Genomic DNA, 144,179 nt, shown 5'->3' with positions numbered 1-144,179 from the left:
ATTTTAAAAAGAGCGTATATAAAGTCGAAAGCGAAGTATTAAATAAGATTAATATCGCGGCCGAGCTAAGAAGCGCGGTATTTAAAGTGCTTTTTAATTTAGCGCACGGTTAAAATGTTTTTTACTTCGTACTTAAGTTCGCCGGTAATATTAATTAAATTAAGTTTAAAAATGATTTGCTCGAAAATAAAATTATTAAAAACTTTTTTTAATCGTTCGAAATAAAAAATTAAGTGAACTTTTATTAACTCGAAAAGCTTTAGTTTAAAGCTGTTAAAGACGTTATCGGTAACTTCGAACGGTCCGTTCGTAAGGTTATCGAGCTTTTTTAACGATCGAGAAGTAAAGAACGAGCGTATATTTAATCAAACTTTATTATTAACGTCGAAGTTAATCGAGCGCTTTAATTTATTAGCTTGTTTTGCTATGCGGTTTTAAGCGCGTTAAAAGTGTTTTTTAACGAAGTTTTAAGCTTCGAAATAGCGATTAGCGTAAGCGCGAGCTTCGTTTTAATTAAGCTTGCGAAAAAAGGTTTAATCGTTAAGTCGTTTTAAGTTTTAATTCTAAGTAATTCGTAAAGCGTAGCCGTAGATTACTTTAAAAAAAAAGAAGCCGCCGAAAGAGTCGTAAAAAAGCGTTAATTAAGCGAAGTCTATAATAAAAAAGAACTCGCTTTAATCGTTTTAATAATAGCTTACGAAAAGACGAAAGCGCTTTTATAAGTATTAGTTATAAATCTCGGTCTGACCGTTAATCTTAAAGTGTGCGGCGGTGCTAAGAGTCAATTTAATGCCGAGAATTTTATTAAATTCTTTTTAAAATTCGGACTAGTATTAAAGTCTTTTGTCAAAAGTCAATGTTAAAAGAGCTTTAAAATACTTATAAATATAATAAATATAAAGCTTAACGAAGCTTTTAGCGTCGATAGATTTATAATAAAAGATCGAGATTGCTTGCTTAAAAAAGCGGTCGATTATTATAAAGACGTTATTATAGCCGTATTTGTTTTTATTAAAGCTATAAAAATCTATAATAACGTGCTTTTAAAAGCGTAAAAAAATCGGAAAAGGTTAAAGCAAATTAAGTTTCTTATCGCGAAGTATTAAAGCTCGTTTGCAAGCGTAGCAATTGCAATAGTATTAATTAACGAATTTAGCTATATCGTACTAATAATACTATGCTGCAAAAAGCTTATAAGTTTTACGAAAGCTAAAGTATATCGTAAATACTTAATCGTAGACTTTTCGAACGAATAATAAGCGCAAGTTTTAAACGTCGAAAACTAATAAGCGGCCGTTATAAAGCAGCAAGTCGCTTTTTATAATAAGTTTAGCTTATAAACCGTAATTCACGAGTAAAGATTTAGCTTTAAAAGCTTAAATTCGAAATGCTATAAAACTAAAAGCGATCCGATTAACTTTTAAGATTTAATCGATAACTCGGAATATCGATAAGAGCTCCGCGATTTTTTCGATAATAACGGCAGTTTTCGAAAGCGTAAGCTAGCGTAGCTTTTCGATTAAGAATCGTAGATCAACGTTATCTGCGCGAAGTAGCGTTTGCAAGCGCTAAGTGCGCTTAAAGCTATTTTAAAATAAGAGTTCTTCGATGCGACGTATTAATGCGTTAGCTAAAAAGTTGTTTTTACTTAGTTTATACGTAATAATAAAGTTATAATCGAAAAAAAGCTTTGCTTAGCGTGCTTAACGAGCGTTAAAAGTCTTAAAAGTTATAAAATACTTTAAGGCCTTATAATCGGTGATTACTTAAACTTAATAAAAAGAGCCGGCGAGTTCGGCGCGAAAGTTATTAAAAGAGCGTATAATAGCTAACATTTCTTTATCGTAGACGACGTAATTGAGCTTAGCGAAAGCTATAGTTTTAAAGTAATAAGCGATTAATAGTTAATCGGAATTATATTTTTAAGAAAAAATTAAAGCGATTACGCCGTCGAAAGCGTTAGTTTTTAATATACAAAAGAGGTCTTAGTTATAATGCTATAAGATTAGCGCAATAATTAAAGCGAGCTTTAAAAGGTCGAAGCTCTTTTAGCATTAAGAATTAAATGAAAATAAAACGTTAGCTTTAATTAAGTGCATTAAAAGCTTCGCGATTACGCCGTAATCTCGAATGAATCGGCGATAAAAATTATAAAATCTAAAAAAGCTATAGTGCTTACTAGCACTAAGATCAAGAAGAGATTCTGTAGATTGAATGAAGCTTAGTATATTCTATTTAAGAAGCTCGTCAGGATCTATATACATGTACTTAAGAGCTCCAGTATGCTAAAGGCGCTATTAAGCGAGGTTATATGACATGTTATATATAGCTTAAGTAGAACTATGCCTGTTCCGCATAACACACCTTTTAAGTTAGCAAAGTAGCTGCTAAGCTGCAAGCAAACAAAAAAGAAAAAAAAAATGATTAAGCTTTTTAAACTCGATATAAATAAAAAAGATTATTATCGCAATCCAAAACAAATAAATAGCGGTTGTTATTATTAATTAAATGTTAATTAAGAATGCAATTCTTTTTTAACTCGGTCTTATCACGTAGCGAAAGTCTTTAGCGCCGTCTTTATCGCGCTGTTATATAAGTAAAAGTGCGTTCTTTTTTATTATAACAAATACTTAATTTCTATTTATTTATACAATGCTTTCCAAGCAAGTAACTCAATCTAATAAAATCGTTAAGCGCGGCCGAAGCCGTTTAAAAGTAAGTGCTTTTAATAAATTAATATTTTTATGCTTATTATTAAAAGAATCCTTTGTTTGCTTTAGCTATCGCTACTACTGCAGCTGCGGCGGCGGCGGCGGCTATACTTCGCACTTCTACTCTCGAACCTTCGCCTTTTCCTTTAAACCTTTTTATTAAGCGCTTGCTTATGCTAACGACCGTCAAAGCTTTAAAGTGTATTAAGTACATTAATAATAAGATCATATCGAAGTCTAATAAAGACTATTTGTCGGTATCTCCATATCGACCTTAGCTAGCTAGTAGTAGTAGTTGGGGAAGCTCACCCGTGAACCATGGTTCACGGGCCACTTGGCATGCCTCGCTTAGCATGTTAGCAGTTAAGGGACCTCCAACTTGACAAGTAGGCCTATTAGTTAGCTAGTGCACGTGATTCCTTCTAATCCTATAGAAGGAATCAGCTCCCTTGAGTCGCACGTGATTCCTTTTAATCCTATAGAAGAAATCAGCTCCCTTGAGTCTTGGGGAGCAGACAGAATTTAAATACCTTATTAACCGAGTGTTTTGCAATTGCAAGTACTTTGACGAACGTTACGACTTTACGAATATATATTCTTAATCGCTTAAAAGCAATCTAACATTGATTAATGGTTGATTTACTACTAAGTGATCAATCATAAAGAAGCTAGGACTTTATAACGAGGATACCTTATTACTACGATACTTCTTTTCTTTTATAACGAGAGAGCGATTTCGTATTAAGTCGCTTGCTTATACTACCGAGTTCTTTATTCTTACGGAAGAGTGATTCCGAACCAAGTCACTTTTATATAACCTTTAAAGTTGTAAAGCCGCGCTTTGTGACGACACGCCAGGTCTCTTGGACGCACCTTATATGCGCCAAGCTACTTCCTTCCTTTTTTCTTTCGTATTCTTCGTATTCTTTTATTCTCCGCTTCTAACTTATAAACTATAATTCACGAGTCTTTAGCGCTTCTACTTTCGTGTATATAAACTTTAGCTACTTTCGACTTTTATACTCGGTAGTTATTGATTTTAAGTTATTACTTTAAGATTTTCTTAAGCTTTTATATAAACCTTTGCGCTTTTATAAGTTCTTTTAAGTAATCGCTTAAGGTCGTTACATTATTAATAATTATTTTACTTCGCCGAGAAACGCTTTAATAATATTCCACTTTTTTAAAATTCTTTAATAGTTAAACGTTAAAACATTTAAACGATTTTAACGGTTACGAAAAGGCTTATTTTAAGTATAACTTAAAAGATAGCATTTATATAACATAGCAACCTTCGCTTCGCAAGCAAAATCTTTCGTACACTTTTTAAAGCTGCTTTAACAGCTCTTTCTTTTTTTTTTACGGCTTAACTAATAGTTCTTTTTATTTAAAAAGAAGCTATTAATAAGCAAAACGATAAAGATAATCTTTCGGCTTTTATTAACTTCGAAGAAGCCTTGGCTTAATATTAAGCTCTCTTTTAGTTTTAACGAAAGGCCGCTAAGCTTAAGAAGCTTTTCGCTAATATAAAAACTCGTAACGAAAAGCTCGATAAAAGCGCTAACGAGCAAAAAACTTTCGCTAATAAAGTTAAAAAAAAAGCTCGTCGAGCTCGAAAGAAACTGAACTAGCTTTAAGCGATCTTGCTAACTACAAAACGCTTATTAAAGCTTTTTTAAGTGTCTTTCGAAGATAACTTTAAAAGCAAAGAATTATATAAGCTTTTAATCTTTTAAATTACTTTTTTTACTTATAAAACCGCTAACCTTCGCCGCTTCTTCGCCGACGACGATGAACTACTTTCTTTTTATAAGCTAACCAACTTTCGCACTTTAACTAAATTCAATACTTTTAAAGCTTTTTCTTTAGCTTTTTAAAGTTGCGCTCGTATCGAGCGGATCTTTAACTTTAAATAAAAGCTTTTAAACGGCGTAAGCTATTAAGCACGTTATTAGCAAGCTCGCGTTTTCGATAATTTAAAAGCTTTCGAAAAATACTTTTTTATAAAACGCTAACGCAAGAATTACGTTTTTAATTAAACCGAAAAGACATCTTACTTGTTTTTAGCTCTTTTGATTATAAATCGTAGCAACTTTATAACCGCTTCGAAACTCGTTTAAATTGCTTTCGAGTTTTTAAACGACTTCGTTAAAAAAGCTAAAGCGTTAATTAAGTTCGAAAAACTTTATATAAAGCTTAATTAGCAATTCTAAGACTTTTACTTTATTTTCTTAAAGCTTGCCGCTATCGCCGAAATTAAAAACGAAAATCGATTACGTAAAGCTTTGCGTTTTAAAATTATTAAGACGCTACGCGATTAGCTTTATTTAAAATTTATTAAGATTATAACTTTTAAAGACTTTTAAACCGCTATCTAGCAATTAGCTATTAGCTAATACGCGTTTATAAAGCTTTACGATGCTTTATAAGCTAAGTATAATACTTAATTCGCAAAAAGCTTTTATAATAAAGCTCGTAACGAATCTCGTTCGACTTAAAAAGCAGCGGTTAAGCAAATCATTTATTACGAAAATCGTTAAAATAGCTTAGCTTTCGTTTTTTTTTTACTTTTTAACGCTAAACCTTTAATAGCTTTAGCGCTAGTGCAGATCGATTTAATCGATTTAATAAATTCTTTACTTTCGAAAACGCTTTTAAGTTAGCGATCAAAACTTTTAAATCGTCTTACAAAGACTCGAATACGCCGAAGCTCTTTCGCTATTATTTAATTAACGAAATAAAATACGGCGTTAAACTTAAATACGGCTTTTATTCGGATGATGCGGACGATAAGCTTTATTCCGACGTTTTTAAAGATTATTAAAAGCTCTTTTTTATTAACTCCGACGCTTTCGATAATAAAAAAAACGTCGAAGCTTAAGCAAAGCCTCTTTTTTAAGCTAGCTTCGAGATATGCGATACTTCGACTTTACGAAGCTCTTTAATAATAAAGCTATAATTATACTCGTTACTTTTATTAAAAATAGCTTTTCGTATAAAGTATTTGCTTTGCTCGATTTAAAAGCTAATAAGTACGCGCTAATTAACTTAGCGCTATTCAAATCACTTTCTTTTTTTTTAAAACTTTTAATTTAACTTTTCTCGGCTTTATTTTTTATTAAATTATATAATAAAGCTCGTAAAACTATTATCTTACATTTTGCACTTCTTAATTTTACGGTTAATAAGCGCGTTTAATCTTTTATTCTTTTTTATATTATTAACTTTAAAAATCATAGCGTGATCTTCGGACGAGCATAAGTAATTAAGCATTAAATTCTTTTTAATTGCGCTCGCCGCAAGCTTTATTAGCTTCGTTTTAACTTTTCGACCGCTATTTACGCTAAACTTATTAAAATTATATATTTTTGTTGCTAGGTAAAGTGTAAGGTGAGAGCGTGGCCCGTGCATAGTGCACGGACACCTCAGCCTTGGCATGCTCTTACTATAACCTCGCTCTTAATTCTTAGTCTTAAATAATATAAGTTAATCAATTACAATATCAGCAAAGCTTTTTCGTAATTTAGTACTATTATTAGATTGATATTAGCAATAGATTATAAGCTTCGAAGCTTGATTTAATCTATTTTAAGGTATTTTTAAATTTTAAATACCTTTTTTCGGTATGTTAAAATACTTACCTTTTGATAATTCGTTACCGTAGCGCGCGATTCGTCAGAACGCGCTTTTATAGTACCTTTTATCGCAATTGATCTTTAATTGCAACTATCTGCTAGTATAGCGAAAAGTGAGGCCGAACTTGGCGGTTCTTTAAATAAGAAGCAAAAGGAAGTTGCAGTTAAGGCAAACTTAGCTATATAGCAATATTAATATATTACGAAGAGAGGAAAAGCGGCAAAGGAATTGCTTGCTTTAAAGAAACTATTATTAGTGCTTGAATTTAGAATCTTTTTATTACCTTTTTAATCGCGTTATCTAACGCTATCAGACGTTAAAAGCTTATTATACGTAGTAGCAACTCTGCTTGAAGTATACTTTTAATTTTTTTTCGAAGCTAATAAAGGTGAACTTTTATTTAATGAAAACGAGTTTATTATTTTTTTAAAGAAGATCTTTAAGTCGCTAACGCGCTTAGTCGATAGCGAATCTTTTCTTTTTCTTTCGAGTTTTTCGAGTCTTTCCGAACCACTTATTACAACTATATTTATACGTCGAAAGAAAATGAGTTCGAGCTATAGCTTTAACTTACTTAAAGCTTTAAAGCTGAAAGGAAATAAGAACTATTAATAATAAAAAGATAAAGTGATTAACATTGCTAAGTCTAATAAGATTAGTAAATATATTAATTTAAAGTCTAGGTTTTTGATACTTATAAAAGTTAACGAATGCGACGATATAGTTAAAGCAGAAGACTTATAAAAATAGCTAGATTAAGATACTAGAGAGTCATAAATAAAGCTTGCAATTACTTTGAATTGCAAGGCTAGTCTTTTTAGACATATATAAAGTAAAGCTATTGCTTTAGATATATAAGAGTCTTTACGATATTAGTATAAGGGTTTTAATACGGTCTTAAAATACAACGCTATTTAGACTTATATTATAATCAAGTACGACGATTACCCTTTTTTAAAGAAGTTCGTAATAGCATTTAAGATTGCAATTACGAAGCTTAATTCGCTAGATATTGCGCCGCTTTTATAATAAAATCTCGTAATGTTTATCGCTGCTTGCTTAAAGAAATAGCTTATTTGAGCTAAGCGTTAGAAATCGAATCTACGGATAGCGATTATTATATAAAAGAAAGCAAAAATCATTTTCGAATTTTTTATTAAAGATATAACCGACGAGGCTCGAATTAGCGACTCAATTAAGACGATTAATAGTTAGGCTTTATACGGTAACAAATTAAATTCGAATTCGAATAATTCGAATGCGAATAATAAAAAAAGAAATAAAAGTAGCAATAAAGATGGAAACGCAGCAAATAAATCGAAGCTATAATAAGTTGCAGATAAAAGACTTGATTGTAAGCATTGCAAGCAGCTTAAACCTTTATACTTTTTTAAGGATTGCTTCGTTATTAATAAAGAGCTTCGAGAAGCGTTTAAGAAAAGAATTAGCAAGAAGGTTATTTTATATTTTAAGCGTATTAAGAATAAGAAAGGTAAAGGAAATAATAATAATAATAAAAAGAAAAACGATAAAGAAGTTAACGGAAAGATCTTTTTTTATGCGCTCCTTTTTATTAAAGAACTTTTAGCTATTGCTATTGCAAGTAGCATAGCATATTATACGTCGTCAAATAAGAATCGTTAGCTTTACGATATAAGAGCAATTGATTACGTTTGCAATGATCTCTTTAAGTTTATTATTTATATAGCTAAAGATGATTTCTTTTTTATGAATACTATAAGAGGCTTAGTTCGCCCTTTAAGTATTAGCACTTGTGTTATTAAATGCTTTAAATCACGAGGCTTAGCAAGCGTTATTAAGTATAAGAATACGCTTTATATGCCTTAAAGTTTCGTCAATTTGTACTTAGGTTTAAAGTTAAGTAAAATCGGTAGTTATTTAAAAGGAGGTAAGTTGCTTACGGCTACCGACAAAAAGATTTGTAAGGTAGATGCTAAGCTGTTTATTATTAAGGATGGCCTTTGCGCACCTTCTGCTTTTATTATCGGCTACGCTTTATTTGCAGCCATAAAAAAGGCTTTTATTGATATTGAACTTTAGCATAAACGTATATGCTATGCTAGCTTATAAGCAGTCCGCGATACTCAAGGTAGTGTTATAGGAATGAAGTTTAAAGAGATTAAAACTAGTAAAATACGTATTTGCGCTTTTTGTAAGAAAGGTCGTCTTATTCGGAAGACTAATAAAGTGTTAGCACGCAAGAGACTTACGATTGCTTTATAAAAGCTATACGTAGATATAGTTTATTTGACTCTTATTAAGATTTACGATTATAAATACGCTTTAATTTTCACTTGCTTAGCTATAATAGCTAAGTAAAGATATATTTATATACTTAAGAGTGATGCGTTTTTTATTAATAAGAAGATGATTCGCTTTGCTAAGACTTAATATAATCGCATTATTAAAGTGTAGCGCTGCGACGAAAGTAAGGAATACTTTTTTAAGCAAATAAGAAAGTTAGCCGACCATTTTGGTATGTTATTTAAGGAATCGACACTTTATACTTTCGAATAAGACGGTAGATTAAAGCGATTTATTCGTATTTTAATAGAAAAGTTACGCACCGCAATTATTAATTAAGAAATTCTTAAGTTTTTATGGCTCGAGTGCTTGATAGCAGTAATTTATATTATTAATCTTATTGCTAATATTGCTCTTTTAGATAGAAAGACTTTTTACGAGGCTTTTTAAGATGATATTAAGCTAAGGGTGATCTATAAACTTTCGGTCAAGCATTTACGAGTACTCGGATGCAAAGTCTACGTTTTAATTAAGCTTGAACGCCGCGTATAAAGTCGCAAACTAGCGCTTAGAGCTAAGGTCGGAATATTAGTTGGTTTCGAAAGCAGTAATATTTAGCGAGTCTACGTTTCTTTTCGATTTAATAAGAAAGTAGTTCGTACTTTTTATATTCGTTTTGATAAAGATAGACTCGTTATCGAACTTACTTTTGAAGAAAAGGAAGAAGTGTTATTTAAAGCTAAGGGTAATTAAGTTGACCGTAGTTAGCTTACTTTTAATTAGCGCAACTAAGATTAAAAGACCTTTAAAGGCTTTGATTATTACGTTTAAGATAAACTAAATTTCGATGATAATCTTAAAAAGATTAAAGACGAAGAGGCTATTGATAAGCTCTTTGAATTTTATAAAGCTTTTTTTTTAAACGATAAAGAGGAGGTCGAGGAGGAGGTTGTTCTTTTTAAGGTAAATGATGAGGCTCTCGAGGCTTTTATTATTCGGAGATTACGCAAAATCTACTTTTAAGTTCTTTTTTCGGAACGAGTAAATACTCGGTTTAATACGCGCAACGCTGCTGCTATTCTATTAGCAAACGCAATTATTAAAGAAGGAACAAACACTTATTAATAGATCTATTTTAACGCTGCTAAAAAGTCATTATTTGCAAACGATTCTTAGATTATAAAAAAAGCTTTTGCACGCTTAAATGCAGATAATTAGCGCTAAGCTATTATTAAGGAGTATTCTGCTTTTTAACGTAAGGAGACGTGGTCAATTATGAAGAAGCGTGATATTCTTAAGGGTGGACGCATTTTAAGCTTACGTTTATTATTTAAGATTAAGAGAGATGAAAACGGAAAGATCGAGCGATATAAAGTGAGATTCGTAATTTAAAGTTATATATAATAAAAAGGCCGTGATTACGATCAAACCTTCGCTAAAGTATGCAAATCAGCTGTTTAGAAGCTTGCAATTGCTTTAGCCGCCTTATACGACCTAAAGGTTTAATAGTTCGATGTTAATATTGCTTTTTTAAATAGTAAAGCTAATAGTAATATCTATGTTAAAGCTTTATTAAGATAGGTCGAATTCGGCTATACTCTTATTAATAAGGATTGCTTAAAGCTATTTAAAGCTTTGTATAGCTTTAAATAATTACTACGCTTTTAATAAAAGTTGCTACGAAAGCGACTTGCTAAGCTAAGATTCGCTTTTATAAAAACCGATAATTGTGTTTATATTAATAAAGACTTTAAAATTATGATTGTCACTTATATTGACGATTTTTTAATGATCGGTAAATCGGGATTAGTTTACGAGCAATTTAAGAAAGATTTGCATAGCTTTTTTAATATCACTTGTATTAGCGAAGCTTTTTACTTTTTAAAAGTTAGAATCGTTAAAGATCGAGCAGCTAGCATTATTACTTTGTGTTAAGACGCTTATATTGATAAGGTGTTAGACCGTTTTAGTATGTTTAATTGTAAGAGTGCACTTATACTTTTTGCAAGTAGCTTCGAAGTTTATATGGTCAAATTCGAAGGCTAAGCTACTTAGTACGAGATTACGCTATACTAATTAATTGTTAGCTTTTTATAGTACTTCGCAACTCATACTCGGTAGGATATTGCTTACTATTGCTTTTTATTAGCTAAATTCTTAATTAATCCGTTACTTTAATATATAGCTGCCGTTAAGCGCGTTTTATAATACTTATAAAGTACTCGTATGCTATCAATTGTTTTTGATAAAAAGGACGTTAAGCTTATTAAATTAGTAGGCTATTGCGATTCTGATTAGGCCGGCTTTAGAATAGGTCGAGTCTTATATAGCGGAGAAGTATTCTTTTTTGCAAGAGGCGTTTTTAATGTTATTTTTAAACGCTAGATTATTATAGCTTTTTTTTTAATCGAGGCTGAATACGTAGCTATATGCAAATTCGCTTAAAAGGCCGCTTGGATTAAGCAAGTACTTAATGAGGTTGGCTATAAGAAGGCTGACGCGAAGAAAATTAAGATGATTTGTAATTTATAAAGAGCACTCTCACTTTTTAAAAACCTTGAATACTATTAAAGAATTAAGCATATCGATATTAAGTTTTATTACGTACGCTATAAGGTGGCAAAAGGACGACTTGATTTGTAGTATACTCTTAGTAAAGAGAACGTCGCCGACGGTATGACAAAGCTATTGAATAATATAGATTACGCTGCCTTTGTATAACTGCTTCGAATGAAGGTGCTGGAGCTATAAAGCTCAGCAAAGGGTGTTTTTTTTTTTTTTTTTTTTTTTTTTTTTTTTTCAGCAAGGGGTGGTAAGGGTGTGTCATGGAAGATTTTTTCTCCTCCTGGAAGTCGTACCTGCTACATTCGGTAAAAATTAAGTAGACTGTGCTTTTAGAAGTGTTTTTATTTCTATTTTATAGAAAAGGTATATTAGTTTAGATACAATTGGGGTATTGCCGAGAGCTTTTAAGGCTTCGACAGAAGGGTGTGTTGCTAAGTAAAGTGTAAGGTGAAAGCGTGGCTCGTGCATAGTGCACGGACACTTCAGCCTTAGCATGCTCTTACTACAACCTCGCCCTTAATTTCTAGTCTTAGATAATACAAGTCAATTAACCACAATATCAGCAAAGCTTCCTCGTGACTTGGTACTATCATCAGATTAATACCAGCAATAATTTTAATTAACGTTAAGTAAACGCTCGTTATAATACGACGCTAATAAGCGTAATCGAGCTTTAAACCGCTTTTAAAAAGCTTACGACGTTAATTTACTTATAAACTATAGTTTACGGATAAATCAAATAATAACGATAATCGCAAAATCATTTCTTTCTTTTTAAAATCGTTTTCTTTTCGCTTTTTTTTTTAAAATCGTTAAACTTTTTTCTTTTATTTACTTTTTCGTAAAGCCGTTACTCTTTCGCTTTACGAAAAACACTTTTTTTAAAAACTACGTTAAATTAATATCTTAAATAAACCGTAAGCTTATATTAATCGATATCGCTTTCGTAAAACTTTTTTTACTCGTTAAACGCTTTTATTAAATATTTAAGTATAAAATCAATAGAAACCTTAAAATCAACGGCGTTTTTAAATACGCTTTTTATATAATTGCTCGTTAAAAAGACGTAAAACTATTTTTTATATTTTTTTACGAGCTCGATTGCTTAATCTTCGAGCGTTAAACGATTACTTTTACTTAAGCTGATTATTAAGCAGCGTTAATACGCTTTATTAATAGCTTTATCTTTGCTATTGACTTTATAGCGGAACTATTAAAGCTTACTAACGACTTTTTTATCTTTCTCGAATACTTCGATTATATATACGTATTTTTTAAAGCCGCTAGCAACGTGCTAGTATTATATAAGCTTTACGATTATAAAATCGAGCTTTTCGAAAAAGAAAAGAAAGCGCTTCGATATTTATTATTATATAAGATATCGATCTTCGAGCTAAAGCTTATTAAAGCTTACTTTATCGATAATCTTAATAAAAGTTTTATCGAACTTTTAATAACGCTATTTACAGCTTTAATCTTTTTCGTTAAGAAGCAAAACGGTTTTTTCCGCTTTTATATTAATTTTCGCGCGTTAAACAACTTTACTCGTAAAAATCGATACTTTTTTTTTTTAATCGATAAGACTTTCGCACGTCTTTTAAAAGCTAAAATCTTTACGAAACTCGATATTTAGCAAGCCTTTTATAAAATACAAATAGACTTAGCTTTAAAAGAGCTTATAACATTTAAAATACGCTACGGTGCTTATAAGTGCAAGGTTCTTTTATTCGGATTAATTAATAGACCCGCTATTTATTAACGTTATATAAATAACTTCTTTTTCGATTTTTTAAATATCTTTTGCACGGCATACTTAAACGATATCTTAATCTATTCTTCCGACCTTTTAAAGCACGCTTATTAAGTCCGTTAAGTTCTTTAACGACTCGACGACGCTAGCTTTTAAGCTAATATTAAAAAGTGCGAATTTAATATTATTAAAGTAAAATACTTAAGCTTTATTATTTTTATCGAAAGCTTAAAAATAAATTCGGATAAGACTTCGATAATAAAGTATTAAGCGCTTTTTATAACCGTTAAAAGCGTTTAAAGCTTTTTTAGATTTTATAACTTTTATCGTTGATTTATTCGAAATTATAGCGTGATCGCAAAGCTTTTAATACACTTGATTAAAGCTAACGTTTCTTTTTTATTTAATTTTTAATGCTAAAAGAGCTTCGACCTTTTAAAGCTCGCTTTAATTACTACGTTAATCTTATAGCATTATAATTAAAACCTCTTTTATATGCTAAAGATTAACGCTTTTAACGGCGTAATCGCTTTAATCTTTTTTTAAAAGCATAGTTCCGATTAGCTATTAATCGCTTATTATTTTAAAACTATAGCTTCCGTTAAGCTTAATTACGTCGTTTACGATAAAAAGATATTAATTATTATACGCTCTTTTAATAACTTTCGCGCCGAACTCGCCGGCTTTTTTTATTAAGTTTAAATAATTATCGATTATAAAGCTTTAAAGTACTTTATGACCTTTAAGACTTTTAACGCTCGTTAAGTACGTTAAGTAAAGCTCTTTTTCGATTATACTTTTATTATTACGTATAGATTAAATAAAGACAACTTTTTAGCTAACGCGTTAATACGTCGTATCGAAGAGTTTTTTTTTTAAAATAGCTTTAAGCGCACTTAGCGCTTGCAAACGCTGCTCCGCGCCGATAACGTTGACTTACGACTCTTAATTAAAAAGCTACGTTAGCTTACGCTTTCGAAGACCGCTATTATTATCGAAAAAATCGCGAAGCTTTTATCGATATTTTAAGTTATTAATTAAGTTTTAAAAGCTAATCGAACCGCTTTTAGTTTCATAGCACTTCGAATTTAAGCTTTTAAAGCTAAGTCTTTATTTGTAAACTACGGTTCACGAGTTAAACTCATTATAAAAAGCGACTTGCTGCTTTATGACGACCGCTTATTAGTTTTTAACGTTTAAAACTTACGTTCGTTACTCGTTCGAAAAGTTTACGATTAAGTATTTACAGCATACTTTAGCTTTCGCAAAACTTATAAGCTTTTTGCAGCATAGTATTATTAGCACGGTATAGCTAAATTCGTTAATTAATATTGCCGCAATTGTTACGCTTATAAACGAGCTTTAATGCTTCGCGATAAAAAACTTAGTTTGCTTTAATTTCTTTCGATCTTTTCGCGCTTTTAAAAGCACGTTATTATAGATTTTTATAGCTTTAATAAAAACAAATACGGCTATGACAACGTCTTTATAATAATCGACCGCTTTTTTAAGCAAGCAATCTCGATCTTTTATTATAAGTTAATCGACGCTAAAGGCTTCGTTAAGCTTTATATTTATTATATTTATAAGTATTTTAAAGCTCTTTTAATATTGACTTTTAATAAAGGACTTTAATACTAGTTCGAGTTTTGAAAAGAGTTTAATAAGATTTTCGGCATTAAATTGACTTTTAATACCGCCGCACATTTTAAGATTAACGGTTAAACCGAAATTTATAATTAATACTTGCAAAAGCGCTTCCGTCCTTTCGTGAGTTATTATTAAGACGATTAAATCGAGTTCTTTTTTATAATAGACTTCGCTTAATTAACGTTCTTTTACGACTCTTTCGGCGGTCTTTCTTTTTTTAAAGTAATTTACGATTACGCTTTTCGGACTACTTAAAATTAAAGCTTAAAACGATTTAACGATTAAACCTTTTTTCGCAAGCTTAATCAAAACGAAGCTCGCGTTTACGCTAACCGTTACTTCGGAGCTTGAAACCTCGCTAAAAAGCATTTTTAGCGCGCTTAAGACCGCATAGTTAAACAAGCTAATAAATTAAAGCGCTCGGTTGACTTCGACGTTAATAATAAAGTTTAATTAAATATGCGCTTGTTTTTTACTTTTCGATCGTTAAAAAAGCTCGATAACTTTACGAACGGATCGTTTAAAGTTATTAATAACGTTTATAATAGCTTTAAACTTAAGCTCTTCGAATTAATAAAGGTTTACTTAATCTTTTATTTCGAACAGCTACGGAAAGCTCTTAATAACTTTATTCTCGAGCAAATCATTCTTAAACTTAATTCGATTAATATTATTAGCGAACTTAAGTACGAAGTAAAGAATATCTTAGCCGTACGCTAAACTAAAAAGCACTTTGAATACCGCGCTTTTTAACTCGGCTGCGATATTAATTTTATTTAATACTCCGCTTTCGACTTTATATACGCTTTTTTTAAAATACGTGACTTCTACTTAAAATACAAAGAGCTCTTTAGTTTTCTCGCGAAGCTCTTCGAATAAATTAAAGCTTATTCGAACGGTATTAATAATTACGATCACTTGAATAGTAATAAAGCAATAGATAAACGCTCGAAGACGAGCTTTTTTCGAACGGAAAAGTAGTGTGACGACACGCTAAGTCTTTTAAACGCACTTTATATGCGCTAAGCTACTTTTTTCTTTTTTTCTTTCGTATTCTTCGTATTCTTTTATTTTCCGCTTTTAACTTATAAATTATAGTTTACGAGTCTTTAGCGCTTTTACTTTCGTATATATAGACCTTAGCTACTTTCGACTTTTATACTCGGTAGTTGTTGATTTTAAGTTATTACTTTGAGATTCTTTTAAGCTCTTATATAAACCTTCGCGCTCCCGTGAGTTCCTTCAGGTAATCGCTTAAGGTCGTCACACGCTTGTTATATACAGCAAACCTAATTAACAAGATCGATTTACGTACGAGCAGACAATAATTATAGCCGATCGAGCAATTAGACTTTTAAGTAAAGAGTCTAGCCGATAAGGAGCAATAAAGTATTATACCTTTCGAGTTTTATTATTACTTACGGAACCCTTAGCTATTTAGCTAAAAAAAACACTATACTTAAGACTCTTAAGCTTTTCGAAAGGATTAAACGACGAGATGTCGAGCATTTCATTTGATTTAAACGAGCTATTATACGCAAAGCTCGATAATAAGATTACGGCTCGAGCAATAGTAAAAGACTTTTTAAATGCGAAGTGTAAAAGGTTAAAGGATTACGACTTGTAAAGCTTATTCCGGCACGCTTTTTTACGTTAAGATTAAACGAGCTTTACGATAACGAAAGACAATATAAAACGAAGCTTTAAGTTTGCTACTTTTATTAATTTTAAAAAACACTTGCTATTTAAAAGCGTGTAGTGCTTTTTAAAGCAAAAGGGTTACGCTAATAAAATGGTTAAGCTCTTAAACGACGAGCAGCAGCATTAATAGACTTTTAAAAAAGTAAAAGAGCAATAAGCAATACTTTTAAATCTCGAATCAAAATAGACCGCCGAAAACCTTACGAACGACGAAAATATTACACTTTAATTACCTTTACCTTTACTCTCGCGAAGTTTAAAAAGGAAAGAAAAAGAGACCTTAAGCAAGAAAGAAGAAAGGGAAAAAGTCTAAAAGTTACGAAAAGAGTTTTTTAAAAAAAAAGAGATATAAAACGAAATATAAAAGCTATAGTAAAGCAAATAGCGGAATTGTAGACTTACGTTATACAATTTAACGAAGGACTACGACGAAGTACTTTAGCGTACTTATTTTTAATTTATTAATCGCTACGCAATACGCTAATCATATAACAAGAGCTAAAATTACTTTAACGGCTTTTAAACCTTTTTCTTAAGAGCTACACTTAGTTTTCTGAAAAGCTTAAGCTTAATAGCAATAATAATAATAGTTTTAAGATTATTATCGGACTGAACAACACTCGAGGCTACGGGAATTATACGCTAAAAAAAGACTCGCTAAAACTTAAGAGTAGGCTGCTCCATGGGGCCCCATGGGGCCCCACAGAGTTTTGGGTCCTCCTTACGGGAGAACCCACGGGGGGTATAAAATTCTGCCCCTCTTTATAAGGAAACTCTATAAAGCGTAAGGTTACTTTATAAGGTTTATATATATAAAAATATGTATATGCATAATTACTAATCAGGTTTATTAATTACATTTACTAATCACATTTACTAATCATATTTACTAATCATATTTACTAATCACATTTACTAATTACATTTATTAATCACATTTACTAATTACATTTATTAATCATATTTATTAATCAAAGACTTAAAGTATTAATTAAATTTACTAATTATAAAAGCTTAAGGGTTAGTAAAGACCCGTTCTTTAGCTTAAGTTTATTAATTACAAAGAGTTGATAAAGACTCGTTCTTTTGCAGTTACGTAGAATACGTTTAATTCGGTCTCCGCTTTTAGCTTAAGCTTTTGCTTATAAGCATAGTTTAAATAAATCTCGTTTGACTTAAGTAGCTCTCTTAGCTTTTAGCACTTATTGCTTTACTTAAATTCATTTTTATCCGAGAACTTGAAGGTAAGGCGTTTGTATATTAAAGTGCTATCGATAGTAAAAGGGTATAGCATCAATAGCTTTTTTAAGATGCTTTTAGCTTCGGCATGATCGCTATCGAAAAGCTTAAGAGTAAGATCACTTAAGATTAATCGAACTTTGATATCTTTATAAGTGAATTGCTTTTTAATTAGGTTAAGAAAAGAGACAAAATGGTCGAAAAGATAAAAGACTTAAGCGCTTTCCTTTTAAATAAAAAATCAATTAATGATTATAAAATATAAATGTTATTACTAACTTTGTTAGCACCGTAATGCTTAATGCCGAACTCGTCGATAAAACTTTTGCGACTTTTTTATTCGTAATCGAGGCCGATTAGTCTTAAAAATAAAGCGGTATCTTTTTCGTTATAGCAAGTAAATATTGAATTAATAACGTTATTATTAGCATAAACGATTACGAAATCCTTATAGCGATTAAGTATTTCGTTGATTAGCTTGTTGCTACCGGTGCTAAAAAGGTTGACTTCGATTATAGCGTTATAAAAAAGAGGAATCGATATTGTTAAATAGAGAAAATAATTAGCTTGAAGTAAAGAATCAAAAAGCAAAGAATTAAAAAGAAAATAATTATTTAAGTTAAGTATAGTTATAATTAAGTATTAAAGTTGGTTAAAAAGTTAAGTGTTAAGGTTGAGAAGTTAAAGTTAAGTGTTAAGGTTAAGAAGTTAAGTATTGAAGTTAAAGTTAAGAAGTTAAGTGTTGAAATTGAGAAGTTAAAGTTAAGTATTGAGGTTGAGGTTAAGAAATTGAGTATTGAAATTAAAGTTAAAAAGTTGAATAAAAAGTAATTGTAATAATAATAAAAAAAAGAAAAAGAAAAAAAAGAAGAGCGAGTACTTATATAAAAATAAAAGTATAGCTTAATTGTAATCGAAGCATTGCTTCGATTTGTTAAAAGTGAATTATAATATTTAAAATAATAAATCGACGCGGAATAAAGAAAATAATGCGTTTTGAAATAATGAATCGACGCGGAACAAAGAAAATAACGCGTCGTTTAATAATAATCGATGCAATGCTTTAATTTAATAAAAGTGAATTATAATATTTAAAATAATAAATCGACGCAAAATAAAGAAAATAACGCGTCGCTTAATAATAATCGATGCAATGCCTCGATTTAATAAAAGTGAATTATAATATTTAAAACAATGAATCGACGCGGAACAAAGAAAATAACGCGTCGCTTAATAATAATCGATGCAATGCTTCGATTTAATAAAAGTGAATTACAATATTTGAAACACGAACTCGACGCGGAATAAAGAAGGAACGCTTCGCTTAATAAATCTGATTAATAAATCTAATTAGTAAATCTGATTAGTAAATCTGATTAATAAATTTGATTAGTAAATTTAATTAATAAATGCTATACGGAAAGAAACTTTGCATGCTGCACGTCCTTTTGCTACACGTGCTTAGCTCGGCTATAGCTCGGCTATAGCTCGGCTATAGCACGTGCTTTACCGTACGTAATTTGATTAGTAAATTTAATTAGTAAATTTGATTAGTAAATCTGATTAATAAATGCTGCATAAAAAGAATTAACGTACTTAAGGCTGCTATACGTAACTTACGTCAGGCTGCTATACGTAACTTACGTAAAGCTGCTATACGTAACTTACGTAAGGCTGCTATACGTAATCTACGTAAGGCTGCTATACTTAACGTACTTAAGGCTGCTATACGTAAACTACGTAAGGTTGCTATACGTAACTTACGTAAGGCTGCTATACGTAACTTACGTAAAGCTGCTATACGTAACTTACGTAAGGCTGCTATACGTAACTTACGTAAGGCTGCTATACGTAACCTACGTAAGGCTGTTATACGTAACTTACGTAAGGCTGCTATACGTAACTTACGTAAAGCTATTATACGTAACCTACGTAAAGCTGCTATACGTAATTTACGTAAAGCTGCTATACTTAACGTACTTAAGGCTGCTATACGTAAACTACGTAAGGCTGCTATACGTAATCTACGTAAGGCTGCCACACTTAACGTATTTAAGGCTGTTATACGTAATCTACGTAAAGCTGCTATACGTAACTTACGTAAGGCTGCTATACTTAACGTACTTAAGGCTGCTATACGTAATTTACGTAAGGCTGCCACACTTAACGTACTTAAGGCTACTATACGTAACTTACGTAAGGCTGCTATACGTAGCGTACGTAAAGCTGCTATACGTAACTTACTCGTAAATTATAGTTCACGGGCTATATGGCTTTATAAATAATTTAACTTTATTAAAAAACTTAATAGTTATAAAAAGAATCAGCTTTTTTAAAGTTTAATAAAAGTAATACTTATAATTAAAGGAATTACGTGCATTAGCTAACTAAAAGGTTTTATAATTAAGTTAAAGGTCCTTTAATTAATATAATATTTTAAGCGAAGCATGCTAACTGATCCGTGAACTATGATTTACGGGTGAACTTTTTTTCAAATTACTATTACTAGTATTCTTAGCTAGCTAGCTAAGGTCGATATAAATATATTAATAATAATAAAAAAACTAAAGATATCGATAAAAAAGAATTTAATTAATTATTATAATCAATTGTAAATAAATAAATATAAAAACTTAATGATATAAAAAAAGCAATTTAATAAATAAAATTAAAGTCGCTAATTATAAAACTTAATAAAAGCGATACTTTTTGCAATTAAACGCTTGATTTTAGAAAAAGCTTTTTTCTTTTTATTTTGTATTAATTTTGCTTTATTATCTTCTTTTTTTTTTATTCGTTTGCGCTTTAAAGTTAATAATAGATTTGTAATTCGTTCGCTTATAAAAGTATTAGATTTAAAGTCGTTAAACTTATATATAATAATTAATTTACTTTGATTTTAAATAACGATTAAAAGAGTTTTAAGTTTCGAAATACTAAGTTTCAAGGTTTAAGCGGCATTTAAAGTTCTATAAGATAGCGAAGCCGAGTCCGGTATTTTATTAGCTTCTTTTTTATTTATTATCTTTTTATTACTTTGCTTAAAGTTTAATATTTCTTTTGCGTTAAAATAATTTTATTAAGAAATATTATTCGAATCGTTTTGATCGCATAAATTTGCTATCGCTAATATTTAAATTAGAATTTATATTTAAATAAAAGTGTATATTATATAATATCGTACCTCGTTGCACTTTATTTTTATAGTTTATATAGCGTTTAAAGCTAATCGTTTCGTTCGTACCGTTCGAATTTGAATTTTCTAAATCGTTTTCGTTTTCTATATTATTAAAAACGTTTTAATCTATATCATCTTAAGTTTGCTTATTAAAAAGTAAATCCGTAGCTACTTTCGATTGATTTACTTTACTTAGTTTTTTTTATAAAAAATATAATCGATTTGCTACGACTTTGCTTTAAAAAGCGGAAGAATGCGCTTTGTATAATTTTATATAATAGTTAATAAATCGATTAATAAATCGATTAATAAATCGATCAATAAATCGATAAAAAGTAAAAATATCGCAAGTAAATTAATTTACTTTTTAAATGCCCTTCGTAATTTAAAGACTTTCCGTACCGTAGCTATCGCATTTTAAACGAAACATTTTTATTAATATCTTAAAACTTATTTAAGTTCTTTTTTATTTAATATAATTAATAAATATTTATAAAATTAATATTATTTAAACTTACGTAATTCTCGCACTTTAGCTTTTAATATTATCAATTTAACTTTTTATTACTTAAAATTTATTATTTAAAAGTCTTAATCGATCGCAAGATTATCGCAAGCAAAGATATATTTAAAACAAGATAAGCTTTGAAATTAACGATTTTGCTATTTTTAAAACTTTTATACTTTTTATTCGAATTCTTTTTTAAGCTGATCTTTATTTAAATCATTATAATTTATTAAAATCGATTCGAATAAGTGCCGAGCTTTATTTAAGCGAGTATTATACATTTTAAAATATAAAGCAATTATTTCTTTTGCGATTATTAATAGCGATAAATTACCGCGACGATAATCGTAAATATCTTTTGCAATATTAAATACTTTTTTTACGCAAACACTAATTAAAAAGATATATAAAAAATCTTTAGCTATTCGAGCTAGATTAAGATATCGAAGCTTAAGGTTTCGCTAAAAAGTCAAAATCTCTCGTCCGTCGACCGTTAAACTCAATTAATAAAAATCAATAAAATTAAGGTTTTGAATTAAAATTTTAAACTTACGAGCTAAAAGATAATTATGCACTTTCGACGACTCGTGATTTATATCTTCGAAAGAAGCTTATAAAAAAGAACTTAATATTAATCTGCTACAAAGTAATAAAGCGGCTATCGGTTGACGATCGATTGCTTTAATATTATTAATACATTAAGCTATAAATATTAAAAACTTATAATATTCGTTAAAAAGCTTTTCGAATTTCGCTCGATATATTATAGATTAATTTTTACTTTCGTAAAGCTAAGAAAAATTTAAATCGAAAGCCTTTAGCTTAATAGCAAGATATAAAATTATCGCGAAAGCAAAAATATCTTTTAACGGCCTTTGCGTTTTCTTATAATACTTATTTAATTTCTCGATAGCATTAATAACGCTTTTTTTTAATTATAAGATTTATTTAAAATCATTGCGATCTTCTTCCGAAATCTTTATATATTTAAATTTTAATCGTGCTTATGCTTTATTTAAACGTTCGAATATTTTATCGAACATTAAAAATCCGTATTAAATAATAAAATTAAGCTCTTTACTTAAGTGTATAATTAAAAAGTAAAACGATCGAAAGATATCGATTAGCTATAAGATTTGCTTTTATTAAGTATTAAATAATTTAAAAACACTTATTTCATCGATCTTTATATAATGTTTTTAAATAACATCTTTAAAAGTTATAAATCGATTAAATATATAAAATATAAAATCTTATTTTATAATAATATTTAAAATAAGCTTTAAGCTTTTCGTTAAAAGATGCTTTAAATCGTCGATAAAAGCTTTTATCGTTTTATTAAATCGCGATTTTCGAAGTTGGCTAGCCGTAATACACTTAATAAACTTCCGAACTTAAGTACGTTAATTAATAATTAATAAATATAATTAATAAATATTTTTTTTTTAAAAAAAAAAACTTATAATCGCAAATATATATACAATCTTTCGTTTATCGCGTCTTTTTGCTTTTTTTAACTCGTTTATATTAAAATCTTTTTCTTAATGCTTTTTTAAGCTTTCGTTCGTTAACGATAATCGCGATCCAAATAACGCTTTAAAAGATAATTGCAAGACGTAAGCTATATACGAAACGTATAGAATCTCTTAGCTTATAAAAAGCTTTTTCTTAAATGCATTTTCGACGCATTTAAACAACTCTTTTATTATTATATTATTCGAAGATGCGTTATCCATTATAATCGCGATTATCTTTTTTATTAAGCTTAATTTAATAAAGCGTTCGTAAATAATTCTTATTAATTCTTTTTTTATATAATTGAATTTAACGTATATAAATTTAAGTATAAGCTAAATCATATGTTAATCTTTTATAATTGCAGTTCCGATTATATATATAAAAGAATAGCGCTTAATGCTAGATTAATAATCTAATAAAATGCTAAGTTTTTAATTAGCTAATAAATTATTTAATAGATAACGATTAATTTCTAGAATCTTATCGTCGAGGTCTCGCTTAATAATTAAAGTATTAAAGAGCTTAAAATATAGGTTTTGTAATTCGCAAAGAGATTTTCAATTCGGATTATTAATTATTCGAAACGAGCTTCGCGTAAATAATATAATATTTAAAACACTTTTTCGAAATGCTGATTTTAAGTCTTAATACGAAAGCGTTCTTCGTAATAAATGTGTCTATTTGATATTAGTTTTATTATTTATTAATTAAATTTATTAATCCGATTTATTAATTAGATTTATTAATTAGATTTACTAATTAGATTTATTAATCAGATTTACTAATCAGATTTATTAATTAGATTTATTAATTAGATTTACTAATTAGATTTACTAATCAGATTTACTAATTAGATTTATTAAATTTATTAACCGAATTTATAAATAAAAACAAACGTATTAAATTGCGTTAAAAAGATTTAAATCTTAATTGAGTTTGCCGAAGCTTTTGTTTTAGCTTATTTACGACGCATTTGCAAACGTCCGTTTTCTGATGATCGGCTAATGCTTTCGTTTTAGAAGCTTTTAGCCTCGGATGCTTTAAAGCTCGGTCGCACTTTTTATAATATATTATAAGCTTTCTTATTGATTTTTTAACTGCTTAAACGAATTTAATTTATATAAAAGAAGTTTTCTTTTTATTTTAATCGATTCGCAAAGGATTTTGATTAGCTTTTTATTATTAAGAATATTATAAGGTTTATAACTATTAAGTATTAAAAGTTTTAATCTCTTTGACGTTCTAAATATAATATTAATTAGAATTTCTAATAGTTGCTAATAGTATTAGGTTAAAGAAACTAGTTATAAAGCTTTCGAACTTTTGACTTTGAAATAGATCGGTATCTTTATAAGTAATTAAAGTAATTTAAAATGAAAACGAATCAATAGCTTAAGAAAACATGTTTAGATTTTAGCGAATTTGCTATTAAATTATTAATTTAAACTTATATATCAACGTCTTATATACTTGAATATTATATAATATTATTTTATGATTTAAATATATTTTATTAAGTTAGTTTATTTTTAAAAAGGGTTTTGCTTACGCTTAATTCTTTTTAAGCAGTATTCTTGCGAGCGTTAAGTTTTAATTAGCGGTTTTTTTTTTATTTTTTTATTTTTTTTTATTTCTTTTTTATTAAAGCTTAATTATAATTATATCTTTTAACGCTTTTAAACTCTTTTTACTTAAGTTGACTATTACGAACAACTTTCTTATATATAGACTTTAATATCGGTATATCTATATCGACTTTAGCTAGCTAATAGTATTTAAAAGAGTTTACGAGCCACTTAATATGCCTCGCTTAGCATATCATATTAATCAAAGGACCTTTAACTTAATTAGTAACCTTATTAATTAGCTAATGCGCGTGATTCTTTTTAATTATATAAAAAAAATCAGCTCTTTTAAATCTTAAAGAGCAATTAGAATTTAAATACTTTTACAACCGAGTGTTTTGCAATTATAAATACTTTAACGACCGTTACGAAGTTACGAATATATTCTTTAATCGCTTAAAAGAAATCTAATACTTAGTTTTTCTTAACTTTTACTTTCGATAATTATTAATTTCAAATTCAAATAATGATTTTATAATCTTTTTAAGCTTTATATAATCCTTTCGCTTTTTTATAAATTCTTTAAATAATCGCTTAAAGTCGTTATAACAAATACTTACTTAAATTTATTAAGGTTTAATTAATATATTAAGATAAAGTGCTTATAGAAATCTTAATTTAAATATAATCTTTACAGCTTTCTTTTCGGCAACTGCTATGCGGTAAATAAAATTAATATAATCTAATAAATATTAAAAATAAAAGCATTTAATTAAAAATTTATTATATAAAACGATAAAACACTTTATAATCGTATTAGCTTATAATTATATTTATAAGCTCGAATATTTATTATAGCTAAAGAATAGATAAAAGAAATTCATATTTTAACGGACGCTTATCGATTTATTTATAAGTGCCGTTTTATTATTTATATATTAATTAAATTATTAATTTATTAAAGATTGCAAACTAATTAAACTCGATCTTTATCGAAATAAATAATGAAACTTATTATTTCTTTTCTATTAAACGAACGAACGGTCGAAACGCTTAGTATGCAATAGAAATATTAAACGAAAAAAAGCGTAATCGTAACTAGTTAATTAAAATAAACGAATATCGAGTTAAGCGATTTTTAAATAACGGCTATAAAATTAAGCTATCTATTAAATAAATTAGTAAAAACGAACATAACGACGGATATTATAAAATTAATATTATTAACGAGCAAAAGACTTTTTATATATAAAAAAAAAGTATCGCAAGAAAAGAAAGTAATAAATTCGATAGCTTGCGAAGGCTTTTTAAATTTCATTATTATAAATTAATAAATGAATTTATATAAATAGTTTTAAAATCGTTATTATATTAAATAAAATATATATATAATTAACTTTAAATATAATTTACAAATATAAATATTAAAATAATTTATTAATATATTTATATCGATTTTAAATATAGCAAGTCGGTCAATTCTTTTGATTTAAAACTTCAAGATATAACGACCTTAAGCGATTATTTAAAAGAACTTACGAAAGCGCGAGGGTTTATATAAAAGCTTAAAAGAATCTTAAAGTAATAATTTAAAATCAATAATTACCGAGTATAAAGGTCGAAAGTAGCTAAAGTTTATATATACGAAGGTAAAAGCGCTAAAGACTCGTAAACTATAATTTATAAATCAAAAGCGAAAAATAAAAAAATACAAAGAATACGAAAGAAAAAAAGAAAGAAGTAGCTTAGCGCATATAAAGTGCGTTTAAGAGACTTAGCGTATCGTTACATAAGAAACCGACGATTAATAAATATAATTAATAAATATAATTAATAAATATAATTAGTAAATATAATTAATAAATATAATCAATAAATATGATTAATAAATATGATTAATAAATATAATAAGTAAATATAATTAATAAGTATTATTAATAAATATAATTAATAAATAAGATAAATAAAAGTATTTTTATAAAATACAAAATTTATAATTAATCGTAAATTTTATTTTATATAAACTTAAGCATTGAATTTAAGAATGATCTCAATTCCGTATCGTTATCTTTAACGCTATAAAACAATTCCGAAGCTAGCTCGTCTTTTTTTTAAATTAATTGCATAACGCGTTAAAATAAAATAAAATCGCAATTAGCTTTTTTAAATTTAATATTCTTTTCGAATCTTTTTATATTCTATTAAGCGGCTAAACTCGGCAATTCGTATTTAATTTTATCGGTATTTGCTTTAATTTTAGCTCGCTAATACTTTTTTTTATTAAAGGAAAAGTAAACGTAAAAAGGCTTAATTAAATAAAAACTAAAAGTTATAATATTAATTTAGTTGATTAAAAGCATAATAAAATAAATTCTTACTTAGTTCGTTTTAAAACCGTGCTTGCTAAGTTTTAAGCTATCAATTTAAAGAAAGCTTTTCCACTTTTTAAATTAATAGCTCGGCATTTTATTAATAAAGACCGCGTTATACTTTGCTAGTAGCGACGAAATTACTAAACAGTTATTATATAGCGTGATTTTATATTATTAATAAAATATAAATATTTAAATAAAATAAAAGCTTATTTATGCGTGCTAACGTATTAATTGCCGAGTGACTTTTTTTATCTTTTTATCGATAATCGAAACGTATTTATCGCAAAGTATATTATTTTTTTTTTTTCGTTTTTTCGCAAATTAAATTCTTTATAAACCTTTTCGTTTAAATTAAATGTTTTATTAACTTAATCGCTATTTAAGTATTTTCTATTATTGAATTTAATTGTAAAAGAAGCGGCTTATATAACAAGATTATCTGCGTAAATGCTTTGATTCTTTTTAAAATCGATTAATAAATTACTTAATAAATTAAAAAAAAGAAAAAGTACCGTTCATTTATAAGATTTTTTCGCATTTCAACTTATCGAATTTTCTTTTCAGCTTTTAATGCTTAAGAATATTTTAAGATTTGTTTTTAAATTGCAAAAAGCTGATTAACGGCCGCTTGATCTCGTCTTTTAGCTTTTCGAAGCTTATCTGCTTAAAGATTTTATTTTAGCTTTGCTATACGAGCATTAGCTTTTATCGTATAAAGATTGGTTGATAATTAGCTTTTTTTTAGCCTTCTTCTTTAAGAAAAATTAATAAATTAATAAAGATTAAAATACTACGTAAAAAAGATACTTACTTTGCGCTTATTAAAGTTTTTTAACACCGGATTGCTTGCCGCTACGATTGCCGTCGTATTAATTGCATTTTAAAAAAGACGTTTTTAATTAATAAATAATTTAATAAATAAAAAAATAATTCTTATTATAAATTTTTTAATCCTTTTTATTAAATCAAGCTGATTTGTATTTGCAATAATACTTTTTATCGAATCAAGCTAATAAGCGATTATATTAAATAGTATTATAAAAAAGCTAAACGTTAAGAGTAATTGTTTAAAATAAAATTAAAAGTAATAAAATAAAAGTATTAAAGTTAAAAATGAACTCGTACATTTTATTTTTAAAACATCTTAGCGCGGCCGCTAATAAATTCACAAAGTAATAAAGCAGCCGCAATTAAAATAAAGCGGCCGCAGCTAAGATAAAGCGGCCGTTTCGCGCAATTTTTATTTTATAAAGTAAAGTCTGATTTCTTTTTATTATTACTTAATAATTAATTACAATTATCGCTTTTTTATTTGCTACGCTTTTAAATACAACGCTATTCATTGCTTTATAAGGTCGTTTTTTTCTTGTTTAAAATTATTAATTTATTAATCGTAAATTAGATTATCGCGATCAAGTTTTTTTATTAATACTTTTAAATAACCTTTTTATTAAACGAACTTTTGCTTTCGGACCGATCTTTTTTTACCGATATATTAAGCATTACGATTAAAAAAGATAACGCAAGCCAAGATAAAGTAATTAATAAAGCAATTAAGAATCAAGCGATTAAAAGTTAAGCGGCTAAAGGTTAAGCGGCTAAAGGTTAAGCGGCTAAAAGTCAAGCAGATAAAAACGAAGCATAAAAAGGTAAAGCAGATATAATACGCGGCGAAAGCGTAGAAAAAGAAAACTTAAATTTGCAAAGTAAATAAAATAAATTTATATTTAATTAATCGAAGTATTATTAATACTTTTTCAATTACTTTGCTTAGCGTAAATTTTTATCTTTAGTTTAATAAAGCTTAATTAGCTACGGATGCGCTAAACTTTACTTTTGCTAAGCGCCGCGTTATTACAATTCGATAGTTATTCGATTAATATTTAATTAATAAATTAATTAATAAATCAATTGCAAATAGCTGATAAGCATTTATAAAAATTCTTAACTTTATTTTTATTAAGCGCCGCGCTATTATAACTCGATAGCCATCCGGTTAATATTTAATTAATAAATTGATTAATAAATCAATTGCAAATAGCTAATAAGCATTTATAAAAATTCTTAAAATTTTGCGCGGTATTGCAAGTTTATAATAAAAAACCGATTTATCTCCGTACTTTTTTCGCCGAATTTCTTAAAATTAAGCTAATAAGTATTAATTACTTTATTAATTAATAATTGCTAATTTTTATTATTTTAAATAACGCTTTTTAAATACTAATAAACTCTCGCGCAAATACAAACTAGCACTTATTATCTTTTAAACTTCGATCCGGTAATGTTTTTAATTTATAATTAATAAATATTTATTAATTAAATTTTTTTTTAGTAAACGCAATTAAATTTACTTCGGCTATTTAATTCGAAATGATTAAAAGTATCGTTCTTAATAATATTAGCATAAGTATTAATAGCTTTTAATAAGTTTAATTTTTTTAAATCTTTTTCTTTCGTTCGCTAATTATTTTAAAACTGCTTGAAAAGCAATATAATAATCGACGAGTTAAGCGAGTGCATTAGCTTAGCTTTAAAACGAAGATCCGTTTTACGACTTAAGTGCTAAAAACAATTCTTTTGCAACTGCTAAACTTTCTTTTGCTTTTACTAGCAATCGCATTAAAAAAGCTTTCGCGCAAAAAGCTCTTAAAAAGTCTCTTATTATCTCGGACTTAATTATAGTTATAAAAACCGCGACGAAAACGATGCTTTATAATAATACAAATGAAAAAGAGCAAAGCGATAAAAAAAAAAACTTAAGTGAAAATAATATTCTTTTCTTTTAATATAAAAAAGCTAAAAAATCACTTTCGACGGCTAAAGCTGCTTGCTTCGTTTTATTAGCTAGCAAATTACTTTCGGCAGCTAAAACTTCTTTTCGTTAAAAATCTAAAAAAGGCAAGTATTTTAAAAAGTCTGCAATTATTGCAAAAAAAAAAGGTTTAAGCTAACGAAAGCGCTATCGTTATAAGCTAAAAAGTAAGTTTAATCAATTAATAAATTGATTCTTAAGTACAATTATTAATTTATATAGCTATTGCGTTAAAAGAGATCCGACGATATTAAAAAAGCATCGAGCTTTTTATTAAAAAGACTTTTTTTTAGCGTCTTATTTAAAAAATCACTTACGATTTTAAACAATACTTTAAATTTTAAAGCGGTGCTTTAAAATATTTATAAGAAGCTTTAAAAGCATTCTTCGTAAGAGAGTTTGAAAGTAAGTACTTATATATTTATTTACTAATCGATTTACTAATCGATTTACTAATCGATTTACTAATCGATTTACTAATCGATTTACTAATCACTTTTAATAACGAACTTATATATTATTTACGTCAAACGAATAACGATTTAAAATAAGGATATAGCGTTAATTAAGAAATTGCGGGAAATTATAACTAGAAGTTTTGTTTAATAATTTTAATTTATTATAATATAATATAATGTAATTGTAAAGTATAACATATGTGATTAATAAATATAATAAATAAATATAATGATTAAATAAAATTAATAAATATTCGTAAATTTATTTTATTTTTAGCGGCCTTATATATATTATTTTTAGCTGTCCTACTTTAAACCTATAAGGTTTCTTTATCCTTCGTAAGGAATTTGATTTAAAAAAATCCTCTTTATAAGGTTTAAAAAAAAAAGTCCCTTATCGGCCAAGACCTTATGGGGGGAATGGGGAGGAAAACCCTATGGGGCCCCCACCCTATGGAGCAGCCTACTTAAGAGCATTCCGAGCAAAATCAGCTCTTATTAAAAACAGCGTATAGATTTCCGTACTTAACTTTAGCAACTCGAAAAAAGGATCTAGCACTTTCGGACGTACTGATAAGCTTTTTAAATCTTTTAATAAGCTACGTATCGATAAAAAAGATATTAAAAGTATAAGAGTCGTTAAAAGCGCGCTTAAAAGTACGGATATTATTAAGTTAAAGCTTTAGCCGGTGACTCGAATAGCTTTAACGATCTTAACGATGATCGACGAAGAAAGAACGAAAGAAATTAGCAAAGTAATCGAAAGCACGGATACGAAAGAAATAAAAACGGCTTTTTTAAACTATTAAAAAGATTCGGAAACGGACTTTTAAAGGACTTCGGATCCGGAAATAAGCTTTTTAAAGACCTTGAAAAAGTAAGACTTATAAGTAGCAATTATATCGATAACTTCTTACCGATCCGACTATTAATTAAACACGATACGCTTGCGTACGGCACTTTAAGCGCTTTTAACGATAATAAAAACGATTTCTTTAAGCTAAAAGTAGCAGACCTTTACTTAAAAGCGAAAGAATTAGCTTTGTTCGCGCGAAGCTTTCTTAAAGAACTAAATTATTCGAAACTCGATAATAACTTCAAAACTTAATTAAGTATTTTTATTAATTAAGCAAATCGATACGGCTTGACTTCCGACGATTATTTAACGGCGTTCTTTATTATGCTTACGAAAGAAGCTATTACTTTTTATTACAATTACGTTATTAAAGCTAAGCTTTCGACTTTTAAAGCGAACGCTATTGCGGTAAAAGACTATTTCGAAACTGATTATCAACGGCAAGTAAAATACGATCGCTAAAAAAAATTTTCGTTAGATTTGATTAAAAAAGAGAATCTAAGGATTTTACTTAGCGAGTGCTTTAAAAAGCTCGCTAAAAAGCTTAAAAGCATTTAAAGCTCTTTACGCTTAAGCTTAAAAGACGATAAAAACCTTGCCGATAAGCTGTATTCAGCTTATAAAAACGTGCTAAAGACTACTATTATACGAATAAACCTTGCTTTTACTTTTACCGCCGCAGTTACCGATATCCGCTAAGCAATTGCGTTTGCAACTAAGACCTTTCGACCTTTTTTTAAAGCGAGTAAAGCTTACGCGAGCTTTAGCGAGCTATATAATTACACTTGCTTTTAGCACACCGCTTTAAAAGCTGACTTCGATTTAAACGAAAAATACGAATGCTTTATTCAAGACCGCTAATACTTCGAAAGTAAAAAAGCTGCTAAAGCTATTAAAAGTAAAAAAAAGTGTTTTGTTTGCAAAAAGCTAAGTTGTTAAAGCATTAATTATACTTTCGACGAGCGTAAAGCATCCGTCGTTAAATTCTAAAGCTTTAAAAACGCAAAAAAGATAACGAAAAGCAAATTCTTTTAATACGTAATATCGATCGAAAGCTTGCTACTTATATCTACGAAAGAATTCGATTAGTTTATCGCAAGCTTACTAAACGAGCCGCTCGAATCGAGCAGCTACGCTAATATATCGAAAGGTTTTATAACTACTTATAGCACTTTTAACGCTAACGAAGTATATAAACAATTAAAAATTTAAACAGCATTTTACGCTTTTATTAATTAAGTAAAGATTTAAAAGATGCTCGAGCAAGATCTGCGTATGCTTGCGAGCAAAGCAAAGACTTATATAGCTTTTAAGTACTCGGAAAACGTGTTTATAAGCTTTATAATTGATAACGGAGCAGCTATTTTCTTTACCGCTAGCTTGCTTTAGCTACGAGCACTTTAAAAGAAATACTTCGAGGTTTAATTAAATATATCTTAAGCAAAAGAAAAGTCCGTTAAATACGGCATCGGCTTTACTACTTCTATTAAAGCAGTTACTTTAGAAACACTTTTAAGCTAAGTAAAGTTCTACGTTATAAAAAGCGACGTATTTTTTTTATTCTTATTAGCTGATATAAATAAGCATAAAGTGATTTTTAATAACTTACGGAACGTATTAGTTTAAAAGAAAAAAGAAATACTAATAGTAAAGATGTTTAAGCACGTATAAATGCTATTAAGTAAAGAGCACGCTGCTGCTTATTACAATACCGAAGGCGAGACCGTTTATTATTACTTTACGAAAGAGCAATTAAAGACTATTTATAAGCGTTTTAGCTACTTTTTAGCAAATCGATTTGCTGCTATTCTTAAAAAAGCTAAGCACGAATTCAAACGGGATTTGCTTTATAATATTTAAAAGTTTTGCTACTGTGGTGGAGTTGCGGCTCTGTATTTGTTTTGTCCATGTATATAATACTGATGCTAGGCACCTTTGTCACGTGGGTGCGCTGCATGCTTTGGCCCTGCTAGGCACGTGGTTAAGTTACGTGCAAGCTCTTATATAAACGAGTAGTTAGTTCTTCTTTAAACTAGTATTATATTATTATATAATATAATATACGTACTTATAGCATATATTCGAATGTCTTTCGATCGTCTTCTTTTTTTCTTTTTATTTACTTACGATTCTATTATAGTTATATTTATATATATCTTTTGATTTAACGTTAAGTATATATCGAAGCTTTTCCTTTTTATATATATTTAGTAACTTACGTAAAAAATCGAATTAAAGGTTAGTCTTTATACTTCTTTTAGACTTGCTTTTTTTGCGAAAAGCTATATATTCGAAGTTCACGTCATACGCTAAGCTATTGATTATATGCTTTTACGATGCTCTTTTAAAAAGTATTTAATATACGCTAAGCTAATAGTCAAGTGCTTTTGCATATAAGCTTCGAGGCTATTGCTTTAAAAGCGATCTTCTTTCGATTTATGTTCGTCGAGCATGCTATTTAGTATACTTAATAAATATTACTTAAAAAATCGTTATTTTAATTCGAGGATCGAATTAGTTAAAGTTTAATTCGATATTTATAAAGTTCTATTTATTTAAGCTACTTTGCATAGCGATACGCTCGAAGTATTATTCGTTTAATATACTTTACTTTTTCGATTTAATATCGATTTTAGTACGAGTCTATTGCTTTTTCTTTTTTAAAAAAGTAAGCAATAGCTAAGTATTAGAAATACTACGCTAAGCTTAAAAGGTTAAAAATTTAATACTTACTTCGCAACGGAGATTACGCATAAAGACTTCGAATTGCTTTCGAATATCTTTCGCTTTAATAAATAAAAGATACGATAAGCGGAAATAAGTGTTATGCAATTCGAAACCGTTTCGGTATCGCATTATATTAAAAGCAAGCTATATGCTTGCACGGAAGCTCGGCTATTACTTAATCTCGTTTTTATTTCGATATACTTAATTTTAGTAATTACTTTTTTATTTATTACGAACTTTGCGTTATAAAGTTAAACGTATTATTAATATCGTTTATTATATCGATTTAATTTCGATTATTTAATTCGACGCGATCGACACTCGATTTTTTAATAAATCACTTTCGACGCATCGAAATCTTATATCTTTATAATTGTCACTAACGGTGATCCAAGATAAATTCCAATAGTTATGGTAGTGATTAGTCATCCAATCACGTGAGATTTTTTATACGGATTTAAAAAATTTGTAAGCGTGCTAAGACTTTTATTTTATATCAATTTATTAAACTTTTTTCGGAAAAATTAAAAAAAGAAAAAGGATTAAAGTAATTCCGACGCCAGAATTTTTTTCCGTAATACGTATCGCGGCGCATCGACGCGTTAACGCGTTATATAAATACGCGTGCACGGGCCACTTTATTTTATTTTTTTATAATGACGCGTCATTTATATAAAAGTGCACGGGCCACTTTTTCTTTTTTTAATTAAGCTATTATTAAAGCTAATAAAGCCGTATAAAAAAAATTGCGATATGCAACAAAACCAAAAAAAATCGAGTTTATACGTATCGCAACGCGTCGTCGCGTCGACGCGTTATATAAATACGCGTATATAAAAATTATTTTTTTATTAAGACGCGTCATTTGTATAAAAGTGTACGGGCCACTTTTTCTTTTTTTAATTGAGCTATTATTAAGGCTAATAAAGCCGTATATAAAAAATTGCGAAATGTAACAAAACCAAAAAAATCGAGCTTATACGTATCGCGGCGCGTCGACGCGTTATATAAATACGCGTATATAAACTTTTTTTTTGATAAAGACGCGTCATTTGTATAGAAGTGCACGGGCCACTTTTTCTTTTAATTAAGCTATTATTAAGGCTAATAAAAGCGTATATCAAAAATTGCGATATATAATAAAACTAAAAAAAAATCGAGCTTATCGAAAAATTCAAGCTTAATATATATATATTAATATTGTTTGCAAGTTATCTAGTAATAAAATAAACAAAACCTTAATAGTCTAATAGTAATAGTCTAATAAGTATAAAAGATACTTTTTTAAAAATATACGTATACTTTTTTTTCTTAAAACAATTTTTTTTTTTTTTATAACGATACGCTAGGTCTTTTAAGCCTATTCTTACGTACGCCAAGCTACTTCTTTCCTTTCCTTTTTATATTCTTTTATATTTTCTTACTTTTCTCGTTCTTTTTTTTTTATTTATAAACCTTATTTATAAGCCTTTAGCGCTCTTTAATAATAATAATAATAATAATAATAATAATAATAATAATAATAATAATAATAATAATAATAATAATAATAATAATAATAATAATAATAATAATAATAATAATAATATGATTCGCGAAAAAGTCCCGAGCCTTTTTAGTTGAAAAAAGGGTTTAATAAAGTCTTCTCCTTATAATAAATTATTAAATATAAGTAATTCGCAAAAGGGTCTGAGGTTTCCTTAGTAAAAAGGAGGGTTTAAAGGGGTCCCCCTCTTATATTAAATTATTAAGTAAAAGTAATTCGCAAAAGGGTCTGAAGTTTCCTTAATAAAAAGGGGGGTTTAAAGGGGTCCCCCCTTTATATTAAATTATTAAGTATAAGTAATTCGCAAAAAGGTCTGAAGTCTTTACGATAAAAAAAAAGATTTCAAAAGGTCTTTTTTTATAATAAAATATTAAATTATTTCTCGTATAATAATACTTTTATATTTATTTTATCTTTATTATTTTTTATTTTATGATTTTGATTTAAATATATTAAGATTCTTATAAATCGAGTAATTAGCCCGTTAGTGACACTACAAAGAACTTGGTCCTTTGCCCTGGTATTTCTTTATATATTTAATATTTATTATAAATTGTATTTATTTTATTTTTATTATTTATTTATATTTACATTCATATTCATATCATTTTAATTCTTTTTTCGCATCCGTTTCGGAACACTTTTATACTTCAATCGATATCTATTAACTTAACTTAACGGCTTTACGTTAAAGCTTTCGGAAATCAAAAAGAGCTATAACTTCTTTAACTCAAAAGAACTTCGAATTTAGCGAAGATGCTATTCGCAAGCTAATTAAGGACGAAGTGAAAAGGATTTAAGCTCTTTTACTTTTCGTAAATGCTTCGAATTACGTAAGTATTCGTAGATCTTTTTTTAAATCTAAAGCTTTTAAAATGCTTGCTTTCGATAAAGCTAATATTACTGATTATATTCGCTAGCTCGAACGAGCGTTTAAAGACTACGATATCGTTATCGATTCGAAAAAGAAGCAGTGCTTTATTAAATATAATATTTCTAGCCCTTTCGATTATAATATACGTTGTAATATCGAGAGCTTCGGCGGCTTTTCGAATCCGAAAGTGACTTAGGACGACTTTAAATCGGTAGTTAAAGAAGAGTATAAAGCTTTCGACTTAATTAAGTGGAAAGATAGTATTAGCTTTTTAAACGACTTAAGCAATAAGTAGATAGCAAAAGAAAGAGCTTTTAAGGCGGAGCTTTTATAATTCACTTGATAATTTAATTTTACGAGCTTTGCTTGCTTCGTTAATAAAGATATTATCGATAAGCAATTAAAGTAGAAGTTCTTCAGTTGCTTATTATTATCGATATAGAATCGGACTTAAAAAAACGTTAAACTTAAAGAAGATCACTTGCAAACTTATAATATAATATATACTATAATAAGCGACTTAATTAAGCAAGAATAGATTATTGCGAAACGGATTAAAAAATATAGCTACGTTAAGATCCTCGAAGCTTTTTCTCGCTATAATCTTTATTAAAACGAAAACTTTCGTTTTTAAGTACCGTTTATTATTCTCGAAAGCAAGCGAAACTTATACGTTTCATTTTTTTATAACATTTACTTTAGTAATACTTATACCTTTTTTTCTTATCGCGCAAGCATCACCGTTGCAAATTCGATTACTTTATTTATCGACTTTAATTTAAAAATCGAAGCTTTTATAAAACAGCTAACGAAAGTTAATATTTATTTAAGACTTACCGACAGCTTCGCTTTCGTACCGAAAAAGGCTTATATAAACTTATTAAAAGCTGCTTAATAGGCTGCTCCATAGGGCCCCATGGGGCCCCACGGAGTTTTGGGTCCTCCCCACGGGAGAACCCACGGAAGGTACAAAATTCTGCCCCTCTTTATAAGGAAACCCCATAAGGCGTAAGGTTACTCCATAAGGTTTATATACATAAAAATATGCATATGCATAATTACTAATCAGGTTTACTAATTACATTTACTAATCACATTTATTAATCACATTTATTAATTATATTTACTAATCATATTTACTAATCACATTTACTAATTACATTTACTAATCAAAGACTTGAAGTATTAATCAAATTTACTAGTTATAAAAGCTTAAAGGTTCATAAAGACCCGTTCTTTAGCTTAAGTTTATTAATTATAAAGAGTTGATAAAGACCCGTCCTTTTGTAATTACGTAAAATACGTTCAACTCGGTCTCCGCCTTTAGCTTAAGCTCTTGCTTATAAGCATAGTTTAGATAAATCTCGTCTGATTTAAGTAGCTTTTTTAGCTTTTAGCACTTATTATTTTACTTAAACTCATTTTCATTCGAGAACTTGAAAGTAAAGCGTTTGTATATTAAAGTGCTATCGATAATGAAAAGGTATAGCATTAATAGCTTTTTTAAGATGCTTTTAGCTTCGGCATAATCGCTATCGAAAAGCTTAAAAGTAAGATCACTTAAGATTAATCGAACCTTAATATCTTTATAAGTGAATTGCTTTTTAATTAAGTTAAAAAAAAAGATAAAGTGGTCGAGGAGATAAAAGACTTAAGCGCTTTCTTTTTAAATAAAAAATTAATTAGTGATTATAAAATATAAATGTTATTATTAACTTTATTAACATCGTAATGCTTAATGCCGAACTCGTCGACAAAACCTTTACGACCTTTCTATTCGTAATCGAAGCCGATTAGTTTTAAAAATAAAGCGGTATCTTCTCCGTTATAGCAAGTAAATATTAAATTAATAACGTTATTATTAGCATAAACGATTACGAAATCCTTATAGCGATTAAGTATCTCGTTAATTAGTTTATTACTACCGATGCTAAAAAGGTTGACCTCGATTATAGCGTTATAAAAGAAAAGAATCGATATTGCTAAATAAAGAAAATAATTAGCTTAAAGTAAAAAATCAAAAAGCAAAGAATTAAAAAGAAAATAATTACTTAAGTTGAGTATAATTGTAATTAAGTGTTAAAGTTGGTTAAGAAGTTAAGTATTAAAATTGAGAAGTTGAAGTTAAGTGTTGAGGTTGAAAAGTTAAGTATTAAAGTTAAGGTTAAGAAGTTAAATGTTGAAGTTAAGAAGTTGAAGTTAAGTGTTAAAGTTGAGGTTAAGAAGTTAAGTATTGAAATTGAAGTTGAAAAGTTGAATAGAAAGTAGTTATAATAATAATAAAAAAAAAAAAGAAAAGGAAAAGGAACGAGTATTTATATAAAAATAAAAGTATAGCCTAATCGTAATCGAAGTATTGCTTTGATTTATTAAAAGTGAATTATAATATTTAAAATAATAAATCGACGCGGAACAAAGAAAATAACGCGTTTTAAAACAATAAATCGACGCGGAACAAAGAAAATAACGCGTCGTTTAATAATAATCGATGCAATGCTTCGATTTAACAAAAGTGAATTATAATATTTAAAACAATAAATCGACGCAAAACAAAAAAAATAACGCGTCGCTTAATAATAATCGATGCAATGCTTCGATTTAATAAAGGTGAATTATAATATTTGAAACAATAAATCGACGCGGAACAAAGAAAATAACGCGTCGCTTAATAATAATTAATGCAATGCTTCGATTTAATAAAAGTGAATTATAATATTTAAAACACAAACTCGACGCGAAACAAAAAAAGAACGCTTCGCTTATTAAATCTGATTAATAAATCTAATTAGTAAATCTAATTAATAAATCTGATTAATAAATCTAATTAATAAATCTAATTAGTAAATGTTGCACGAAAAGAAACTTTGCATGCTGCACGTCCCTTTGCTATACGTGCTTAACTCGACTATAGCTCGGCTATAGCTTAGCTATAGCACGTGCTTTACCGTACGTAATTTAATTAGTAAATCTGATTAGTAAATCTAATTAATAAATCTAATTAGTAAATGCTATATAAAAAGAATTAACGTACTTAAGGCTGCCATACGTAACTTACGTAAGGCTGCTATACGTAACTTACGTAAAGCTGCTATACGTAACCTACGTAAGGCTGCTATACGTAACCTACGTAAGGCTGCTACACTTAACGTACCTAAAGCTGCCACACGTAAACTACGTAAGGCTGCTATACGTAACTTACGTAAGGCTGCCATACGTAACCTACGTAAAGCTGCTATACGTAACTTACGTAAGGCTGCTATACGTAACTTACGTAAGGCTGCCACACGTAACCCACGTAAGGCTGCCATACGTAACCTACGTAAGGCTGCTACACTTAACGTACCTAAGGCTGCCACACGTAAACTACGTAAGGCTGCCATACGTAACCTACGTAAAGCTGCTACACTTAACGTACTTAAAGCTACTATAACTCGGCTATAGCTCGGCTATAGCACGTGCTTTACCGTACGTAATCTAATTAGTAAATCTGATTAATAAATCTAATTAGTAAATCTAATTAATAAATGCTGCACAAAAAGGATTAACATACTTAAGGCTGCTATACGTAACTTACGTAAGGCTGCTATACGTAACTTACGTAAGGCTGCTATACCTAACGTACTTAAAGCTGCTATACGTAACTTACGTAAGGCTGCTATACGTAACCTACGTAAAGCTATTATACTTAACGTACTTAAGGCTGTTATACGTAACTTACGTAAGGCTGCTATACGTAACTTACGTAAAGCTGCTATACGTAACTTACGTAAAGCTGCTATACGTAACCTACGTAAGGCTGCTATACTTAACGTACTTAAGGCTGCTACACGTAAATTACGTAAGGCTACTATACGTAACCTACGTAAGGCTGCCACACTTAACGTACTTAAAGCTGCTATACGTAACCTACGTAAAGCTGCTATACGTAACTTACGTAAAGCTGCTATACTTAACGTATTTAAAGCTGCCACACGTAACTTACGTAAAGCTATTACACTTAACGTACTTAAGGCTGCTATACGTAACTCACGTAAAGCTATTATACGTAGCGTACGTAAAGCTGCTATACGTAACTTACTTATAAACTATAGTTCACGGGCTATATAGCTTTACGAATAACTTAACTTTACTAAAAAACTTAATAATTATAAAAAGAATCAGCTCTTTTAAAGTTTAATAAAAGTAATACTTATGATTAAAGAAATTACGTGCACTAGCTAACTAAAAGGTTTTATAATCAAGTTAAAAGTCCTTTAATTAATATAACATTTTAAGCGAAGCATATTAACTGATTCGTAAATTATAGTTCACGAATGAACTCTTCTTTTAACTACTATTACCGGTATTCTTAGCTAGCTAGCTAAAATCGATATAAATATATTAATAATAATAAAAAAACTAAAAATATCGATAAAAAAGAATTCAATTAATTATTATAATCAATTATAAACAAATAAATATAAAAACTTAATAATACAAAAAAAGCAATTCAATAAATAAAATCAAAGTCGCTAATTATAAAACTTAATAAAAGCGATACTCTTTGCAATTAAACGCTTAATTTTAAAAGAAGCTTCTTTCCTTTTATCTTATACCAATCCCGCTTTATTATCTTCTTTTTCTTTTATTCGTTTGCGCTTTAAAGTTGATAATAGATTTGTAATTCGTTCGCTTATAAAAGTATTAGATTTAAAGTCGTTAAACTTATATATAATAATTGATTTATTTTAACTTTAAATAACGATTAAAAGAGTTTTAAGTTTCGAAATATTAAGTTTCGAAGTTTAAGCGACATTTAAAGTTTTATAAGATAGCGAAGCCGAGTTTAGTATTTTATTAGCTTCTTTTTTACTTATTATCTTTTCATTACTTTGCTTAAAGCTTAATATTTTTTCCGCGTTAAAATAATTTTATTAAGAAATATCATTCGAATCGTTTTAATCGTATAAATTTGCTATCGCTAATATTTAAATTAAAATTTATATCTAAATAAAAGTGTATATTATATAATATCGTACTTCGTTGCACTTTATTTTTATAGTTTATATAGCGTTTAAAGCTAATCGATTCGTTCGTACCGTTCGAATCTGAATTTTCTAAATCGTTTTCGTTTTTTATATTATTAAAAACGTTTTAATTTATATTATCTTAAGTTTGCTTATTAAAAAGTAAATCCGTAACTATTTTCGATTGATTTACTTTGCTTAATTTTCTTTATAAAAAATATAATCGATTTGCTATGACTTTGCTTTAAAAAGCGGAAGAATGCGCTTTATATAATCTTATATAATAATTAGTAAATCGATTAATAAATCGATTAATAAATCGATTAATAAATCGATTAATAAATCGATTAATAAATCGATAAAAAATAAAAATATCGCAAGTAAATTAACTTACTTTTTAAATGCTTTTCGTAATTTAAAGACTTTCCGTACCGTAGCTATCGCATTTTAAACGAAATATTTTTATTAATATCTTAAAACTTATTTAAGTTTTCTTTTATTTAATATAATTAATAAATATTTATAAAATCAATATTATTTAAACTTACGTAATTCTCGCACTTTAGCTTTTAATATTATTAACTTAGCTTCTCGTTGCTTAAAACTTATTATTCGAAAATCTTGATCGATTGTAAAATTATCGCAAGCAAAGATATATTCAAAACAAAATAAGCTTTAAAATTAACGATTTTGCTATTCTTAAAGCTTTTATACTTTTTATTCGAATTTTTCTTTAAGCTGATCTTTATTTAAATTATTATAATTTATTAAAATCGATTCGAATAAATATCGAGCTTTATCTAAGCGAGTATTATATATTTTAAAATATAAAGCAATTATTTCTTTTGCGATTATTAATAGCGATAAATTACCGCGACGATAATCGCAAATATCTTTTATAATATTAAATACCTTTTTTACGCAAACATTAATTAAAAAGATGTATAAAAAATCTTTAGCTATTCGAGCTAGATTAAGGTATCGAAGCTTAAGGTTTCGCTAAAAAGTCAAAATCTTTCGTTCGTCGACCGTTAAACTTAATTAATAAAAATCAATAAAATTAAAATTTTAAATTAAAATTTTAAACTTACGAGCTAAAAGATAATTATACACTTCCGACGACTCGTGATTTATATCTTTAAAAGAAGCTTATAAAAAAGAACTTAGTATTAATTTACCGCGAAGTAATAAAGCGGTTATCAATTAATAATCGATTGCTTTAATATTATTAATACGTTAAGTTATAAATATTAAAAACTTATAATGTTCGTTAAAAAGCTTTTCGAATCTCGCTCGATATATTACAAATTAATTTTTACTTTCGTAAAGCTAAAAAAAATTTAAGTCGAAAGTCTTTAGCTTAATAACAAAATATAAGATTATCGCGAAAGCAAAAATATCTTTTAACGGCTTTTACGTTTTTTTATAATACTTATTTAATTTCTCGATAATATTGATAACGCTTTTTTTTAATTGCAAGATCTATTTAAAATCATTGCGATCTTCTTTCGAAATCTTTATATATTTAAATTTTAATCGCACTTATGCTTTATTTAAACGCTCGAATATTTTATCGAATATTAAAAATCCGTATTAAATAATAAAATTAAGCTTTTTATTTAAGTGCATAATTAAAAAGTGAAACGATCGAAAGATATCGATTAATTATAAGATTTGCTTTTATTAAGTATTAAATAATTTAAAAATACTTATTTTATCGATCTTTATATAATGTTTTTAAATAACATTTTTAAAAGTTATAAATCGATTAAGCATATAAAATATAAAATCCTATTTTATAATAATATTTAAAATAAGCTTTAAGCTTTTCGTTAAAAGATGCTTTAAATCGTCGATAAAAGCTTTTATCGTTTTATTAAATCGCGATTTTCGAAGTTAGCTAGCCGTAATATACTTAATAAACTTCCGAACTTAAGTACGTTAATTAATAATTAATAAATATAATTAATAAATATTTTTTTTTTAAAAAAAAACTTATAATCGCAAGTGTATATATAATCTTTCGTTTATCGCGTCTTCTTGCTCTTTTTAACTCGTTTATATTAAAATCTTCTTTTTAATATTTTTTTAAGCTTTCGTTCGTTAGCGATAATCGCGATCCGAGCAACGCTTTAAAAGATAATTGCAAGACGTAAGCTATATACGAAACGTATAAAATCTTTTAGCTTATAAAAAGCTTTTTTTTAAATGCATCTTCGACGCATTTAAGCAACTCTTTTATTATTATATTATTCGAAGATGCGTTATCCGTTATAATCGCGATTATCTTTTCTATTAAGCTTAATTTAATAAAGCGTTCGTAAATAATTCTTATTAATTTTTCTTTTATATAATTAAACTTAACGTATATAAATTTAAGCATAAGCTGAATCATATGCTAATCTTTTATAATTGCAATTCCGATTATGCATATAAAAGAATAGCGCTTAATGCTAGATTAATAGTCTAATAAAATACTAAGTTTTTAATTAGCTAGTAAATTATTTAATAAATAGCGATTAATTTTTAAAATCTTATCGTCGAGGTCTCGCTTAATAATTAAAGTATTAAAGAGCTTAAGATATGAGTTTTATAATTCGCAAAGAGATTTTTAATCCGGATTATTAACTATTCGAAACGAGCTTCGCGTAAATAATATAATATCTAAAACACCTTTTCGAAATGCTGATTTTAAATCTTAATGCGAAAGCGTTTTTCGTAATAAATGTGTTTATTTGATATTAGTTTTATTATTTATTAATTAAATTTATTAATCCGATTTACTAATTAGATTTATTAATTAGATTTACTAATTAGATTTACTAATTAAATTTATTAATTAAATTTACTAATTAGATTTACTAATCAAATTTACTAATCAGATTTATTAATCAAATTTATTAATTAGATTTATTAATTAGATTTACTAGATTTATTAATCGAATTTATAAATAAAAACAAACGTATTAAATTGCGTTAAAAAGATTTAAATCTTAATTGAGTTTGCTAAAGCTTTTGTTTTGGCTTATTTACGACGCGTTTATAAACGTCCGTTTTCTAATGATCAGCTAATGCTTTCGTTTTAAAAGCTTTTAGCTTCGAATGCTTTAAAGCTCGGTCGCACTTTTTATAGTATATTATAAGCTCTTTTATTAATTTCTTAATTGTTTAAACGAATTTAATTTATATAAAAAAAGTTTTTTATTTTATTTTAATCGATTCGCAAAAGATTTTAATTAGCTTTTTATTATTAAGAATACTATAAGGTTTGTAATTACCAAGTATTAAAAGTCTTAATCTCTTTAACGTTTTAAATATAATATTAATTAAAACATTTAATAGTTGCTAATAGTATTGGGCTAAAGAAACTAGTTATAAAGCTTTCGAACTTTTAACTTTGAAATAGATCGGTATCTTCGTAAGTAATTAAAATGATTTAAGATAAAAACGAATTAATAGCTTGAAAAGACATATTTAGATTCTAGCGAATTTGCTATTAAACTATTAATTTAAACTTATATATTAACGTCTTATATACTTGAATATTATATAATATTATTTTATAATTTAAATATATTTTATTAAGTTAATTTATTTTTAAAAAAGGTTTTGCTTACGCTTAATTCTTTTTAAGCAGCATTCTTACGAGCGTTAAGTTTTAATTAGCGGTTTTTTTTTTATCTTTTCATTTTTTTTTATTTCCTTTTTATTAAAGCTTAATTATAATTATATCTTTTAACGCTTTTAAGCTCTTTTTACTTAAGTTGATTATTACGAACAACCTTCTTATATATAGACTTTAATATCGGTATATTTATATCGACTTTAGCTAGCTAATAGTATTTAAAGAAGTTCACGGGCCACTTAACATGCCTCGCTTAATATATTACATTAATTAAAAGACCTTTAACTTAACTAGTAACCTTATTAGTTAGCTAGTACGCGTGATTCCTTTTAATTATATAAAAGGAATTAGCTCTTTTAAATCTTAAAAAGCCATTAGAATTTAAATACTTTTATAATCGAGTGTTTTGCAATTATAAGTACTTTAACGACCGTTACGAAGTTACGAATATATTTTTTAATCGCTTAAAAGGAATCTAACACTTAGTTTTTTTCAATTTTTACTTTCGATAATTATTAATTTTAAATTCAAATAATGATTTTATAATCTTCTTAAGCTTTATATAATCCTTTCGCTTTTTTATAAATTCTTTAAATAATCGCTTAAGGTCGTTATAATAAATACTTACTTAAATTTATTAAGGTTTAATTAGTATACTAAGATAAAGTGCTTATAGAAATCTTAATTTAAATATAATCTTTATAGCTTTCTTTTTAGCTATTGCTATACGATAAATAAAATTAATATAATTTAATAAATATTAAAAATAAAAGCATTTAATTAAAAATTTATTATATAAAACGATAAAACACTTTATAATCGTATTAGCTTATAATTATATCTATAAGCTCGAATATTTATTATAGCTAAAGAATAAATAAAAGAAATTCATATTTTAACGAACGCTTGCCGATTTATTTATAAGTGCCGTTTTATTATTTATATATTAATCAAGTTATTAATTTATTAAAGATTGCAAACTAATTAAACTCGATCTTTACCGAAATAAATAATGAAATTTATTATTCTTTTTTTATTAGACGAACGAACGGTCAAAACGCTCGGTATGCAATAGAAATGCTAGACGAAGAAGGGCGTAATCGTGGCTGATTAATTAAAATAAACGAATATCGAGTTAAGCGATTTTTAAATAACGGTTATAAAATTAAGCTATTTATTAAATAAATTAATAAAAACGAATATAACGACGGATATTATAAAATTAGTATTATTAGCGGGCAAAAGACTTTTTATATATAAAAAAGAAGTATCGCAAAAAAAAAAAAAAATAAATTCGATAGCTTGCGAAGGCCTTTTGAATTTTATTATTATAAATTAATAAATGAGTTTATATAAATAGTTTTAAAATCGTTATTATATTAAATAAAATATATATATGATTAACTTTAAATATAATTTATAAATGTAAATATTAAAATGATTTATTAATATATTTATATCGATTTTAAATATAATAAGTCGGTTAATTCTTTTGATTTAAAACTTTAAGATATAACGACCTTAAGCGATTACTTAAAGGAACTTACGAAAGCGCGAAGGTTTATATAAGAGCTTAAAAGAATCTTAAAGTAATAATTTAAAATCAATAATTATCGAGTATAAAGGTCGAAGATAATTGAAGTTTATATATACGAAAGTAAAAGCGCTAAAGACTCGTGAATTATAGTTCATAAGTTAAAAGCGGAAAATAAAAGAATACGAAGAATACGAAGAATACGAAAGAAAAAAGGAAAGAAGTAGCTTAGCGCATATAAGGTGCGTTTAAGAGACTTAGCGTATCGTTATACAAGAAACCGACGATTAATAAATGTGATTAGTAAATATAATTAGTAAATATAATTAGTAAATATAATTAGTAAATATGATTAATAAATATAATAAGTAAATATAATTAATAAGTATTATTAATAAATATAATTAATAAATAAGATAAATAAAAGTATTTTTATAAAATACAAAATTTATAATTAATCGTGAATTCTATTTTATATAAACTTAAGCATTGAGTTTAAAAATAATCTTAATTTCGTATCGCTATTTTTAACGCCGTAAAACAATTCCGAAGCTAGCTCGTCTTTTTTCTAAATTAATTGCATAACGCGTTGAAATAAAATAAGATCGCAATCAGCTTTTTCAAATTTAATATTCTTTTCGAATCCTTTTATATTTTATTAAGCGGCTAAACTCGGCAATTTGTATTTAATCTTATCGGTATTTGCTTTAATTTTAGCTCGCTAATACTTCTTTTTATTAAAAGAAAAGTAAACGTAAAAAAGCTTGATTAAATAAAAATTAAAAGTTATAATATTAATTCAATTGATTAAAAGTATAATAAAATGAATTCTTATTTAGTTCGTTTTAAAACCGTGCTTGCTAAGTCTTAAGCTATCAATTCAAAGAAAGCTTTTTTACTCTTTAAATTAGCAGCTCGGCACTTTATTAATAAAGATTGCGCTATACTTTGCTAATAGCGACGAAATTGCTAAACGGTTATTATATAGCGTGACTTTATATTATTAATAAAATATAAATATTTAAATAAAATAAAAGCTTACTTATGCGTGCTAACGTGCTAATTGCCGAGTGACCTTTTTTATTTTTTTATCGGTAATCGAAACGTATTTATCGCGAAGTATATTATTATTTTCTTTTTCGTTTTTTCGCAAATTAAATTCTTTATAAACTTTTTCGTTTGAATTAAATGCTTTATCAACTTAATCGCTATTTAAGTATTTTTTATTATTAAATCTAGTTATAAAAAAAGCGGCTTATATAATAAGATTATCCGCGTAAATACTTCGATTTTTTTTAAAATCGATTAGTAAATTGCTTAATAAATTAAAAAAAAAAAAAGTACCGTTTATTTATAAGATTCTTTAGCATTTCGGCTTATCGAGTTTTCTTTTTAGCTTTTAATACTTAAGAATATTCTAAGGTTTGTTTTTAAATTATAAAAAGCTAATTAACGGCCGCTTAATTTCGTCCTTTAACTTTTCGAAGCTTATCTACTTAAGGATCTTGTTTCAGCTTTATTATACGAGCATTAGCTTTTATCGTATAAAGATTGATTGATAATTAGCCTTTCTTTAGCTTTCTTTTTTAAAAAAAATTAATAAATTAATAAAAGTTAAAATACTACGTAAAAAAAATACTTACTTTGCGCTTGTTAAGGTTTCTTAATACCGGATTGCTTGCTGCTACGATTGCCGTCGTATCGGCCGCATTTTAAGAAAGACGTTTTTAATTAATAAATAAATTAGTAAATAAAAAAATGATTTTTATTATAGATTTTTTAATCTTTTTTATTAAATTAAGCTGATTTATATTTGCAATAATACCTTTTATCGAATCAAGCTAATAAGCGGCCATATTAAATAGTATTATAAAGAAGCTAAACGTTAAAAGTAATTATTTAAAATAAAATCAAATGTAATAAAATAAAAGTATTAAAATTAAAAGTGAACTCGTATATTCTATTTTTAAAATATCTTAGCGCGGCCGCTAATAAATTCACGAAGTAATAAAGCAGCCGCAGCTAAGATAAAGCGGCCGCAATTAAAATAAAGCGGCTGCTTCGCGCAATTTTTACTTTATAAAGTAAAGTTTGATTTCTTTTTATTATTATTTAATAATCAATTATAATTATCGCTTTTTTATTTGCTACGCTTTTAAATACAACGTTATTCATTGCTTTATAAAGTCGTCCTTTTTTTATTTAAAATTATTAATTTATTAATCGTAAATTAAATTATCGCGATTAAGTCCTTTTATTAATACTTTTAAATAGCTTTTTTATTAAACGAACCTTTGCTTTCGGACCGACTTCTTTTTATCGATATATTAAGCATTATAATTAAAAGAGATAACGCAAGCTAAGATAAGTTAATTAATAAAGCAATTAAAAATTAAGCGATTAAAAGTTAAGCGGCTAAAGGTTAAGCGGCTAAAAGTCAAGCGGCTAAAGGTTAAGCAAATGAAAACGAAGCATAAGAAAGTGAAGCAGATATAATACGCGGCAAAAGCGTAAAAAAAGAAAACTTAAATTTGCAAAGTAAATAAAGTAAGTTTATATTTAATTAATCGAAGTACTATTAATACTTTTTCAATTACTTTACTTAACGCAAATCTTTATTTTTAATTTAGCAAAGCTTAATTAATTACGAATGCGCTAGACTTTATTTTTGCTAAGCGCCGCGCTATTATAATTCGATAGCTATTTAGTTAATATTTGATTAATAAATTAATTAATAAATCAATCGCAAATAGTTAACAAGCATTTACAAAAATTCTTAACTTTACTTTTGCTAAGCGCCGCGTTATTATAACTCGACAGTTATTCGGTTAGTATTTGATTAATAAATTGATTAATAAATCAATTGCAAATAGCTAATAAGCATTTACAGAAATTCTTAAAACTTTGCGCGGTATTGCAAGTTTATAATAAAAAACCGATTTATTTTTGTCTTTTTCTCGCCGAATTTCTTAAAGTTAAGCTAATAAGTATTAATTACTTTATTAATTAATAATTGCTAATTTTTATCATTTTAAATAACGCTTTTTAAATACTAATAAACTTTCGCGCAAATATAAACTAGCACTTATTATCTTTTAAACTTCGATCCGATAATATTTTTGATTTATGATTAATAAATATTTATTAATTAAATTTTTCTTTAGCAAACGCAATTAGATTTACTCCGGCTATTCAATCCGAAATAAATAAAAGCATCGTTTTTAATAATATTAGCATAAGTATTAATAGCTTTTAATAAGTTTAATTTTTTTAAACCTTTTTCTTTCGTTCGCTAATTATTTTAGAATTGCTTTAAAAGCAATATAATAATCGACGAGCTAAGCGAGTGCATTAGCTTAGCTTTAAAACGAAGATCCGTCTTACGATTTAAGTGTTAAAAACAATTCTTTTGCAGCTGCTAAACCTTCTTTTACTTTTACTAGCAATCGTATTAAAAAAGCTTTCGCGTAAAAAGCTTTTAAAAGGTCTCTTACTATCCCGAGCTTAATTATAGCTATAAAAACCGCGACGAGGACGATGCCTTATAATAATATAAATAAAGAAGAGCAAAGCGATAATAAAAAAAACTTAAATGAAAATAATATTTTTCTTTTTTAATATAAAAAAGTTAAAAAATCACTTTCAACGGCTAGAGCTATTCGCTCCGTTTTATCAGCTAGCAAATCACTTTTAGCAGTTAAAACTTCTTTTCGTTAAAAATTTAAAAAAAGCAAGTATCTTAAAAAGTTTGCAATTATTACGAAAAAAGAAAGTCTAAGCTAACGAAAGCGCTGTCGCTATAAGTTAAAAAGTAAGTTTAATTAATTAATAAATTGATTCTTAAGTACAATTACTGATTTATATAGCTATTGCGTTAAAAAAGATCTAACGATACTAAAAAAGCATCGAGCTTTTTATTAAAAAGACTTTTTTCTAGCGTCTTATTCGAAAGATCACTTACGATTTTAAACAAGACTTTAAATTTTAAAGCGGTGCTTTAGAATGTTTATAAAAAGCTTTAAAAGCATTTTTCGTAAGAAAGTTTAAAAGTAAGTACTTATATATTTATTTATTAATCGATTTACTAATCGATTTACTAATCGATTTACTAATCACTTTTAATAACGAACTTATATGCTATTTACGCTAAACGAGTAACGATTTAAAATAAAGATATAGCGTTAATTAAGAAATTGCGAGAAATCATAACTAAAAGTTTTGTTTAATAATTTTAGTTTATTATAATATAATGCAATGTAATTGTAAAGTATAACATATATGATTAATAAATATAATAAATAAATATAATGATTAAGTAAAATTAATAAATATTCGTAAATTTGTTTTATTTTTAACGGCTTTATATATATTATTTTTAGCTGTCCCACTTTAAACTTATAAGGTTTCCTTATCCTTCGTAAAGAATTTAACTTAAAAAAATCCTCTTTATAAGGTTTAAAAAAAAAAGTCCCTTATCGGCCAAGACTCTATAGGGGGAATGGGGAGGAAAACCCCATAGGGCCCCCACCCCATGGAGCAGCCTACTGCTTAATATAAAAAGACTTAAGAGATCGCATTATATCGAGTCCACGAGATTAATGCGGCCGACACTTATTCGAATCGAAGCTACGCTATATTAAAAAGGAAACGGTCGTTAAACGATTTTACTTGCATTTTCTATTAATATTAATAAACTTTTAACTTACTTAGCTATTAATAAAAGCTTTATAAATATTAAAATTAATGCTACTTGTTTATACTTTAATACGAGCTAGCCTTTTACTTTAACGAAGCGGACTTAATATATATAAAACCGTATCGAAAAGAAATATTATCGATCTCGTTTTAATTTCGAAACGATACTTTTAAATACAAGCAAGTTTTAAAAAAGGTTCGTAAGATAATAAATGATTTTAATCTTAAGCGTCGTTATAAAGCTTTAAAAGCATAACGAAAATCTATTAAAAAAGCTGCACGAGAACGTGCTAAAGCGCTTATTCGAGCAGCTAACGGCGGTAATGCGGAAGCTTTTCGTATTAACGATTTTAATATTTCGAATATGATTCGCTAGCGATGCATTATATCGGCGAATTTATATGCTTACGTATTTAATACGAAAGCTATTATTATATCGGTAAAGACTCGAGCGCGCAACGCGGCCTTTCGAGTTACGCTATATTCGCTAAAGGACGCTTTTTGAGCAAAAGCAAAGGTTTAATTTACTTATAGCTAGCTTAAAGTTACCTTCGCTAAGCTAATAGAAATAAATAAACTCGAGCCCGCTTATACCGCGATTTTAAATCGAAACGCTTTACGATCGAAGGATTTACGAAATCTGCTCGTTACGCTGCTAAAAGCTTTTAAAGCTGCACTTAAACTTAAAGCTAAGCTTTTTAAGACTATTAAATTATACGAAAGTCTTAGTAAAGTGATCTTTTTTTTAAGAATAAACTACGAAGCGATTCGTATTAAGCTTTTAAAAGAGCGCGATTTGCTTAAGAACTTAACTTTTAATAAGACTATTGCGTTTTTCGCTGCTTCTTTTACTTTTAAACGATCTTTTTTCGAAAGTATAATCGATAAAATAATTTAGCAAACCTTTATTAGCGAAAGCGCTATTAACTGCTTTTAAGCTACGATTAGCGTTGCGAAAGCTTCGAAAGATTGCTTGATTATAAGTAGCAAGCTTATATTAAAGGCGACGGATGATCCGATAAGCGACGGATTTGCTTCGAAGCTTTAGCGGCTTATTTAAAAAGAAAGTAATATCTTTTCATTTAATAGCGATTTATTTTACAAAGTTACGAGTCGCTTTATCGGTGAAGCGCTTTATCGTAAAAATTTACTTTCTTTTTTTTCTTTTGCTACTTTAACTCACGGCCGAATTATCGGTAAAGCAGACTTTATATAAGTCTTTGCTCGATTAAAACGGATCTTATATAAAGATGCTATTGCTTAACGGTTTTAACTTAAACGCTTATTCGAATTTTTTTAAATAATTAAGTTTTAATTGCAAAAAAATATCCGTAGCAATTAAACTAAGCACCGCTAATGCATTACGCTTTAAGCACTCGAGTCTCTTTCGATTTAAAAGCGGTTCTGCTTTATTTTTATTATCGGCTTTATTTCGACTCTTTTCATAGCCGTGTTTTACAGTGTTTTTTAGTTCTAATACTTCTTTTTCGATTAGTTTATTCGTAAGGATCGGCGTACTTTGCGAACCGCAATCGAGAGTAATACAAAACCTTTTTTAACGGAAATCGATCTAGCTTCGACGTTTAATTAACTATTTTTTAAATACTTTTATTATTATTCGTTAATTCTTAAAGTTATTATTAATATACTCGAATAGTTTTTTATTATTAATACGCGAGCTACATTTAATATAAGTACGGAAGTTAGCGTTATTACTTATAATGCCGCAATTAAATTCGAAGTCTTTATAACTTATAATTAAAAGATAAGCTTTTAAATAATCATCGGTTTATTATCGCGTTTTATCGGATACGCTAATAATATATTTATTAATATCGAAAGTATTACGATCCGTACTCGATTCTACGTTATAAATTCGTTAAAGTTTCGACTTATATTCGATTACTTTTTTATACGTAAAGCGAAGATCGGTCTTTAATACCTTTCGAACTATAAAAATAGCTTTATTATTACAATAATTACTAATCCGTTTACGAGCTAAGTTACTTAAGCTAAAATAAACGATAAAACGAATTAATACAACGAAGCCGTCGATCGCTTAAAAGAATAAAGTATAAGCTTTATTTATTACGATAAGTTTTCAAATAACAGCGATAGCGACTCGAAAAACTAATGACCGGCTTTATTAAAAGCGTTAAAGTCGGTATATTAAAAGCTTTTTGCTTTTCGCTTAATTTCGAAAGCGAAACGTTGCAGCATCGAAAAAAAGACGATTTTATTACTTAAAAACAATTTATCAATATTCTTGCTTTTACGAAATGCGATCTTTTAACAACTTGCTAAATAAATGCTATTAGCACCGATAACCTTATAATTCGCTATTACGATCATATCGATTATTAGAATTAGATATTTTATTAAACTCGAAAAGAAATCTTTTCGAACTTGGCTAAAGTATTCGGCATATATAAAACTAAAAATAAAAAGATCAAGCTAATTAACGAAGCAAACGGCGTAAAAGCAGCATTAAATAGTAAAGTTAATTAATATAAGCTATCGAAAGCTAAAAATACGCTATAAAAGCAAATAAAAAAATATAAGCAATACTTTTTTCCGCGTATTATCGATATACCGAAAAGCTTTCGAATCATATTCAAACGCATAGCGAACTTAAATATCGATAATACTTTACGGCTTAAAGAAAAAGATTTATTTAAAAAGATAATGCTAAGCAAAGAAAAATCAATCGCATTCGTTTAGCAAAAATGCAATAAGTTTTACGACGACGTTTTATTATCGATTAAGCTTAAAACTATTTTATATACAGCTTAGCAAGCTCTTAACTATTCGTATCCGAAAGCCTTATAGCTTATTATTATTAAAATGCTTTAAGATAGGCTTAATAAAAGAGTTTTAAAGTATTGCGAAAGACCGTATCGGAATTAATAGTTTTTAATAACTAAAAAGCAGCCGAGCTAATATCGACTTATTAACTTAGCAACTTTATTTAATGCAGTTATACGAAAGGACGTTAATTTACTTTTAATTATAAATAAGTTTGCTAAAGAGTTTTTTAATTGCTAAATAGCTAGCTTAATCGACTTTTATTCGAGCTATGATTAACAAATACTTTATTAGTCGAATAAAGACTTTACCGTCTTTTTTATACCGCTAAATCTTTTTCGATATATTATTCTTTCGCAAAGTATTATAAACTCAATAGCTTAATTCGTTCGAATAATTAATTTTATCTTAAGTCTTTTGCAACTTAAGGTCTTTATGCTATTTATCGACGATATTAAAGTAAAAAGATTATAAACGGATTATTTTAACGAAAAAGCATTTTCGAGTATACGCTGATTCGTATTCGAATATATTTAAAATATCGATAAGATTTTAAAACGAATTAAACGCGCTAATATTATAATCGAAGAAAAATTATAATTCTATCGAGATAAGATAAATATAATAAGATTCGTATACAATTCGAAAGATCGAGAATCCGCTACGAATAAAATTATTAAAATCAATAATTAAAAAACCTTCGAAAACGTTATTAAAGTTAAAAGTTTTTTAAGCTTTTGCTTTTACTTTCGTATTTAAATTAAAAGATTCGTATATATTGCTAATCCTTTTTATAATCTTACGAAAAAAAATATAAATTAATAATAGATCGAAGTATATTCGAAGGCTATACGAATGCTATAAGACGCTTTAACGACGGCTTCGGTTTTAATTAAAATTAATTACGAAAACTAAAACAAAAAAATAATAATAAAAACGGACGCTAACTTAAAAAAATAAAAAAGATATATTAATTAACGCGAGACTACTTTTAATAAAGTGCAATCGGCTCGATACGAGTTTAAAGCTTAAACGAAAGCAAAACGGAATTACGACGCTATTAAACGAGAATGCCGCGAAGTACTTAAAGTCTTTAAAAAACTTAAGTTATAAATTATTAAAATGCACTTTATCTTCGAAACTAACGCTAAAGTGCTCGTTATTTAATTTTAACGAAAAGCTATCGATATACTTTCGGCTTTAATTATACGCTAATTAGCTTAAATTAATCTCTTCGATTTTAAAGTCCGATATATCTTCGATAAAGATTATATCGCTATTAATGCATTATCGAAACGGCTACGGTACTTTAATAATTATAATGCTTATCAGCACTAAGATCAGGAAGAGATTTTGTAAATTGAATAAAGCTTAATATATTCTATTTAAAAAGCTCGTCAGGATTTATGTACATGTACTTAAGAGCTCTAATGTGCTAAGGGCGCTATTAAGCGAAGTCATATAACATATTATATATAGCTTAAGTAAAACTATGCTTGTTCCGCATAATATACTTTTTAAGTCAGCAGCGTAGCTGCTAAGCTGCAAGCAAACAGAAAAGAAAAAAATAAATGATTAAGCTTTTTAAATTCGATGTAAATAAAAAAGATTATTATCGCAATTTAAATAAATAAATAACGGTTATTATTATTGATTGAGTATCAATTAAAAATGCAATTCCTTTTTAAATCGGTTTTATTATGTAGCGGAAGTCTTTAGCGCCGTCTTTATCGCGTTGCTATATAAATAAAAGCGCGTCCGTTTCTATTATAATAAACACTTAATTTCTATCTATTTATATAATGCTTTTTAAACAAGTAACTTAGTTTAATAGAATCGTTAAGCGCGGCCGAGGCCGTCTAAGAGTAAGTAATGCTTTTAATAGATTAATATTTTTATACTAATTATTAAGAGAATCTTTTATCCGCTTTAGCTATTGCTATTGCTACAATTGCGGCGGCTACGGCGGCTATACTACGCACTTTTACTTTCGAAGCTTCGCCTTTTTTCTTAAACTTTTTTATTAAGCGCTTGCTTATACTAACGACCGTCAAAGCTTTAAAATGCATTAAATGCATTTATAATAAAATTATATCGAGGTTTAATAAAAACTATTATAATTGCGACACGAGCGTTATACGCTATTTCTAGTGTATTAAAAGTAGCTATAGCAATTGTACCGCTGCTTTTGCCGCTGCTAATACCGCTTTCGATAACTTCGTAAGCGCTAAGGATAATAGTATTATATAAAAAGTTCGCTGGAGTCTTCGAGATGCTATGCGATAATAGCTCGCTTTAAATGCTGCCTTTTTAAAAGGTGCTGCTAATGGTCCGGGCGGTCTAGCGAATAAAAGTGGAGGTTTTAAAAGTAGTTTCGGTAGCTTTGCAAGTTTTGCTTTTGCTTTTAAGACTTTCAATTTAAATGTAGCTTTTATTAGATTAAATAGTTTTATAGTAGCGAACCGTGGTCCGGTAACGCAGAGCGCTTCGAGCATATCACTTTTTCGTAAGTCAAGCTTTTTAATTTTCGAAATAATTTAATTTAAATAGCTCTTTTTAACTAGAACTTCTTTTCGGACTTTATGCAAAGGCTTTAATCCGCTGCTATAATAGCTTTTGCGCTTATGCTAGCCGCCTTTGTTGTTCTCGTCGCTCTCGTAGCTTTCGTCGCTTTCGTAGCACTTATTATCGTCGCTCTTCTTACGCTAATTATTGCGCTTACCGCTCTCGCAGCGGCGCTCGCCGTTGCTATAACTTTTGCGAAGCGCCGAGCTAAAGTAAAAAGATTGCTAAGAGCTTTAGTCGATCTTTTATTATAAAAAGCGAAAGGTAAAAGCGTATAAGATAAGATAAAATAACGATTAAGATTGCTAAATAAATGTTTTTTTTAAATCACGTATAAAAAAAAAAAAAAAAATATAATAAATAAATAGCATATACGTGCTATTAAAGCTTTTCGATTAACGCGCGAGCGTTTTATAAATTTAAAAGCTTAATAAAGCTTTTAAACTTTTATCGAGTCAAGTTTTTAATAAAACCGTTAGCGTATATTTTTTTAATAAAGAGATATTAAACTTAAAAGCTTTTTTTTAAATGCTTTTAGCGCAATTATATATTATAAATATCGACGTAGCGAAGCTTAATAAAGATACGTTCCTTTTTACTAGTTATAAGCTTAATTGTTTATTAATTATTATAATAGATTACTTAAAGCGCCGCAAATCGAAAGTACAGCTTTTTGAAAAATCGTTAAAGTGCTATAGTCTTTTTTATTATAAAGGCCATACTAAAAAGCTTTGCTTTAATAGATGATATAATAATTATATTCTGCTTTAAAGCTTTTTAAAAGATCGCACTTTCGAATAAAAACATAATATACTTTTAAAAAGATCGCTTTATCTTTTCGTTATCGGCGTAAAAAGCGTTCGAAGCTATTACCAGCTCCGATTTACTAAATTAATTGTATTGAATACTTTTAAAGCGCAAGCTAAATAGATATCGCAAACATTAATTTACAGCTTGGAAGTGCTTTGCGCTTAAATTAGTATTAAAGTAAAAGAGTTGAAAAGTTGCAAAAGCTATATTTAAGCGTAGTATAATCGCTATATATAACACGGATCTAACTTTTTTTTAATACTCTTTCATTTGCTTCCGCGAAGCTATCCTTTTATTTTTAATTAAGTTATAAAACGATAATAAAGTTGCTAAGCAGCGTCCGTCCGTAAGTTCGAATTTCTTAGCTATTTTTTTAATATAAGTATCGTGCATAAGCGTCAGCGTTTTTCGCTAACGGTTTCAAGCGACTCTTATACTAAAAAACCATTTAATATCTTTTATTACCTCGATCTTATACGCTTTATTAAGATCGTTAATAATCTCTTAAACCTTAAAAAAATTAAAATGATAATATATAACTTAAATATCGTTTACGTAAAACGCTATAAAGACCGTCTTATTTAAATTCGTAAAAATGTACGGTTCCTTATCGAATAGTATAAGCTTTAATTTATTGAGTATGCTTGTAAAGTCGAAATATTATAAAGCTAGCGAGTCTTTAAGTCTATATAAAGCTTTATCGACCTTTACGAGCATATCTTTTTATTTAAAACTATTAAAGAGATAACACGTAATTAAAACGTTATTCGTATGTTTTATAACGTTAATAAAAGCGTTGACGACGTCGAATTGTTTTACTTTTAAATCAAATTCAGCTGCTATAGCTATTATTATTTTAAACGATCTAGCTGCTAGCGTAGCAGCGTAAATTGAATAGATAATAGATTCGTCTTAAAGGTCGCTTTTAATTATAATCTTCGATTTAAATCTTATAATCTTTTCGGACGAGCTAGTTTTATATATGAACACCTATTTAAAAGGTATAAGTTTTGACTTAGCTTCGCTTTCGGAAATCACTTTTTAATAGTTCTTTTTTTCTAGATTATTTAGCTTTATAAAAGCTCCGTTTTTAAACTCTTTGCCGTATAAGTATCGTTATAGCTTTTTTTAATAAATAAAAGGTTTTAAATGTTTTCGTTCTTACGAGTTAAGCTATTTTAATAATAACTTAGACGAAGTAGCAGCTGCTATAATAGCGTGCAATATCTCGTAATCTTTATTATTTTCGCGCACGGGTTCGCTATTAGCTTAAAAAGTCGATATAAAATCTAAAACGCGCGAATAATAATTTGAATCGACGCGAAAGTTATTTAAAAGAAGCTTATTAACATTTGCGTATATCTTCGCGCGTTTTTTAATGCGGCTATTAATAAGTGAATGCTTTTTATTAAAGTCGGAATTTTATTTAAAATATTTATAATCTAATTTCTTATTATTAATGCTCGCTTTAAAAAGGTTTAAAAGCTTTTTCTTGATTATTCGATTTAAATTTCCGCCGGTTATTAATATAAAAGCTTCCGTTAATCGGCTTATAGCTTAGCCTTCCGAGCTTCGGCTTTAAATAATAACTTAAAGGTATGATTTGCGCGCTCTTTTATTAAAGCTAAGTTTTTACCCGTTTACGGTGCTCCTTTTTGCTTTTAGCAGTCTTAAGGCACCTTCGCCTTTGCTCTTAGCTAAAAAGCTAGCGAAACGTTTAATAGTATAATTCGAATCGTCAAAGTCTATTATATCGTCTCGTAAAGCAATTGCTTTTAATATAAACGTATTTATAAAGTCTTTAATTAAAGTTGAAGCTTTTAACGTTTATGCATCGCTCGGATTAAATAAAGTCGCATTTTTTAAGCTTTAATTAAATCCTTTTAAATCAACTTTTATAAGGTTTAACGGCTGCTTACCTTTTATATCAATTGCATTCGTCTCTTTTAAGCGATCTTTTATAACGTTCTTTATATTAAATAAAGCGTTTTTTGTTTAATTAAAGTCTTTAATATCCTTTAGTTTAATAACGATACTCTTGATTTCGTTAATCGATTAGCCGACCGATTTTTTTTCGTTTTTAAAATAAAATTAAATCTTATCGAACGTTACGTTGCGTATAATAATCACTTTATAAAGCATAAGAACATAAACCTTGTATATATTAAAAGCTATATATCTAATCAAGTAGCTTATATATCTTCTTGGTTTGACCTTAAAAGCTTTTTTATTACGAAAAGCTTTTCGGTCTTTGATTATTAAGTACGTACGAGCGCTATACGCAACTAAACCGCTATAATCTAGTCTTAAGTCGATATCGATTCGTATAAAAATCGTCGGATCGTATTACTTAAAATATTACTTAAACTAAAGTTATAGCACTTTATTCGAACTTTTTATAAAGCTTTTCGCTCTCGGTATCATGTTGTAAAAGTAAATAGCGGCTAGTGTAGTTTTAAGCCAAAGCTTTTTTGAGAGCCTTGCTTTTATTCTTATTTTAATAGACCGTTTTATTACTTCTTTCTTAGCCCTCTCGGCTCTTTTATTAAGTTCGTAATTAAAAGATAATAAAAGCTTTAACTCGATTTTAACTTCTTTCGTTTATTTTTAATATTCGGTAAAGCCGATAACGTTGATTGCGATTACCGAAGAATCGTTATTATAGCGTATAACAGCTATTAAAAGATCGTATTTGCGTTTCGTTTATACTTCAAATTCCTTTAGCATTTTTATAACCGTTAATTGCAACTTATCTTTTAATATAAAGCCGAATAGCTTTTTATTATATTTATTTTTAATTATTAATAATTATTTGCTTTTATTAAAACCGTTAAAAAAGTTGAATAGATCTTAGGCGATCTTATAAAATAGCTTAGCTGCTTTAATATTTAATGTGCGGCGAGATATGACTTGTTAAGCGTGCGTAATAGCATATACTTTATATTTAATTTTAATAATTCTTTTAAGTCTTACCCTTTTAGTATTATAAGCTAGCGCTTCGAACGCTTTTTTGCTTAGATGACTTATTCGTAAATATTAAAGTATCGATAAATCTTTTTTTAAAACTCGAAAGATATTGCTCTTTTAGAATTTATAACGTATTTGCAAGCGCTTTTAAGTTATAAAGAATATTATTAAGCAAAAGGAGCTACGAATTATTTAAAGTAAAAAATAATTGAATAGCTTGTATTTAAAAAACGTAAAGTTGAACTTCCTTTTTAACTTTCTTAATACGACGCTCTTTTTAATTTTTTTATAATAAAGAGTTGCGTTATATCTCGAATATTATACGCTAGCCTTGCTTAAAAAAGCTTTCGAAATAATATTAATATTAAACTTTTTAACGATAGCGACGTTTTTTAACTTTAAATCTTTCGTTTTAGCTTTATTTAATCCGTTTAAAGCTTTTTTAAAAACTTTAATATTTCGCTTAACGATTAAAAGATTATTCGTTTTAGCTTCGATAAAGTCGGTTAAGCGAAAGCGTTAAATTGACTTTAGCTTTAAAAGATTTTTATCGTTAATAAAGTAAGTAACGCCGCAATTATCGAAAAAAATATTATAAGATAGTTAATGCTTATTATTAATCGTGCTATAAAAACCGTTAAGAATAAGATTATCGAGCGTATTAAAGAGCTTAAGATCGATGATAATTATTAATACTTTTTTAAAGTATTTTAATTTATCGCTATTATTCGAATGCTTCTTTTTGCTTTTTAAAACGATTTTATCGATTTAAATTTATGCTTAACTTTTTTTCGTGATCTCTTTTCGAAGCGCTTTAAACTTAAGCTTTTAAAGCCTCTTTTTTATAACGACGATATCATTTCGATTCGGCTTTGCGAATTTACTTTCGTTAAAACCGTTAAAATAATAGCGAAAGATCTTGCACTTGATTACGTTTTAATAATAGTTTCTTTTTTTAAAGCACGAGCACTTAAAACTTTTAGCAAGTCTTTTAAAACTATTAAAGCGTTTATCGAACTGCTTAAAAGCAATATCGTTAACTTTATTACTTTCGAAAGTATTACGAGTCGTTTGATTTTTAAAAGTAGCGAATATATTAAAAAAGTTAAAATTCGAATTGCTAATCTTTTCGTTAATTTAACTTTCGTATTAGTTAAAGTAGTCGTAGAAGGTGCGCTTTTAAAGCAATAATAGCTTATCGTTTCGAATAACCTTTGCGAGCTTTAGCGACGCTTAAGTTAATAATTTTTTTTCGCTAATAGCTTTTAAGAATGCTTTTATCGCGAGTATACTCGTCGTTTCGTAAAAGTTATTTATTTTCGCTAATTTATAAATAGCTCGGTATTCTTTAATTTATATCGTTAAAAAGACGCTCTTTTGCTTAGCTGCTTGCAAAGATTTATTATAATCTCGTGCTATCGATAGCTTAAAGCTCGAGTTAAATAAACGGTATATTTCTTAAAGCTTTTTTATTAAGAATTAAATAAAAGTATTATTTTTTTTTAAAGCCGCTAAGATCGCTTCCTTAAGAATAAAGCTTTTAATCGTTTTTTTAATTTAGTTTATAATTTAATTGCTTTTATTACTTAAGACTTTTTAATTGTTTATAGCGAAGTTGTATTCTTTTATATTATCGTTATACGCTTTTCGAACGTTTTCGAATTCAACGTCTTTTAATTTTAAAAATTTATTAAGATCGTTTGCAAAAGCTTTTAAGTGCAGTTTTTTTTAAGCTTTTCGTTAACGGTCTTACTTTTAAAACTATTCGTTATTAAGCTCCGTTATTATCTTTATAGTAGACTTCGTTTTTAATTTGATTTGCTTAATAAAAGAAGCAGGCTCTTTTACGCTAATACGAAGAGCTGCGTATTGTTTTATATTAAAGCGCTTGATAAGATATTTGTAATTCGTAATCCATCTTAAGAAGTCGCTACGATTTATAAGGTTCGTTTTATTAATTAAAAAGACCTTTTTTATTTTGTCGTTTATTATTATAGCAATTGATTTTGTAACTAAAGCTTTTGAAAATTAGTTAAAGTTCTTAAGGGTAGTAAGTGTTAATTATAAGGAATAAATATAATTGAAAAAGGATAGATTGCAAAAATGAAAGTTGTAGCAAAGTAGCGTTAAAGTGATTTGCAAAATCCGCTTTCGATTAATTCGAAAGTTATTAAAGACTAATTGAATAGCTCGTGAATGCGAATATAGCTCTTAACTATAATGCTTACTAGCACTAAGATCAAGAAGAGATTTTATAAATTAAATAAAGCTTAGTATATTTTATTTAAGAAGCTCGTCAAGATCTATGTACATGTACTTAAGAGCTTTAGTATGCTAAAGGCGCTATTAAGCGAGGTCACATGACATGTTATATATAGCTTGGGTAGAACCATGCCTGTTCCGCACAACAATAATTTAAGCGAAAAAGATAAGAATAAGTTCGATAATAGCTTGCTAGCTGACTTAAGATTTATTAAAGCTTAAAACGGCTTTAAAGAACTTTCGACGGACCTTTTAATAAATATTCGCTAATTTATTCTTAAAAATATATTTTAACGCTTAAAAGAAGCGGAGATTAGAAACTTAAACGAGTCTAACGACGAATACGATTACGAAAGTCTTTTAAACTTAATCGAATACTTTTCGAAATTAATTCGAATAGTTATTTTCTTAACGATTTTACGAAGACTTAAAGATCTAAATAAAATAGAATGCCGTAATTTCAAGAAAAAAGCTATTAAACATAAAGTGAACGATAAAAAACTTTAAAGACTTTCGACGAAAAGTCTTTCTTTTCGATTAATAATCGATAAGCTTTCGATTAAAACGGATATTATTATAGCTTATTACGATAAGAGTAATTATAAAAGCCGTAAATCGATTTACTATCGTGTTTTTTAGCGCTATTTTTAAAATAAATGCTATATAAACGTTAAACGATTCGTTAAAACTTATAAAAAATGCTAGCATCGAGCAGCTAATAAGCTCGAAAAACTATTGTATCTTACTCGATCTAATAGCTTAATAAAACGCTAAGCTATTAATATTATTTATTTACTTGCACGTAATAGCAAAAGCTATTTAATTATTGCTAAAGATAATATAAGTAAATAAGTCGAAGCGAAAGCGATTCGGATTCGAGATTCGCTTTCGATAATTAAGTTTATTTAAAAAAATATTATTTACCGCTATAAGATTTTCTTTTAATTAATAATCGACGGAGGTTTAAAATTTAAAAAAGAAGTAATCGACTTATTTAATAATTAAAGAATCAATCGAATCGTAATCTTAACATATTACTTTTAAGCGAATAAAATAATAAAACGCGGCTACGGACTAATTAAAGACGCATTAAGTAAGCTTAAAAGCATCGATTAAATTGCGCAATTATTAGCCGTTTTATTCGCCGACCGCACTTCAGTGCATACTCTTACCGGATTCACCTTTTTTTATATAATATATAGCAAAAAAGCAATGCTTTTAATTAAGACTCGAATTTAATTTTAAGTTACGTTATTTTAAAAACTAATAATTAATCGTATTAAGCTTATCGAGTTAAAAGCACGCTAGTTTCGAATGCGAAACGAAGATGTTACGAAAGCTATATTTAAGAAAACCCGTTGCCGTTAAAAAGGAAAAGATGCTTTTAATAATAAAAAGAACTTTCGAATCAAACTTTTAAAAGTAAATAACTTAATTTTTAAGCACGATTCGATACGTAAAATAAATATGTTTAACGTTAAAAAGCTAGATTTTCGATAGCTTAGCTTTTATTAAATTTCGTCGGTAAATATAAAAAGATATTATAAATTAAAAAAGCTAAAAGAAGACGAAGCTTTGCTAAACGGAACATTTGCTAGCAATCGATTAAAGAAGTTTTACGTGCGATACACTTTCGAAGCGTTACCGTTTCGCTTTAAGTTTTAAATAAAAAGATTTTTAAAATAGCTTTTATTAAATAAAGTGGCCGAGTCCGGCCTTTAAATTAAGCGCTTAAATAGATTTGTCATTCGATTACTTAGCCTTACGAAAAAGCAACGAAGCTAATACGCAAGAGTCTTTATAAGCAATAATAAAAAAGCAATAAAGAATAATTAAGTTATAAAGGCATGATTATACGTAAAGAAAAGACGAATTTAGATTTGATTTTTTAATTTTTTTTTTATTTGAATTTGGTTTTTTTTATTTTCTTTTTTCTTATACTTTTTTTATTTCCTTTTTTATATTAAAAAGCTTTACGTTATTATACTTATATGCTTTCGATCTATTATATACGAGCATATCATATATATAAAGCGGACTTTACTCGAAAGTTAATTAAAAAAAGCATACGAAAAATTTATTGCATTAACTACTTAGCAAATTGCCAATACGCGATAAAAACCTTTTCGACCTTATAACTTAAAGCTAAATAAAATAATACGAAAGCCCTTCGCAATACTTTAAGCATTGCTTTTACTTTTCGAAGTCTTATCGATATTACTACGACTCGAACCTTTCGTAAAACTACGAGTATTATTACGGCTAAAACTTCGCGAAAAAGAACTACCGGTATTGCCGCGATTAAAAGCTTAACGAGCACTTCGGCGGAGCCTTTTTACTTAAAGAAGTGCTAGCGATTGCGAAAATAAAGATAAAAAGAATAAAAACTTTTCGGCAATCTATCGTAATTAAATTAAAAAGAAATTATAAAAAGTTCGTAATATACATTTACGCAGCTAAAGAAGTTATTTAGCAAAGTATTATTTCGATTTATTATAGCTAAGATTTAACGCAGCAAATCTAGCGAAGCTGGATCGGCGGTAGCAGCGGCGGTAAGTAAGCGTAACGCTAAAACGGAACTTAAGCTAGCTAAAAGATTTTTAGCATTAACGGCGGCAAAAAAAGCAACGGCGATACGAGCTCGAAAAAAAGAAAAAGCATTATTAATTCGAAAGGCAAAAGCACGGCGAGTCTTTATAAAAAGGTTATTTGCAATTATGCTTTTACGAAAAACGTCGTCGGCCGTCTTAGTTTTATTATTTATAATCGTTATCGCATTTATTAAAATTATACCGGTATTAACGACTTTTACGAAAAGCTATCGAATCGGAGTTAAAACGAGTATAAAACGAAAGGTAAGATAATTTACGAGGATGCAAGTTGACTTAATAGCACGGCAACGCTTATATTTAATAGATTTATCGAAAGAGAAAATGCATCGATTCGCGGCATTATCGACGGTTTTGCTTGCGTAACTTACGCATCGAAAACAAATCGAAAATATAATAATTAAGAGAAATTAATAAATAATAAGTATTAAAAAAAAAGTAAAAAGATATAAAGTTAATATAAAAAAAAGGTTAACTATTTATAACAAAACTTCGAATATATACTACCGCTTTTGTTTTCTTTATTATATTACCGCTTTAAGCCTCGCGCTATTATCGATTCGGCAGTGCGTTACTACTTAATTGCTTAAACCGGCGCACGCTTATTTTAACGATAATACTAACGCTCGAGTTAATATTATTTTTATAATTAAATAAAAGTATTATAAAAGATATAAAAAAGAATTAGACCCGAAAGATTATCTTGCATTTTCGTTGCTATTTTTATCTTTTTTATTATATCACATACGCCCCGTATTAACACCGATCCGGCGATGCATTATTAAGTAGTACTTTAAGATTATATTGCGACCGTGTAATTCGGCTATATGCTCGTCTTGCAAGCACAACCCTACCACTTTAATAAAAGGTGACTCGAAAGCGAATCTGACTCGAAAAAAAGACGTATACCAGGGCAGAGGACCAAGTTTTCTGTAGTGTCACCAACGGGCTAATTACTCATTAGTATATTATTAAATTAGATTTTTATAAAATTAATAATTAGCTCGTTGATAATATTATATCGGACTTTATGTTTTGCTAGATATCAAACTTATTAAATAGATCGTAAAATACAAGTAAATATATATAAAAGTATTATTATATTAAAAACTATCGAGTTTATAATTTATTATAAAAGGGAGACCCTTTTAAACCCCCTTTTATTATTTATCTTTTCATTTTTATACCGGGGAGACCCCGGACCCCTTTTATTACTCATAATTATATATTTACTTATATTACGAAAATATTAAAAGTTACAAAAGTTACAAAAGTTACAGAAGTTATAAAAGTTATAAAAGTTACAAAAGTTACAGAAGTTACAGAAGTTACAGAAGTTACAGAAGTTACAGAAGTTATAAAAGTTATAAAAATTATAAAAGTTATTATCGAGTTTATATTTTATTATAAAATGGAGACCCCTTTAAATCCCCTTTTATTATTCATCTTTTTATTTTTATACCGGAGAGACCCCGGACCCTTTTCATTACTCATATTTATATATTTACTTATATTACGAAAATATTAAAAGTTACAAAAGTTACAAAAGTTATAAAAGTTACAAAAGTTATAAAAGTTATAAAAATTATAAAAGTTATAAAAGTTATAAAAGTTATAAAAGTTATAAAAGTTATAGAAGTTATAAAAGTTATAAAAATTATAAAAGCTATAAGATCATACAAGTCATAAAAGTTATAAGAGTTATTAAGTTTAAGAATATGCATTAAAAAAGGTTTAAACCCGAATCTTTAACTTAGTTATAAGAAGTGCACTTAAAAGAAAAGGGGAGAAAAGGAAGGGAAGGTCTCGAGCAAGAGAAGAAGGTCTAGGTCTACGTTTCTTACGTAAGCTTTTTTTAAACGCAATACACTTTCGAAAAGACTATTAATAGCGAGCATACGCATTTTTCGAATTAAATATTTATGTTTTACCGGCCGAAAAGTATGCTTAACACTCTTAGCGAGCAATAGCGTACGCATCGCAAAGCAAATCTATTAGCTTACTTTTATATATTTATATTAGCTTAAGGTTGCTAAAAGATAAAAGAAAGTAATTCTTATAATTCGATCTCTATGATACGGCTGACGTGGCCGATAATAGCACGGCGAAGAGAAAAGAGCTTTAATAAGTTCGATTGCTTATACGATTATTACATGCTTATAACGGAAAGCGTATATAAGTTTTTATTCTTTTTTTAAGTAGTTCAAGCTTAAAAGAGCCGCGCAAATCCGGCAGTCGATTAAGCTTATTTAAACTAAGCTTTAATAAAAAAGGTCTTTTTATTAACGGCCGGCGAAGACGCAAACATTTATTAATTTGATTAATAAGCATTAATAAAAGATATGAAAATATACTTACGCTTATACTTTATTATAAAAGTAAGATCGGTTTAAAGCTTGTAAAGCGAAAGGTAGTAGATAACGTAGCAAAAAAAGGCACGGCGGCGGCGAAGAATATAAGAGCTGGAGCGTTAATAAAAATCGATAAAGCAAGAAGGACGAAGATAAAAAAGGAAAGAAAGCGAGAGATCATTAGCTCATTTATATCGTCGTCGTCTTCGAATCTATATATATATATATATATTATTAGCGTAAGTAGCTTAAATGTATTATTTGATTTTAAAATGATTTATATTACGAGCTTAAAATCCTTTATTACCTTATCTTCTTTTACTTCTTTCTTAACCTCTTTTACTGCTAAGTCTATAGCAGCAAGAAAAAGAAAGAAAAGAAAAAGCAAAGCAATAGCGAAGACGGTATAAAAAAAAAAGAAAAAAAAGAAAGAAAGCGAAAGATTATTAGCTTAATCTTATTATTATCGTCGTCGTTTTAATTAAATCTATATATAATATTAACGTAAGTAATTAAAATGTATCATTTATTACTTATACCGCGAGCTTAATTAAAGCAATAAGCAAAGCAAAAGGTAAAGCTTATTAAAAAGAAAGAAAAGGGTGTAAAAGCAGCTATTGCTGCTTGCGAAGTAATTGTACTTGCCGCTTATAAGCCGGATCCGGCCGACCCACTCGCTTTATATAAAGTTCGTTTCGAAAGTTGCGCTAGCGAAGTAAGATCATATTGCTAATATAGTTATAATCGTAATTGTAATTGCAATTAAAGTTAAAGTTAAAGTTAAAGTTAAGATTAAAGTTAAAGTTGAAGTTGATATTAATATTAATATTAAAGTTAAAAAGGATATTTAAGTTATAATAAATATTTAAAAGTGATAAACGAATTCACTTTTCAAAAAGGTCCGTGCTTAGTTAAATTCTTATACTTGCTATATTCGTCGATATAGCAGTATATTTATATTATATTTTATAAAGTAACTTATAACTCTTATAACTTTTATAATTCTTGTAATTCTTATAACTTTTATAACTTTTATAACTTTTATAACTTCTATAACTTTTATAACTTATATAACTTTTATAATATAAGTAAATTTTCGCTCTTGTTAAATCTATCGGCTTAGCATGCATAATTATATAAAATTATTAAGTTATAAAAGTTATAAAAGTTATAAAAGTTACAATTGATTCGGCGCAATTAAAATTATAATTTAAATACATTATTTACCTTTAATCAATTGCTAATAATTATATAATCACTTTTAATAATAAATTATTAATATACATCTTATAATTCGTTAAGCTTATACTCTTTTATAGCTATTAATCGGTAAGCTTTAAGCTCGATCTTTGCGTAAGCTTTTAAGCTTTAAATAGCCTTTTTTATACGCTTATTTGAAATATATAAGCGTTAAAAGATCCGCTTATTGCGATAGTGATAACAAGTATATAAGTTATCCAGCTCTCTTTATAAGAATAGACTTAAACAGCCTTAATAAGGTTCGTCCGTTAATTTCGCTGTATATTCTAATATTATTATATTTATTAAATTGCTAATTAAATACTTCCGAACTATATTTCGAATGAAATACTTTTTAGCTAGCTCGTAGCGTCGTTAATAATAGCAATCTAAGCAAATAGTAAATCGTAAATTAATATTTAAGATAAAGAAGTATAGCAATAAGCGAAAGCTATTGCATTTAATGCACTCGATTTTAATAGGTCTTTTAAGTAGCTAAGCGAATGCGAAAAGCGTAAGACGCGGTAGAGATTAATAGATCGTATTTATGCTTAGCCTAAAAGTTAGAAAAAATAAAAGAAAAGGCAAATCTAGCGTTAAATCTAATGCTTCCGCTTTAGCTTTAATTTTATTCGATTGCTTGATTTGCTTAAAAGCGCGGTATACTTTGAGATCGTTATATATTTTTTTGTTTTTATACGTCGTGTATATAAACTTAAAAAGATCCGTAAGTATAATATCTTAGCTTTTTTTTTTGCTTATTTCGCTCTTTTGTTTGCTTTAAACATTATCTTATGTCTTATTATTGCTTTAAGCATTATTATTAATTTATTAATTGCTTTAAGTATCGATAAGTTTTTTAAGGTTGATCTTATTTATAATACGGGTTATCTCGTCGTTACTATCGAAAAGATCGAGTGATTTATATCGATAGCGTAGCAAGCTAGATAATAGTGCTATAAGAGCGCGTTATAAAGTTGCGTAATAAAAGTCTTTTAATAAAAGAGTTTTTAATAATAGTATAATAGCCTTCTTTTTAATATCCTCCTCCTTTTTAATGTCGCCCTTTTCCTTAATATCGCTCTTTTTATCAATATCGCTTTTCTTTTTAATATCGCTTTCTTCCTTAATATCCCTCTCTTTTTTAATATCCTTCTTCTCTTTAATGCCCCTTTTTTTAATCTCCTTTTCCTTAAGCTCTTCTTTTTTAAGCTCTCTTTTTTTAATATAATTAGTAGTACTCTTTTTCTTTTGCTTCGTATTTATGATAGCAATAAGAAAAGCGATGAATAGTTGATTGCTATATGTTATTTAATTTTAATATATCGTAAAAGTAAAATGTTTAAATGCAAAAAAAGTATTTTATTAAGATTAAATGCACGTAGCAATAAGCTTTTATTTAAATTAAGCGAAGAATAAAAGCTTTTTATTAGTTCTTGTAACTTTTATAACTCTTATAACTTTTATAACTTTTATAACTTTTATAACTTTTGTAACTTTTGTAACTTTTGTATAATATATAAATATATATATTTATACGTTTTACAACCGCTATGGAAGCTGCTCTCGATATATATGATTTGTATCCCGATTAATACTAGTATTAATAGATTTCTTTTTAAAGCGGCAAAAATCAAACACATTCTTAAATATAACCCTCGCTAAAGTCTTCACTTTAAAAGCTGATATATAATATAGCTTATAAGCAAATTTAGCCTTAGCTTAGCTAATCATTGCTTTAATTAAAGAAATTCCTTAACTTTTATATACCGTGATTGTATAAGCTACGCAAAGAGAGAGCTGCCGACGATTGCAAAGCTTATTATTATAAAAAAAGTCTCGATCGACGGTAAATACTAAGAACTATTTAGTTTCTTTAAAAGTAAGACTAATATAATCTTCGATTTTTATTATAATGCTTTGTGGCAGTTTTTTACGTAGTTTAGCCTTTGCTTCTTAAAAGATATCTTTAACTATTCTTATAGACTTATTAACTATTTTTATTTCTGTTTAAAGATTTTAATTTAATATCACTTTAGCTTTAATACATATATTAATGCTTTGCTTTAAGCTTTTAGCTTCTTTTTAATTAGCGTTATAAGCTTTTGCGCTGCTTGTATTTTTTGATTTAAGTTTTAAGATAAGCGCGTCTAGCTTTTTTAATTGCTCGTAGTTGTATTCTTTGATTTCTGCGTTCGTAAAGTAAATATTGTGACGACACGCCAGGTCTCCTGGACCCACCTTATATGCGCCAAGCTACTTCCTTCCTTTTTTCTTTCGTATTCTTCGTATTCTCTTATTCTTCGCTTTTTGACCTATGAACTATAGTTCACGAGTCCTTGGCGCTTTTACTTTCGTGTATATAGACCTTAGCTACTTTCGACCTTTACACTCGGTAGTTGTTGATTTTAAGTTATTACTTTAAGATTCTCTTAAGCTTTTATATGAACTTTCGCGCTTTCGTAAGTTCTTTTAAGTAATCGCTTAAAGTCGTTACATTATTAATAACTACTTTATTCCGCCGGGAACGGCTTTAATAATATTCTTCTTTTTTAAAATTCTTTAATAGTTAGACGTTAAAAAACATTTAAACGATACTAACGATCACGAGAAGGCTTATTCTAAGTATAACTTAAAAGATAGCATTTATACAATATAGCAACTTTCGTTCCGCGAGCAAAATCTTTCGCATACTTCTTAAAGCTGCTTTAGCAGCTCTTTTTTCTTTTTTTACGGCTTAACTAATAGTTCTTTCTACTTAAGAAGAAGCTACTAGTAAGCAAAACGATAAAGATAATCCTTCGGCTTTTATTAACTTCGAAGAAGCCTTGGCTTAACACTAAGCTCTTTTTTAGTTTTAACGAGAGGCTGTTAAGCTTAGAAAGCTCTTCGCAAATATGAAAACCCGTAACGAAGAGCTCGATAAGAACGCTAGCGAGCAAAAAACTTTCGCCGAAAAGGCTGAAAAAGAAGCTCGTCGAGCTCGAAAAGAACTAAACTAGCTTTAAGCGATCTTGTTAACTACGAAACGCTCGTTAAAGCCTTTTTAAGTCTCTTTCGAAGATAATTTTAAAAGCAAGGAGCTATATAAGCTCTCGGTCTTCTAGACCACTCTTTTTATTTATAAAACCGCTAATCTTCGCCGCTTTTTCGCCGACGACGATAAACTACTTTTTCTTTATAAGCTAACTAACCTTCGCACTTTAGCTAGGTTCAACACTTTTAGAGCTTCTTTTTTAACTTTTTAAAGTCGCGCTCGTATCGAGCGGATCTTTAACTTTAAACAAAAGCTTTTAAACGGTGTAAGCTATCGAATACGCTATTAGCAAGCTTGCGTCTTTGACAACTTAAAAGCTTTCGAAGAATACTTCTTTATAAAACGCTAACGCAAGAACTACGTCTTTGACTAAATCGAAAGAACAGCTTACTTGTTCTTAGCTTTTTTAGTTATAGATCGTAGCAACTTCGTAACCGCTTTAAAACTCGTTTAGATCGCTTTCGAGTTTTTAAACGACTTCGTTAAAAAGGCTAAAGCGTTAATTGAGTTCGAAAAACTTTATATAAAGCTTAACTAGCAATTTTAAGACTTTTACTTTGTTTTTTCGAAGCTTGCTATTACCGTCGAAATCAAGGACGAAGACTGATTACGTAAGGCTTTGCGTTTTAAGATTATTAAGACGCTGCGCGATTAGCTTTATTTAGAATTTGCTAAGACTATAACTTTTAAAGACTTTTAAACTGCCGTCTAACAATTAGCTGCTAGCTAATACGCGTTTGCAAAGCTTTACGACGCTTTATAAGCTAAGTATAATACTTAATTCGCGAAGAGCTTTTATAATAGAGCTCGTATCGAATCCCGCTCGGCTTAAAGAATAGCGGTCAAGCAAATCATTTATTACGAGAACCGCTAAGGTAGCTTAACTTTTATCTCTTTTCTTACTTTTTAGCGTTAAACTTTTAACAGCCTTAACGCTAGTGCAGATCGATTTAATCGATTTAATAAATTCTTTTTTTTCGGAAACGCTTTTAAGTCAGCGATCAAGACTTTTAGATCGTTTTATAAAGACTCGAATACGCCGAAGCTCTTTCGCTACTATTTAGTTAACGAAATAAAATACGGCGCTAGACTTAAATACGGCTTTTATTCGGATAACTCGGACGATAAGCTTTACTCCGATGCTTTTAAAGATTATTAAGAGCTCTTTCTTGCTGACTCCGACGCTTTTAATAAAGGAAACGTCGAAGCTTAAGCAAAGCTTCCTTTTTAAGCCAGCTTCGAGATATGCGATACTTCGACCTTACGAAGCTTCTTAATAATAAAGCTATAATTATACTCGTTACCTTTATTAAGAATAGCTTTTCGTATAAAGTATCTGCTTTACTCGACTCAAAAGCTAATAAGTACGCGCTAATTGATTTAGCGCTATTTAAATCACTTTCTTTTTTTTTTAAACCTTTGATTTAACCTTTTTCGGCCTTATTTTTTATTAAATTATATAATAGAGCTCGTAGAGCTACTATCTTACATTTTGTACTTCTTAACTTTACGATTAATAAGCGCGTCTAATCTTTTACTCTTTTTCTTATTATTAACTTTAAAAATCACAACGTAATCTTCGGACGAATATAGCTAGCTAAGCATTAGATTTTCTTTAATTGCGCCCGCCGCAAGCTTTATTAGTTTCGCTTTAACTTTTCGACCGTTACTTACGCTAAACTTATTAAGATTACACACTTTAATTAGCGTAAAGTAAACGCTCGTTATTAGCACGACGCTAATAAACGTGATCGAGCTTTAGACCGCTTTTAAAGAGCTTACGACGCTAATTTACTCGTAAACTATAGTTTACGAGCGGATCAAGCAGCAATAATAATCGTTAAATCATTTTTTTTTTTTTAAAATCGTCTTCTTTTTCTTCGGAATCGTCCTTTTTCCGCTTTTTCTTTTAAGATTATTAAACTTTTTTCTTTTATTTACTTTTTCGTAAAGCCGTTATTCCTTCGCTTTACGAAAACCACTTTTTCTAAAGACTACGTTAAATTAATATCTTAAATGAACCGTAAGCTTGTATTAATCGATATCGCTTTCGTAAAACCTTTTTTACTCGTTAAACGCTTTCGTTAAATATTTAAGTATAAAATCAATAGAAACTTTAAAATCAACGGCGTTTTTAAATACGCTTTTCATATAATTGCTCGATAAAAAGACGTAAAACTGTTTTTTACGTCTTTTTACGAGCTCGATTGCTTAATTTTCGAGCGTTAAACGATTGCTTTTACTTAAGCTAATTATTAAGCAACGTTAATACGCTTTATTAACGGCTTTATCTTTGCTATCGACTTCGCAGCAAAATTGTTAAAGCTTATTAACGACCTTTTTATCTTTCTCGAATACTTTGATTATATATACGTGTTTTTTAAAGCTGTTAATAACGTGCTAGCATTATACAAGCTTTACGATTATAAAATCGAGCTTTTCGAAAAGAAAGAGAAGGCGCTTCGATACTTATTATTATATAAGATATCGATCTTTAAGCTAAAGCTTATTAAAGCTTACTTTATCGATAATCTTAACAAAGGTTTTATCGAACTTTTAATAGCGCTATTTGCAGCTTTAGTTTTGTTTGCTAAGAAGCAAAACGGTTTTTTTCGCTTTTGTATTGACTTCCGCGCGTTAAACAATTTTATTTATAAAGATCGATATTTTTTTTTTTTAATCGATAAGACTTTCGCACGTCTTTTAAAAGTTAAAATCTTTACGAAACTCGATATTCGGCAAGCTTTTTATAGAATACGAATAGACTTAGCTTTAAAAGAGCTTATAATATTCAGAACACGCTACGGTGCTTATAAGTGCAAGGTCTTTTTATTCGGACTGATTAATAAACCCGCCATTTATTAACGCTATATAAATGACTTTTTTTTCGACTTTTTAAACATCTTTTGCACGGTATATTTAAACGATATTTTGATTTACTCTTTCGACTTTTTAAAGCACGCTTATTACGTCCGTTAAGTTCTTTAACAACTCGACGACGCTAGCTTTTAAGCTGATATTAAAAAATGCGAATTCAGTATTATTAAGATAAAATACTTAGGCTTTATTATTTTTATTGAAGGCTTAAAAGTAGATCCGGACAAGACGTCGATAGTAGAGCATTAAGCGCTTTTTATAACCGTTAAAAGCGTTTAAAGCTTCTTTAGATTTTATAACTTCTACCGCCGTTTCATTCGAGATTACGGCGTAATCGCGAAGCTTTTAGTGCATTTAATTAAGGCTAACGTTCTTTTTTTATTTAATTTTTAATATTAAAAAAGCTTCGACCTTTTAAAGCTCGCTTTGATTACTTCGCTAATCTTATAGCATTATAATTAAGACTTCTTTTATATGCTAAAGATTAACGCTTTAAACGGCGTAGTCGCTTTAGTTTTTTCTTAAAAGCATAGTTCCGACTGGCTATTAGTCGCTTATTATTTTAAAACTATAGCTTTCGTTAAGCTTAATTACGTCGTTTACGATAAAGAGATGCTGGCTATTATACGCTCTTTTAGTAACTTCCGCGCCGAACTCGCCGGCTCTTTTTATTAAGTTTAAGTAATTACCGATTATAAGGCTTTAAAGTACTTTATGACCTTTAAGACTTTTAACGCTCGTTAAGCACGCTAAGCAAAGCTCTTTTCCGATTACAACTTTATTATTACGTATAGATTAAGTAAAGACAACCCGCTAGCTGACGCGTTAACACGTCGTACCGAAGAGCTTTTTTTTTAAAACAGCTTTAAGCGCACTTAACGCTTGCAAACGCTGCTTTGCGCCGATAACGTTGACTTACGACTCTTAACCGAAGAGTTACGTTAACTTACGCTTTCGGAGACCGCTGTTATTATCGAAAAGATCGCGAAGCTTTTATCGATATTTCGAGTTATTAATCAAGTTTTAAAAGCTAATCGGACCGCTTTTAACTTCATAGTACTTCGAGTTTAAGCTTTTAAAGCTGAGTTTTTACTCGTGAACTACGGTTTACGAGCTAAACTTATTATAAAAGGCGATCTGCTGCTTTATAACGGCCGCTTATTAGTTTTCGACGTTTAAAACTTGCGCTCGTTATTCGTTCGAAAAGTTTACGACTAGGTATTTACGATATACTTTAGCTTTCGTAAAACTTATAAGCTCTTTGTAACATAATACTATTAATACGGTATAGCTAGATTCGTCAACTAGTACTGCTGTAATTGCTACGCTTGCAGACGAGCTTTAATGCTTTGCGATAAAAAACTTAATTTGCTTTAACTTTTCTCGATCTTTTCGCGCTTTTAAAAGCACGTTATTATAGATTTTTATAGCTTTAATAAAGACAAGCACGGCTACGACAACGTTTTTATAATAATCGACCGCTTTTTTAAGCAAGCAATCTCGATCTTTTATTATAAGTTTATCGACGCTAAAAGCTTTGCTAAGCTTTATATCTATTACATCTATAAGTATTTTAAAGCTCTTTTAACACTGACTTTTGATAAAAGACTTTAATATTAGTTCGAATTTTAAAAAGAATTTAATAAGATCTTCGGTATTAAATTGACTTTTAGTACCGCCGCACACTTCGAGACTAACGGTTAAACCGAAATCTATAACTAGTACTTGCAAAAGCGCTTCCGTCCTTTCGTAAGCTATTATTAAGACGATTAAAATGAGTTCTTTTTTATAATAGACTTCGCTTAATTGACGCTTTTTTACGACTCTTTCGGCGGTCTTTCCTTTTTTAAAGTAATCTACGGCTACGCTTCTCGGACTACTTAGAATTAAAGCTTAAAACGACTTAACGACTAAACCTTTTTTCGCAAGCTTAATTAAGACGAAGCTCGCGCTTACGCTAACCGCTACTTCGGAGCTTAAAACTTCGTTAAAGAGCACTTTTAGCGCGCTTAAGACCGCATAGCTAAACAAGCTAATAAATTAAGACGCTCGATTGACTTCGACGTTAATAATAAAGTTTGATTAGATATGCGTTCGTTCTTTACCTTTCGACCGTTAAAAAAGCTCGATAACCCGACGAACGGACCGTTCGAAGTTACCGACAACGTTTATAGCAGCTTTAAACTTAAGCTTTTCGAATTAATAAAAGTTCATTTAGTCTTTTACTTCGAACGATTACGAAAAGCTCTTAATGACTTTATTCTTAAGCAAATCATTTTTAAATTTAATTCGATTAATATTATTAGCGAACTTAAGTACGAAGTGGAAAACATCTTAGCGGTACGCTAAATTAAGAAGCACTTTGAATACCGCGCTTTTTAGCTCGGCCGCGATATTAACTTTACTTAATACTCCGCTTTCGACTTTATATACGCTCTTTTTAAAGTACGTGACTTCTACTTAAAATACAAAAAGCTTTTCGGCTTTTTCGCGAAGCTTTTTAAATAGATTAAAGCTTATTCGAACGGTATTGATGATTACGATTACTTAAGCAGTGATAAAGCAATAGATAAACGCTCGAAGACGAGCTTTTTTCGGACGAGAAAGTAGTATAACGATACGCTAAGTCTCTTAGACCTACTTTATATGCGTTAAGCTACTTTCTTTTTTTTTTTTTTTGTATTCTTCGTATTCTTTTATTTTCCGCTTTTTAACTTATGAACTATAGTTTACGAGTCTTTAGCGCTTTTACTTTCGTGTATATAGACTTTAGCTACTTTCGACCTTTACACTCGGTAGTTGTTGATTTTAAGTCATTACTTTAAGATTCTTTTAAGCTCTTATGTAAACCCTTGCGCTTTCGTGAGTTCCTTTAGGTAATCGCTTAAGGTCGTCACAAATATAAAAGGCATTTTTAAAAAAATCTTTATTAACCGGCCGGATATTTATTTTAGCTCGAAAAATAAAGAGTTTTTAGTTGTTTACCGAAAGGTTATTTTCTCGGAGTTTTAAAAGTGCTTTGCGAAAATTAATAGCTTTTAAAGATTCGCTTTTTTAACGTATAATAACTTTAAATCGAATGGTTTTATTAAATAATCGATAAAAAAACTGATCGATCTTTTGTTTTAGCGAAAAGTTATAGGTTATAAATAAAAACTTCTTTTTAATTAACGGTAATTAATAAAAATCATTACAAAAGTAAATACTTAAACCTTTAAATAGCTTTTAAGATTTAAAGAAAATCTAAGTATAGCGCCGTTGAATTCGAGCGAAATCTTTTAGATTAATCATTAACTTCTTATTAATAATTAAATACTTATAATCTTTAAATTTCGCTTAAAAGGTTTAAAGAATAGCAAGAGAATTGTTTATAGCATAGTGTTTGATTAATAGCGCTAATAAAGAATATAATATAGCTTTTGCGATGCTAAAAGCAGTAACACTTATAAGCGCTGCTCGGATAACTAAATTTAGCTTGCTAGCTTCATCCGCTATATCTTGAAGCCGAACGCAAATAGCTAAAATAAAGTAGGTTTTGCTCGTGCCAGCCTTGCCGTCGAAATAAATTAATAGCTATAAAAGGGGTTGGTTAAATAATACCATAGTATAATAGTTTATTATAAAATGATAAAACCTTTTCTGCTTATCGAAAAGCTTTTTAAAGTTATAACTTCGAATAGCGCTAATTCGCATATTAAATACTTTTGCAACAGCTTTTTAATTTCGAATATAAATAAATAAGATATTATATTTGCTAATATATAAATCTTAATTATAAGCAAGATCTTCGAAGCGATTCGATATATCGTTTTCGTTTATAAAGATAATATTAAGATTTCGAGGATTTCGTAAGTTTTATTTTTCTTTTGCGTTAATATTATTATTATTTCGAAGCTTAAAGCTTTTTATATCGTATTTATCGTTTAAATTAGCTTTATCTTCTTCGTTAGCTATAAAAAAAGGATCGTAATAATCGGGCATATGCAAAGAATCGCTATAAAGATTTCGATAAAAGCGCTTGCAAGCGCTATAAGCTAAAGCGAATATCGGATGCTTTTTTTTAATAATATTAATAAGTAAATCGTCCTTTTTTCGATAAAGATAATGCAGTATTAAGTAAGTGCGCGCGTTATGCTTATAATTATTATAGACTTTAATATTTAAGTATTAAAAGAAATAATTAATGATTTAAAGCTTGCTTTTTTATAAGAAGTGCTTTTTTTTATAAGTATATATATCGTAAACCTTAAAGAAATCTAAAAGAATAACCTTTTCAACTCGTTCGGAGCGTTATCGGTACCGCTAAAGGTTAAAGAGTTTAAGTTTTAATTTATACTTATTTAATTCTACTTAATACTTCTTTTCTTTATTTGGTCGGCAATCCAAATTAATAAAGTTTCGAATAGATTTAATCAAATTGATCTTAAAGAGCAAGTGATAAACCTCTTAAGCGCTATAATCCCTTTCTTTTAGCAGCTTATTAAGCATTTTAAAAACTAGCGAAAAGGCTAGAGCCTTAGCGTTAATATATTTTAAAACTATATTAATAATATCTTTATAAAAGTCGGATTCTTTTTCATGCTTAAAGCAATACTTAAAAGCGTACTTTAAGAGACCCTTAAAGCTAGATATAAGCTGTATATCCGTATTAGCTAACTAGCTTAATACAAAAACAAGTAAGAAAAGGTTTTGTAAAAGATAATTGCGTTAAGCGGCAAATTAATACTTACGAAGATTAATCTTTCGATTATAATTAATTATAAATTGCATAAGACGCTTATAGTAAAATCTATAAGAAAAGACTCTTATGTTTTTGTTTTTGCGTAAATAATATTTGATCGAGCATAGGCTGCTCCATGGGGTGGGGGCCCCATGGGGTTTTCCTTCCTATTCCCCCCATAAAGTCTTGGCCGATGGGGGACTTTTTTTTTTAAACCTTATAAAAAGGATTTTTTTAAGTCAAATTCCTTACGAAAGATAGGGAAACCTTATGAGTTTAAAATAAAACAGCTAAAAATAATATATGTAAAGCCGCTAAAAATAAAACAAATTTACGAATATTTATTAATTTTATTTAATTATTATATTTATTTATTATATTTATTAATTATATATATTATATTTTACAATTATATTGCATTATATTATAATAAATTAAAATTATTAAACAAAACTTTTAGTTATGATTTCCCGTAATTTCTTAATTAACGCTATATCTTTGTTTTGAATCGTTATTCGTTTAGCGTAAATAGCATATAAGTTCGTTATTAAAAGTGATTAATAAATCGATTAATAAATCGATTAATAAATCGATTAATAAATAAATATATAAGTATTTACTTTTAAACTTTCTTATAAGGAATACTTTTAAAGCTTTTTATAAACATTTTAAAGCACCGCTTTAAAATTTAAAGTCTTATTTAAAATCGTAAATGATTTTTCGAATAAAACGTTAAAAAAGAGTCTTTTTAATAAAAAGCTCGATGCCTTTTTAATATCGTCGGATCTCTTTTAACGCAATAGTTATATAAATTAGTAATTGTACTTAAGAATCAATTTACTAATTGATTGAACTTACTTTTTAGCTTATAGCGACGGCGCTTTCGTTAGCTTAAATCTTTTTTTTTTGTAATAATTATAAACTTTTTAAAATACTTGCTTTTTTTAAATTTTTAACGAAAAAAAGTTTTAATTACCGAAGGTGATTTACTAGCTAATAAAACGGAGCGAGTAGCTTTAGCTATCGAGAATGATTTTTTAGCTCTTTTGTATTAAAAGAAAAGAATATTATTTTTAATTAAGTTTTTTTTATTATCGCTTTGCTTTTTTTTATTTATATTATTATAAAGCATCGTCCTCGTCGCGGTTTTTATAGCTATAATTAAGCCCGAGATAATAAGAGACTTTTTAAAAGCTTTTTGCGCGAAAGCTTTTTTAATGCGATTGTTAATAAAAGCAGAAAAAGGTTTAATAGCTGCAAAAGAATTGTTTTTAACATTTAAATCGTAAGACGGATTTTCGTTTTAAAGCTAAGCTAATGCATTCGCTTAGCTCGTCGATTATTATATTGCTTTTAAAGCAATTTTAAAATAATTAGCGAACGAAAGAAAAAGGTTTAAAAAAATTAAATTTATTAAAAGCTATTAATATTTATGCTAATATTATTAAGAACGATGTTTTTATTTATTTCGAATTAAATAGCCGGAGTAAATCTAATTGCGTTTATTAAAAAAAAATTTAATTAATAAATATTTATTAATTATAAATTAAAAATATTATCGGATCGAAATCTAAGAGATAATAAGTGCTAGTTTATATTTACGCGAAAGTTTATTAGTATTTAAAGAGCGTTACTTAAAATAATAGAAATTAGCAATTATTAATTAATAAAGTAATTAATACTTATTAGCTTGACTTTAAGAAATTCGGCGAAAAAAAAACGAGGATAAATCGGTTTTTTATTATAAACTTGCAATATCGCGCGAGGTTTTAAGAATTTTTATAAATGCTTATTAGCTATTTGCAATCGATTTATTAATTAATTTATTAATTAAATATTAACCGAATAGCTATCGAGTTATAATAATGCGGCGCTTAGCAAAAGTAAGGTTAAGAATTTCTATAAATGCTTATTAGTTATTTGCAATTGATTTATTAATCAATTTACTAATTAAATATTAATCGAATAGCTATCGAGTTATAATAGCGCGGCGCTTAGCAAAAGTAAAGTCTAGCGCATTCGTAGCTAATTAAGCTTTACTAAACTAAAGATAAGGATTTGCGTTAAATAAAGTAATTAAAAAAGTATTAATAATATTTCGATTAATTAAATATAAACTTATTTTATTTACTTTGCAAATTTAAGTTTTTTTCTTTTACGTTTTTGCCGCGTATTATATCTGCTTCACCTTTTTATGCTTCGTTTTTATCTGCTTAACCCTTAGCCGCTTAACTTTTAGCCGCTTGACTTTTAGCCGCTTAACTTTTAGCCGCTTGACTTTTAGCCGCTTGACTTTTAATCGCTTAATTCTTAATTGCTTTATCAATTAACTTATCTTAGCTTACGTTATCTTTTTTAGTCGTAATGCTTAATATATCGATAAAAAGAGGTCGGTTCGAAAGCAAAGGTTCGTTTAGTAAAAAAGCTATTTAAAAGTATTAATAAAAGGACTTAATCGCGATAATTTAATTTGCGATTAATAAATTAATAATTTTAAATAAAAAAAGGACGACCTTATAAAGCAATGAATAGCGTTGTATTTAAAAGCGTAGCAAATAAAAAAGCGATAATTGTAATTAATTATTAAGTAATAATAAAAAGGAATTAAATTTTACTTTATAAAGTAAAAATTACGCGAGGCGGCCGCTTTATTTTAATTGCGGCCGCTTTATTTTAATTGCGGCTGCCTTATCACTTCGTAAATTTATTAGCGGCCGCGCTAAAATGTTTTAAAAATAGAATGTACGAGTTTATTTTTAATTTTAATACTTTTATTTTATTACTTTTGATTTTATCTTAAATAATTACTCTTAACGTTTGACTTCTTTATAATATTATTTAATATAGCCGCTTATCAGCTTGATTCGATAAAAGGTATTATTGCAAATACAAATCAGCTTGATTTAATAAAAAGGATTAAAAAATTTATAATAAGAATTATTTTTTTATTTATTAATTTATTTATTAATTAAAAACGTCTTTTTTAAAATGCGATCGATACGACGGCAATCGTAGCGGCAAGCAATCCGGTGCTAAAAAACCTTGGCAAGCGCAAAGTAAGTATTTTTTTTACGTAGTATTTTAACTTTTATTAATTTATTAATTTTTTTTAAAAAAGAAAGCTAAAAAAAAGCTAATTATTAATTAATTTTTATACGATAAAAGCTAATGCTCGTATAGCAAAGCTAAAACAAAATCTTTAAGCAAATAAGCTTCGAAAAGCTAAAGGACGAGATTAAGCGGCCGTTAATTAGTTTTTTGCAATTTAAAAACAAACTTTAGAATATTCTTAAGTATTAAAAGTTAAAAGAAAAACTCGATAGGCCGAAATGCGAAAGAATTTTATAAATGAACGGTACTTTTTTTTTTCTTTAATTTATTAAGCAATTTATTAATCGATTTTAAAAAAAATCGATGCATTTATGCGGATAATCTTATTATGCAAGCCGCTTTTTTTACAACTAAATTTAATAATAGAAAATACTTAAATAGCGATTAAGTTAATAAAGTATTTAATTTAAACGAAAAGGTTTATAAGGAATTTAATTTGCGAAAAGACGAAAAAGAAAATAATGATATACTTCGCGATAAATACGTCTCGATTATCGATAAAGAGATAAAAAAGATTACTCGGCAATTAATACGTTAATACGCATAAATAAGCATTTATTTTATTTAAATATTTATATTTTGCTAATAATATAAAGTTACGCTATATAATAACCGTTTAGCAATTTCGTCGCTATTAGTAAAATATAACGCGGTTTTTAATAAAAAAGTGCCGAGCTGCTAATTTAAAAAGTAAAGAAGCTTTTTTTAAATTGATAGCTTAAGATTTAGTAAGCACGGTTTTAAAACGAATTAAATAAGAATTCAATTTATTATGCTTTTAATTAATTAAACTAATATTATAACTTTTAGTTTTTATTTAATTAAGCTTTTTTACGTTTACTTTTCTTTTAATAAAAAGAAATATTAGCGAGCTAAAATTAAAGCAAATACCGATGAGATTGAATACGAATTGCCGGGTTTAGCTGCTTAATAAAATATAAAAGGATTCGAAAAAAATGCTGAATTTAAAGAAGCTGATTGCGATTTTATTTTATTTTAACGCGTTATGCAATTGATTTAGAAAAAGGACGAGCTAGCTTCGGAGTTGTTTTACGGCGTTAAAGATAGCGATACGGAATTAAGATCATTCTTAAACTTAATGCTTAAGTTTATATAAAATAGAATTTACGATTAATTATAAATTTTGTATTTTATAAAAATACTTTTATTTATTTTATTTATTAATTATATTTATTAATAATATTTATTAATTATATTTACTTATTATATTTATTAATTATATTTATTAATTATATTTATTAATTATATTTATTAATTATATTTACTAATTATATTTATTAATTATATTTATTAATTATATTTATTAGTTATATTTACTAATTATATTTATTAATCGTCGGTTTTTTATGTAACGATACGCTAAGTCTTTTAGACGCACCTTATATGCGCTAAGCTATTTCTTTTATTTTTTCTTTCGTATTCTTCGTATTCTCTTATTCTTCGCTTTTAATTTATAAATTATTGTAAACACCCTGCCTGATAGGGTACCTGTTATGGCCATTAGGGCCACACTAGACGGACTCATCTTCTATAAGAGGGCACATATCTCTTAGCTAAAACAATCAACGAGCTTTCCACCTACCTTTTCTGACACTTCTTTTATAAGATTATAAAGTCTAGCTTTAAAGCTAAGCTTTTATACAATACATCTTTTTAAGTGCTTTTACATTAGTAACTTACGCAAGGATTCAAACCTTTAATCTTTATCTTTATACAACTTATTACAATCGCTTAATTCGCAATCAAGTTGATCTTCGTTTATTATTTAGCACTTTACTTTACAATTATAATATTAAAACAATCAAAACCTTATTCTCGATAGGTTCGGACACCGAAACGCCGAAATAGCCGAAGTGCAATATTTCAGCTCCTTAGCAAAAACTCTTTTCTATTATCAATAAGAAAGAATTTTCACTTATTAATAAAAATATCTTTCCGTACTTTAGCTCTTATCTTAAATTAAAGCAATTAATATAGTCCGGAGTTATTAGCGAAGCTAATCAATTGATTCTTAAGTTTTTCATAGTTTTGATTTTAACTATTAGTTTACTTTTGCAAAAGGTCTATTCTTTTTAATCTTAGATCGAGAATACCTTACGAAAATCGCTTATTTTACTCGTAAACCCGGTTTACGAATCAAAATCAAACAATTCAAAAACCTTTTATCAACCCGATCTTTCTTAACATATACATATGTTTGATCTTTAAAATACCGAAAACCTTTTTAAGATTTTTAATATCGAAGTCGGCGCAAAGTCACTTTTTTCTTTATTAAAATCCTTTGAATTTATTAAATCTTTTAATCGTATTCTTATAAGCTTCAGACTATTTTTATTTTACTTCGACTTTCAACTTAAACTTTTACCGCTACTTTTATCGAAAACACTTGCTTCGGAAATGCTTTTTAAAATGAACACCGGTTTTAAGATTTACACTACTCTTTTTCCTTTTGCTCTTTTTATCCTTTTACCAAGCTTTGCGCTAGTTATAATCGACTTTGTTATCCTTTACGCTTTTATGACTATTCGCATGCTATTGCTAAGTGCCTTAAAAGCTCTTTGCTTTAATAGTATTAATATCACCGATTTTATCGAGAAGTACGAAAAGACTTATAATAACTTTAATATCTTTAAAAACGATCGGTTTATTAAGCTCTTTTATTATTGCGATAACCTTTGCAAAGAAATCATTAAGAGCTTGCTCGAATAAAAAGCTAAAAAAGATTAGGCTGCTTTCGTTAAGGCTTTAAGAGCCGAGTTTCGTAAGAACGATATCTAATAGATCAAGGACTCGATCGCTTTTTTGCGGGAATTTGCTATGCAAAAACGGGATGTTAACGATTTAAAAAACTATTATCGCACTTTCTTTCGAGTCTTCGAAAAGCTTACTTTTATACACTTTTTAAGCAAGACCGAATAAAGCCGCTTATTCTTTTTCGAATTGCTCGTCGGAATTCGAAACAAAACAATTAAGCATTATAAAATCGACGAACTCGACTTAGACTCTTATACCGCTTTCGACGACTTCGTTGCATTCGCTTTTAAGACCGATTAAAGTGCTAAGACTATCGAAGCTATAAATCGAGAAAAGTCTTTTTTAGCTAACTTTATTAAAGATATTCGGACCTTAGTTAAAGAACACATCGAACTAGCTAGCGTTCTTGAGTCTGCTAAAAAAGCTTTAATAATAGTGCCGTTCACTCGTAAACTACGGTTTACGAATAAAAAAAAAGAAATTAATAAAGTAAGTTTTATAATTAAAAAGTTTTTTAACTTATAGATTAATGCAATTTATAATCAAATTGATTATCTCGAAGACTAAGTCGTTAACTTAACTTCTCGACGCTTTATTTAATCTTAACTTTAAGTTCGATTCGAAGACCGCGACGAAGCTTTTATTAAGTATACCGCTTAAGATGCTTAAAGTAAAGTCAGCTTCGAAAGTAGAGTTTAGATTGCTGCTATCGGCTACGGACTATAAAAACGAAGAAGAAAAAGAGGTAGAAGATACGAGAATTAAATGCAAGATTATAGCTTTTGCGAAAACTTCGAAAATATAACTTAAGCTTTTTATTAATACCGAGATAAATATAAAGCTTTTAAAGATATAATTAATAAAAGATATATTTATATTAATGATTACGGACGCTTTTGCTTAAGGTTTAAAAGAATCGGCGCTTTTATTATTTAAAAGAAGCAAAGAAAGACTTAGTTCAAATTTATCGTTTTAAACGTTCGTAAGACGAAATACAACAACATCTTAAAGAATCGACTTATTAGCGGACTTAAGACTTATAAACACTTGCTCTTTTATTAACAACCAATCTAATAGCTAGCTTAATACTAGCCCGATTAAAATGCTTAGCAACTAACCAACTAGCTAAAGAAGCTTACTACTATCTTTAAGAGACCAGTCGATACTAAGAATATCAACGCTATAAAGTAGATCAATACGCTTAGCTATTTATTTAGCATAAAAGTTGCTTCGGTCGAGATCAACGCTGCCGTAAAAGACAAAGCTAAAAAGTCTTTCTTACTTTCGGAAAGATCTAAGCTTATTAAGATTAAAAAGAATATCCGATAATAAAAGGAAAAGAACTACGGCACTTTTAAAGCCCGTGCTTTTTAAGAATCGGATACTGCTATAAAGATAGACTTAAAAGACGGGTTGTTCGATAGTATAATTAAAAAAGAGTCTTCTAGACCTTTTAAACTAGCTAAAGCCGACGAAGCTATAAAAGATATAGAAAGAAAAGTTGAGATTACTTAGCGAGTATTAAGAAGAAAGAAAAAGAAGACTTACAAACGAAAGAAGTTTATTAACTTTTACGTTATTATTAAAGCTCAAGAAAAAGCAATAGCGGCGATTATAAAATCAAAAATCGAAGTCTAGATTAAAGACTTGTTCGGACTTAGCTTTCGCTTCGACAAGCTATTAAGCTATCACATTTTAATAGTTCCTGATATTAAAGAAAACGTAAAGGTCTTTTAAAGTAAGCTTATTCTTGTGAACGCTTTAATTGTTAGACGTCTAAGTCGGAATAAAGAAAGCAAGCTAGACCTTTTAGCGACGCAAATTCGCAAACAACTTATCGCTCGCAATTGCTTCGAAGTAGCGATAAAGACTTTAAAAGTTTTTATTAATATCGACGGTATAGTTAAAAGCAGATCCTTTCTCGACAGCGGATCTAAAGTTAATATAATAAACAAAAAAGTAATTAAGATAATTAAATTACTTATTATAACAGATCGAGCTTTAATCTATATTACCGTGTTCAAAGATTTCTACAACTTTAATAAGTAGATAAACGACGTCGAAATCACTATCGGCGGAATTATTAATTACGCTGATTTTTTTATCATTAACAATAGTAGTCACGAGGTCATCTTAAGCATGCTTTTTTTCTTAGAATCTTAATTCTCTTTCTTTTACTTCGATAATAGCACGATAAAAGCCTCTTTTTAAAACTACAATCGATCTACTTAAAAACAGATTACTATTATAAAAGACAAGTCGGATTTGGTCGAAAACTCGGAAAACTAATAGCTAGCATATAAGCTAAGATAGATACTAAGCTAAAAAGAAGCTTAAAAAGAAATTCCGCCCGTGAACTATAGTTTACGAGTAGATTAGTATAAAAACAATAAAATCATAAAAAAACAATTCAATTTAATACTAAGCAAAGCTTATTAAAATCAAAAATATTAAAAATATTTGTAATTAAACTCGATAAATCGGAAAATTTCATATTTATTATCGATAACGACAAAGACTTTTTAAGAAAGAATATGATAAAAGTTAATACGATATATAAAAAAAAAGCAAAAAAAGTTAAACTAATAAATTTAAAAGTGTCGGATAAAGAGATATTTAAAAGAATCGACGATTAGTTTAAGCAAAATAAGAAAGCGAGACTTTTTAGACTTAAAAGACTTTTTTCGAAATACTTTATTAGCAAGTTTTTAAACTTAAAAGTTAAATCAAAATTAACGAAAGAATAATTTAAAGCACTTACGATTAGCTCTTAAGTCATCCCGAAAGAAAGAGAGCTGCTTTATTAATGCTTTTTGAATCGAAAAGAAGCGATAGCTTAAGATTTTACTTATCTTAATTAAGTCCGAAAGAAAGTCATGCTACTTTAAAAGATCAAAACGGTGCTTTACGAAGCTTAACAAAAGAAAACGTTTACTATGCCGAAAGCTTTGCAAGAAATAGTCATCTTTATGTTAAAAAAACGATTAAAGCAAAAGGTCTTCGAATTATACTAAAGCTTTTACCGGAATAAGTAGTTTATTATAATAAAGAAAAAAAAAAGAAAATATAAGCTAATCACTATTGTAATTAAAATGAACCGTATAACGGTCAAGAACGTTAATATTATTTCGAACGTAGATTAATTTTCGAACGAATTTGCCGGTTTTACGATAGCTATACTCTTAGACTTTTTTTTTAAATACGATCAATTCTTCTTCGACGTTAAGTCTAAAAACATAACAGCTATTTAAACGCTTATCGGATTGCTTCGAATGATTCGGATACTTATAAAAGCAATTAATTCGATTGCTTAATTCGTTAAAGTTATTTATAAAATCTTTATAAACTGCATTCTTAACGTTTGCTTGCTTTATATAAATAACGTAAAAGTTAAAAGATCCCGATCCTTTTACAATTACAAAGAAGTTTTGCTTAAAATACGACGATTCGTTTTAAAACACATTTAAAACATCGATAAAGTGCTCGTAAAGTTTAAAAGAGCTAAGACGACCGTCGGAACGAAGTTTTAATATTATATGCTTAGCTTTAATATTATTAGATTCGTTACGGATAACGAAAGACGCTACTTTTAAACCGTTAAAATTAAAAAGATACTAGAATAGATTAAGTGCGAAGATGTATCAGAAGCGCAAGCTTTTATTAAGATCGTAGTTTATTATAAAATCTAAATTAAAAACTTTTTTACGATTATTGTTTTAATTTACGCGATTATAAGAAAAAGAATCGAATTCGAATAGTTAAAGCTTTAGCAAGAAGCGATAAGGCTGCTTAAAGAAGCCTTGCTTTTTGCTTTCGTTTTTATCAAGATCGATTATAGCAAAGACGAAAAGAAAATTTACTTAACGGTAAACGCTAGTCTTAAAAGATAAAAAGCAGTATTATAGCAAAAGGATTCCGACAAAAAGCGACATCTTGCTAAGTTCGAAAGTGGTTTTTAAAACCTTGCAAAGAGTAAATACGACGCGACCAAGCGAGAATGCCGCGGTATTTTAAAAGCTATAAAAAAAATAAAAAGCGAATTATACAAAGTTCACTTTATCTTAAAAACCGACGCTAAAGTATTAATTGATCAACTTAACGGATCAGCGAGCGATTTACTTAAAGCTTTCGTTACGAACTAGATTGCGTAAATAAGATTAATAGACTTTAAAGTCAAGCATATCCTTAAGATTAAAAACACAATAGCGGACGGTCTTTTTAAGAAAAGAAAGGAGCATTTTTTAAACATTAAAGAAAGAGAAGAAAAAGATATTGACGATTAAGTCGTTAACGAGTTAAGCATTATTTTAGTATTTTCGATTAAACGACTCGTAAACTATAGTTCACGGATTAAAAAGAGAGTTTTGAAACACGATTACTCGCTCGACTTTAAGTTTATTACTTAATTCCTTACTACTTTTAAACGCTTTCTTTCGATTAAGACTTACGACTTCTAGAAGTTTAAGAATAAAGTACTCAACTACTTAGTTAAAAATAGTCACTTTTACAAGCGAGCAGACAATTCTTACTCGATTAAGCTAGTTATCGACGGAACTTAAAGACGCTACATTATTATTTCCGACTCTTATCGAGAATCCGGATATAAAAGAGCTAAATCAACTTATTATCGCACGTTAAAACTCTTCTTTTAAAATAGATGCTACGAAGACTGCAAGGCCTTCGTTTAAAGCTATAAGCTTTATTAAAAACGCAAAGCTGGACGAACAGAAAACCTTTTATATTCGACCTGGCCTACTTAAATATAGTCAAAAGTCAGCTTAAACGTGTCACGAGTACTTACTACCGATAAAAGGATGACCTGCTTCGTACTAGCTAAAGAAGATCTATTTAAATAGTTAAAAAGACGACCACTTCGATCGGCCAACGCCGAATCCATTGCTAAGTTTCTTTAAAAAGATATCGTTTGCCGGCACGGATTATTTAAGAGATTAATTATCGATAAAAGACTCGAAAACAAAGCAATTGTTAAAGCTTTCGCTATTAAGTACGGGATCAAAAGGGTCCAGATCTCGAGCTATAATTCAAAAGCAAATAAAATAATCGAAAGAAAACACAAAGACATCTTAAATAGCTTATCGAAAGTCATAAATAAAAGATTTAAAGATTAAGTTCGCAAATTCAATAAAATGCTTTTTGCGGTCCGAACATCGATACACGCACTTACTAAAGTTATTCCTTTTTTTTTGAATTACGAACAAGAAGCTAAGCTACTTTTAGAATTACAATAACCAATTTAAAAGTTATTGCTATAATAAGAGGTTCGATCCCGCGTTAACTTGCTTGCTATAAAGTTTAAATAATTAAAACTTTAAGACGAAGATATCGACGAGATTATTTTAAAAAAGAAACGCTATCGACTTGCCGTTAAAGCCACTTAAAAACGAGTTAAAGTCTTAAAGTCGGAACTTATTAAAGAAAAAGACTTAGTACTGCTTTACGACGTTAAACGCAGCATCGATATATCCGCGGATACTAAACTAAACTATAAGTAGCTAAGACTTTATATCGTTTTTAAAGCTTACGATAAAAGATATTACAAACTCTAAGAAACCGATAAGACTAAGCTTAAAAGCACTTTTGCAGCTAACCGCTTTAAACGATTTTATCGCTGCGATCAAACCTTTTTTCTTTTTAATAAAGACGACGAAGAAAAAAAAGAAAAAGATTCGGACTTTTTAAACAACTCGGACTTTAACGAATACGAGCCTTTCGACGACGGCAAAAGTAAACTACTCAACTTAAAAGTGATCCCGAGACCTAAATCTATTAACTTTTAAATCATTTTTCTAACACTTTCGAAAAAACAAAAATTAGCTTATAAAACTGTTTCTTAATTTATTCTTTTACTTTGTTTTTCTTACTTTCTTATCTTCTTTTTGTTTTACACTTATTTTATAAAGAGACGTGCTTTTAATAATCACTTTTTTTGTTTTAATAAAGAAAGGTATTTCTTACGTTTGTTTTTTTACTTTTAAACCTGCCTTTTATTATATTCTCTGTTCTTTCTTTGTTCTTTTCACTTTACTAACTATTCACTTATCTTACATAAATTGTTTTTATTATTTAATTGTTTTTTTACTTGTTTTAAGCTTATACGGCTATTTCTTATTTCTTATTTAAAACTGTTCTCTTGTTTTAAGCGTGCTTAACTACGTGTATTCGAAAGTAAACTGCTATTAGAAAGAATAAGTCTTCTTCATAAATGTACTTATATAAGAAAGCTCTTTCCTTTTTCTTTTTAATATTTTCTCTTTTTATATAATAACAATTATAACAACACTACTATTACTTCTTCTTTATAACTATATAATATTATACTAACATTAACGACTTTAATCATCACTTAGTTAATTACTACTACTATCAGCTTTATTCCGTTATCTTATGTTTAACTCGTGAACCGTAGTTTACGAGTCAAATATGCTTCTTAAGTCAGCCGCCGTTAAAAGAAAAGCCTTTATCCGTAATGCACTTTCCAGCTTACTAATAAGCGAAGAGCAAGCCGCTTTAGCCCGACAATTGAGTTTCGAGCTAAAGTTCGAAAGACGAATCACTAAGACTTTCGATAAGTTCTTTTAGACTTACCGCTAAATAAGCAACTCTAATCAATTAACTATGCTTAAAGTAGCAACTTCCGACCTTAATAACAAATTAAATAAAAAAGACGACTTGATCTTATAATACGATTAGTTTTTACGAGCCGAATGCGTAAAAAAAAACATAAACGCCGAAAACCTCTTTTCGGCTTACGATTAGTTTATTACCAAAGTCACCGTTATCTATTTTTTACGTAACAAAAACGCCGAAAGACATAGACGAATTAAAAGAGCTTTCGACGGCGCTCGAAAGCAATTATTATATAACGACCACTTTAAAGCTATATGCACCTTAGTCCGCAGCGCTCGCTAATTAAGCGTCATTTTAAAAAATTACACCTTTAACGCTTACGCTATCTAAGTTATCAACTATTATATTATTGCTTACGTCGCTTTTTAAAAGATTATAGCTAATATAGCCCGAAGACGCAAGTTTATTAAACTTAATGTTACGGTAATCAACTTCACTTGTTAAACCGTAAAAGACAAGAACAATATTAAGTAAAAAGATAAAATCGCTATTCTTAACGAAAGACTCTTAAAGAAGCTAAGACTAAAAGTCTTATTATATAGCTTGTTGATTTTGGCTCTCGACAATATTAAAAGCGAATACGATAAGCTTAAAGAACGTATAAAGTTTGCTAACGAGAATCAGACTTAAAATTTCGTTTTGTAAAAAAAACCCGAATCCGAAATTCTATTCGTAAACTATAGTTCACGAGTAAAAGATAACTCAATAATCGAAGCGAAACTAAGTCAACCTTTTACGCTTAAGACCTTTTTGCTTAAATCACTTATTGCGCGCTTTTCGCTATTACTAGCTTTGTCTTAAAGATTGACGTCATCTTTTGCTAATAAGCTTTCGAACGCTAAATTAATTGCTTCGATCATATCTACTTTACGCAAGTCTATCGACGCGAGCTCTTTTCTAGCTTTTAAACTTAAAGTGCAACGCAACCTTTTTAAGAACCAGCTGCTATTAGCACTACTCGTTAAAGAAAAAGACAGCTTCGAGTACGAACTAGTTAAAGCTATATCGAACCGCTGCTTCGGACTTATCGAGATTAAAGACTTTATAAGTATAAACGTAACTTTTATCAACTTTTGCTAAGACTTTTATTAATCAGCTTTCGATCGCTTAAACTTAAACGAGAACATCGACAATGCTTTTCAAGTTGCCGCGGAATCAATTAAAAAAGCTATCAGCTAGATCCGCAAGCTTTTAAAAGACGAATTTTTTAATAACGCGATCTTACGACTCTTCGACCGTCGTAGTTAAGTAAAGGTAAATAAAGAAAAAAGCAAGGTAATAAATTACTTCTTACTGTTCGAGATCTTTAATTTAAGCTTTAACGACGACGATTACGATTGTATAAAAGTCTCTTAAGAGATAAAAAACGTATTAAAATTTAAAAATAGATTTAAAGAACTCTTTGACTTGGACGTTTAGACGAAGCTTCGCTTCAGCCGCAAAGTCTTATCGTCCGCCACCGACTTATCAAAAGAAGTCTTTTGCGAAGTCTATACTTTCGAATACGCTAAATATCTTAAGCTAGCTACGAAAAGCTTTATAACAATAATGATCCGTTCTAACTTATATCGATTTATCAAAGCCTTTTAAATTAACGCTTTTAATAACTTTATGCTTCACTCGAGCAACTAATCGATGTTCGCTATTAAAATTAAAAGCAATACTTTAGCTAAAAGAATATTTAGCTTAAGCTTTTCTAAGTTTAAAGCTAAGCCGATGTCTTTTAATAAGCTGAACTAAAGCATTAGCCTAATGGGCACCGCTTAAAAGAATAGCTCTTTCAATATTATAAATGCGAGTAGCTACACGAAAGTTTAGCTTATATTAAAAGCTTCTTTCTTAAACGACAAGCACGGCAACTAGACTTTCTTTACTATTATAAACAAAAAGATCTAGATATACTTTTACTACTTTCGGACTAGTAACTCAAAAGGAGCCTCGACTAATGCATTCTTTAATATAGTATACTCTTTGACTTAGCAAGTCCTCCGAAGCTATTATAAGCTATACTTTGCTGCTTTGCTTAATCGCCGAAACGAGAACTACAAGCTTATCGCTTACTTAAAACCCTCTTAACTCTTTAAATGCAATAATAGTGTTCGAGTGATTGCGACTAAACACGACGCTAATATTAAACGATTTGTAAACCGTAGTTCACGAATAGAAAACAGAGTTTTAAACTATCATTTAATGCTTTACGGCGTAAAAAATCAGATCGGAAGCTTGGCTATTTAGCTTAAAAGCTACACTTACGACACTACCTTCAGAAAGACCGCTAAATAAAAAGCTTTTAAACTTAAGTCGAAAACCTTAGATGCTTTTAAAAACATTGCGCTTCGCTAACCTTTCGTTATAATTAATAATCTCGCTACTTTTATATCCGTTATTATAAAACAAAGTGTTTTCTTAAATATAAACGCTTTCTAAGATTCTTTTTACGGATAAGCTATCTTCTTTAATAATTATACTGCTTTGCTAAACGATAGCACTTTAGAAAATAAAGTCAGCTTTATAAAGCACGCTTGCATTATCGTTTTAAGACGCATGCCGTTAACCTTTCGGTAAAGAGTTATTAATGAATTAAGCTAGCCTTTCGCCGCTATAATCTAGCTAGACCACGTTAGTTTCGTATTAAAAGTTTTAATTAAAAGAATAAACTAAAACGAACCTCGAGTAATAAAAGAATTAACCGTTATCTTTATTATATCTCGGACTTAGTTTTAAGAATACTTTATCAAGCATAAAAAGAAGTTGTTTTCGATATTTAAAAAAGGATTTGCTATCGTCTTAAATGCTAAAGCTAAGACTTACGAAGCTAAGTCTTTTTCTAAAAGCAAGAGCCGCCGAGCTAACGACTTTATAAACGCCGACAAGTTAAAAGATTTTAAGAAAAGCTTGCGACCGATTAAGTTATCTTTTAACGACTCCGATTTAAGTATAGAAATCACTTTAAAAAGTGCGAAATCTACTCGTGAACTACGGTTTACGAGCTAAATCGGCAACTTTAAAAGATCTTTTTCTTAACCGGAATCTTTAAACCGCGCATTCGATAAAGTTATAAAAGCTTTAAATAACTTGCTCGAAAACGAAGACGACTTAACTAATAGCTCCGGACTTTATTCTAGCTTCGCTAACCTTTCGTCGGCCAAGTTCACACTTATTAACGATGCTACTAACAAGCGCAAAAACGATACGCGCTCTTTCACTTTTAAAGATGCTACTGCTAATACGTTATCGTTTAATGCTAGCTTTGCTAAAAAGAAAAGACCTTTTTAGCTTAAGAAGAACGAAAGAATTAAAGACGTAAGCACGGAAAAAGACTATAAAGAAGCTGCTAAAGCGTAGTTTAAATGTTTAGATATTTAGAGTTTAAAGATAAGATACTTTTTTTTTTTTATACACTAGATTTTTCTTTTTTCTACATTCTTTTTTTTTTTCTTCTTTACTTGATAGTAAGCGGAGGCGCTTACTTATTCTATAAAAGGACGGATGTAAACACCTTGCTTGATAAGGTATCTGCTATAGCTATTAAAGCCATATTAGACGGACCTATCTTTTATAAAAGGGCACACATCTTTTAACTAGAATAATCAACGAGCTTTCCATTTACTTTTTTTAACACTTCTTTTGTGAAACCATAAGGTCTAGCCTCAGAGCCAGGCTTTTGTACAGTACATCTTTTTGGGTGCTTTTACATTATAATTTACGAGTCTTTAGCGCTTTTATTTTCGTATATATAGACTTTAGCTACTTTCGATTTTTATACTCGGTAATTATTGATTTTAAATCATTACTTTAAGATTTTCTTAAGCTTTTATATAAACCTTCGCGCTTTCGTGAGTTCTTTTAAGTAATCGCTTAAGGTCGTTATATCTTAAAGTTTTAAATCAAAAGAATTGATCGACTTGTTATATTTAAAATCGATATAAATATATTAATAAATTATTTTAATATTTAGATTTATGAATTATATTTAAAGTTAATTATATATATATTTTATTTAATATAATAACGATTTTAAAACTATTTATATAAACTTATTTATTAATTTATAATAATGAAATTTAAGAGGCCTTCGCAAGCTATCGAATTTATTACTTTCTTTTTTTGCGATACTTTTTTTTTATATATAAAAAGTCTTTTGCTCGTTAATAATATTAATTTTATAATATCCGTCGTTATATTCGTTTTTATTAATCCATTTAATAAATAGCTTAATTTTATAGCCGTTATTTAAAAACCGCTTAACTCGATATTCGTTTATTTTAATTAACTAGCCACGATTACGCTTTTTTTCGTTTAGCATTTTTATTGCACATCGAGCGTTTCGACCGTTCGTTCGTCTAATAAAAAAGGAATAATAAGTTTTATTATTTATTTCGATAAGGATCGAGTTTGATTAGTTTGCAATCTTTAATAAATTAATAATTTAATTAATATATAAATAATAAAACGGCACTTATAAATAAATCAATAAGCGTTTGTTAAAATATAAATTTCTTTTATTTATTTTTTAATTATAATAAATATTCGAGCTTGTAAATATAATTATAAGCTAATACGATTATAAAGTGTTTTATCGTTTTATATAATAAATTTTTAATTAAATGCTTTTATTTTTAATATTTATTAAATTATATTAATTTTATTTACCGTATAATAACAGCCGAAAAGAAAGCTATAAAGATTATATTTAAATTAAGATTTTTATAAGCATTTTATCTTTATATATTAATTAAACTTTAATAAATTTAAGTAAGTACTTATTATAACGACTTTAAGCGATTATTTAAAGAATTTATAAAAAAGCGAAAGGATTATATAAAGCTTAAGAAGATTATAAAATCATTATTTAAATTTGAAATTAATAATTATCGAAAATAAAAGTTAAAAAAAACTAAGTATTAGATTCTTTTTAAGCGATTAAAGAATATATTCGTAACTTTGTAACGGTCGTTAAAGTATTTGCAATTGTAAAATACTCGGTTATAAAAGTATTTAAATTTTAATTGCTTTTTAAAATTTAAAAGAGCTGATTCTTTTTATATGATTAAAAGGAATCACGCGCATTAGCTAACTAATAAGTTTATTAATTAAGTTAAAAGTCTTTTGATTAATATGATATGCTAAGCGAAGCATATTAAATAGCTCGTGAACTCTTTTAAATATTATTAATTAGCTAAGGTCGATATAAATATACCGATATTAAGATTTATATATAAAAAGGTTGTTCGTAATAATTAACTTAAGTAAAAAAAGCTTAAAAGTATTAAAAGATATAATTATAATTAAGCTTTAATAAAAAGGAAATAAAAAGAAATAAAAAGATAAAAAAAAAACTGCTAATTAAAACTTAACGCTCGTAAAAATGCTGCTTAAAAAAAATTAAGCGTAAACAAAACCCTTTTTAAAAATAAATTAACTTAATAAAATATATTTAAATTATAAAATAATATTATATAATATTTAAATATATAAAACGTTAATATATAAGTTTAAATCAATAGTTTAATAGCAAATTCGCTAGAATCTAAACATGTCTTTTTAAGCTATTGATTCGTTTTTATTTTAAATTATTTTAATTACTTACGAAAATACCGATTCATTTTAAAATTAAAAGTTCGAAAGCTTTATAACTAGTTTCTTTAGCTTAATATTATTAGCAATTATTAAATGTTTTAATTAATATTATATTTGAAACGTTAAAAAGATTAAGACTTTTAATACTTAATAATTATAGACCTTATAGTATTCTTAATAACAAAAGGCTAATCAAAATCTTTTACGAATCGATTAAAATAAAAAGAAAACTTTTTTTATATAAATTAGATTCGTTTAAGCAGCTAAGAAATCAATAAAAGAGCTTATAATATGCTATAAAAAGTGCGATCGAGCTTTAAAGCATTCGAAGCTAAAGGCTTTTAAAACGAAAGCATTAATCGATTATTAAAAAACGGATGTTTGCAAACGCGTCGTAAATAAGCTAAAATAAAAGCTTCGGCAAACTCAATTAAGATTTAAATCTCTTTAACGCAATTTAATACGTTTATTTTTATTTATAAATTCGATTAATAAATTTAATAAATCTAATTAATAAATCTAATTAATAAATCGGATTAATAAATTTAATTAATAAATTTAATTAGTAAATCTAATTAGTAAATCGGATTAATAAATTTAATTAATAAATAATAAAATTAATATTTAATAGACATATTTATTACGAAAAACGCTTTCGCATTAAGACTTAAAATCAGCATTTCGAAAAAGTGTTTTAAATATTATATTATTTACGCAAAGCTCGTTTTAAATAATTAATAACTCGAATTAAAAATCTTTTTACGAATTACAAAACTTATATCTTAAGCTTTTTAATACTTTAATTATTAAGCGAAACTTCGACGATAAGATTTTAAAAATTGATCGCTATTTATTAAATAATTTATTAATTAATCAAAAACTTAGCATTTCACTAAACTATTAGTTTAACATTAAGCGCTATTCTTTTATATGCATAATCGGAACTGCAATTATAAAAGATTAGCATATGATTCAGCTTATGCTTGAATTTATATACGTTGAGTTTAATTATATAAAAAAAGAATTAATAAGAATTATTTACGAACGCTTTATTAAATTAAGCTTAATAAAAAAGATAATCGCGATTACAACGGATAACGCATTTTCGAATAATATAATAATAAAAGAATTGCTTAAATGCGTCGAAAATGCGTTTAAGAAAAAGTTTTTTATAAGCTAAGAGATTTTATACGTTTTGTATATAGCTTACGTCTTGCAATTATCTTTTAAAGCGTTGCTTGGACCGCGATTATCGCTAACGAACGAAAGCTTAGAAAAGCATTAAAAAAAAGATTTTAATATAAACGACCTAAAAGGAGCAAAAAAACGCGATAAACGAAAGATTGCATATATATTTGCGATTATAAGTTTTTTTTTTTTTAAAAAAAATATTTAATAATTATATTTAATAATTATTAATTAACGTATTTAAGTTCGGAAGTTTATTAAATATATTACGGCTAGCTAACTTCGAAAATCGCGATTTAATAAAACGATAAAAGCTTTTATCGACGATTTAAAGCATCTTTTAACGAAAAGCTTAAAGTTTATTTTAAATATTATTATAAGATAAGATTTTATATTTTATATGCTTAATCGATTTATAACTTTTAAAAATATTATTTAAAAATATTATATAAAGATCGATAAAATAAGTATTTTCAAATTATTTAATATTTAATAAAAGCAAATCTTATAGCTAATCGATATCTTTCGACCGTTTTATTTTTTAATTATGCACTTAAGTGAAGAGCTTAGTTTTATTATTTAATACGGATTTTTAATATTTAATAAAATATTCGAACGTTTAAATAAAGCATAAGCACGATTAAAATTTAAATATATAAAGATTTCGAAAAAAGATCGCAATGGTTTTAAATAAATCTTGCAATTAAAAGAAAGCGTTATTAATGCTATTAAAAAATTAAATAAGTATTATAAAAAAACGCAAAGGCCGTTAAAAAATATTTTTACTTTCGCGATAATCTTATATCTTATTATTAAGCTAAAGACTTTCGACTTAAATTTTTCTTAGCTTTACGAAAGTAAAGATTAGTTTGCAATATATTAAGCGAGATTCGAAAAGCTTTTTAACGAATATTATAAGTCTTTAATATTTATAGCTTAACGTATTAATAATATTAAAGCAATCGATCGTCAATCGATAGCCGCTTTATTATTCCGCGGCAAATTAATGCTAAGTTTTTTTTTATAAGCTTCTTTCGAAGATATAAATTACGAATCGTCGGAAGTGCATGATTATCTTTTAGCTCGTAAGTTTAAAATTTTAATTTAAAACTTTAATTTTATTAATTTTTATTAATTAAGTTTAGCGATCGACGGATAAAAGATTTTAATTTCCTAGCGAAACCTTAAGCCTCGGTACTTTAATCTAGCTCGAATAGCTAAAGATTTTTTATGCATTTCTTCAATTAGTGTTTGCGTAAAAAAAGTATTTAATATTGCAAAAGATATTTGCAATTATCATCGCGATAATTTATCGTTATTAATAATCGCAAAAGAAATAACTGCTTTATATTTTAAGATATATAATATTCGCTTAAATAAAGCTCGGCACTTATTCGAATCGATTTTAATAAATTATAATAATTTAAATAAAGATTAACTTAAAAAAGAATTCGAATAAAAAGTATAAAAGTTTTAAAAATAGCAAAATCGTTAATTTCAAAGCTTATTTTATTTTAAATATATCTTTGCTTGCGATAATCTTGCGATCGATTAAAACTTTCGAATAATGAATTTTAAGTAATAAAAAGCTAAATTAATAATATTAAAAGCTAAAGTGCGAGAATCACGTAAATTTAAATAATATTAATTTTATAAATATTTATTAATTATATTAAATAAGAGAGAACTTAAATAAGTTTTAAGATATTGATAAACATATTTCGTTTAAAATGCGATAGCTACGGTACGGAAAGTCTTTAAATTACGAAAGGCATTTAAAAAATAAATTAATTTACTTGCGATATTTTTATTTTTTATTGATTTACTAATCGATTTATTAATCGATTTATTAACTATCATATAGGATTATACAAAGCGCATTCTTTCGCTTTTTAAAGCAAAATCGTAGCAAATCGATTATATTTTTTATAAAGAAAACCAAGCAAAGTAAATCAATCGAAAGTAGCTACGGATTTACTTTTCGATAAATAAACTTAAGATAATATAAATTAAAACGTTTTTAATAATATAAAAAACGAAAACGATTTAGAAAATTTAAATTCGAACGGTACGAACGAATCGATTAGCTTTAAACGCTATATAAATTATAAAAATAAAATGCAACGAAGTACGATATTATATAATATACGCTTTTATTTAAATATAAATTTTAATTTAAATATTAGCGATAATAAATTTATGCGATCAAAACGATTCGAATAATATTTTTCGATAAAATTATTTTAACGCGAAAGAAATATCAAGCCTTAAGCAAAGTAATAAAAAGATAATAAATAAAAAGGAAGCTAATAAAATACCGGACTCGGCTTCGCTATTTTATAGAACTTTAAATGCTATTTAAACTTTAAAACTTAGTATTTCGAAACTTAAAATTCTTTTAATCGTTATTTAAAGTCAAAGTAAATTAATTATTATATATAAGTTTAACGACTTTAAATCTAATACTTTTATAAGCGAACGAATTATAAATCTATTATTAACTTTAAAGCGTAAACGAATAAAAAAAAAAGAAAATAATAAAGCGGGATTGGTATAAGATAAAAAGAAAAAAGCTTCTTTTGAAATTAAGCGTTTAATTGCAAAAAGTATCGCTTTTGCTAGGTTTTATAATTAGCGATTTTGATTTTATTTGCTAAATTGCTTTTTTTATATCATTAAGTTTTTGTATTTATTTGTTTATAATTGATTGCAATAATTAATTGAATTTTTTTTTATCGATATCTTTAATTTTTTTATTATTATTAATATATTTATATCGACTTTAGCTAGCTAGCTAAGAACATCGATAATAATAATTAAAAGAAAAGTTCACTCGTAAACTATGGTTTACGGGTTAGTTAGCATGCTTCGCTTAAAATATTATATTAATTAAAAGACTTTTAATTTGATTATAAAACCTTTTAATTAGCTAGTGCACGTAATTCTTTTAATCATAAGTATTACTTTTATTAAACTTTAAAAGAGCTAATTCTTTTTATAATTATTAAGTTTTTTAATAAAGTTAAGTTATTCGTAAAGCTATATAGCCCGTGAATTATAGTTTACGAGTAAGTTACGTATAGCAGCTTTAAGTACGTTAAGTATGGCAGCCTTACGTAGGTTACGTATAGCAGCCTTACGTAAGTTACGTATAGCAGCCTTAAGTACGTTAGGTATAGCAGCCTTACGTAGGTTACGTATAGCAGCCTTACGTAGTTTACGTATAGCAGCCTTAAGTACGTTAGGTGTGGCAGCCTTACGTAGTTTACGTATAGCAGCCTTAAGTACGTTAAGTATAGCAGCCTTACGTAGGTTACGTATAGCAGCCTTACGTAGTTTACGTGTAGCAGCCTTAGGTACGGTAAGTATAACAGCCTTACGTAAGTTACGTATAGCAGCCTTACGTAAGTTACGTATAGCAGCCTTAAGTAAGTTAAGTGTGGCAGCCTTACGTAGGTTACGTATAGCAGCTTTACGTAGTTTACGTGTGGCAGCCTTAAGTACGTTAAGTATAACAGCCTTACGTAGGTTACGTATAGCAGCCTTACGTAAGGTACCGTGTACGTATAGCAGCTTTACGTAAGTTACGTATAGCAGCCTTACGTAAGTTACGTATAGCAGCCTTAAGTACGTGAATTCTTTTTATGCAGCATTTATTAATCAGATTTACTAATTAAATTTACTAATCAAATTACGTACGGTAAAGCACGTGTTATAGCCGAGCTAAGCACGTATAGCAAAAGGACGTGCAGCATGCAAGGTTTCTTTCCGTGCAGCATTTATTAATTAGATTTACTAATTAGATTTACTAATTAGATTTACTAATTAGATTTACTAATTAGATTTACTAAGCGAAGCGTTCTTTTTTTATTCCGCGTCGAGTTCGTGTTTTAAATATTATAATTCACTTTTATTAAATCGAAGCATTGCATCGATTATCATTAAGCGACGCGTTATTTTCTTTGTTCCGCGTCGATTCATTGTTTCAAATATTATAATTTACTTTTATTAAATCGAGGCATTGCATCGATTATTATTAAGTGACGCGTTATTTTCTTTATTCCGCGTCGATTCATTATTTTAAAACGCGTTGTTTTCTTTATTCCGCATCGATTTATTATTTTAAATATTATAATTCACCTTTAATGAATCGAAGCAATGCTTCGATTACGATTAAGCTACACTTTTATTTTTATATAAGTACTCGCTCCTCCTTCTTTTCTTTTTTTTTTTTTATTATTACTTTAACACCTAACTTTTCAACTTTAACCTTAATACTTAACTTTAATTTTTCAACTTTAATACCCAACTTCAACTTTTCAACCAACCTTAACATTTAATTATAATTATATTCAACTTAAGTAATTATTTTCCTTTTGATTTCTTGCTTTTTGATTCCTTGCTTTAAACTAATTATTTTCTTTATTTAGCAATATCGATTCCCTTTTCTTATAACGCTATAGTCGAGGTTAACCTTTTTAGCATTAGTAGCAATAAGCTAATTAACGAGATACTTGGTCGCTATAAGGATTTCGTAGTCGTTTATGCTAATAATAGCGTTATTAATTTAATATTTACTTATTATAACGGAAAGGATACCGCTTTATTTTTAAGACTAATCGGCCTCGATTACAAATAAAAAGGTCGCAAAAGTTTTGTCGACGAGTTCGGCATTAAGCATTACGGTGCTAATAAGATTAATAATAATATTTATATTTTATAATTACTAATTGATTTTTTATTTAAAAAGAGAGCGCTTAAGTCCTTTATCTCTTCGACCACTTTGTTTTTTTCTTTAACGCAATTAGAAAGCAATTCACTTATAAAGATATTAAAGTTCGATTGATTTTAAGTGATCTGATTCTTAAGCTTTTTAATAGCGATTATATCGAAGCTAAAAGCATCTTGAAAAAGCTATTAATGCTATACCCTTTCATTATCGATGGCATTTTAATATACAAACGCCTTACTTTTAAGTTCTCGAATGAAAATGAATTTAAATAAAGCAATAAGTATTAAAAGCTAAAAGAGCTATTTAAATTAAACGAGATTTATCTGAACTATGCTTATAAGCAAAAGCTTAAGCCAAAAGCGAAGACCGAATTGAACGTATTCTACGTAATTGCAAAAGGACGAGTCTTTATTAACTTTTTGTAATTAATAGACTTAGGTTAAAGAACGAGTCTTTACCAACCTTTAGGCCTTTATAACTAGTAAATTTAACTAATACTCTAAGTCTCTGATTAGTAAATGTAATTAGTAAATATGATTGGTAAATATGATTAATAAACTTGATTAATAATTATGCATATGCATATTTTTATATATATAAACCCTATAGAGTAATCTTACGCCTTATAAGGTTTCCTTATAAAGAGGAGCAGAATTTTGTACCCCCCGTAGGTTCCCCCGTAAGAAGGACTCAAAACTCCGTGGGGCCCCATAGGGCCCCATGGAGCAGCCTACGTTAAACGATTTTACATGCATTTTTTATTAGTGCTAACAAACTGTTAATCTACTTAGCTATTAACAAAAGCTTTATAAATATTAAAATCAATGCTATTTGTTTATGCTTTAATACGGACTAGCTTTTCACTTTAACGAAGCGGACTTAATATGTATCGGATTATATTAAAAAGAAATATTATCGATTTCGTTTTAGTTTCGAAACGATACTTTTAAGTACAAGCAAGTTCTAAAAAAAGTTCGTAAAACGATAAACAATCTTAATTTAAAGCGACGTTATAAAGCTTTAAAAGCATAACGAAAATCTATTAAAAAAGCTGTACAAAAACGCGTTAAAGCGCTTATTCGAGCAGTTAATAGCGGTAATACAAAAGCTTTTCGTATTAACGACTTTAATACTTCGAATATAATTCGCTAGCGATATATTATATCGGCGGATTTATATGCTCGCGTGTTTAATACAAAAGCTATTATTATATTAATAAAGACTCGAGCGCGCAACGCAGCTTTTCGAGTTACGCTATACTCGTTAAAAGACGTTCTTTCGGCAAAAGCAAAGGTTTAATCTACTTATAGCTAGCTTAAGGTTACTTTCGCTAAGCTAATAAAAATAAATAAACTCGAGCCCGCTTATACCGCGATTTTAAACCGAAACGCTTTACGATCGAAAGACTTACGGAATCTGCTCGTTACGCTGCTAAAAGCTTTTAAAGCTGTACTTAAGCTTAAAGCTAAGCTTTTTAAGACTATTAAATCATACGAAAGACTTAGTAAAGTAATTTCTTTTTTAAGAATAGATTACGAAGCGACTCGTATTAAGCTTTTAAACAAGCGCGATTTGCTTAAGAACTTAACTTTTAATAAGACTATTGCGTTTTTCGCTGCTCTTTTTATTTTTAAACGATTTTGTTTTGAAAGTATGATCGATAAAATAATTTAATAAACCTTTATTAACGAAAGCGTTATTAATTGCTTTTAAGCTACGATTAGCGTTGCGAAAGCTTTAGAAGATTGCTTAATTATAAGTAGTAAGCTTATATCGAAAGCGACGGATAATACGATAAAAAACGGACTTGCTTTAAAGCTTTAACGACTTATTTAAAAAAAAAGTAATATCTCTTTATTTAATAGCGATCTATTTTGCAGAGTTACGAGTCGCTTTATCGATAAAGCGCTTTATCATAAGAATTTACTTTTTCTTTTTTCTTTTACTACTTTAACTTACGGCCGAATTATTAATAAAGCAGACCTTATATAAGTCTTCGCTCGATTAAAACGGATCTTATACCGAGATGCTATTACTTAGCGGTCTTAGCTCGAACGCTTATTCGAATTCTCTTAAATAACTAAGCTTTAATTGCAAAAGAATATACGTAGCAGTTAAATTAAGCACCGCCGACGCTTCGCGCTTTTAATACTCGAAGCTCTTTTAATTTAAAAACGGTTTTACTTTATTTTTATTATCGGCTTTATTTCGACTTTCTTTATAGCCGTGTTTTACGGTGTTTTCTAATTCTAATACCTTCTTTTCGATTAGTTTACTCGTAAAGATCGGCGTACTTTATAAATCGCAATCGAAAGTAATACGGAACTTTTTTCGACGGAAATCGGCTTTGCTTCGACGTTTAGCTAACTATTCTTTAAATACTTTTATTATTATTCGTTAACTTTTAAGGTTATCGTTAGTATACTCGGATAGTCCTTAAATATTAATGCGCAAATTACACTCGATATAAGTGCGGAAGTTAACGTTATTACTTATAACGCCGCGATTAAATTTAAAGTTTTTATAGCTTATTATTAAAAGATAAGCTTTCGAATAATTACCGATTCTTTATCGCGCTTTATTAAATACGCCGATAATATATTTATTAATATTAAAAGTGCTACGATCCGTACTCGATTTTACGTTATAAATTCGCTAAAGTTTCGATTTATACTCGATTACTCTTTTATACGCAAAGCGAAAATCGATCTTCGATACTTTTCGGATCATAAAAGTAGCTTTATTATTGTTATAATTACTAATCCGTTTACGAGCTAAATTACTTAAGCTAAAGTAAGCGATAAAACGAATTAATACGACGAAGCCGTCGATCGCTTAAAAGAGCAAAGTATAAGCTTTATTTATTACGATAAGTCTTTAAGTAGCAACAGCAGCGATTCGAAAAACTAATAACCGGCTTCGTTAAAAGCGCCGAGGTCGATATATTAAAAGCTTTTTGCTTTTCGCTTAGTTTCGAAAGCGAAACGTTGTAGCATCGGAGAAAAAACGACTTTATTACTTAAAAATAGTTTATCGATGTTCTTGCTTTTACGGAATGCGATCTTTTAATAACTTGTTAAATAAATGCTATTAGCACCGATAATTTTATAACTCGTTGCTACGATTATATCGATTATTAAAATTCGACACTTTATCGAACTTAAAAAAAGATCTTTTCGAACTCGGCTAAAGTATTCGATATATATAAAATTAAAAATAAAAAGATTAAACTAATTAACGAAGCAAACGGCGTAAAAGCAATACTAAATAGCAAAGTTGATTAGTATAAGCTATCGAAGGTTAAAGATACGCTATAAAAGTAAATAAAAGAATATAAGCAATACTTTTTTTCGCGCATTGCCGATATATCGAAAAGCTTTCGAATTATATCCGAACGCATAGCTAACTTAGATATCGGTAATACTTTACGACTTAGAAAAAAAGATCTATTTAAAAAGATAATATTAAGCAAAAAAAAATCAATCGCATTCGCTTAATAAAAGTGCAGTAAGTTTTACGATGACGTTTTACTTTCGATTAAGCTTAAAATTATCTTATACACGGCTTAGCAAGCTTTTAATTACTCCTGTCCGAAGGCTTTATAACTTATTATTATTAAAATGCTTTAAGACAAGCTTAATAAAAGAGTTTTAAAGTATTACGAAAGACCGTACCGAAATCAATAATTATCGGTATATCCATATCGACCTTAGCTAGTAGTAATAGTAGTAGTTGTAGTAGTTGGGGAGTTCACCCGTGAACCAGGGTTCACGGGCCACTTGATATGCCTCGCTTAGCATGTCAGCAGTCAAGGGACCTCCAACTTAACAAGTAAACTTATTAGCTAGCTAGTGCACGTAATTCTTTTTAATTATATAAAAAGAATCAGCTCCTTTAAGCCTTAAGGAGCAAACAGAATTCAGATACTTTATTAATCGAGTGTTTTGTAATTGCAAGTACTTTAACGACCGTTACGACTTTACGAATATATATTCTTAATCGCTTAGAAGCAATTTAACACTAATCAATAGTTGATTTACTATTAAGTAATCAATCATAGAGAAGCTAAGAATACTTTATAGCGAGGATATCTTTTAATACGATACCTCTTTCTTTTTATAACGGAAGAGCGATTCCGTATTAAGTCGCTTGCTTATACTACCGAGTTTCCTTATTCTTACGAAAGAGTGATTCCGAACTAAGTCACTTTTATATAACCTTTAAAGCTGTAAAGCCGCGCTTATTACACATAGCAAACTTAACTAATAAGATCGATCTACGTACGAGCAGATAACAACTATAGCCGATCGAGCAATTAGACCTTTAAGTAAAGAGTTTAGCCGATAAAGAGCAGTAAGGTATTATACTCTTCGAGTTTTATTATTACTTACGGAACCTTTAGTTATTCAGCTAAAAGAAACATTATACTTAAGACTCTTAAGCTTTTCGGAAAGACTAGACGACGAGATGTCGGGCATTTTATTTGATTTAAACGAGCTATTATACGCAAAGCCCGATAATAAGATTACGGCTTAAGTAATAGTAAAGGACTTCTTAGATGCGAAGTGCAAAAGACTAAGAGATTACGACTTATAAAGCTTATTCCGGCACGCTTTTTTACGTTAAGATTAGACGAGCTTTATAATGATAAAGGATAATATAAGACGAAGCTTTAAGTTTGCTACTTTTATTGACTTTAAAGAACACTTGCTGTTTAAAAGCGTGTAATACTTTTTAAAGAAAAAGGGTTACGCTAATAGAATAATTAAGCTTTTAAACGACGAGCAGCAGCACTAATAGACCTTTAAGGAAGTAAAAGAGTAATAAGCAACACTTTTAAGCTTCGAATTAAAGTGGACCGCCGAAAACCTTACGGACGACGACGATATTATACTTTAACTATTTCTACTTTTACTTTCGCGTAGTTTAAAAAGAAAGGAAAAAGAGACCTTAAGCAGGAAGGAAGAAAAGGAAGAGATTCGAAGGTTACGCGAAGAGTTTGCGAAAGAAAGGAAGAATATAGAGCAAAATATAAAAGTGATAGCAAAGCAAATAACGGAATTACGGACTTACGTTATACAATTTAACGAAAGGCTACGACGAAGCGCTTTAGCGTACTTATCTTTAATTTATTAATCGCTACGCAATACGCTAATTATATAAGAAGAGCTAAAATCATTTTAGCGGCTTTTAAACCTTTTTTTTAAGGGTTATAGCTGAATTTTCGAAAAGCCAAGACCGAATAATAATAAAAACGGTTTTAAGATTATTATCGGATTAGATAACAAACGAGGCTACGAAAGCTATACGCTAAAAGAAGACCCGTTAAAACCTGAAAGCATTTCGAGCAAAATCAGCTCTTATTAAAAATAGCGTGCAAATTTCCGTGCTTAACTTTAGCAATTCGAAAAGAAGATTTAATACTTTCGGACGTACCGATAAGCTCTTTAGATCTTTTAATAAGCTATGTATCGATAAAAAAGATATTAAAAGTATAAGAATCGCTAAGAGCGCGCTTAAAAGTACGAATATTATTAAGCTAAAGCTTTAGCCGATAACTCGAATGATCTTAGCGATCTTAACGATAATCGACGAAAAGGAAACGAAAGAGATTAGCAAAGAGATCGAGGATACGGATACGGAAAAGATAAGAACGGCCTTTTTAAATTATTAAAAGGATTTAAAAACGTACTTTTAAAAGACTTCGGATTCGAAAATAAGCTTTTTAAAGACCTTAGAAAAAGACGGACTATCGGCAATTATATCGATAACTCTTTACCGATTAAACTATTAACTAAGCAAAGCACGCTTGCGTACGGCATTTTAAGCGCTTTTAACGATAATAAAAACGATTTCTTTAAGCTAAGAGTAGCAGACTTTTACTTAAAAGCGAAGGAATTAGCTTTGTTTATAAAAAGTTTTCTTAAAGAATTAAAGTATTCGAGACTCGACGATAATTTTAAAACTTAATTAAATATTTTCGCTAATTAAGCAAGTCGGTACGGCTTAATATCCGACGACTATTTAATAGCGTTCTTAATTATATTTACGAAAGAAGCTATAACTTTTTATTATAATTATATAATTAAAGCTAAGCTTTCGACGTTTAAAGCAAACGCTATTGCGATAAAAGACCACTTCGAAACTAATTATCAGCGGTAAGCAAAATACGACCGTTAAAAAGAAATTTCGCTAGATTTAATTAAAAAAGAGAATTTAAAGACTTCGCTTAACGAATGCTTTAAGAAGCTCGTTAAAAAGCTTAAAAGCATTTAAGGCTTATTACGACTAAGTTTAAAAGACGATAAAAGTTTTGCCGACAAGCTATATTTAGTTTATAAAAACGTGTTAAAGATTATTATTGCACGAATGAACCTTGCTTTTATTTTTACCGCCGCAATTGCCGATATCCGCTAAGCAATTGCGTTTGCAACTAAGACTTCTCGACCTCTCGCTAAAACGAATAAAGCTTACGCGAGCTTTAGCGAGCTACACGATCACACTTGCTTTCAGTACGCTTTAAAAGCTGACTTCGATTTAAATAAAAAATACGAATGCTTTATTTAAGACCGCTAATACTTCGGAAGTAAAAAAGCTATTAAAGCTATTAAAAGTAAGAAAAAGTGTTTTGTTTGCAAAAAGCTAAGTTGCTAAAGCATTAATTACATTTCCGACGAGCGCAAAGCTTTCGTAGCCAAGTTTTAAAGCTTTAAAAACGCAAAAAAAATAACGAAAAGCAAATTCTTTTAATACATAGCGTCGATCGAAAGCTTGCTATTTGTATTTACGAAAGAATTCGATTAGTTTATCGTAAGCTTATTAAACGAGCCGCTCGAATCGAGCAGCTACGCTAATATATTAAAAGGTTTTATAATTACTTACGGCACTTTTAACGCTAACGAAGTATATAAATAACTAAAGATTCAAACGGCATTTTACGCTTTTACTAGCTAAATCGAGACTTAAAACGTGCCCGCGAGCAAAGCAAAGACTTATATAGCTTTTAAATACTCGAAAAACGTATTTATAAGCTTTATAATCGATAGCGGAGCAGCTACTTTCTTTACCGCTAGCTTACTTTAGCTACGAGCATTTTAAAAGAAATACTTCGAAGTTTAATTAAATATATCTCGAGCAAAAAAGAAGTCCGTTAAATACGGTATCGGCTCTATTATTTTTATTAAAGCAATTGCTTTAAACATTATCTTAAATCAAGTAGAGTTCTACGTTATAAAAAGCGACGTACCTTTTTTATTTTCATTAGCTAATATAAACAAGCATAAAGTGATTTTAAATAACTTACGAAACGTATTAGTTTAAAAGAAAAAAGAAATACTAATAGTAAAGATGTTTAAGCACGTATAAATGCTATTAAGTAAAGAGCACGCTACTGCTTATTATAATATCGAAAGCGAAGGCGAAACCGTTTATTGCCACTTTACGGAAAAGCAATTAAAGACTATTTACAAGCGTTTTAATCACTTTTTAGCAGATCGATTTACTGCTATTCTTAAAAAGGCCGAGCACGAATTTAAGCGAGATTTGCTTTATAATATCTAAAAGTTTTGTTATTATTATTAAGTATTCGAACGCTTTTCGAAAAGGTTTAATATTAAACTTAAAAATGATATTAACTTTAATAACATAGTATACGTCGATGTAATGCACTTTAACGGTAAAAACGTATTGTACGTTGTTTGCGATTCTATTAATTTTCAAGCCGCTACTTTCTTTAAAAGCATATCCGCATAGCACTTACTTAAAAGATTTAATCGATATTAAGTCAATACTTACGTCGGACTTTTTATAAACGTCGTGCACGATTTCGAAACCAACTTCAATTCGACAACGTTCCGAAGCTATCTTAAAAGTATAAATAGCACTTTAAAACAAATGCTTATAAAAAGCTTATTATAGCGTCGAGCTAATAAAACGCTACTACGTCTTTATACGACGCGCTTTTAAGATCGTTATAAAAGAGCTTCTTAAAGCTTTAAAAGAAGATCGGCTTTAAATGGTTATTAAAGCTATTAACGATATAGCGAAACTTAATAGCTTAATTCTTATACTCTTCGTTTTTAAGACCTTACTAAAGCTAACGGAACAAGATCGACTTGCCGCGTCTACTTAAGAGCGTGCTGCTGCTATTAATAAAGTTATAAAAAAAGTACGAAAATACTACGCCGCTAAACAAGTTAAAGACGCGCTTAAAAAAAAAAAATAAGCTAATTACGAAGCATACTTTAAACTTTTTTATTAGTTCACGAGTACTCGTATAACGGGAAAACTAAAGATAGAAAGGCCTTTTTTAATTGTTTAGCAAGTAAAAGCATACGTGCATAATAGCATATCTGAAGCTTACGGAATTCAAGTCTACCTTTATTAAACTATACTATTTTAAAGTTGAAAAGCTGCTAAAAGAGTTGCAAGTATTAAAGGTAGAAGTAAAAGAAAATCAAAGCGAAAGCGAAAAAGAATTAAAACCGCGAAATTCGCTTAAACCTTAACATTCGCTTAATCTATCGAGGTCGCTTAATTTAAGAAGCTTATTAGCAAACAGCCTTTTTAACTTTTAACTTATCAATTCTTAAAAATCAATAATACTAATAGTTTAAATACTTTATTAAAAGTACGATCTTAATATCTCGACCGTGCTCGACCAAAAAAAGGACGATTCTTACGCTTTATTTATTAAAGATTCCGAAGTGTTTATTATTAATAAAGAACGCCGAGACTATAAGCTTTTAGCTAAGCTATAAACCGAAAGAATCATTAAGAGCCTCGAAGCACCGTTTTAAAAGTCTAAAGTAAAAGAATTAATAAGATTAATAGCTTAAAGCATTTTTTAAGTGATCTTGAACACCGATCTACGTATTAAAAGCGTTAAGATCTTCGGATCTAGATTTATTAATAAAATTAAAAGCAAAAGAACACTTACGTTATACGAAAAGTTTCGTATAATAATCTAAGCCTTTTAAAATAAAAGCAAAACGAAAGTACTTATTGAATCACTTACGATATAACGAGCGGGCTAAAGACTTTATTATGCTTTAGCTTTTTTTTTAATAAAAGATTACGAATATCAAGTTTATAATAAAGATATCACGCAAGCTTATACTTAATTAAGCACGAAGCTCATTTAAATAATCGTCGTGCGATTATTTAAAAAGATCACTTATCGATTCTTTTTCGACACTTTATTCTTTATAATTAACCTTTTATACGGCGTCCTCGAAGCAAAGACGCACTAATATAAGCGTTTTTTTAAGCACTTTATAAATGACCTCGGCATAAAGCAATCGAGCTTTAACTTTTGCTTCTTTATATTAATTAATAAAAATCAGCTAAAAATAATTGCTTTATAAACGGACGATGTTCTTATAATTGTTAATCGAGTTATAAAAGCAAAAGAAAAAAAAGAGTTAATTAAATCCAAACTAAAGAGCAAAAAAATAAAAACCTTTATACACGTCGAGCCGATGATTTTCAATAGATGCAAGCTATCTTTAGATAAAAACGGGTTCGGACTATTAATTAAGCAAAAAAAGCAAGGTAAAAGGCTTGCCGTGATTAAGCTAGATTCAGTCATACGAGCTAAAGAGTACTTAAAGCAACGTGCTCGAAAAGCGTATTTAGCTATTATTTGCTACTTAAAAGCATTTTATGCTTTATCGATAGCTGCTTAACATTAAGAACCGAAGGACGAAGACTATAAGGCTTTTAATAAAGTGATCTAGTAGCTGATCGATCACTTAATACAAAAGATCTATTACGTACCTTTAGACTTAAAGATAACGAAGCTTTTTGTGTTCGTAAACAAAGCTTTTGCTAACAACGCTAACTTTAGCTCTTAAATCGGTTTCGTAGCTATCTTTAGCAATAAAGCTTACGTAAGTAAAAACGAGTTCACTTTAACGAGTTGTGACAGCTTGCTTTGTTACTTGCATCAGCTGATCACCTATCCAGGCTTAGCGCTTGTGGCTATATATATAGACCTTTTTGAGCTTTCCGAGCTTTTTGTTTCTTTTCTTCACTTTGTATTTTAAGGTTAGAATTTATCAGTTCGTCATATTATACAAAGTCTTTCGATTAGGTCGTCGTATTATAGCTTATTGTTATTGCTTATTATTATAGATTACGGCTTATTGATTATTGTTAAGAACGGAGTGAGTTATTTGTTGGGTGCTTTACGGTCTTTTATTGCTTATAAATTATTGTCTTTTTTACGACCTTACCTTTTCCTTAGCTTTTCCGACCTAAAAGAGCTTACTCCTTTTAATTTTTGCACTTCGGTTGCAAGACGAACTTTTTTCTTTATTTTTTTTCTTAGCGTTTCCGACACTCAAACGCCCCTTTTTTTATTTCACTATTATATTTTCTCACGAAGACGACGGCCTTTCTCCTCTTACGAGAATCGCTTAATTAAAGTCTTTCGTAAAGCAATTACGAATAGCTTTTCGCTAGCGCAAATGCGTCTTTCCGGATCTCGATAAGTTCAACGGTACGGTTTAACGGTAAGATACTTAGCTCTCTTTAATCAAGGCTAAGCTTTTCGTCGACGGTAAGGCTCTTAGCGGACTTATTGCGCAGTTCTATTACGTTTACTTTAATATGAAACCCGATCTTTAAACAATGGTTTTGACTTAATTGGCTTTAGCTTAAGACTTTAGCAATTAAGATTATAATACTCTTTTAAATCAGCTCGCTTTCGCTTACGACAATTTAAATAAAATTCAAAAGGCTAAAGATAAGCTGCTTGCTTGCAAGTAAAGTACGAACGCTTTTTATATTTACGTCTTACGCTTCGAACGACTTTTATACGCTATTCGCTATTAAATTTAACTCGACGTTAATAAGATTATTGCGTTTCGCAATAATTTAAATTTAATTATACGGACCCGTTTAAATAGCTAATTGATTCTTTTAATTACGTATATCGAATACGTGCACGTCATTTAGCAGCTTAGACGCTTTTCCGGCTTTTCCGGTCTTTTCGGCTCGTCTTACGGATTTTCTCGACCTTCGGCTTTATCGGCCCTTTTTTAAAACCGCTTTCGCACGTTAACGGGCCTTTTTCCCGGCGACTTAATAGACTTTTCAGCAATCGATCGCGCTTAACAACTCGAGCAATTGCAATACGCTAACGAGCTCGGCGCTATAAAGCTTATCGACGCTTACGAAGCTAATTAAACTCAACTATTAAAAGACCGATACTTCACTCTTTAGCATGCTTTTTATAGCACTTTCGATTAGCGCGAAGCTTAGCGCAAATCAAATCGCTATACCCGTTGCGGTGCAATCGATTATTAAATAGCTGGCTATACTTTCTTTTTAATTAAGCTTTTAACAAAGAAACGAGTTCTTTAGGACCTTTTTTCGGACCGACCCGTTAAAGAAAATAAGAGTTTAAGCGAGTTTGACTCGGATAAAAGAGAGGATATTTTAGCGGAATAAAACGCTTCTAAAAGCTACGACGCTGACTTTGACGATTACCGCGATCTATAGCCTCGGCGTATTTTTTGGTTTTTTTTTCAGTAATTCTACTCGTGAACTATAGTTCACGACTAAATTTTTTTTTTTTTTTTTTCCCTTTTTCTGTCAAGTACTTTTGAGAGAGCTAGGACAGCTTTCTAAGGGGGTAGTATGACAGCTTGCTTTGTTACTTGCATTAGCTGATCACTTATCTAGGCTTAGCGCTTGTGGCTATGTATATAGACCTTCTTGAGCTCCTCGAGCTTCTTGTTTCTTCTCTTTATTTTGTATTTTAAAGTCAGAATTCATCAGTTCGTCATACGAGTAACATCCTTTATTAAGTGTCACAAAAGTGCAAGAGGGTAACAAAGGTAGTATTAGCTTTTAAGCTATACGCTATGTCTTTAAGTATCGATATAACTATTGTTATGTCGACTACTTTTACTTAAATCACGGCTTAGTTAAGAATCCTTAACTTCCTCGTAATCGTGTGCACTAACTCTTATTCGCTTTACGAATGCATAATAAAGCTAAGGACTACTAAGGAAAAGCGCTTAATAATCGATATTATAGCTATTCGAAAGTTATACGAAAGGCGAGAGCTCTTTAAGGTACGCTAGATCGGAAGCAAATCCAACCTTGTTAACGCTATGACCAAAATCGGGGCTAATACCTCTTTGCAAGAGCTAGTTTTGACTAATACTTTAAAGGTGCAGGTAGACGGATGGGTAGAGAGGCCGTTGTAAGAAAGGGAGAAGTGAGGTTTGATGGAATGAGATTGTTTTTTTCCTTTTGTTTTAGTTACCTTCTTTTTTTTTTCGGTCGATATGGTAGTTAGCAAAGCACTGCTTGCTAAAGAGAGAGTTGCCGATGTCGGTATATCTATATCGACCTTAGCTAGTAGTAGTAGTAGTAGTTGTAGTAGTTAGGGAGTTCACCCGTGAACCAGAGTTTACGGGCCTAGGCTGCTCTATGGGGTGGGGGCCCTATAGGGTTTTCCTCCTTATTCTTCCTATAAGGTCTTGGCCGATGGGGGACTTTTTTTTTTAAACCTTATAAGGAGGATTTTTTTAAGTTAAATTCCTTACGAGGGATAAGGAAACCTTATGGGTTTAAAGTAAGACAGCTAAAAATAATATATTTAAGGCCGTTAAAAATAAAATAAATTTACGAATATTTATTAATTTTATTTAATTATTATATTTATTTATTATATTTATTAATCATATATATTATACTTTACAATTATATTACATTATATTATAATAAACTAAAATTACTAAACAAAACTTTTAGTTATGATTTCTCGTAATTTCTTAACTAACGCTATATCCTTATTTTAAATCGTTATTCGTTTAGCGTAAATAGCATATAAGTTCGTTATTAAAAGTAATTAATAAATCGATTAGTAAATCGATTAGTAAATCGATTAGTAAATCGATTAGTAAATAAATATATAAGTACTTACTTTTAAACTCTCTTACGAAAAATGCTTTTAAAGCTTCTTGTAAATATTTTAAAGTATCGCTTTGAAATTTAAAGTCTTGTTTAAAATCGTAAATGATCTTTCGAATAAAACGTTAAAAAAGAGTCTTTTTAATAAAAAGCTTAGTGCTTTTTTAGTATCGTCGGATTTTTCTTAACGCAATAGTTATATAAATTAATAATTGTACTTAAGAATTAATTTATTAATTAATTGAACTTACTTTTTAGCTTATAGCGACGGCGCTTTCGTTAGCTTAAACCTTTTTTTTTCGTAATAATTGCAAACTTTTTAAAATACTTGCTTTTTTTAAATTTTTAACAAGAAGAAGTTTTAGCTGCCGAAAGTGATTTGCTAGCTAATAGAACGAAGCGAGTAGCTTTAGCCGTCGAAAGTGATTTTTTAACTTTTTTATATTAAAAAAAAAGAATATCATTTTCAATTGAGTTTTCTTTATTATCGCTTTGCTTTTTTTCATTTGTATTACTATAAAGCATCGTCTTCGTCGCGGTTTTTATAGCTATAATTGGGCCCGGGATAATAAAAGACCTTTTAAAAGCTTTTTGCGCGAAAGCTTTTTTAATACGATTGCTAATAAAAGCAAAAGAAAGTTTAATAGCTGCAAAAGAATTGTTTTTAACACTTAAATCGTAAAACGGATTTTCGTTTTAAAGCTGAGCTAATGCATTCGCTTGGCTCGTCGATTATTATATTGCTTTTAAAGCAGTTTTAAAATAATTAGCGAACGAAAAAAAAAAGTTTAAAAAAATTAAACTTATTAAAAGCTATTAATACTTATGCTAATATTATTAAAAACGATGCTTTTATTTATTTCGAATTAAATAACCGGAGTAAATTTGATTGCGTTTGCTAAAGAAAAATTTAATTAATAAATATTTATTAATTATAAATTAAAAATATTATCGGATCGAAGTTTAAAAGATAATAAGTGCTAGTTTATATTTGCGCGAAAGTTTATTAGTATTTGAAAAGCGTTACTTAAAATAATAGAAATTAGCAATTATTAATTAATAAAGTAATTAATACTTATTAGCTTGACTTTAAGAAATTCGGCGAAAAAGGGACGAAGATAAATCGGTTTTTTATTATAAACTTATAATATTGCGCGAGGTTTTAAGAATTTCTATAAATGCTTATTAGCTATTTGCAATTGATTTATTAATCAATTTACTAATTAAATACTAATCGGATAGCTATCGAGTTATAATAGCGCGGCGCTTAGCAAAAGTAAGGTTAAGAATTTTTATAAATGCTTATTAACTATTTGCAATTGATTTATTAATTAATTTATTAATTAAATATTAATCGGATAGCTATCGAGTTATAATAGCGCGGCGCTTAGCAAAAGTAAAGTCTAGCGCATCCGTAATTAATTAAGCTTTACTAGATTGAAAATAAGGATTTGCGTTAAGCAAAGTAATTAAAAAAGTATTAATAGTATTTCGATTAATTAAATATAAACTTATTTTATTTACTTTATAAATTTAAGTTTTTTTTTTTACGCTTTCGCCGCGTATTATATCTGCTTCACTTTTTTATGCTTCGTCCTTATCTGCTTAACTTTTAGCCGCTTAACCTTTAGCCGCTTGACCTTTAGCCGCTTGACCTTTAGCCGCTTAACCTTTAGCCGCTTAACTTTTAATCGCTTAATTCTTAATTGCTTTATTAATTAACTTATCTTAGCTTGCATTATCTCTTTTAGCCGTAATGCTTAATATATCGATAAAAGAAGGTCGGTTCGAAAGCAAAGGTTCGTTTAATAAAAAAGCTATTTAAAAGTATTAATAAAAAGACTTAATCGCGATAATTTAATTTACGATTAATAAATTAATAATTTTAAATAAGAAAAGGACGACCTTATAAAGCAATGAATAGCGTTGTATTTAAAAGCGTAGCAAATAAAAAAGCGATAGTTATAATTAATTATTAAGTAATAATAAAAAGGAATTAAACTTTACTTTATAAAGTAAAAATTGCGCAAGGCGGCCGCTTTATTTTAATTGCGGCCGCTTTATCTTAGCTGCGGCTGCTTTATTACTTCGTGAATTTATTAGCGGCCGCGCTAAGATGTTTTAAAAATAGAATATACGAATTCACTTTTAATTTTAATACTTTTATTTTATTACTTTTAATTTTATTTTAAATAATTATTTTTAACGTTTAGCTTTCTTATAATATTATTTAATATAGCCGCTTATTAGCTTGATTCGATAAAAAGTATTATTGCAAATATAAATTAGCTTGATTTGATAAAAAGAATTGAAAAATCTATAATAAAAATCATTTTTTTATTTATTAATTTATTTATTAATTAAAAACGTCTTTCTTAAAATGCGGCCGATACGACGGCAATCGTAGCGGTAAGCAATCCGGTGCTAAGAAACCTTAGCAAGCGTAAAGTAAGTATCTTTTTTACGTAGTATTTTAACTTTTATTAATTTATTAATTTTTTTTAAAAAAAAAGGCTAAAGAAAAGCTAATTATTAACTAATCTTTATACGATAAAGGCTAATATTCGTATAGCAAAGTTGAAATAATATTTTTAAATAAATGAGCTTCGAAAAATTAAAAGACGAAATTAAGCGGCCGTTAATCAGCTTTTTACAATTTGAAAATAAACCTTAAAATATTCTTAAGCATTAAAAGCTAAAAAGAAAACTCGATAAGCCGAAATGCAAAAGAATCTTATAAATAAACGATATTTTTTCTTTTTTTTAATTTATTAAGCAATTTATTAATCGATTTTAAAAAGAATCGAAGCATTTACGCGGATAATCTTGTTATGCAAGCCGCTTTTTTTATAATTAGATTTAATAATAAAAAATACTTAAATAGCAATTAAGTTAATAAAGCATTTAATTTAAACGAAAAAGTTTATAAGGAATTTAATTTACGAAAAAACGAAAAAGAAAATAATAATATACTTCGCGATAAATACGTCTTGATTACCGATAAAAAAATAAAAAAGGTCATTCAGCAATTAATACGTTAGCACGTATAAGTAAGTATTTATTTTATTTAAATATTTATATTTTGCTAATAATATAAAGTTACGCTATATGCTAATCGTTTAACAATTTCGTCGCTATTAATAAAATGTAGCGCGGTCTTTAATAAAAAAGTGCCGAGCTATTAATTTAAAGAATGGAAAAGCTTTCTTTAAATTGATAACTTAAAACTTAGCAAGCACGGTTTTAAAACGAATTAAATAAAAATTCATTTTATTATACTTTTAATTAATTGAATTAATATTATAACTTTTAATTTTTATTTAATCAAGCTTCTTTACGTTTACTTTTCCTTTAATAAAAAGAAGTATTAGCGAGCTAAAATTAAAGCAAATACCGATAAAATTAAATACGAATTGCTAAGTTTAGCCGCTTAATAAAATATAAAAGGATTCGAAAAGAATATTAAATTTAAAAAAGCTAATTGCGATTTTATTTTATTTTAACGCGTTATGCAATTGATTTAAAAAAAAGACGAGCTAGCTCCGAAGTTATTTTACGGCGTTAAAGATAGCAATACGGAATTAAAATCATTTTTAAACTCAATGCTTAAGTTTATATAAAATAGAATTTACGATTAATTATAAATTTTGTATTTTATAAAAATACTTTTATTTATTTTATTTATTAATTATATTTATTAATAATACTTATTAATTATATTTACTTATTATATTTACTAATTATATTTATTAATTATATTTATTAATTATATTTACTAATCATATTTACTAATTATATTTATTAATTATATTTATTAATTATATTTATTAATTATATTTATTCATTACATTTATTAATCGTCGGTTTTTTGTGTAACGATACGCTAGGTCTCTTAGACGCACTTTATATGCGTTAAATTACTTCCTTTATTTTTTTTTTCGTATTCTTTATATTCTTTTATTCTCCGCTTTTAACTTATGAATTATGGTTTACGAGTCTTTAACGCTTTTATTTTCGTATATATAAACCTTAATTACTTTCGACCTTTACATTCGATAATTATTAATTTTAAATTATTACTTTAAGATTCTCTTAAGCTTTTATATAAACCTTCGCGCTTTCGTAAGTTCCTTTAAGTAATCGCTTAAGGTCGTTATATCTTAAAGTTTTAAATCAAAAGAATTAATCGACTTATTATATTTAAAATCGTTGTAAATATATTAATAAATTATTTTAATATTTAAATTTATAAATTATATTTAAAATTAATTATATATATATTTTATTTAATATAATAACGATTTTAAAATTATCTATATAAACTCATCTATTAATTTATAATAATGAAATTCAAAAGGCTTTCGCAAGCTATCGAATTTATTATTTTCTTTTTTTGCGATATTTCTTTTTTATATATAAAAAGTCTTTTGTTCGCTAATAATACTAATTTTATAATATCCGTCGTTATATTCGTTTTTATTAATTTATTTAATAAATAGCTTAATTTTATAGCCGTTATTTAAAAACCGCTTAATTCGATATTCGTTTATTTTAATTAATTAGCTACGATTACGCCTTTCTTCGTTTAGTATTTTTATTGCACATCGAGCGTTTCGACCGTTCGTTCGTCTAATAAAAAAAGAATAATAAGTTTTATTATTTATTTCGATAAAGATCGAATTTAATTGGTTTGTAATCCTTAATAAATTAATAACTTGATTAATATATAAATAATAAAACAGCACTTATAAATAAATCGGCAAGCGTCCGTTAAAATATGAATTTCTTTTATTTATTTTTTAACTATAATAGATATTCGAGCTTATAAATATAATTATAAGCTAATACGATTATAAAGTGTTTTATCGTTTTATATAATAAATTTTTAATTAAATGCTTTTATTTTTAATATTTATTAAATTATATTAATTTTATTTATCGCATAGCAGCAGCCGAAAAGAAAGCTATAAAGATTATATTTAAATTAAGATTTTTATAAGCACTTTATCCTTGTATACTAATTAAACTTTAATAAATTTAAGTAAGTACTTATTATAACGACCTTAAGCGATTATTTAAAGAATTTATAAAAAAGCGAAAGGATTATATAAAGCTTAAAAAAATTATAAAATCATTATTTAAATTTGAAATTAATAATTATTAAAAGTAAAAGTTAAAAAAAACTAAGTATTAGATTCTTTTTAAGCGATTAAAAAATATATTCGTAACTTCGTAACGGTCGTTAAAGTACTTGCAATTGCAAAATACTCGATTATAAAAGTATTTAAATTTTAATTGCTCTTTAAAATTTAAAAGAGCTGATTTTTTTTATATGATTAAAAGGAATTACGCGCATTAGCTAACTAATAAGTTTACTAATTAAATTAAAAGTCCCTTAACTAGTGTAATATACTAAGCGAAGCATATTAAGTGGCCCGTAAACTCTTTTAAATATTATTAACTAGCTAAGGTCGATATAAATATACCGATATTAAGGTTTATATATAAAAAGGTTGTTCGTAATAATCAACTTAAGTAAAAAGAGCTTAAAAGTGTTAAAAGATATAATTATAATTAAGCTTTAATAAAAAAGAAATAAAAAGAAATGACAAAATAAAAAAAAAAACCGTTAATTAAAACTTAACGCTCGCAAGAATGCTGCTTAAAAAGAATTAAGCGTAAGCAAAACCCTTTTTAAAAATAAACTAACTTAATAAAATATATTTAAATTATAAAATAATATTATATAATATTTAAGTATATAAAACGTTGATATATAAGTTCAAATTAATAGTTTAATAGCAAATTCGTTAAAATTTAAACATGTTTTCTTAAGCTATTAATTCGTTTTTATTTTAAATTACTTTAACTACTTATAAAGATACCGATCCATTTTAAAGTTAAAAGTTCGAAAGCTTTATAATTAATTTCTTTAACTTAATATTATTAACAATTATGAAATGTTTTAATTAATATTATATTTAAAACGTTAAAAAGATTAAGACTTTTAATACTTAATGATTATAAACTTTATAGTATTCTTAATAATAAAAGGTTAATTAAAATCCTTTGCGAATCGATTAAAATAAAAAGAAAACTTTTTTTATATAAATTAGATTCGTTTAAGCAGGTAAGAAATTAATAAAAGAGCTTATAATATATTATAAAAAATGCGATCGAGCTTTAAAGCATCCGAAGCTAAAAGCTTTGAAAACGAAAGCATTAGCCGATTATTAAAAAACGGATGTTTGCAAACGCGTCGTAAATAAGCTAAAACAAAAGCTTCGGCAAACTTAATTAAGATTTAAATCTTTTTAACGCAATTTAATACGTTTGTTTTTATTTATAAATTCGATTGATAAATTTAGTAAATCTAATTAGTAAATCTAATTAATAAATCGAATTAATAAATCTAATTAATAAATTTAATTAATAAATCTAATTAATAAATCGGATTAATAAATCTGATTAATAAATAATAAAACTAATATTTAATAAACATATCTATTACGAGGAATGCTTTTGCATTAAGACTTAAAATTAGCATTTCGAAAAAGTGTTTTAAATATTATATTATCTATGCGAAGCTCGTTTCGAATAATTAATAATTCGAATTAAAAATCTTTTTGCGAATTATAAAACTTATATCTTAAGCTTTTTAATACTTTAACTATTAAGCGAAACCTCGACGATAAGATTCTAGAAATTGATCGCTATTTATTAAATAATTTACTAGCTAATTAAAGACTTAGCATTTTATTAAACTATTAATCTAGTATTAAGCGTTATTTTTTTATATGCATAATCGAAATTGCAATTATAAAAGATTAGCATATAATTTAATTTATACTTAGATTTATATACGTTAAGTTTAATTATACAAGAGAAGAATTAATAAGAATTATTTACGAACGCTTTATTAAATTAAGCTTAATAAAAAAGATAATCGCGATTATAACGGATAACGTATTTTCGAATAATATAATAATAAAAAAATTGCTTAAATACGTCGAAAATGCGTTTAAGAAAAAGCTTTTTATAAGCTAAAAGATTCTATACGTTTCGTATATAGCTTACGTTTTGCAATTATCTTTTAAAGCGTTACTCGAATTGCGATTATCGCTAACGAACGAAAGCTTAAAAAAGCATTAAAAAAAAGATTTTAATATAAACGAGCTAAAAGAAGTAAGAAGACGCGATAAACGAAAGATTATATATATACTTGCGATTATAAGTTTTTTTTTTTTTTAAAAAATATTTATTAATTATATTTATTAATTATTAATTAACGTATTTAAGTTCGGAAGTTTATTAAATATATTACGGCTAGCCAACTTCGAAAATCGCGATTTAATAAAACGATAAAAGCTTTTATTAACGATTCAAAATATCTTTTAACGAAAAGCTTAAAGCTTGTTTTAAATATTATTATAAGATAAGATTCTATATTTTATATATTTAATTGATTTATAACTTTTAAAAATATTATTTAAAGATATTATATAAAAATCGATAAAATAAGTATTTTTAAATTATCTAATACTTAATAAAAGCAAATCTTATAACTAATCGATATCTTTCGACCGTTTCACTTTTTAATTATACACTTAAGTAAAAAGCTTAATTTTATTATTTAATACGGATTTTTAATATTCGATAAAATATTCGAACGTTTAAATAAAGCATAAGCACGATTAAAATCTAAATATATAAAGATTTCGGAAGAAGATCGCAATGATTTTAAATGGATCTTGCAATTAAAAAAAAGCGTTATTAATATTATCGAGAAATTAAATAAATATTATAAAAAAACGCAAAAGCCGCTAAAAGATATTTCTGCTTTCGCGATAATTTTATATTTTATTATTAAATTAAAGATTTTCGATTTAAATTTTTCTTAGCTTTACGAAAGTAAAGATTAATTTGCAATATATCGAGCGAGATTCGAAAAGCTTTTTAACGAACATTATAAATCTTTAATATTCATAGCTTAACGTATTAATAATATTAAAGCAATCGATCGTTAATCGATAGCCGCTTTATTACTCCGCGGTAGATTAATGCTAAGTTCTTTTTTATAAGCTTTTTTTAAAGATATAAATTACGAGTCGTCGGAAATGCATAATTATCTTTTAGCTCGTAAGTTTGAAATTTTAATTTAAAATCTTAATTTTATTGATTTTTATTAATTGAATTTAACGGTCGACGGACAAGAGATTTTAATTTCTTAGCGAAACCTTAAGCTTCGATACCTTGATTTAGCTCGAATAGCTAAAGATTTTTTATGCATTTCTTTAATTAGTATTTGCGTAAAAAAGGTATTTAATATTGCAAAAGATATTTGCGATTATCGTCGCGGTAATTTATTATTATTAATAATCGCAAAAGAAATAATTATTTTATATTTTAAGATATATAATACTCGCTTAGATAAAGCTCGGCACTTATTTAAATCGATTTTAATAAATTACAATAATTTAAATAAGGATCAGCTTAAAAAGAAATTCGAATAAAAAGTATAAAAGTTTTAAGAATAATAAAATCGTTAATTTTAAAGCTTATTTTATTTTAAATATATTTTTATTTACAATAATCTTGCGATCGATCACGACTTTTAAATAATAAGTTTTAAATAACGAGAAGCTAAGTTAATAATATTAAAAGCTAAAGTGCGAAAATCACGTAAATTTAAATAATATTGATTTTATAAATATTTATTAATTATATTAAATAAAAAAGAACTTAAATAAGTTTTAAGATATTAATAAAGATATTTCGTTTAAAATGCGATAGCTACGATACGGAAAGTCTTTAAATTACGAAAAGCATTTAAAAAGTAAGTTAATTTACTTGCGATATTTTTACTTTTTATCGATTTACTAATCGATTTATTAATCGATTTACTAACTATTATATAAGATTATATAAAGCGCATTTTTCCGCTTCTTAAAGCAAAATCGTAGCAAATCGATTATATTCTTTATAAAGAAAACTAAGCAAAGTAAATCAATCGAAAGTAGCTACGGATTTACCTTTCGATAAGCAAACTTAAAATGATATAAATTAAAACGTTTTTAATAATATAAAAAACGAAAACGATTTAAAAAATTCAAATTCGAACGATACGAAGGAATCGATTAGCTTTAAACGCTATATAAACTATAAAAATAAAGTGCAACGAAGTACGATATTATATAATATACGCTTTTATTTAAATATAAATTCTAATTTAAATATTAGCGATAGCAAATTTATGCGATTAAAACGATTCGAATAATATTTTTCGATAAAATTATTTTAACGCAAAAGAAATATTAAGCTTTAAGTAAAGTAATAAAAGAATAATAAGTAGAAAAGAAGCTGATAGAATATCGAACTCGGCTTCGCTATCTTATAAAATCTTAAATGCCGCTTAAACTTTAAAACTTAATATTTCGAAACTTAAAACTCTTTTAATCGTTATTTAAAGTTAAAGTAAGTTAATTATTATATATAAGTTTAACGACTTTAAATCTAATACTTTTATAAGCGAACGAATTATAAATCTATTATCAATTTTAAAGCGCAAACGAATAAAAAAAAAAGAAAATGATAAAGCGGGATTAATATAAAATAAAAAGAAAAAAGCTTTTTTTGGAATCAAGCGTTTAATTGCAAAGAGTATCGCTTTTGCTAAGTTTTATAATTAGCGACTTTGATTTTATTTATTAAATTGCTTTTTTTGTATTATTAAGTTTTTATATTTACTTATTTATAATTAATTATAATAATTAATTAAATTCTTTTTTATCGATATCTTTAGTTTTTTTATTATTATTAATATATTTATATCGACCTTAGCTAGTTAGCTAAAAATATCGGTAGTAGTAATTAAAAGAAGAGTTTACTCGTGAACTATAGTTTACGAGTCAATTAGCATGCTTCGCTTAAAATATTATATTAATTAAAAAACTTTTAACTTAATTATAAAACCTTTTAATTAGCTAGTGCACGTAATTCTTTTAATTATAAGTATTACTTTTATTAAACTTTAAAAGAGCTAATTCTTTTTATAATTATTAAGTTTTTTAGTAAAGTTAAGTTATTCGTAAAGCTATATAGCCCGTGAATTATAGTTTACGAGTAAATTACGTATAGCAGCTTTAAGTACGTTAAGTATAGCAGCCTTACGTAAGTTACGTATGGCAGCCTTACGTAGGTTACGTATAGCAGCCTTAAGTACGTTAAGTGTAGCAGCCTTACGTAAGTTACGTATAGCAGCCTTACGTAGTTTACGTATAGCAGCCTTAAGTACGTTAAGTATGGCAGCCTTACGTAATTTACGTATGGCAGCTTTAAGTACGTTAAGTGTAGCAGCCTTACGTAAGTTACGTATAGCAGCCTTACGTAGTTTACGTATGGCAGCTTTAAGTACGGTAAGTATAGCAGCCTTACGTAAGTTACGTATAGCAGCCTTACGTAGGTTACGTATAGCAGCCTTAAATAAGTTAAGTGTGGCAGCTTTACGTAGGTTACGTATAACAGCTTTACGTAGTTTACGTATAGCAGCTTTAAGTACGTTAAGTATAGCAGCCTTACGTAAGTTACGTATAGCAGCTTTACGTAAGGTACGTATAGCAGCCTTACGTAGGTTACGTATAGCAGCCTTACGTAAGTTACGTATAGCAGCCTTAAGTACGTGAATTTTTTTTATACAGCATTTACTAATCAGATTTATTAATCAGATTTATTAATCAAATTACGTATAATAAAGCACGTATTATAGCCGAGCTAAGCACGTATCGCAAAAAGACGTGCAGCATATAAGGTTTCTTTTCGTATAGCATTTATTAATCAAATTTACTAATTGAATTTATTAATTAGATTTACTAATTAAATTTACTAATCAGATTTATTAAGCGAAGCGTTCCTTCTTTATTCCGCGTTAAGTTCGTGTTTCAAATATTATAATTCACTTTTATTGAATCGAAGCATTGCATCGATTATTATTAAGCGACGCGTTATTTTCTTTATTTCGCGTCGATTTATTATTTCAAATATTATAATTCATTTTTATTGAATCGAAGCATTGCATCGATTATTATTAAGCGACGCGTTATTTTCTTTATTCCGCGTCGATTCATTGTTTTAAAACGCATTATTTTCTTTATTCCGCGTCGATTTATTATTTCAAATATTATAATTCACTTTTAATAAATCGAAGCAATGCTTCGATTACGATTAAACTACACTTTTATTTTTATATAAGTACTCGCTCCTTTTCCTTTTCCTTCTCTTTTTTTTATTATTACTTTAATACTCAATTTCTTAACTTTAACTTTAACACTTAACTTTAATTTCTTAACTTTAGTACTCAACTTCAATTTCTTAACCAACTTTAACATTTAACTACAATTATATTTAATTTAAGTAATTATTTTCCTTTTAATTCTTTGCTTTTTAATTCTTTGCTTTAAGCTAATTATTTTTTTTATTTAGCAATATCGATTCCTTTCTTTTATAACGCTATAATCGAGGTCAACCTTTTTAGCATTAATAATAATAAGCTAATCAACGAGATACTTAATCGCTATAAAGATTTCGTAATCGTTTATATTAATAATAGCGTTATTAATTTAATGTTTATTTGCTATAACGGAAAAGATACCGCTTTATTTTTAAGATTAATCGGCTTCGATTACGAATAAAAAGGTCGCAAAAGTTTTATCGACGAATTCGGCATCAAGCATTACGATACTAATAAGGTTAATAATAACATTTATATTTTATAATCATTAATTGATTTTTTATTTAAAAAGAGAGCGCTTAAGTTTTTTATCTTTTCGACTATTTTATCTCTTTTTTTAACGCAATTAAAAAGCAATTCACTTATAAAGATATTAAAGTTCGATTGATCTTAAGTGATTTTACTTTTAAGCTTTTCGATAGCGATCATGCCGAAGCTAAAAGCATCTTGAAAAAGCTATTAATACTATACCTTTTTATTATCGATAGCACCTTAATATACAAACGCTTTACCTTTAAGTTCTCGGATAAAAATGAGTTTAAGTAAAGCAATAAGTGCTAAAAGCTAAAAGAGCTACTTAAGTCAGACGAGATTTATTTGAACTATGCTTATAAGCAAGAGCTTAGGCTAAAGGCGGAGACCGAGTTGAACGTATTTTACGTAACTGCAAAAGAACGGGTCTTTATTAACTTTTTATAACTAATAAACTTAAGCTAAAAAACGGGTCTTTACCAACCCTTAGGCCTTTATAACTAATAAATTTAACTAATACTCTAAGTCTTTGATTAGTAAATATAATTAGTAAATGTAATTAGTAAATATAATTAATAAACCTAATTAATAATTATGCATATATATATTTTTATATATATAAACCTTATAAAATAATCCTACGCCCTATAAGGTTTCCTTATAAAGAGGGGCAGAATTTTGTACCCTCCGTGGATTCCCCCGTAGGGAGGACTCAAAACTCCGTGGGGCCCCATAGGGCCCCATGGAGCAGCCTATACGGGCCACTTAACATGCTTCGCTTAGCATATCAGCAGTCAAGGGACCTCCAACTTAACAAGTAAACTTATTAGCTAGTTAGTGCACGTGATTCCTTTTAATCATATAGAAGGAATCAGCTCCCTTGAGCCTTAAGGAGCAAACAGAATTCAGATACCTTATCAACCGAGTGTTTTGCAATTGCAAGTACTTTGACGACCGTTACGACTTTACGAATATATATTCCTAATCGCTTAGAAGCAATCTAATAATAATTTTTAATAGCTAAAAAGCAGCCGGGCTAATATAAACTTATTAACTTAGCAATTTTATTTAATGCAGTTATACGAAAGAACGCTAATCTACTTTTAATTATAAATAAGTTTGCTAAAGAGTTTTTGAATTGCTAAATAGCTAACTTAATCGACTTTTATTCGAGCTATAATTAATAAACACTTTATTAATCGAGTAAAGACTTTACCGCTTTCTTTATACCGCTAAGTCTCTTTCGATATATTACTTTTTCGCAAAGTATTATAAACTCGATAGCTTAATTCGTTCGAATAATTAATTTTATTTTAAAGCTTTTGCAACTTGAAATCTTTATATTATTTATCGATGATATTAAAATAAAAAGATTATAAACAGATTATTTTAACGAAGAAGCACTTTGAAGTATACGCCGATTCGTATTCGAATATATTTAAAACATCGATAAAACTTTAAAACGGATTAAGCGCGCTAATATTATAATCGAAGAAAAATTATAATTCTATTAAAATAAAATAAATATAATAAAATGCGTATGCAATTCGAAAAGTCGAAAACTTATTGCGGATAAAGTTATTAAAATCAATAATTAAAAAACTTTCGAAAATATTATTAAAGTTAAAAGATTTTTAAGTTTTTGCTTTTACTTTCGCATTTAAGTTAAAAGATTCGTATATATTATTGACTTTTTTTACAACTTTATAAAAAAAGATATAAATTAATAATAGATCGAAGCGCATTCGAAGGTTATACGAATGCTATAAAACGCTTTAATAACGGCTTCGGTTTTAATTAAGATCGATTACGAAGATTAAAATAAGAAAATAATAATAAAAACGAACGCTAGCTTAAAAAAATAAAAAAGATATATTAGCTAACGCGAGACTACTTTTAATAAAGTGCAATCGGCTCGGTACGAGTCCGAAGCTTAAACGAAAGCAAAACGGAATTATAACGCTATTAAATAAAAATGCTGCGAAGTACTTAAAGTCTTTAAAAAACTTAAGCTATAAATTATTAAAATGCATTTTATTTTCGAAATTAACGCTAAAGTGCTCGTTGCTTAGCTTTGTTAAAAAGCTATCGATATACTTTCGGCTTTAATTACGCGCTAACTAGCTTAAATTAATCTTTTCGATTTTAAAATCCGATATATTTTTAATAAAGATTATACTATTATTAATATACTATCGAAACGGTTACGGCATTTCGATAATTTAAGCGACGAAAACGAAAATAAGTTCGATAATAGCTTATTAATCGACTTAAGACTTATTAAAGCTCGAGACTGCTTTAAAAAACTTTCGACGGACTTTTTAATAAATATTCGTTAATTTATTCTTAAAGATATATTTTAACGCTTAAAAAAAGCGGAAAATGCAAACTTAAACGAGTTTAACGACGATTACGATTACGAAAGCTTTTTAAATTTAATCGAATATTTTTTAAAATCAATTCGAATAGCTATTTTCTTAACGACTTTGCCAAAACTTAAAGACTTAAACAAAGTAGAATGCCGTAAGTTTAAAAAAAAAGCTATTAAATACGAAGTGAACGATAAAAAGCTTTAAAGACTTTCGACGAAAAGCTTTCTTTTCCGATTAATAATCGATAAACTTTTAATTAAAACGGATATTATTATAGCTTATTACGATAAAAATAATTATAAAAGTCGTAAATCAATTTACTATTATGTTTCTTAACGCTACTTTTAAAATAAGTATTATACGAACGTTAAACGATTCGTTAAGACTTATAAAGAATGCTAGCATCGAGCAATTAATAAGCTCGAAAAATTATTGCACTTTACTCGATTTAATAGCTTAATAAAACGCTAAGCTATCGATATTATTTATTTACTTGCACGCAATAGCAAAAGCTATTTAGTTGTTATTAAAGATAATATAAATAAATAAATCGAAGCGAAAGCGATTCGGACTCGAGACTCGCTTTCGATAATTAAATTTATTTAAAAAAATATCATCTGCCGTTATAAGATTTTCTTTTAACTGATAATCGATAAAGGTTCGGATTTTTAAAAAAAAGTAATCGACTTGCTTAATAATTAAAAAATCAATCGAGTCGTAATTTCAGCATATTACTTTTAAGCAAATAAAATAATAAAACGCGGCTACGAACTAATTAAAAACGCATTAAATAAGCTTGAAAGCATCGATTAAATTGCGCAATTGCTAGCCGTTTTATTCGCTGATCGCACTTTAATATATACTTTTATCGGATTCACTTTTTTTTATATAATATATAATAAGAAAGCAATGCTTTCGTTTAAGACTCGAATCTAATCTTAAGCTACGTTATTTTAAGAACTAATAATTAATCGTATTAAGCTTATCGAGTTAAAAGCACGCTAGTTTCGGATGCGAAACGAAGATATTACGAAAGCTATACTTAAGAAAACCCGCTGCCGCTAAAAAAGAAAAGATGCTTTTAATAATAATTTAAAAAAAACCTTCGAATCAAACTTTTAAAAGTAAATAATTTAATCTTTAAGCACGATTCGGTACGTAAAGTAGATATGTTTAACGTTAAAAAGTTGGATTTTCGATAGCTTAGCTTTTATTAAATTTCGTTAATAAATATAAAGAAATATTATAAGTTAAAAAAGCTAAGAAAAGACGAAGCTTTGCTAGATAAAACATTTGCTAGCAGTCGATTAAAAAAGTTTTACGTGCGATACACTTTCGAAGCGTTATTAACTTATTACTTCGCTTTAAGCTTTAAACAAAAAGATTTTTAAAACAGTTTTTATTAAATAAAATAGCCGAGTCCGGCTTTTAAATCAAGCGCTTAAATAGATTTATGATGTGCAAAAGCAGACTTGCAATGCACATTGCAGTAACCAGTCTTATAATCTTATACTCCCGCACGACACACCCTTTAAAGCTGGCCGGTTGACTCTTACCGATTGCTTTGTAAACCACGCTGCGGTTAATAGCTTCTTTACTACTTATCGAAAATAGGTTTTTGGTCAGCGATATTATTTGCGCAATTGCGACATCGCAGCCTGACTAATATGTCACCATGTCCTATCGATAAGGGTGGATGCCCCGCAGCTAACGATAGCGGGGTGGCATCGGGTTTTCGGCTAAGAAAACTTTGTTTTACTGCACATAGTATAGCTCAATGATAGCCAGCGATCGACTGATCGATCGACCAACTGAGCCATCGGAGCAAATGTGGCTCTTAACTGATGTGCAAAACAGACTTGCAATGCACATTGCAGTAACCAGTCTTATAACCTTAATATTCCCGTACGACACACCCCTTAGAGCTGGCCGGTTGACTCTTACCGACTGCTTTGTAAACTACGTAGCGGTTATAAGCTCTCTGTCACTTATCGAATGGATTTTTAGTCGGCGATACTCGTATCGCCGCTTAATTAATAAGTCACTACTTCTTTATCGATAAAGAAGTAGATGCTTCGCAGCTAACGATAGCGGGGTAGCATCGGGTTTTCGGCTAAGAAAACTTTGCTTTACTGCGCTCAGCATAGCTTAATAACAGCCAGCGATCAACCAACTGAGCTATCGGAGCGAATATGGCTCTTAACTGATGTGCAAAAGCAGACTTGCAATGCACATTGCAGTAACCAGTCTTATAACCTTAATATTCCCGCACGACATACTCCTTAGAGCTGGCCGGTTAACTCTTACCGACTGCTCTGTAAACTACGCTGCGGTTAATAGCTTTTCTATTACTTATCGAAAATGGATTTTTGGTCAGCGATATTATTTGCGCAATTGCGACATCGCAGCTTGACTAATAAGTCACTATGTCTTATCGATAAGGAAGTAGATGCTCCGCAGCTAACGATGGCGGGGTAGCCTCGGGTTTTCGGCTAAGAAAACTTTGTTCTGCGCTCAGCATAGCTCAATGATAGCTAGCGATCAACCAACTGAGCTATCGGAGCGAATGTGGCTCTTAACTGATGTGCAAAAGCAGACTTGCAATGCACATTGCAGTAACTAGTTTTATAACCCTATACTCTCGCACGACAATTTATCATTCGATTACTTAGCTTTACGGAAAAGCAACGAAGCTAATACGCAAAAGTCTTTATAAGCAGTGATAAAGAAGCAATAGAAAATAATTAAGTCATAAGAGTATAATTATACGTAAAGAAAGACGAGTTTAAATTTGATTTTTTATTTTTTTTTTATTTAAGTTTAGTTTTTTTTATTTTTATTTTTCTTATATTTTTTTTATTTCTTTTTTTATATTAAAAAGCTTTACGTTATTATACTTATATGCTTTCGATCTATTATATACGAGCATATTATATATATAAAGCGGATCTTATTCGAAAGCTAATTAAGAAAAGTATACGAAAAATTTATTGCATTAATTACTTAGCAAGCTGCCGATACGCGATAAAAACCCTTTCGACTTTACAACTTAAGGTTAAGTAGAATAATGCAAAAGCTTTTCGTAGCATTTTAAGTATTACTTTTACTTTTCGAAGATTTATCGATATTACTACGACTCGAATCTTTCGAAGAATTACGAGTATTATTACGGCTAAAACCTCGCGAAAAAGAACTACCGGTATTGCCGCGATTAAAAGCTTAGCGAGCACTTCGGCGGAGCTTTTTCGTAAAAAGAGCAAAAAGAGCAAGAAAAGCTAGCGATTGCGACAATAAAAATAAGCGAGACGAAGACTTTTTAATAACTTATCGTAATTAAATCGGAAAGGAATTACAAAAGGCTCGTAATATATACTTACGCGGCTAAAAAAGTTATTTAATAAAGTATTATTTCGATTTATTATAATTAAGATTTAACGCAGCAAGTCTAGCGAAGCTAGATCGGCGGTAGCAGCGGCGGTAAGTAAGCGCAACGTTAAAACGAAACTTAAGTTAGTTAAAAGACTTTTAGTATTAGCGGCGGCAAAAAAAGCAGCGGCGATACGAGCTCGAAGAAAAAAAGAAGCATTATTAACTCGAAAAGCAAAATCGCGGCGAGTCTTTATAAAAAAGTTATTTGCAATTATGCTTATACGAAAAACCTTATCGGCCGACTTAGTTTTATTATCTATAGCCGTTATTGCATTTATTAAAGCAATATCGGCATCGACGACTTTTGCGAAAAGCTATCGAATCGAAATTAAAACGAGCATAAAACGAAAAGTAAAATAACTTACGAAAATGCAAATTAACTTGATATCACGGCAGCGCTTGCATTTAATAAAAGTATCGAAAGAAAAGATACACCGGTTCGTAGCATTATCGATAATTTTGCTTGCGTAACTTACGCATCGGAAATAAATCGAAAATATAATAATTGATAATAAAGTTAATAAATAATAATACTAAAGAAAAGATAAAAAAGTATAAAGTTAATATAAGGAAAAGATTAATTGTTTATAGCAAGACTTCGAGTATATATTGCCGCTTTTGTTTTCTTTATTACGTTATCGCTTTAAGCTTCGCGCTATTATCGATTCGGCAATGCGTTATTATTTAACCGCTTAAGCCGGCGCACGCTTATTTTAACGATAATATTAACGCTCGAGTTAATATTATTCTTATAATTGAATAAAAGTATTATAAAAGATATAAAAAAAAGTTAGACCCGAAAAATTATCTTGTATTTTCGTTATTATTTTTATTTTCTTTATTATATTATATACGCTTTATATTAACACCGGTTCGGCGATATATTATTAAGTAATACTTTAAGATTATATTGCGACCTTGCGATTCGGCTATATGCTCGTCTTGCAAACTTAACTTTACTACTTTAATAAAAAGTGATTCGAAAGCGAGTCTAATTCGAAAAAGAAACGTATGTAGTAAAATTAAAGCTTTATATTTGTTTTGTTTATATATATAATATTAATGCTAAGCACTTTTATTACGTGGGTGCGCTGCATGCTTTAGCTTTATTAAGCACGTAATTAAGTCACGTGCAAGCTTTTATATAAACGAGTAGTTGGTTCTTCTTTAAACTAGCATTATATTATTACATAATATAATACACGTACTTATAGCATACATTCGAGTGTCCTTCGATCGTCCTCTTTTTCTTTCTTTATTTACTTACGATTCTATTATAGCTATATTTATATATATCTTTTGATTTAACGTTGAGTATATGTCGGAGCTCTTTCCTTCCATACTAATAATAGTAATTGGGGAAGCTTATTCGTGAACCATGGTTCACGGGCCACTTGGCATGCCTCGCTTAGTATGTCAGCAGTCAAGGGACCCTCAACTTGACAAGTAGGCTTATTAGTTAGCTAGTGCACGTAATTCCTTTTAATCTTATAAAAGGAATCAGCTCCTTTGAGTCGCACGTGATTCCTTTTAATCTTATAGAAGGAATCAGCTCCCTTGAGTCTTGGGGAGCAGACAGAATTCAGATACCTTATCAATCGAGTGTTTTGCAATTGCAAGTACTTTGACGAACGTTACGATTTTACGAATATATATTCCTAATCGCTTGGAAGCAATTTAACACTATTATAATTGCAATACGAACGTTATTCGCTATCTTCGATATGCTAAAAGAAGCTATAGCAATTGTACTATTGCTTTTGCCGTTATTAATACCGCTTTCGAAAACTTCGTAAGCGTTAAAGATAATAATATTATATAAAGAGTTCGCCGAAGTCTTCGAAATGCTATGCGATAATAGCTCGCTTTAAATGCTGCTTTTTTAAAAAGTATTATTAATAATCCGAGCGGTCTTGCGAATAAAAGTAAAGATTTTAAAAGTAATTTCGATAGCTTTACAAGTTTTGCTTTTGCTTTTAAGACTTTCAATTTAAATATAGCCTTTATTAGATTAAATAGTTTTATAGCAGCGAACCGTAGTCCGATAATACAAAGCGCTTCGAGCTTATTACCTCTTCGTAAGTCAAGCTTCTTGACTTTCGAAATAATTTAATTTAAGCAGCTGCTTTTAATTAGAACTTTCTTTCGGACTTTATGCAAAAGCTTTAATCTACTATTATAGCAGCTTTTGCGCTAGCCGCTTTTGCCGCTCTCGTCGCTCCCGCAGCTCCCGTCGCTTCCGTCGCTTTCGTCGCACTTATTATCGTCGCTTTTCTTGCGCTAATTATTGCGCTTGCCGCTTTCGCGGCGGCGCTCGCCGTTATTATAACTCTTACGAAGCGCCGAGCCGAAATGAAAAGATTATTAAAAGCTTTAGTTGATCTTTTATTATAAAAGGCGAAAGTTAAAAAGCGTATAAGACAAGATAGAATGACGGCTAAAATTATTAAATAAATGTTTTCTTTTGAATTATATACAAAAAAAAAAATATAATAAGTGAATAGCATATATATGCTATTAAAGCTTTTCGATAGACGCGCGAGCGTTTTATAAATTTAAAAGCTTAATAAAGCTTTTAAACTTTTATCGAGTCAAGTTTTTTATAAGATTATTAGCGTATATTTTATTAATAAAAAGATATTAAATTTAAAAGCTCTTTTTAAAGTGCTCTTAGCGCAGCTATATATTATAAATATCGACGTAGCGAAGCTTAATAAAGATACGCTCCTTTTTATTAGCTATAAGCTTAATAGTTTATTAATTATTATAATAGACTATCTAAAGCGCTGCAAAACGAAAGTGCAGCTCTTTAAAAAATCGTTAAAGCGCTATAGTTTCTTTTACCGTAAGAGCTATGCTAAAAAGCTTCGCTTTAATAAATAATATAATAATTGTATTTTGCTTCAAAGCTTTTTAAAAGATCGCATTTTCGAATAAAAATATAATATACTTTTAAAAAGATCTTTTCGTCTTTTCGTTATCGGCGTAAAAAGCGTTAAAAGCTATTATTAGCTCCGACTTACTGAATTAGCTATATTAAATACTTTTAAAGCGCGAGTTAAATAAATATCGCAAATATTAGTTTATACTATATAGCTCGAAAGTTCTTCGCGCTTAAATTAATGCTAAAATAAGAAAATTAAGAAGCTGTAAAAGCTATATTTAAGCGTAGCATGATCGCTATATATAGCACGGATCTAACTTTCTTTTAATACTCTTTTACTTGCTTTCGCGAAGCTATCTTTTCGTTTTTAATTAAGTTATAAAACGGTAATAAAGTTGTTAAGTAGCGTCCGTCCGTAAGTTCGAATTTCTTAATTATTTTTTTAATATAAGCGTCGTGCATAAGCGTTAGCGTTTTTCGCTAATAATTGCGGACGACTTTTATATTAAGAAACTATTTAATATCTTTTATCGTTTCGATCTTCTACGCTTTATTAAGACCGTTAATAATCTTTTAAGCTTTAAAAAGATTAAAAAGATAATATATAATTTGAATATCGTTTACGTAAAACGCTATAAAAATTGTTTTATTTAAATTCGTCAAAATATACGGTTCTTTATCGAATAATATAAGCTTTAATTTATCGAATATGCTTATAAAGTCGAAATATTATAACGCTAGCGAGTCTTTAAGTTTATATAAAGCTTTATCGACTTTTACGAGCATACCTTTTTGCTTAAAACCGTTAAAAAGATAATACGTAATTAAAACGCTATCCGTATATCTTAAAGCGTTAATAAAAGCGTTAACGACGTCGAATTGTTTTACTTTTAAATCAAATTCGGCTGCTATAGTTATTATGATCTTAAAAGATTTAGTTGCTAGCGTAGCAGCGTAAATTAAATAAATAATAAATTCGTTTTAAAAGTCGCTTTTAATTATAATCTTCGATCTGAATCTTACGATATTTTCGGACGAGCTAGTCTTATATATAAACACTTACTTAAAAGATATAAGTTTTGATTTAGCTTCGCTTTCGAAAATCATTTTCTAGCAATTCTTTTTCTTTAAATTATTTAGCTTTATAAGAGCTCTGTTTATAAACTTTTTATCGTATAAGTGCCGTTATAATTCTTTTTAATAAATAAAAGGTTTTAAATGTTTTCGTTTTTGCGAGTTAAGTTGTTTTAATAACAGCTTAAACGAAGTAGCAGTTGTTATAATAGCATGCAATATCTCGTAATTTTTATTATCTTCGCGCATAAGTTCGTTATTAGCTTAAAAAGTCGATACCAGGGCAAAGGACCAAGTTCTTTGTAGTGTTACTAACAGGCTAATTACTCGATTTATTAATATCTTTATATATTTAAGTAAATAAAAAAATAAAAAATAATAGAAACTAAATAAATATAAAAGTAATTAACGCAAGGAATAATTTATTTAATAATTAATTATAAAAAAGAAATCTTTTTAAAACCTTCTTTTTATCGAGGAGACCTGAACCCTTTTACGAATTACTTATATTTTAATAATTTATTATAAAAAAGGAATCCTTACAAAGTCTTCTTTTTACTAAAGATACTCTAGACCTCTTTGCGAATTGCTTACATTTAATAATTCAATATAAAAGAAGGGACCCTTTTAAACCCTTTTTTTATTAAGGAAATCTCATAGCTTTCCACGCATTACTTATATTCAATAATTTATTATAAGAAGGAGACCCCCTTAAACCCTTATTTATATTAAGGAAATACTATATCATTTTGCGAATTACTTATATTTAATGATTTATTATAAGAAGGAGACCCCTTTAGACCCTCCTTTTTAATAAAGAAATCTTAAAACCTTTTGCGAATCATTTATATTTTAATAAATTATTATAAAAAAGAGCTCTTTTTGAATCTTGCTTTTGACTAAAGAAACTCTAGACCTCTTTGCGAATTGCTAATATTTAATATTTCAATATAAAGGGGAGACCCTTTTAAACCACCTTTTTTAATAAGGAAATCTTAAACTTTTTTGCGAATCACTTATATTTAAGGCAGCAGCGTGCTTTAAGTGTGGCAGCCTTACGTAAAGTACGTGTAGCAGCTTAGCTGCTTTACGTATTACGTAAGGCAGCGACATAAGGCAGCGACGTAAAGCAGCGACGTGCGTTACGTATGGCAGCTTTACGTAAGTTACGTATAGCAGCCTTACGTAAGTTACTTGTAGCAGCCTTACGTAAGTTACGTGTAGCAGCGACGTGCGTTACGTAAAGCAGCGACGTGCGTTACGTGTAGCAGCCTTACGTAAGTTACGTGTAGCAGCTTTACGTAAGTTACGTGTAGCAGCCTTACGTAAGTTACGTGTAGCAGCCTTACGTAAGTTACTTGTAGCAGCCTTACGTAAGTTACCTGTAGCAGCCTTACGTAAGTTACGTGTGGCAGCCTTACGTAAGTTACGTGTGGCAGCTTTACGTAAGTTACCTGTAGCAGCCTTACGTAAGTTACCTGTAGCAGCCTTACGTAAGTTACGTGTGGCAGCCTTACGTAAGTTACTTGTAGCAGCCTTACGTAAGTTACGTGTAGCAGCGACGTGCGTTACGTAAAGCAGCGACGTGCGTTACGTGTAGCAGCCTTACGTAAGTTACGTGTAGCAGCTTTACGTAAGTTACGTGTAGCAGCCTTACGTAAGTTACGTGTAGCAGCCTTACGTAAGTTACTTGTAGCAGCCTTACGTAAGTTACGTGTAGCAGCTTTACGTACGTTACGTATAGCAGCCTTACGTAAGTTACGTATAGCAGCCTTACGTAAGTTACGTATGGCAGCCTTACGTAAGTTACGTGTGGCAGCTTTACGTACGTTACGTGTAGCAGCCTTACGTACGTTACGTGTAGCAACGACGTGCGTTACGTAAGGCAGCGACGTGCGTTACGTGTAGCAGCCTTACGTAAGTTACGTGTGGCAGCTTTACGTACGTTACGTATAGCAGCCTTACGTAAGTTACGTATAGCAGCCTTACGTACGTTACGTGTAGCAACGACGTGCGTTACGTGTAACAGCCTTACGTAAGTTACGTGTAGCAGCCTTACGTAAGTTACGTATGGCAGCCTTACGTACGTTACGTGTAGCAACGACGTGCGTTACGTGTAGCAGCCTTACGTAAGTTACGTGTGGCAGCCTTACGTAAGTTACCTGTAGCAGCCTTACGTAAGTTACCTGTAGCAGCCTTACGTAAGTTACGTGTGGCAGCCTTACGTAAGTTACGTGTGGCAGCTTTACGTACGTTACGTGTAGCAGCCTTACGTAAGTTACGTGTGGCAGCTTTACGTAAGTTATATATAGCAGCCTTACGTAAGTTACGTGTGGCAGCCTTACGTAAGTTACGTGTGGCAGCTTTACGTACGTTACGTGTAGCAGCGACGTGCGTTACGTAAGGCAGCGACATGCGTTACGTGTGGCAGAATTAATAGCGGTGACTGATTAGGCTTAGTTGTAGGACATATTTAATTCGGGCCGACCTTTTTCGAAATCTAGAATTATTTGCCGATATTTCTCTTGGTATTGCTTAGAAATCTTGTCAGATCGGTATAAATAATCTTACGTAATTAAATGACTAATCACCACTACAACTCTTGGAATTTATCTTGGGTCACCGTTGGTGATAATAAAATCTAAGACGCGCGAATAGCAATTCGAATCGGCGCGAAAGTTATTTAAAAAAAGCTTATTAATACTTGCGTATATTTTCGCGCGTTTTTTAATACGACTATTAATAAGTAAGTGCTTTTTACTAAAGTCGAAATCTTATTTAAAATATTTGTAATCTAATTTTTTATTATTAATATTCGCTTTAAAAGAGTTTAAAAGCTCTTTTTTGATTATTCGATTTGAATTTTCGTTAGTTATTAACGTAAAAGCTTTCGTTAATCGGCTTATAGCTTAGCTTTCCGGGCCTCGGTTTTAAATAACAACTTAAAAATATGATTTGCGCGCTTTTTTATTAAAGCTAAGTTTTTATCCGCTTACGATGCTTTTCTTTACTTTTAGCAATCTTAAAGCACTTTCGCTTTTGCTTTTAATTAAAAAGCTAGCGAGACGTTTAACGGTATAGTTCGAAACGTTAAAGTTTATTAGATCGTCTCGTAAAGCAATTGCTTTTAATAAAAACGTATTTATAAAGTTTTTGATTAAAGTTAAAGCTTTTAACGTTTGTATATCGCTCGAATTAAATAAAGTCGCATTTCTTAAGCTTTAATTAAATCCTTTTAGCTTAACCTTTATAAAGTCTAACGGCTGCTTACTTTTTATATCAATTGCATTCGTTTTTTTTAAGCGATCTTTTACAACGTTTTTTATATTAAATAAAGCGTCTTTTATTTAATTAAAGTCTTTAATATCTTTTAGTTTAATAACGATGCTTTTGATTTCGCTAATCGATTGGCCGATTAATTTTTCTTCGTTTTTAAAATAAAATCGAGTTTTATCGAATATTACGTTGCGTATAATAATCACTTTATAAAGCATAAGAATATAAACTTTATATATATTAAAAGCTATATATTTAACCAAATAGCTTATATGTCTTTTCGGTTTAACTTTAAAAGCTTTTTTATTACGAAAAGCTTTTCGGTTTTTAATTATTAAATACGCACGAGCGTTATACGCAATTAAACCGCTATAATTTGGTTTTAAATCGGTATCGATCCGTATAAAGATCGCCGGATCGTATTATTTAAAATATTGCTTGAACTAAAGCTATAGCATTTTATTCGAACTTTTTATAAAGCTCTTCGCTTTCGATATTATATTATAAAAGTAAATAGCGGCTAGTATAATTTTAGGCCAAAGCTTTTCTAGGAGCCTTGCTTTTATTTTTATTTTAATAAACCGTTTTATTTTTTTTTTTAGTTCTTTTAACTCTTTTATTAGATTCGTAATTAAAAGATAATAAGAGCTTTAATTCGATCTTAACTTTTTTCGCTTATCTTTAATATTCGATAAAGCCGATAATATTAATTGCGATTATCGAAGAATCGTTATTATAACGTATAATAGCTATTAAAAGATCGTATTTGCGTTTTGTTTATGCTTTAAATTCTTTTAGCATTTTTATAACCGTCAATTACAACTTATCTTTTAATATAAAGCCGAATAGCTTTTTATTATATTTATTTTTAATTATTAATAATTATTTACTTTCGTTAAAACCGTTAAAAAAATCGAATAAATCTTAGGCGATCTTATAGAATAGCTTAATTGCTTTATTGTTTAACGTACGGCGAGATATGACTTATTAAGCGTGCGTAAAAGCATATGCTTTACATTTAACCTTAATAATTCCTTTAAGTCTTACTTTTTTAGCGTTATAAGCTAACGCTTCGAGCGCTTTTTTGCTTAAATGATTTGTTCGTAAATGCTAAAGTATCGATGAATCTTTTTTTAAAGCTCGAAAGATATTGCTTTTTTAAAATTTATAGCGCATTTGCAAGCGCTTTTATATTATAAAAAACATTATTAAATAAAAAGAGCTACGAATCAATTAAAGCAAAAAATAATTAAATAGCTTGTATTTAAAAAACGTAAAGTTAAACTTTTTTTTAGTTTTCTTAATACGACGCTTTCTTTAATCTTTTCGTAGCGAAGAATTGCGTTATATCTCGAGTATTATACGCTAGCTTTATTTAAAAAAGCTTTCGAAATAATATTAATATTAAACTTTTTAATGATAGCAACGTTGTTTAACTTTAAATCTTTCGTTTTAGCTTTATTTAGTCCGTTTAAAGCTCTTTTAAAGACTTTAGTCCTTCGCTCGACGATTAAAAGACTACTCGTTTTAGCTTCGATAAAGTCGATTAAGCGAAAGCGTTAAATTAGCTTTAATATAAAAAGATTCTTATCGTTAATAAAATAAATAGCGCCGTAATTATCGAAAAAAGTGCTATTAAATAGCTAATGCTTATTATTAGCCGTGCTATAAAGACCGTTAAAAATAAAATTATCGAGCGTGCTAAAGAGCTTAAGATCGATAATAGCTATTAATACCTTTTTAAGATATTTTAATTTATCGTTATTATTCGATTGCTTTTCTTTGCCTTTTAAGACGATTTTATCGATTTGAATTTATATTTAACTTTTTTTCGTAATCTTTTTTCGAAGCGCTTTAAATTTAAGCTTTTAAAGCCTCTTTTTTATAGCGACGATTTCATCTCGGTTCGGCTTTAAAAATCTACTTTCGTTAAGACCGTTAAAGCAATAGCGAAAGACCTTACACTTAATTGCATCTTAATAATATATTCTTTTTTTAAGATACGAGCACTTAAAACCTTTAGCAAATCTTTTAAAGCTATCGAAGCGTTTACCGGACTGCTTAAAAGTAATATCGTTAGCTTTATTATTTTTAAAAGTGCTAAGAGTCGTTTGATCTTCGAAAATAACGAATATATTAAAAAGGTTAAAGTTCGGATTGTTAATTTTTTCGTTAACTTAGCTTTCGTATTAATTAAAGTAATCGTAAAAGGTTCGCTTTTAAAACTTTAATAGCTCGTCGTTTCGAATGACTTTTACGAGCTTTAACGACGCTTAAATTAATAATTATTTTTCGCTAATAGCTTTTAAGAATGCTTTTATTGCAAGTATGCTCGTCGTTTCGTAAAAATCGTTTATCTTCGTTAATTTATAAATAGCTCGGTGTTCTTTAATCTAAACCGCTAAAAAAACGCTCTTTTACTTAGCTATTTGCAAGGATTTATTATAATCTCGTGCTATCGATAGCTTAAAGCTCGAATCGAATAGACGGCATATTTGTTAAAGCTTTTTTATTAAGAATTAAATAAAAGTATTATTGTAAACACCTTGCTTGATGGGGTACTTGCCACGGCCATTAGGGCTATACTAGACGGACCTATCTTTTATAAGAGGGCATATATCTCTTAGCTAAAACAATCAACGAGCTTTTTACTTATCTTTTTAGCACTTCTTTGTAAGACTATAAGGTCTAGCTTTAGTGTCGGGCTTTTATATGACACGTTTTTTTTTCGGTGCTTTTATATTAGTGACTTACGCAAGGATTTAAACCTTTGGTCTTTGTTTTTATATAGCTTATTATAATCGCTTAATTCGCAGTTAAATTAACCTTCGTTTATTATTTAGCTCTTTTTACACTTTATAATTATAACTTTAAAACAATTAAAACTTTATTTTCGATAAGTTCGGACACCGAAACGCCGTAATAGCCGAAGTGCAATATTTCGGCTTTTCGATAAAAACTTTTTTTTATCGTTAATAAAAAAGAATTTTCATTTATTAATAAAAATACTTTTCTATACTTTAGCTTTTATTTTGAATTAAAGCAATTGATATAGTCCGGAGTTATTAGCGACGCTAATCAATTGATTCTTAAGTTTTTTATAGTTTTAATTTTAATTATTAATTTACTTTTATAAAAGGTTTATTTTTTTTAATTTTAAATCGAGAATATCTTGCGAAAGTCATTTATTTAGTTCGTGAACCCGGTTTACGAATCAAAATCAAATAATTTAAAAACCTTTTATTAACTCGATCATTTTTAATATATATATATATTTGATTTTTAAAATACCGAAAACTTTTTTAAGATTTTTAATATCGAAGTCGGCGCTAAATCACTTTTTTTTTCGTTAAAATCTTTTAAATTTATTAAATCTTTTAATTGTATTC

This window comes from Drepanopeziza brunnea, assembly GCF_022702325.1.
Source record: "Drepanopeziza brunnea f. sp. 'multigermtubi' strain 214-2 chromosome Unknown ctg4, whole genome shotgun sequence".
In the NCBI taxonomy this organism is placed as follows: domain Eukaryota; kingdom Fungi; phylum Ascomycota; class Leotiomycetes; order Helotiales; family Drepanopezizaceae; genus Drepanopeziza; species Drepanopeziza brunnea.
The sequence above is the reverse complement of the archived record's forward strand: the minus strand, read 5'-3'. Positions refer to the sequence as shown.